The sequence below is a fragment of the Polyodon spathula genome, chromosome 5, assembly GCF_017654505.1.
Source record: "Polyodon spathula isolate WHYD16114869_AA chromosome 5, ASM1765450v1, whole genome shotgun sequence".
Taxonomy (NCBI): Eukaryota; Metazoa; Chordata; class Actinopteri; order Acipenseriformes; family Polyodontidae; genus Polyodon; species Polyodon spathula.
In genome coordinates, this window is record NC_054538.1 from 8,911,678 (window position 1) to 9,055,856 (window position 144,179).

General features: G+C 37.6%; 3 protein-coding genes and 1 pseudogene across 9 annotated transcripts in view; 2 read left to right on the plus strand and 2 right to left on the minus strand.

Moving 5' to 3' along the window:
- LOC121315518 overlaps positions 1-2,159 on the minus strand; it is a 2,377-nt pseudogene extending 218 nt beyond the window's left edge.
- Positions 2,160-9,888: 7,729 nt separating this feature from the next.
- On the plus strand, positions 9,889-17,095 carry LOC121315519 (solute carrier family 66 member 3-like). Its single transcript, XM_041249671.1, has 7 exons — positions 9,889-10,128; positions 12,869-12,951; positions 13,642-13,711; positions 14,322-14,379; positions 14,683-14,803; positions 15,141-15,182; positions 16,071-17,095. Exons 1-7 carry the CDS (start codon positions 9,983-9,985, stop codon positions 16,160-16,162), a joined length of 612 nt encoding a protein of 203 aa, XP_041105605.1. The 5' UTR covers positions 9,889-9,982; the 3' UTR covers positions 16,163-17,095.
- Positions 17,096-20,363: 3,268 nt separating this feature from the next.
- Positions 20,364-78,839, minus strand: LOC121315517 (rho-associated protein kinase 2-like). Of its 5 annotated transcripts, none has more exons than XM_041249665.1 (34): positions 77,929-78,839; positions 56,678-56,759; positions 56,141-56,241; positions 54,917-55,054; positions 52,199-52,459; positions 50,492-50,636; positions 49,878-50,016; positions 44,707-44,798; positions 43,259-43,418; positions 41,959-42,022; positions 41,571-41,582; positions 41,359-41,447; positions 41,088-41,136; positions 40,279-40,414; positions 40,101-40,192; positions 39,425-39,671; positions 37,229-37,335; positions 36,738-36,897; positions 36,191-36,351; positions 35,351-35,535; positions 34,536-34,605; positions 33,792-33,895; positions 33,469-33,655; positions 33,065-33,158; positions 32,736-32,830; positions 31,860-32,054; positions 31,249-31,417; positions 30,755-30,943; positions 27,984-28,143; positions 27,778-27,856; positions 26,318-26,585; positions 25,710-25,923; positions 24,676-24,765; positions 20,364-21,755 (listed from the first exon to the last, which is right to left on the minus strand). In XM_041249665.1, the coding sequence occupies exons 1-33, from the start codon at positions 78,025-78,027 to the stop codon at positions 24,690-24,692; spliced, it is 4,419 nt and encodes a 1,472-aa protein (XP_041105599.1). In that variant the 5' UTR covers positions 78,028-78,839; the 3' UTR covers positions 20,364-21,755; positions 24,676-24,689. The 5 variants fall into 5 exon arrangements, with proteins under 5 accessions (XP_041105599.1, XP_041105601.1, XP_041105604.1 ...); XM_041249667.1 differs by lacking the exon at positions 24,676-24,765 and adding an exon at positions 25,152-25,214 and having other exon boundaries at positions 77,929-78,838; XM_041249670.1 differs by lacking the exon at positions 24,676-24,765 and having other exon boundaries at positions 77,929-78,837.
- Positions 78,840-96,510: 17,671 nt separating this feature from the next.
- Positions 96,511-144,179, plus strand: part of greb1 (growth regulating estrogen receptor binding 1) — a 50,978-nt gene continuing 3,309 nt past the window's right edge. The window contains exons 1-31 of one of the 3 annotated variants that reach the window (XM_041249672.1): positions 96,511-96,626; positions 117,398-117,554; positions 118,306-118,416; positions 119,528-119,704; positions 122,174-122,356; positions 123,041-123,187; positions 123,560-123,712; positions 124,646-124,765; positions 127,791-127,928; positions 128,108-128,293; positions 128,556-128,906; positions 129,436-129,564; positions 129,835-129,945; positions 130,184-130,381; positions 130,656-130,836; positions 131,102-131,285; positions 131,500-131,636; positions 134,619-134,958; positions 135,307-135,422; positions 135,799-136,004; positions 136,506-136,595; positions 137,090-137,622; positions 137,923-138,025; positions 138,204-138,359; positions 138,493-138,629; positions 140,580-140,741; positions 141,557-141,761; positions 141,975-142,149; positions 143,054-143,272; positions 143,564-143,699; positions 144,001-144,179. The exon at positions 144,001-144,179 is cut by the window's right edge and continues 22 nt beyond it. In XM_041249672.1, the coding sequence (XP_041105606.1) occupies positions 96,567-96,626; positions 117,398-117,554; positions 118,306-118,416; positions 119,528-119,704; positions 122,174-122,356; positions 123,041-123,187; positions 123,560-123,712; positions 124,646-124,765; positions 127,791-127,928; positions 128,108-128,293; positions 128,556-128,906; positions 129,436-129,564; positions 129,835-129,945; positions 130,184-130,381; positions 130,656-130,836; positions 131,102-131,285; positions 131,500-131,636; positions 134,619-134,958; positions 135,307-135,422; positions 135,799-136,004; positions 136,506-136,595; positions 137,090-137,622; positions 137,923-138,025; positions 138,204-138,359; positions 138,493-138,629; positions 140,580-140,741; positions 141,557-141,761; positions 141,975-142,149; positions 143,054-143,272; positions 143,564-143,699; positions 144,001-144,179 (5,480 nt within the window). In that variant the 5' untranslated portion in view covers positions 96,511-96,566. Of the gene's footprint in view, positions 96,627-115,099; positions 115,422-117,397; positions 117,555-118,305; positions 118,417-119,527; positions 119,705-122,173; positions 122,357-123,040; positions 123,188-123,559; positions 123,713-124,645; positions 124,766-127,790; positions 127,929-128,107; positions 128,294-128,555; positions 128,907-129,435; positions 129,565-129,834; positions 129,946-130,183; positions 130,382-130,655; positions 130,837-131,101; positions 131,286-131,499; positions 131,637-134,618; positions 134,959-135,306; positions 135,423-135,798; positions 136,005-136,505; positions 136,596-137,089; positions 137,623-137,922; positions 138,026-138,203; positions 138,360-138,492; positions 138,630-140,579; positions 140,742-141,556; positions 141,762-141,974; positions 142,150-143,053; positions 143,273-143,563; positions 143,700-144,000 lie in introns of those variants that run through there. The other 2 variants (XM_041249673.1, XM_041249674.1) reach the window with 2 other exon arrangements.

Genomic DNA, 144,179 nt, shown 5'->3' on the forward strand with positions numbered 1-144,179 from the left:
TTCAATTCTGTAAAGTGCAAGTTATACTGACATTAGAAAAAATCCATTGTGAAAAAAACAACACAACAAAAAAACAATTGAGGGAATTCTAATCTCCCTGCTGACCCTGATATCTTGTATTAGTAAACACTCAAAAATAAAACAGGAACACAGACATGGTTCAATTCAACTTAATTTATATGATACACAATGCAAAAATATCTACTGTATATGTTTATGTAAAACAAGTAAGGTTGTTTTTTAGGTTAGTAGATTATTTTATAGCACGGGTGAATTGTCACAAATTGAAAAGCAGGTGCTTAGATTCTGAATACAGCAAGCTGAATAAAGTATTCCATAAAGGAAATGAAACAAACAGTACAATTGCACACAAGTCAGCATACTCTTTTTGCCATAACTTTTATCCCAGGTATCGATCAGTTAGTGCAGATTGAAACCAATGTTGGCATAACATATATACAGTAGGACTGGTTCAGTTTAAGAAAGGACAGAATTTGATGAAAGAAGGACATTTAGTTACTAAATTAAAGACTGATTTCCATGCTGGACTGTGAAGTCAAACCTCAGCAGGGCCCCGCTACCTCCTTCTCTGTTAGGGATGCGCTCATTCTCCCTTTGAGACCCTCAGGTGTGGCACACTGGATATCCTTCAGGATGAAGACCTTTTCTTTGTTGCTGTTCAGCCACTGCCACAGGTAGAGGATCTTGCAGTTGCACTCCCAGGGGTTGCTGGTGAGGTCCAGGACTTGAATGGAGAGTCCCCCGAGTGCTTTTAGCTTGTCAAACACCCCCAGGGGGATTGTGATCAGACCATTGGTACTGAGATCCGAGACTTTCAAGTGCTGCAGCTTCAGGAAGAGACCGTACGCCTGCTTCTTCAACAGGTTCTCCTGGAGGAAGAGGTGGGTGAGATTGGTTGGTCAGAGGTCTAAGGAACCAGGGCGCTCAGCTTATTGTCAGATAAGTGCAGTCTCTCCAGCTCTGGTAGGTCATTCAAAGCACCTTCTGGAAGCTTTTCCAATTTGTTGTTGCTGAGGTCAAGTGACTTCAGATGGGGTAAGTGCTGGAAAGGGACGGAGCTCAACCTGTTGTCTGACAGGTCCAGCTAGGTTAAGTTGCTCAGGCACTGGAACCAGGAGGGGTTGACGGCCATGAGTTGGTTGCCTTTGAGGACCAGGTTCTGCAGCAGTGAGACACAGAAGACTTCGGAAGGCAGGTCCTGCAGGAAGTTGCCAGTGAGGGTCAACCGTGTGGAGCTGAGGGAGTTCTTTGAGAAAGCCTGAGGGCAGAGCTCTGATCTTGTTTCCACACATGTGGAGTGCTTTGAGGGTGGGCACCCTCTTCACATCCTCTAGGGAGATGGTGCTCAAGTTAGTGAACTCAATAGAGAGCGAGAGTGTTACTGGGGAGGTATATCTTCCAGGAATCCATTGCACCTGCATTCAACATGGTAGCAATTAAAACAGAAGTGTGCTTTCATGTCTTAAGGCAAAGCAGAAATCATAACACAAAAACAAACATAATGTAGTACAAAAACAATACATTTAAATAATGGTCCCGTGACATGCTTCTTTATTGCTGAACAGACATATTCCGACAAAGACTGCTTGAGGCTGAGTTTAACCAGAGGGGTTAGAAAAAAACATATTAAACACGTCAATATAAAAATTAGGCAAACAGTAGCTGTGTAACTCGACTTACATGGTCTACATTAATTTTTCTCTTACCTTTTGTGTCTCCCTCTTTCTCCAACTAGACCCATGGGCAGATATAGAAGACATTCTCTCTCCCCTATAAATGATTGCTCAGGCAGTGTTTCCTGTTATCCTCCCCTGCTATTTCAGCACTACTAGGAAATCAAACAGGTCAGCCTTACTTTCCATAACCCACCCTGTCTGTTTGGTTTCAAAGTAAACAAATTAGAATGTTCTAAAATAAGGGCCAAAAAGTTCTATTTGTACACTCTGTATTGCAAACACAGGGTGAGCACAGGGAGCATAAAAATGAAACCTTCCCCTTACCGTTCTTATATAAAATCAGCATCTAATAATGTTGACGAAAACATTTCTAACCCTAAAATTAATTTGCCATATGTTCAACTCAAACAAACTGAAAGAAACATGAAACACCCATTTTCTCTTTCAAGTAGGCAAGATTGTTCTCTCCAAGTGCAGTCCTCTAGTTATAGCTATTATATAAGTGCATTGGTCTTTTCTTTTTTTAGGTATGTAACAGGGAGAGAGAGATCTGTGCTGACTCTGCTGCCGTGTTCACAGGCTGCAAGAAGAGGGCGGCAGTCGCCCAACAACCGCCTGTGAGTCATGGCAGTGACACGGGGAGGTGGGAAAGTGGGTGTGTGGACTTTCCCCCTCTCTGAATGGCTGAGAGGCGCGTCTTGGGAGATTGTTAACCCTATAAATTAACGCTCTGTTGTTTCCTCAGCTCTGCCCACTTAGACGCGTCGAGAGTGCGGAAGCTCTGATCCAGGACCGGGAATCAGGTGAAACAAATAGAGTTTCACGGCGAGACAGCGAGAACGGGGAACCCTTGGGCAGACCCCGGCATATTGTAAAAGAGCAGGCTAGTTAGCCTACAGAGTAGGACGGTGGTCCGGGTCGTGCGGGTAGCGGCAACCGGGATAACGCTGCCGAGTGCGGCACCTTTTACTTGTAGTTTTATTACTGTTTTATTTTCCATTGTTCTTTTCGCCTTCTGTTTTCATTATTATTTCTTTGAGCACCTGTGAGTGCACTTGCTGTTCGCGTACCAGCTGTGGTATTTCCGTGGTGCTGTCTATCATCGTTGATAGGCAGCCCACGGTCAACAGTGCCCTCTGCGGGAAAAAGCAAGAACTGTTCGCAAATAAAACTGGGCACCTGGGTGGTGTTTTCAATTCTGTCTCCTAGTCAGTGAATTACCCACACCCCTTCCACAAGGTCCTTGATTTAAATTTTAAAAAGTACTGCTGGGACAAATATCCGAACAATTTTTTTTTTTTTTTTTTTGCATGTAACAGAAGGCAAAAAAAATGTCTGTCAGTAAGAAATAATTTTATCGTACACAAAAAGATGATGACAGCATAATGATATTGATTGATATATATTATCTGATATTGTATGTAGCTGAGGTTCTGTGTAGTGCCAGTAGAGGGCACTGCAATAAAGTAAATATATATAGTAAATCTTACATGGTGCCAGAAAGGGATCGAGAATCCACATAAAAAATTGAAGGGTTAAAGCCACCGAAGCCGATGAAGATGGAAAGGAATATCTCGGACAACTGGAAAATATGGAAACAAAAGTTTGAATTGTATATGACGGCATCAGGAACGGAGCCGAAAACATAAAAGGTACAGAGAAGCTCTGGAAATGTATAATACCTTTGAAATTTTGGAAGACGAAAATAGACAAGAGTTAATTGTACTGATTAAGAAATTCAAAGAGCTTTATGCAAAAAAAATGTAACATTTGAAAGGCACTCATTTAATACCTGTGTGCAAGTGCTTGGGGAAACCAATGATCAGTTTGTTACCGACCACAAGACAAATGCGAAGTAATGCGAATATGGGATGCTAGACGCCAGTCTAATAAAAGATCGAATTGTACTGGGCATTATGGATGACCAGATCCGAGGCTGCTTTGAGAAAAAAATTAGACAGCCAGAAAGCTATACTGTTGCTGTGCAGTTGAAGCAAGCAAAGCACTATTAGGACAGATGGCTTCTGCACCCACAGAGAAGGCGGTAAACGAGAGTGCATGGGGGCGAGATCGAGCGAGTCTAAAATAAAGCATAGTACAAAGACGTGATAAAGGATTGCAAATACTGCGGAAGGGAGCATGGAAGAGGAAAATGCCCATCCTATGGTGAAAGATGTAAAAAGTGTGACAAATGTAACCACTTTGCGAATAAAATGCATGTCAAAGGTGAGAGCAGAAAAGACAACTGTTATGAAGGAAAAAGAAAAATACAGGGCAAGAAATGTGCAGACTGGAAAAATAATCAGACTCAGATACAGAGTTCATTGTAAACAGTGAGAACACAGGAGGGTGAAGACTAAAAGAACAATCAGACTCAGATACAGAGTTAATTGTACAAAGTGAGCACACAGGAGGGTGAAGACTGGAAAGTTGACCTAATAAGGAATCGTACTGTCAGATTTAAGCTGGATACGGGAGCACAGTGCAGTGCAAAAATCTGAACACGGCAATTTAGAGAGAAAATTATCCAATGAGAACAATTGAAGAAGTTATAGCAAGAATGCCGAAAGCCACAGTATTCAGCACCCTTGATGCCCAGTGTGGTTACTGGCAAATACAATTGGATGAAGAAAGCTCAAAACTGTGCACTTTTAATAGCCCCTTTGGAAGATATCACTACAAAAGGAAGCCATTTGGCATTAATTCAGCACCACAGATGTTCCAGAGAATAATGACTCAAATGTTGGAGGACCTAGAAGGCATGGAAGTAATTATGGACGACATACTAGCCTGGGTAGAGAATAAAGATCAGCATGACCAAAGACTTGAGTTGCAACGACTGATGACTGAAACACCGGTGTTGAAATATTATAAACTGAGTGTTGATGCTTCCAGCAAGGGTGTAGGGGCAGTGTTATTTCAAGAAGCCCACCCTATAGCACAGGGGTCAGAAAGTGGCAGCCCATCTGAGGTTTGGTGGTGGCCCCTCGGAGTTTCTTTATCAATGTATTACATTTTTAAAAAACAATAATTTGATCCGCCACCTTGGCACTTGCGCAGCCAGCTTCTGCCTTGTTGTTGCCGGAGACATTTTCTCATCCGCATGCAGTCTGTCAGTGGTTGTTAGGCAACAGTTCCAAGGCAGCCAATGACACGTGGAAGTACGTAATCAATGCTTATGCAGTAAATGTATGCGAAGTGCTGAGCCAGTTGAACGACAGAGTTGAAGTTGGCCAAATTAAATAAATTGTTTGTTTTAATTAAGAGAAATGTTGTTTTTTCCCTCGTTGGGAGCAAAATGTTCAATTTAATAAACACATGTAATGTTAAATGGGAATAGCTTTTGGTGCGAATCCACGTACCTTCAAAATACTATTTGACCAATTTTTTTTTTTTTTCTTTGAGAAACACAGAAGTAACAGGCAGCTAGTAAATGTAAATGAAACCCATTTAAATAGTTATTTATCTTTGCTGTTGCACAGATAAGCACTGTTTGAATTCTGCATGGATTTACATTGTGAATTATGTGTGGTTTATGACTGTTATCCCAGTGGCTTGAAGCTGCCCCGGGTGAAAGCATGGGCACTGTCCAGCCGGTCCTGCAGGAGCTGGACGTACTCTAGCGATTGAGTAAAGTCCAATCTTGTCGTGGCAGGTCAAAGCCGGGTGGGCGGTCTGTTGGGTCAGCAATGAGGAATTGGTGAACCTTTGGTGAATGGAGGATAAAGTCATGCAATGGTAGTGCTGGGTTATCCTGGATCTTGCTGATGATTTTGACCACTGCTTCCTTGCGCCGAATGTGTGGAGGTGTGATGTTGCTCAGCACCGGTAACCACTGGACCGGAGTTGAGCAAACAGTGCCGGAGATGGTCCGCATTGCAGAGTTCAGCTGAGTGTCAATTTTCTTTGCATGCGAACTGCGACACCAGACTGGGGCACAGTACTCAGCTGTTGAGTAGCAGAGAGCAAGGGCTGTGGACCGGAGGACTGGTGTTCGTGCTCCCCATGATATGCCAGCCAACATACTCAGCAAGTTGTTTCGTGCGCGGACTTTCGCGGCTGTCTTTATCGGGTGGTTGTGGAATGTCAGTGAACGATTCAGTATAACACCGAGGTAAATTGGGCTGTGATCGCACTTAAGCCGTTTACCATCTAGGACTACATTCAGTTCCTGTGAAGCACTTGCATTGTGCAGATGAAAAACTGCTGAGAGTTTTTGTGATGCTTGGTTGGAGTCGCCACTTTTTATAGTAGTCGGATAAGATTGCCATATTGATGTTGAGATGCTCTTCAAGTTCTTCGAAAACTTGGGCTTGAGTGGCACAGCAGATGTCGTCCGCATACATGAACTTGCTGGATCTTGTACGAGGAAGGTCTGAGACATACACACTGAAGAGAGTGGGTGCGAGAACAGATCCTTGTGGGAGACCGTTCTGCTGAATCTGCCACCTGCTCACTTCTTCACCCATGTGTACTCGTATCCTCCGTTCTCGCAGCAGGAACTCCACGTCATCTGGAACCCAAGCTGGCAAGGATTTTGCCAACTTTAACAAACGGCCTGTGCGCCAGACAGTGTCGTACGCTGCAGTTAAATCACAACAGCTATTGTAGTGAGGCATGGTCAGTACAGAGCAGAAACCGGCAACCACAGAGATAGCGGCGGTAGTGCTTGATGGTTTTCACCACTGCCAGTAGCTCCCTCCAGGTCACGCGTTGGTTGCGCTCTGCACAGCTGAGGGTCCGACTGAAATAAGCCACAGCTCTCTCTAACCCCCCCCCCCCCCCCCCCCCCCCCCCCCCCCCCCCCCCCCCGTGGCACCATTGGGACAGCACTGCACTGATCCCTACGTTGCTGGCATCTGTATCTAGGAAGAAGGGGGCAGCCGGGGATGAGTGAGTACCGGGGCTAGTGTCAGGGCCTCGCCTAGCTTTGAGAAGACATTCTTGTGCTCCGCTGTCCACTCAAAGGGAACACCCCACTCCAGCAACTGATGCAGGGGACTAGAGATTGGAACACCCCACTCCAGCAACTGATGCAGGGGACTAGAGATTGTTGCAAATCCCTTTACAAATTGCCGGTAATAGGAGGCCAGTCCCAAGAAACTGTGCAGCTGCTTCCCGAGGAGGGGGCTGGCCATCGCTGCACAGAAGCTATTTTCTCTGGGTCGGTAGTGGTCCCCTGATCGCGAAACCTGTGTTTGGCAGCATAGCAGGTGGCACTTTCCTGGGAGCAGTCTCAACACAAAAGGGGAAGGCGGCGAGGTGATGCATACACACACAGATCCCCCCCTCTACGTTTAATTACCCCTTCATGCCAGTTACAAGTTACTCATGATCCTATGCACTATGCAACTAATTTGCATAGTGCCCCTGTGCGCATCACAATAGTAAAATCTGTTTCATTTACAGGGTTTTGATGTGAAACATCTTAGTGGGCTTTTAAATTGGCCAAGTCTTTACTTTCTCATTAAAAGCAGAATGAAGAACGCTAAAATGAGGGTGCACCATTTTAATAAGTCAGTAGCAGCAGCAGAGGTAAAAGTAAGCCGTTACGGCGTACGGGCAAAACATTACGTGAAGGTACTTTTATATTTTGACTTCTCAAAATTAGTGTTTAGGCTACATCATTTTTTCTTTGTATTTTAAGTCTTTTCCCACCTCCCGGCTTCTTCTTGGTTGTTTGGTTATGCTTAAGCAAAAGAACTCGAAGTCACTTCACATGAACTATGATAACAGTCACATGAACGGAGCAGTCCTGATATTTGTGGGGGTGCGAAGGGGGGGGGGGGTACTAATAATCTGCTTCTCCACCGGCAGATTAGTGGCACGACATACCCATGGATATCAGGACTGCTCAGTCCCTGACCACCTTCCAGCACCTCCTCAAGACACACCTGTTCAGACAGCATCTGTAAACCTCAAAACTCTCGGCTATACTGGACTATATGGCACCTAGTTGTACCAGTACTTGCATCAGTACCTGCTCCATTCCTTGCCGCATTCTACTACTGATCTTAATTATAACTTACTTTACTCTTATAGGTGTAGCGGGGGCTTAGGTCTGTTCAAACTATTTAATAAACAATTTATGGTAGCCATCTACCTCACTGAAGGCATCACCTTCACATTAGGTTAAAAAGGTTGGGTTCTTTTATTTGGCACTGGAATGAGTTTAGGCAAGAGAAACAACAATGCAAGTTTAACAAATTATTAGTTTTTCAAGGGGAGAATATAAATAACACACCATATAAGTTTCAAGGGGAGAATGCAAATAACATACAATAAAAGTTTAAAATGGGGTCTTTCTTTAATTTCTTTGTAGGCCCTGAAGCACCCGACAAATCAAGCTAGCAATTATAAGAGTAAACTAGCCACTGCCCAATCCCATTTACTATAGCAGGCGAATCAATTGCACTATGCTTTTAGCCTACAAGAGATTACCCAAATTTATGGCCAATTTTGAATACAGATTTTGAGCTGCAGTACCTTAACCACCCACTACAGGCAGGGATGCTACAGATCACTTAAATTACCTGGTCAGTAATAGTTCAATAAAATGGATATCCCCCAGTCCCCCACTAAAACACATTTAAGGTTACAATTCAGAACTAAAAAAAGATACAATAGTTCAAACAAAAGTTGGCCAAGGAAGATAATTAAAAAAAAAAAAAAAAAAAAGGCTGCTAACTGCGTGTTTAGTTAGACCTGTCTGCACACTGTTATCAAAGTCCAGTTTAATCTTTTTCCTCTTTCGCCGCATTACCGTTGGTTGGGCTGTTAGTCTTTCAACTGCAGTTGATTCAAGTGAGATCAGCAAGACCCAGCACACTCAGAGAAGCTGTCAGTATGCAAGGCCACTGGGTCAAAAATGCATTGCATAGTACACGTTTCAAATATTCGCTACACGTACTCATTTGGACCAATCACAGCACACAAATGACAACCTGTACAAATTTAAATGTGTACGTGTTCTAAACAAAAAAAACAAAAACAAACAAACAAACAAAAAAAAAGCACAAGCTACGTATTTCCTACGCTGGTGTCTAGTCATTTTACACTAGTGGCTTGCCATGACAACGTATTCGCTTGGAATCGCTTCATATGCACAACATAATCGGCACAGTAGTCGATAACCTTTGGTCTATCATTTACACAAGAAGACATCCATTTAAAATAAGGAATATTGCAAATATGGCGGCGAGAGATTTTCTACTGCCATGCAAGCATATATTTGCTGAGTGCAGCCTCTCATTGAGGTTTGGCGTTTGTTATTTTACGTGGCGTGGTCCTGGCCCGGAAAGGGACCTTGTTTATTATCAAGTATATATACACCTGTTAATAATTGTTATCTCTGAGTCTCCTGCTTTACAGTCAAAAATAGCAAGGGTCATCAGAATCTGTATTATTATTATTATTATTATTATTATTATTATTATTATTATTATTATTATTATCAGCGCCGGGGGTGTTTCTTTACAATATTTGCCAGAAGCCCCGCCGACTATTGTGACCAAGCGTTTATTATGTATTATCACTAACATGTTCAAATACTTACGATGCAACCATGGAGAAGCCACTAACATACAACCTTATTGCAGTAACATAACTAAATCGCAACATTCCAGCAACACCGTTAAAAAGTTGTGTTAGTGTGTACTAAGTAACAGTTTTATTTTCTAACACAATGCCACAGTATTGTACACCCCCAAATTATAAAGCAAAATAAACAAGGCTCTTCATTAATTTTTAACTGGGGATATTTTAATATTTTTCGGCAGTATTTACATTACTACCGCTTATTCACTCTTTACAGGTGTGAAAAAAAAAACTCGAAATGAAGTTAATACCACACAAACTGGGCTGTCAAATGCTCACATGACCGTCTTTCTGGAAAAAAAAAAATACAATTTGACTTTAAATTAATCATCTTTATCCCAACAAAGCACCTTAAACTTGCGCTGTTCGCTACAGCCACTGATAGTGTGTTACCTAGCAACAATGTTCGTCTCCTGCCGTACAACGCACCAAGTGACAATATCCAGAACAACCCCTGCCGCCCCGTGCCTTATTGCTTAAGCATACCACACAAAAAAATGTATTTGCAAATAGTGTAGATGCTATTTGCTATAATGGGGAACAACAGCAGAGGCGATGTGATGTCACAATATACGCTCCAAACTGGGCGGGTTTTGGGCGGTTTTTCTCAGGAAGAAGTCTGGTTTTGTGAAAGTAGTTGGCAGCTGGTTCCAGTACTAAACGCTTAGGCTGACAATAAAGACGTTACGATGAGTGCAGATCTAGTGTTACATTTTGCTAATTTTAGCACCTTATGTGTGTGCTTGGTGCTCAAATTCCCACAGATGTTTGTTCTCATTTCAGCTAAATCATCCAGAGGCGTTAGCTTGAAAAGTTTACTGCTAGAATTGACGGGGTAAGACATGTGATTTTTCTACTGATTATATTACAGCACGCACAGTGGTATCCCCAAGCAATGGCTAGCGAAGGTAAGGTTTCCGTAATACTTAATTAATTAATTAAGATACTATCTAAATATGTATAGTTCTTGTTTGTATTGTCTTGCAACAATGGGTATAAAACACGAACTTACGGGGAACTGCTTTATTATCCCAGAACTGTTTTGGTCACTACTAGCTACAGTACAGTAAGCTTGCTCCTGTTTTAATTAAGGTGTTACTCGTATGTGATGTCTCTCTACTTTGTGGTGTGTAGTTTTGCATCGATTTCTTACGCCTGTAAAGTGGATTTTAGTCCAGAAAAATCCTGCACGTTAAATGCTTTATTTTGAAGATCTATGAACCAATTTAACATCTAAAACGAATACTGAAATATGACCAGTTACAGAATTTTAGGTAATCTGAAGATGAATACGTTATTTGCAAATGTATTTAACAGCCTTGCTCATGTTGAATCTACAGTAGTACAGTGATGTCACATTCCAGACATAGTTTGTTGAACAAATGCACAAATAATTTAGCAATCCACATGCACGGTACTGTGCATTAAGATAACGTGTTAACACCTATAATTAAGGTGACCAGATTTGTAAGTCCTTAAACTGGGACAGTGTAGAATATTGTGAATAACTTCCAAGTTTCAAGCTACAGGGAAGCTCTAGGGTTTTTACTTTCACTTTGGCAGTGTGTGATCTAATATCATATTGAAAGTGAATGCAGAGACTCGTGATCATATTCAAGAGTGGAATCTTTTACTTTCAAAAATTGTGAATACATTTTTGTGAATAAATGATCTTATTGTCTTTGTAATTTAATTTCTACACAATAAGTATAGTTATTACATTATACAGTAGCAATTCAATAAAATAAAATTCCAAGATTTTATTTTTTTTTGCTGATTACTGCTGAACTCTAGTCCCTTTTCTGCCTAAGAAACTGCATCTTCTCTTTGATTTCCACTTTCCATCTCACTCTGTCTCCGTCATACTATCCTTCAGTGTCCAATCTGCAAACCAGGCGCTGTATGAAAACATTACACCCCTCTCTCTCTCATTATATATAAACTATTACTATTATAGATGATGAAATGTGTTAAATTGACTGTATGAAGCCCACTAAGGAAGCGGTGTGGTCCAGTGGTTAAAGAAACAGGCTCTCTCTCTCTCTCTCTCTATATATATATATATATATATAGAATGTGATTGCAGCTTTTATTCAAGTAGATTGTAGGAGTCAGACATTGCACATATGTCGTTCTTCTCACAGGTACTCCCTGTAAATGTTGCTGTCAATAGTGGAGCGTTGATGAATTGTATAGATTCAGGTTGAGAACCACAATCCTAAAAGATGTTTCCAGTCCACTTTTATTGTTGTGCCAAGATGATGATGTTGTTATTATTATTATTAAGTTTTGTCCTTCACTTGGATACATCAAGTGAATCTATAAGCAATCAATGTAAATGCTGTATGGCTGGTGAATGTGTTTCTTACAATAATGCAGCACCACAGAAGACTGATTTATTATTTCCAGTTTTTTTCTTTAAATGAAGCAGGCACAGAGAAACTGTCACTGCAAGTACACAACACAGATAGCAGGCTGGTGTCTGCAGTGAGAAACTATTAGCACATCACTCACACTGGCTGGAATGTATGAAGCGTCCTAGTGCCAATTAAAAAAATCTCTTACGCAAGATCCCCCACAATTCATAGCAGAAAATAACAAACCACGATACATTTGTATAGTATGTTACACATACAACTGCCACAGCCAGACCATTTAATAACAGTATACACAATACAAAAGCAGCAATTTTAATGTACATTTAAAGTTACATTTAAATCCACTTCTTAGTGGGTTTTAATGTAAGTTTAAAATTGCTGCTTTTGTATTATGTGTATACTGTTATTTAAATATGGTCTGAATAAGAAAGCCATTTTACTAATTTTTTTTTTTAGTCTTGAAAACTATAACGCTCTCAGCTTCAGTATTTGAACAAGCATCAAATCATTTTTCATTGCTTTTATTCTAGGTTTTCAAGTGCTGCCAGGCTAAAGCTTATACTGTAGTTTAAAAAAAAAAAAAAAACACATTCTGAAATAACATTTGTTCACAATTTTGGTGTTACAAACAATACAGTAATGAACCTAGAATTAGTCTCCAGAGCATGTAAATGTACAATAAGAGGATACATGATAATGGAAGTAGGTAACAAAGCATCACTATCATAGCTTTTAAAAATCTAACCATTTGTAACTGCATGTGTGATTTAACCTTTATAATTCACTGAACAACATTTAATCCAGCAAGATGCGTTTTTCTTCATTAAAAACCTAAAGTGAACTGTACAATGTCAACTAAAGTTCTGTCAGCATGCAAACTGTAGTTTGAATAATGGACCAGGGTTTGTATTATGAATTTTCTATTAACATGATGAGGCTATATATATGAAAGTTACAGAATGAACATTTCTTCAATGATACACATTTTTTGAAATATTGAAGTTGAATGAGGTCACGTTTGACATCAGTGTTCTAGAATCTAGAATTACTTTCATTTTCTTTTTTAAACATATTTGCCAATGCAAACCCTGGTGTCCCGTATCAACAGCTGTGCTTTTTTATTCGTCTTTTACAATGCACTGTATAAACAAAACAAATCTTTGCAATTCATTGTTACTGTATTTGTTTTTGTTGTAGGTACATTGTGGTTCTCTCATACCAAAGTTACTATGAATACCCATTGTCAACGTACTTGGAGTATCCCATGCTTATTGCTCAAGGTAACTTCTCATCTCTATAACATATCTGTACAATGGAAGATTAGAAATTCAAACTGAAATACATAATGAACCATCACTCCCAAATGCTGGTAAAATGTCTTTCTAGACTATTTTAATTGATATAAGAGGTAACTGCACTGGGGAATGGTTCTCAGTGTTGTTTGTGAAAACACGGACGATGTTGTACACCTCTTTGTACACAACAACAGCGTCAGCACACTTCACACTTTGCTGAAAAAGCTTTTGGGCTGACCCAAACATAATTCATTCCGTCAACAGAAATACGTTTTCATGATTATCCGGTTCTGTTGCTCTGTTTGTTTAACGTCACATTTTAAAATACACATTGCATCCTGTTGCATTCTCAAAAGGGAAGTAACTTCAAACTACCCAAAGTAGCTTGATATTGGCTCTTACTTTTAGCCATTGTTACATACATACATGATCAGCTTTTGAACAAAAAAAACAAAACAAAAACACATTTGAGTAATTGCTATTAGAACCAATAAGAAAAATTGGAAACATCATTCAAAGGGTGAATGAATGTAATAAAATATATGAAAATGTAATCTAAAGCTACTCCCTGTAGTAATGTCCTGCAATCTGCAGTTATAGGCCACTATTGCTCAATTGAACACTATTCAGTATGACACTGCATTATGTTGGGGATAAGATTTGTTTGTTTTTCAGATGCGATTCTTCTGTTGCTGGTGTTCTACTACAATGGAAATCTGAACCACTGTCTACTCCCTGCAATTCTGTATCCTTTTGGAAGGCAGTAGTGCTGAACTTGACCACTGAAACACAGGCTACATTCAGTCTCAAATCTTTAATATTATAGTTTTTCAAGTGAAAATGGTGGTTACCAACTTGCTGACTACTGTGTCAGGACAAGCCCAATCAAAATGGGCAAGAATCCAAACGGCCCATGTTTGCATTAGCAGTGGTGGAGGGCAGATGATCATCTGATTTTTTTTACACTTCTATGAACTGGGTCATTTATTTAAACCAGACTTTTTATACTTTAATACATTCAATTCAGATCAAGGTTATAAAGCACAAACAATCAAAAAAAAAAAAAAAAAAAACTGGTCCCATTTCACATTCTAGTGTGAGAACAAATGTTCCTTTTTACAGTAGTCAGAATAGTTACAGTAGAGTTTGCTGTTCATATTTGTAATTACAGTGTTAAACGCCTCCAAGGCATTTGCTAATTAAAGAAAATAATACTATTTAAGGTTTACCTTTTTAACGTATAGAGAAATATACTGGTTCCATATTATGTAGTATGTATTATAATAGATTTTATTCGGACAATACTATAGTCAAATCTTAATCATTTTATTTTACCTTAATCCCAAAATGTCAAGATTTATTGCTGGATGGCGTCTTGTAACTTTTCAGAAGTGGATTATTGATTTGGCCATGGTAAGGGTGCTTATATTTTTTCATCATTAGAATCCAGTATATACCAACAATAAAACAAATATTAAAAGTGACCCTGGCATTTTTTATTTGTATTACCTTTTTAAAATACAGTAGGAAAAACACTGTACATAAACAGAAAAAAGGATATCTTCAATAGGCCATTATTTTTTAAAATGGGCCATTGCTGAAACTGACAGCTACTCCCTGTATTGATAAGATTAAGTCAGTGTAATTCAGCATAATGCAACATGCTCTGTTTAATAATGGCAGTTATTTCAGACAATTGCATGCTTTGTTTTCTAGAGCCTGTGCACCTTCCTCAGTGCTGCTAGTAAATTTGCACAGCTACAGTGTTTGTGGGAAACCAGAGATGCTGGGCAAGTAAGTGCCCTGACATGGGGCATGGCCATATACAGCAGTTTAGGTAAGTCAGAGCCTGTGCTCTTATTAATAACTGCTATATGCATATAGTACATTAGCTTTTTTATGATTATTATGTAGTGTTATCTTCCAAAATCCTGTAAGAAATTAAATGAAGTCCTATCCTGGTTAACAAACTCACTAAATCTAAAAATTAAAAATCATTATACAAGTTAGCCCATATTGTATCATATATATATATATATATATATATACACACACACACACACACACACACACACACACGATGGGCTAACTTGTATACTGCCAGCCTAAAGGTAAAACAAAATGATCACATACTGTAAATACCTTGCAACACATCTTTATTTGTATTTCTGCAGCAAGGATTGTTACTGCATTAATGACAACAGGGGACTTTCAAGGTAAGTAAACAAAGATTAAACTTGTTCTATGTTCCTTAAGAAGGTTTACATCCAAAGCATTTATCAACGTTGGTACTGAGGAAGTTGTTGTTGAGTTAAAATTTGATGTTATAAATTTCTCCACCTGGTTCTTATAATGGGTCCATTGTTTAGTCCCCCGATAGTTATTTTTAGATCTCATAGTTTAATTCAATGTTGACAACACTATGTAACACAATGTTTGTTCCTGGGTAGTAGGTGTTATTTCCTAATTGCTTATGTCTCAAAAGTATAGAAAATGGCCATTATTCCCCACAAACTTTGCTTTTGTGACCAGGACAGTGATATTTCAAAATATCACTATTTCCAATGGGAAAACGGGCAAATGCGTGTCTTTTCGTTCGCATAAAGTCAGAAAAAAACAACACATGAATCCAAATTAACATGTATTTATACTAAAGTAATACAAAGATGACTACAAAAGATTTAGAAGTGAGTAGTTTTTCGAGATTTACGATTATACAGTATTTACAGTTTTTCTGACTATGTGAACGAAAAGACACACATCTGCCCGTTTTCCCATTGGAAATAGTGATATTTTGAAATATCACTGTCCTGGTCACAAAAGCAAAGTTTGTGGGGAATAATGGCCATTGTCTATACTTTTGAGGCATAAGCAATTAAGAAATAACACTTACTACCCAGGAACAAAAAAAAAAAAATGTTGTTACACAGTGCAATCAAATGAACTGCCTATTTGGTTTGCCAATTTTTTGATTAGCTAATTCAAGGTCACCTGACCTCATAACTCTGTTAGCTCGACCTGTTATATAATACAAAGTTAGCCTATTCGATTCTCAAAATATACCAGTTAGCTGTAACATTTTGTTTTCTTTGACTTTGTTTCAGTCCTTGCAAGGTTCCTTATTATGCTACTTCTCAATGCCTGGGTTATGGCCACCATAGTGTACTACAGGAGAGTAGGAAAGAAGCAGGAGTAATTCCAGCCTTGTACACTGTCATTCATCATGGACCAAGACGGCATTAATAACCATTTATTCTATACCAAATATTACTTGAAATGGCTTTCCCTAAATATTATTTCAGAAGCAAAGGCATTGTACATGTGCATTGTCTATGTTGTTATTTCTTGTAACAATATTCTCAGCGTTGACTTGCATAATTTTTATTGCAAATCAGGCCTGGAATAATGCCTGTAACAAATAATTGGATACCAGACATATAATCAAGTTAATTGATTACTATTTTTTTATTACATAAAAACAATTTGAAATAATGCACTTTTTGTAATTTATATGCACAAGTATTTAAATGTATAGCAATGGGCTTTTGATTATAGCAGTGCTTAAAACATATTTAGATGAGTTTTTATATGTTCATATTTTCTTACAGCTTAAAACACTTAACTAGCTAAGCAAAACTGCAGTTTTTCTGTCTCTGAAAAAACTAGTTATCTGCAGCTTCTCGTATCTTGGCGTCTGGGCAGACAGCCAGTTAGCAGGTGTCTAACCAAGATGCGTGGAGGAGGGGAAAATTAGTACACTGTGTGAAAACATATCACCGCAAACAACAAACCAGTTTGAAACATTTTGTAACAGCAATAAAAATTGGGTATTAGGTTAGTAAAGGAAATGGGGGTGGAAATGCTAATATATTCATAGTATTTAATGTAATGTTTTTGTTTGAATTGTCAGTCAATTCTTTGATTTGAGTATTTATATATATAGTTAAAACTGTATATATAGTATTACTTCAATTTGGCGCCGCCCTCATATTAAAGACGCTCTCGTATTGACGCTGCAGTTATACATCAGCTTAATAATAGAGACTGCCCTCAAATAAACGCTGCTATCAATAAAGAAACATCAATGTATTTTTTTTCTCCCCCTGCTAAAAAAAAACAAAAAAAAAACACAGTAAACAAATAAACGTGCAACACTGATTATGGACATGTAACGCCCCCGAAGAGATGGGAGCCTCAATCTAGCATGTAAATTACAAACTAATGTACACACACACACACAGTAAGCACATTTTATTTTATGGTAGTATAGTTCTGAAAGAAAAAGCAAGATAAACTACGTACAGATCAGCATTCCTTCTGAAGTTCTTATAGGTGGTTTTGTTTTTAGTTCAATTATAATTCCAGTACTCAATCCTGTATAAATAAAAACAATGTGCTTACTATCTATGATAAGATTTCATTTCAGATTCTCTTTCAAAAAAATTACAAACAAGTCACAGTGAGAAAAAAAATAACAGAGTAGGATATATTGTGGATTTTACATAAATCAAACTGATATTCTGAGGTAATTTTTTGGGCACAAAAACGTCTACGTCACTCTCGGATTCGCTGGTACAGTACTCCCTTGACCTTCCAACTCCCACCTAACAGGCTCTCTGTAACTGACACCGATAAATGTACTGCAGTCAAAGTAGGTTAGACACACGCTGCTACAGACAGGTAGGCAACTATATTACAGAAAATAAGCAACCGCGATACTTCTAAAATCTCATAAATCATGTAATAAAATAATGCAGTGTTTGAAAATCGTAGTATTATTAATAAAGGCCGCCCTGTCATGCACAGCAATCATTTTGATCAATTTAAAATAAACGCTGTGGCGCCAAATTGAATACAGTGTGTGTGTGTGTATGTATGTGTGTATATATGCGCGTGTGTGTACGTACTTATGCTTAACTCTGTTATTATTTGTAATATATTGAAAAGCTTGAACCTACTTTTTAATACAGTTGAACTAATTTGGTCTCACTGACACACCAATACTGCTGCTGGTTTGTTGTTTGAATGCATATTAATAACGTTTGTTAACATACTTTTACAGCAAAAAAACACATCTATCCGTAGGGCAAATTACCCAGCTAATTTCATCAAGGGTGAAAATGATCTCAGAATAGTGCACAAGCCATATAGAATGATTGATTACTGTGCCAGTAATTTACAAACCACTAACCAAGATCATGCAGCAGTCTCTTGACACAGGGCTGGTACCGACAGACTGGAAAATTGCAAACGTAATACCGATCCACAAAAAGGGAAACAAAACTGAACCAGGTAACTACAGACCAGTAAGCCTGACTTCTATTATATGCAAACTTATGGAAAGTATAAGATCCAAAATGGAAAATTACCTATATGGTAACAGGGTCCTGGGAGACAGTCAACATGCTTTTAGGAAAGGGAGATCGTGTCTAACTAACTTGCTTGATTTTTTTGAGGATGCAACGTCGATAATGGATAATTGCAAAGCATATGACATGGTTTATTTAGATTTCCAGAAAGCATTTGACAAAGTCCCGCACAAAAGATTAATTCTCAAACTGAACGGAGTTGGGATTCAAGGAAACACATGTACATGGATTAGGGAGTGGTTAACATGTAGAAAACAGAAAGTACTGATTAGAGGAAAAACCTCAGAATGGAGTGTGGTAACCAGTGGTGTACCACAGGGATCAGTATTAGGTCCTCTGCTATTCCTAATCTACATTAATGATTTAGATTCTGGTATAGTAAGCAAACTTGTTAAATTTGCAGACGACACAAAAGTAGGAGGAGTGGCAAACACTGTTGTAGCAGCAAAGGTCATTCAAAATGATCTAGACAAGATTCAGAACTGGGTAGACACATGGCAAATGCCATTTAATAGAGAAAAGTGTAAGGTACTGCACGCAGGAAATAAAAATGTGCATTATAAATATCATATGGGAGATACTGAAATTGAAGAAGGAATCTATGAAAAAGACCTAGGAGTTTTTGTTGACTCAGAAATGTCTTCATCTAGACAATGTGGGGAAGCTATAAAAAAGGCTAACAAGATGCTCAGATACATTGTGAAAAGTGTTGAATTTAAATCAAGGGAAGTAATGTTAAAACTGTACCATGCACTAGTAAGACCTCATCTTGAATATTGTGTGCAGTTCTGGTCACCTCGCTATAAAAAAGATATTGCTGCTCTAGAAAGAGTGCAAAGAACAGCGACCAGAATTATCCCGGCTTAAAAGGCATGTCATATGCAGACAGGCTAAAACAATTGAATCTGCTCAGTCTTGAACAAAGACGACTACGTGGCGACCTAATTCAAGCATTCAAAATTCTAAAAGGTATTGACAGTGTCGACCCAAGGGACTTTTTCAGCCTGAAAAAAGAAACAAGGACCAGGGGTCACAAATGGAGATTAGACAAAGGGGCATTCAGAACAGAAAATAGGAGGCAGTTTTTTACACAGAGAATTGTGAGGGTCTGGAATCAACTCCCCAGTAATGTTGTTGAAGCTGACACCCTGGGATCCTTCAAGAAGCTGCTTGATGAGATTCTGGGATCAATAAGCTACTAACAACCAAACGAGCAAGATGGGCCTGATGGCCTCCTCTCGTTTGTAAACTTTCTTATGTTCTTATCCTGCACCCACGATAAGTACCCAAGCAGAAATAGTTCTTGGAGCTTACAGTACCACAGTGTACAACAAAGCCAAGGCTGAAGTGAAAGCTGAACAGCAGACTGTGAAACAAGTGTGAACTTATAATGACTCCGGACATTATTCACACGTGTTCAGAAATAAACATGTTTAATATAAAATGAAAATAAAATATTATTTATATATAATTATATATATATATATATATATATATATATATATATATATATATATATATATATATATATATATATATATATATATATATATATATATTATGGCTAATTTGTGGTTTTTGAAATATGCAAAATGCATACAAATTTGATTAATAACTGTTCAGTTCTCATTTTGGTAGCAATAAAATCAAGATCATTCAGCATTGAATTCCAATATGTATTGCAATACATAATGTAATATTGTCTTCAGGATATCTGTTTATCATCCTATAATGTGGGCAAGTGGTTCTAATAACATAACATTAATTAGCTCAATAAAAATCTCAGATCTCATGCAAAAAGGTTGCCACTGCCATTTATTTGAAATATCCATTTCCACTGAAACCCTTAGAAAAAAATAATGACCCCTCTTTGCAACTAGCAATACCCCCAGTGAAGGAATAGAACACAACAAAATAAATAAAACACAAAATAGAAGACTACATAATTTTATTGTCAAAGATGTTTTACATTTTATTTTAGCATACGGTAGCTGTATAAAACATGCATTTTCAATGTAGCATTTTAAATATAAAGTGGACAGGCCAATATAAATTATACTTTTTTTTTTGGAAGATGGCGTGTCTAATAATATTTATATAAATATGAGGGCCAATTTTAAGGATTCTCTTCCCAGCTATGATAATTCTCACAACACATTACCAGAAGCCCTGCAGCTATCACTGTGTGTTAAGAGAACTCTTTACAGAATCTTTAAAATACATCTACAGTATGTTTTAGTTAAATATTTGAGTTTGTGAATTGTATATATGTGCTGTAAGATTTTAGTAAAAGTCACAGGCTCTTTTTTTTTTTTTTTAAGGACTAATAAAACATCTAGAATACACAAACCAAAGACAAATACAAAATGTCAGCACTTGGTGAGGGAGATATGAAAACAATACACAACAGAGATTAACACTCTTTTAGGTAATAAGGTAACTCCTTTATATTAAAATTTAGATATGAAATGTACATTTTCCTTCTTACATTGCTCAAATTAGAATTGTAATGCTTTTTGTTCTGGTATACATTCAAAAAGATAGGAATACACCAATGTAATAGTTATGCCTACAAATAGTGCACTAACTTAGTTTAACATCAATTATCTAACAGTAAGTAAACATCACTTTCTAGGAATGGGCAAACACAATTATAAATTAAGGCAACTGAACCAGTTGTTTCCAAGTACTTTCTAATAAAAGTAACATTCTGAAACTATCACTATCAAAACTGATCAACATTCACATGCAGCATGATATGCATATAATCTTGTAAGCATATAACCCAATAACCACTAAGGCTTTATACAAGTGCATAGCTGCAAATGTGAAGAAAAACAAATAAATAACATTTTTGTTCTATGAAAATTATAATAGCTTGGGTGCCAATCCAAATTATTACTGATAGTTTAGGTTTTTTTTACAGCTGTTGGCATGCACTGTGTATGATATTTCAAAACTCCATTCCATTTTATATCCAGCAAATGTCCTCCGAAATGTCTTTGTAGTGTTCAGTCTTTGCAGCCCCAAACAAGGCAAACTTCCAAGACATTCTGTTGGAGGTGATGCAGTAGTTACGCAAGCAGGATATAATGCAAAAAGTTTACATACTTATACTGTGTTGAACCACCTGCTTGCGATTCAGCAAGTAGTGCCGTTTGTTTTGCAGAAGAAGTGTGCACGTAAGACAGACCCAGTAACCCGGTTAGTTTCCCCAAGAACCCTATCTATTACCCTCAGGATTAGTATTTTACATTTTAGCAGTGCTGTAAACCATGGTGATACATAGATAAGTCTTTCTAAAAAATATGTAGCATTTTGTGCATTTTTGGTATGCCATATATGTTTTTCAGTCTCTTTTGTGTTAGGAAGAAACCCATCACCTTGAAGAGTGACTGCATCCCAATAAAAGGCAGTTAGCTGGAAAGACAAAAGAAAAGATGGCGGATTGTATTTAATAAGAAACAAAACATGGAAAACACTTCTGTGCAAGCCCTTTTTTTCTTTATTGTAATACCAGTCCTAGCTACATTCAAATATGCATTCTTGCTCCAACACAATACCTAAATCATTGTCTTAAATTCTTTTAAAATGTTGCATACCCTCTCACTCCAACATTTTGTAGAGTCAACAGACCCAAAATGTAGACACGATCACTTACAAACATTACTTTAAAAAAATAACTTGATTAAATAAGTTATTTTGTATTAAAATAGGATATCAAATGAAAGATCCCCGAATCCTGTACGTACATACTACAAAACACAAACTCTGCAAGACTCTTACCAGGGAGGCAGGCGAGCATGCAGCACAATGGCTGAAGGCTACAAACATTTTACATAATTGTAAAATATCAATAAGATTTTGTGCAGATACTTATGGTATATAAATCCCTTCAAGTAACTTCACTAAAACAAAGTAATTCGGCATAACCTTGCATTTATAGTTGTTTTTTCTTCTTCTATTCTCTAGGATTGAATCTATACAATAGCATTTCCTAAGGAGAACCTGCTACACTTGTAAACATCATCTAAAACACATACAAGCATTTATATTCATACACAATCCTGCAAATAATCAAATTGTTAAACACACCAGGTTCAGTTTGTACTTTATATTTAGTTAAGGGCTGAAGTACATGCTCAAGAAAAAATAAACAAATCCAGGCGCAGAAAAAAAAAAGTGGTCATGCTGCCATAAGCACAAAACTCTTGAAGCTTTTCAGTGAAACTACATCCCGAATAGGTCCAGTGTTGCATCGTCCATTGCACACTTTCACATTTAAAATAGAAAATATTATAATTATGATAATATTTCTATAATACAGTTTGCTGATAGGACAGAATAAACAAAACAAAAAAAAACTTTGTTCAGATTTAAATTTTGGGAGCGTTTCCGATGCTTGATTCTTCCCTTTTAATCTGTGGAGGGGTCAGGCCAGGGAGGGCTGTTGCAAGCACAAAAAAGAAGACATGAAATCAATGTCTGATGCACAGTGTGACAATTTGAGCCTTGACCTTCTTGGAAATGACATGAGGAAGTTTCATGTGCAAAGGACCATGGTAAGTTTCCAGTGAGATTTGTCAACTCCATGTAAAAAGCACACACACAAATCTCTAAAGAAACTTACTATGCAAACTATGATAAACCAAAATGCAAACTCGAGTATACATTACATTAGTGCTGGGACAAATACCCAAACTAATATTTTTTGACATGTACTCAGATACAAAAATCAATCGTATTCGCTATAAAATGACAAGAAAATGATGCAAGATTAAAATATAAAAAGAAACACAGGATCAACACCACAGCTCTTGATCTTTCTATTTAAGTTTTAGACAGCAAAAAGTAAACAAACCAGATTATGCATGCACACACATAGCAATCTATGGAAAACCATCTGGGTCAAAAAAAGGCAAGCACGTCATTCTGAAATGCCTCGCTTAAAACAGTGTCCAACTTGCTGGAAGTGATTTTTATATATATTTTTTGTTGTGACTTATGTGGAACATAATAAACGAGAACCAAAACGGTGAGTTTTTTCCCCTTGTCATTTTACAACGCCATTTCCACATTTGTTTTATTTGAAGTATTTAAAGTTAAATTTCAGTTTTCTTGTTCAGCTACAAAAAGGCACAAATAAACCTCATGTTATTACTTTATGAAAACGTGTCTATGGCCACCATTCTTACTGTGAAGAAACGGCAATGGCAAGGAATGAACAAAAATGTAAAAAATAAATGAAATGCAGTTTCTGCATTAATCCTGTACTACCTACTGTAATCTTAAATTTAGGGTAAACCTGTACCAGTAGTGGTAATTGGTATATGCAAAACCAGCTGTTACACTGTTTTATGTTGTCAATGAAAACTAACATGTAACAATGATTTTCCTTGATATTTGTCCTACTGAATCTCAACACTAAACTCAGGTATTACTTGTATACTAGGTATATATATATATATATATATATATATATATATATATATATATATATATATATGCTTACTAAAGGTGTGTGTGCATTAGTTTGTATTACATGGTGGATTAAGGCTGCAGTCTCTTCGGGGGCGTCACATGAACACAGCCAGAGTTGTGCGTTTCTTTATTTATTTTTTGAACAGGGGTAGAAAAAAAAATCCCTCTACGTTTCTTTATTGAGAGCAGCAGTTACTCGAGAGCAGTGTCTATTAAAAAGCTGATATCTGAGTGAAGCAGGACCACAGGTCTTGAAAACACATCTCTCAATAAATTATTTGCAAATGTTTATCACAAACCCGATTCTAAGAACTTAAATCATTACTAGTATTTTTTTTTAATACGTTAACCTGGGTGTCATTCTCCTCCAATGACAAGGTGGCAGTATTTCAATGACAGTTTAATGGTATTGTGGTAAACAGGTAAACCTGGATTCCTGCAGTCCATTGAAAACACGTCAGTGTTATTTTTAAGTACCATTTTGATGGCTGGATTTTTATTTTTTTCCCTCCCTGGGACCTAAACCGAAAATACACAAACTGTTAAATCAACATGTGGCAGGTCTCTCTGAAATGGGAAAACGAGAGAATGGCAAAACACAGCATGAAAGCTTTTTCAGGTAAGGTAAAACTGTTTAGAACTGAAAAAGAATGCATGTACAACACAAGGAAGGTTAAACTATGATACTGGCTCTTTCAATTATGGTAGTATTTAAATTAAATCTATTCAGGATAGTTATTGCTTGGAGAAAATAGAAAGCATTTCAACGTGTCAACTTCTATTGTTCAGAAAAGAAAGCATGCATCATCTCAAATCACTGCAACTACTACAATCAACACACTAAAGGCACCAATGTTACCCTTTCTTATTTCTTCAGAAATCAAAAACATCGTCATCATCAACATCATCAAATGACCAATCCCAGTCTTTAAAGGCCAAATCAAGCAATCTGTAAAGGGAATTTTGATCTGAGACTGATACAGATTCTTCTTAAAACCCACATTTGTATTAATGAACCATGTAATTGCTGCAATGTGCTGTTACATCTGTCTCTAATGAAAAAAAAAAAATCCTGTCAGACTGCACTACACTGTAATACTACTGCTGTCTCTTGGGCAATAACGGCTATACGACAAGTACATTTACACATGCAGCAATGCAATACAATATATATATATATATATATATATATATATATATATATATATATATATATATATATATTAAATTGTCTGAGGGCTGTGTAGGGAAATGTGGCGTACAGAGCAAATAGACCATGGTTGTTAGTAATGATTACATGCCATGACAATGCAAATAGAGCTCCCTATTACTTACTGTCTATATGGGAACAAACATACATAAGTTCAATGAAGGATGATTCGAAGCATGGGGCCAGAGCTACAAAATTAGCAATAAAAATTACATGTGGGAATATTGTTAGTTTATCAGAAAAACATTCAGACCTGGTGTTTCTTTAACAGAGTTGAATGATATGTGCCCTTGAAGAATATGAAATCCTTATAATAACAGAGTCTTTTAACAATCTGGGCCTGATCTACTTTATTCTAAAAAGAAAAGACTGTTCTAGGTCTAGTTATAAATAATTTACATACATGTAGAAGCCCTTAATTTAACATGTTGCCAAGATTCCTAATAAAGGGAATTCCAAACTAGGTATAACAGTGAAAGGGTTAATGAACAGCCAGTGTTCGAGATACATTCATGCTTATTATATTGTGTGTGGCACAACATGTTTTATTGTTATCTAAAAATAACTGTAACAATAATTAACCAAAAATACATCAGGATATGGTTTCATATTTCTGTCGGTTTCTTTCATGTTGTGTGTAACCTCCAATACAGTTTAGAGCAGCAATGACATTTCTTTGTTACCTTTGTTTGTTTGGTGGAAGCTGCCGGCTCGGTCGGCGGATGGATTGGTTGGGTTGTACCTTCATGGAAGCTCTAGGAGAAGATCTGGCGAAAGAATCCGGCGCAGGGGGCTTCTTTGGAATCTTTTTTACCAGCCGACTTACCCACTTCTGCTGCTCTTCTTGTGAATTGGCAAGCAACAGCAGATTTTTTGCTGTTGAAATGTCGTAGTTCACTAAAATAAAAGGAAATATAACACAAGATGCAATGAGAAAACACACATGCTTACGTATAGAAAATGGGACTGGAAACTGGTTAAAAGGTACAGTGAATTACTTGTGTTTCTTGATGCCAGTAATTGTTTACCAACAGTCACAAGCTACACCTTGAAAACCAGTTATTAAAAAAATAAATATTATAATCTTGTGGATCCAGACTTTTTTTTTTCTTGTTTATTTAACTTGTGATAGGTAGGTAGATTATGTTATTTATCCAAGACTAGATCCACTTGACTGTCCCCCTTCTCTCTCTTTATAAAAGGAGATGAACACCAAACAAATCTACCATTGAGGAAGCTGTAACAGAGATCAAACACCTGGCAGCTAAATGGTTAATTACGATGTACTTACCCCTGCAAGGAGCAATAACCTCTTCTTTTTTGTCCATATGATCCTTGTGACATTTGATGTGACAACGACGGCACTCCAAGGCAGGTGGGGGTTTAAACATGTTCCACAAAGGTTTTGTGCAAGCCTCACAGTTGGTGGGGAAGTGATACAGTGTTGGAATAAACTCGTGTCCTTTATGACAAATGTAGCTCGACTTCTCTCCAATAGGAAGTGGTTCTACAGGGAACTCCTGTTCTTTTTTGCTCTCTCCCTCATTAGCATACAGGATCTAAAATAGAAAATAACTTATTTATTTAATACCATTCATGTACACTAGCAGTTTTACATATCATTGCATGTGAACTACAGTACACAGGCCATAGTACAGTTTCTATTGTCATATCCAATAAAAGTGCAGAATAATAAATCAAGTTAAAAAAAAAAAAAAAAAAAAAAAACGCCCATAAAAATAATCACTTGTGATACCTAATACAGTTCTACCCTGTTATAACTTGATTGTCAGGGGTCCATAGTTGGAGAATGCGTTATTTGTGCTTCGCCTGATAAGGAATATTGACATTTTTGTTCCCGAAATGATTTACAATGGCCAAATTAATATTGTCCACGGTTTATTGGGACGATTATTCCTGGACCGTCAGCCTGGGCCACACCGAAAACAACAGTTTTGCACATTCAAAAAGCAGCTCGTCTGACTCAGCGGTCAGCTCTGTCCGTGTTTACGTGAGCTTTCATGTCCCCGCCTACCCGCACAATCAATCAGTCAATCCAGGCTGAGGCAAGCTTACCGCTTCCCTGCTTACACACACGCATGCGCATGCACACACGGTCCGTAGACCAGTCGTGTAACAGTATAAATCCCAGGTTGTTAGTGTGCAATAGAAACTGCTATTCCACCAGTTTACACCACTCTTATTTAAACTGTATATTTTTTATAATAAATGTTAAACTGTAAATAACACAGAATCCAAGTACGTTTATACACACTTGTATTGTTTCGTATTTCCTTTGTAACATTAACGAACAGTTTGTTTTTCTTTTAGAAAAAAAATACAGTGCAAGCATGGGAGCTTTCTAAGTACTATATGTCCCTGTTTCAACTTAAATGGGTTTAAATATGGTAATGTAAAACAATAAAACCCAACGTTTTGAGAGTCAAATTGCATTATGGGGGAAATAGGAGCCACGACCTTATCGCGTTATAACCAATTCCGCACTAGAATGGGTCGCGTTATAATGGGGTAACACTGTAAATTTCTTACATTCAACAAAAAATAAAGAATAAATAGGGATGGCATAAAGTCATCTCTGGTACATCTACACATGCTGTGGCTTATCTAGGCGATGTAAAGTGCTGCATTTTGGTATTGCCACAAAATAAGCCACGAGGCTAACAACCAGGCAAACAAGCCCCACAGTGGGTCTTTGCAGCTAGGAACTCAAGTAAACAGCTCAAGTAATACCTGGAAAATTCTTGGGATCTCTTTGGCATCTGCTCTGTATACATCCGTCTGCGTTACTGGTCGGACGTGGAACAGCTTGCTGAAAAAAGAATCAAGATCAAATAAAATGCACTTGCTTATCTGTTTTTTGGGTAAATGTTAACACAACACACATATGCCTATACATGTGCACTTTAAATTCAGCATAATGAAGTTTGAACACTTACGTGATATCTAAAACCATGTAAGGATTGGATAGTTCTTTGTCTTGCTCGCTGTTGTAGAACAGAATCTTCTTGCTACTCACGACCACATACTTTTTTTCCCATGCAAACTTCTTAGTATTGTTCCTAAGTGGTAACGAGAGCCACCCTTCCAATCTTGATTCTATATTAAAAGAAAAATAAATACATGTACCATTTATATTGCTAGCATACAAACACCACACTGTAAATACTAAATGATCAGCATCATTAAAATATAGGCCAACATGACCTGCATCCATCACATGTACAGCTCTGGAAAAAATTAAGAGACCACTGCAAAATTATCAGTTTCTCTGGTCTTACTATTTATAGGTATGTGTTTGGGTAAAATGAACATTTTTGTTTTATTCTATAAACTACTGACAACATTTCTCCCAAATTCCAAATAAAAATATTGTCATTAGAGCATTTATTTGCAGAAAATGACAACTGGTCAAAATAACAAAAAAGATGCAGTGTTGTCAGACCTCAAATAATGCAAAGAAAATAAGTTCAGATTCATTTTTAAACATAATACTAATATTTTAACTTAGGAAGAGTTCAGAAATCAATATTTGGTGGAATAACCCTGATTTTCAAGCACAGCTTTCATGCGTCTTGGCATGCTCTCCACCAGTCTTTCACATTGATGTTGGGTGACTTTATGCCACTCCTGGCGCAAAAATTAAAGCAGCTCGGCTTTGTTTGATGGCTTGTGACCATCCATCTTCCTCTTGATCACATTCCAGAGGTTTTTAATGGGGTTCAGGTCTGGAGATTGGGCTGGCCATGACAGGGTCTTGATCTGGTGGTCCTCCATCCACACCTTGATTGACCTGGCTGTGTGGCATGGAGCATTGTCCTGCTGGAAAAACCAATTCTCAGAGTTGGGGAACACTGTCAGAGCAGAAGGAAGCAAGTTTTCTTCCAGGACAACCTTGTACTTGGCTTGATTCATGCCAAAGATGCCTGATTCCAGCCTTGCTGAAGCACCCCCAGATCATCACCGATCCTCCACCACATTTCACAGTGGGTGCGAGACACTGGCTTGTAGGCCTCTCCAGGTCTCCGTCTAACCATTAGACGACCAGGTGTTGGGCAAAGCTGAAAATTGGACTCATCTGGGGGTGCTTCAGCAAGGCTGGAATCGGGCTGATTTGTCTTTGTGTAGGACGCATGAATCAAGCCAAGTACAAGGTTGTCCTGGAAGAAAACTTGTTTCCTTCTGCTCTGACAATGTTCCCCAACTCTGAGGATTGGTTTTTCCAGCAGGACAATGCTCCATGCCACACAGCCATTTCAATCAAGGTGTGGATGGAGGACCACCAGATCAAGACCCTGTCATGGCCAGCCCAATCTTCAGACCTGAACCCCATTGAAAACCTCTGGAATGTGATCAAGAGGAAGATGGATGGTCACAAGCCATCAAACAAAGCTGAGCTGCTTGAATTTTTGCACCAGGAGTGGCATAGTCACTTAACATTAATGTGAAAGACTGGTGGAGAGCATGCCAAGACGCATGAAAGCTGTGATTGAAAATCAGGGTTATTCCACCAAATATTGATTTCTGAATTTTTTTTTCTGAAATTTTTATTTGGAATTTGGGAGAAATGTTGTCAGTAGTTTATAGAATAAAACAAATGTTCATTTTATCCAAACACTGACCTATAAATAGTAAAACGAGAGAAACTGATATTTTTGCAGTGGTCTCAATTTTTTCCAAAGCTGTATATTTAAAAAAAAAAAAAAAAAAAAAAAAAAAAAGCAGATGCTGACACTGCTTAATAACTGCTAAAGAATATGCTAGCAATTGCCCTCCTGATTTATATAAAGCTGACATATTTATGTTGCCACCTCTTTGGTATGGGATTATGGCTGTTTATTGGCTGTGAATGAACCACCATCTAGCTCTGCTTTACTTAACTGACACAAATGGAGGTCACCAGCATATCAATGATTTGATTCATTTAAGTGCAGTCAAAAAACTTGGACACACACCAAGCAGTCATGGTAATGCAGCACAAATCAGACATAGAAAAATGCACTCCATTGAAAGCAAAACTGGTCTGACTGTGTATAGCGTCGCTGCGGGAACTCGGGAGCAACAGGGTTCTCTTTGTTCCATATGAAAACATGATATCTTAACCAGGAAAACTGAAGCATAGAACAATGTTTGCCAACAGTTGTGAAAAGATCATTCCTGCTTTGTAAATGGATTTCATAAACATATCCAGATGTTCCTAAAATATATTTATCCTTTCGTTAAAAAAAGTACTTACACTATAAAAAACATACACTAAAATATCAAACTAGTGAATCTTAATGCCTTTTTTCTGCACTAAATTCTAAATATCTCCAAGTTTAACGTTATCCAATAGAATAATTGTATAGGTGAGAGGCTGAGATAAGCTTGGCTATATCCTTGTGTGTGTACCACAAATAAATTGGTAACTATGCCTTTATGTGTTAAGCAATACAAGGTTAGCCAACAGCTGATGTGCAAAATAATTCAAAAAATGGCACAAACTTGGCAAAATACTGTCATTTTGGGGAAAATGCAAGTGAAAAGATGCAGCTCAGAAAAAGGCCACATGCAAAAACAGTATTAAACTGTAGATCCCATTCTGCATTTCTTTTGTTAAATCACATTAAACCAGACAGACACACATTGAGTAGAAGAATCAGCATGTCAGTGAAAGCAGTGAAGTCCAGTAAGGAAGCAATGTGCTGTGCAGGCAGTGCATCCAGGTCACCTGTGTTCTCAAGTTCTGATGGTGCATGAGGGGAAAATTCAGATTGTGGTTCAGGCTCTTCCTCTAAGTCAGAATCAGAATCAAAATGCACACAGGATCGAGAAGGCTTAGTGTCAATGCCGACAGAGGTAGATGAGCGCTGGTAGGTGAAAGACATGGCCTCCGAAGTGTGGGAATGAGTGATACGAACTAAAATCCAGTGCAGAGAAAACACCAACAGAAAAGAAAAGGAAAAGTAATGTACAGAAGCAACTGAGAATTTTTATCAACACATTAAAGCAAAAGCAGAAGGAAAAATACATGTAAAAAGTGACAGGGCTGTGGTTTTGTGTACAAAGTGGTGTAATATATTGGACGTTAAATGTGTTTTCTATAATGAAAACGAGGATATTATTGAAAAACACACCTACTCTACATTACCATGTTGGCGTATAGAACATGCTACCGTTTACAATAAACAAACACATTAATAAACAAATCCACAGATTTAGTACCAGGGTATGCATCATCTGTGTCAAAATCTGGTCCACTGCCAATACTTGTTGTGTCCAAACTTTGAATATTTAGAGAGGCCAGATGACAGCGGAGCTGCTCAATATCGCTGTCTTTGCTGTCCAGTGCCATCTGCAGCTCAATTCGCACCTGGCTTTCATCAGTTATGAGCTATAAAAACAAAATATACAAATTTAATATTAAGAAAATACAATTACTATTATGTAAAATTAAATAACTAAGCATTGTTTAAAATGACCTCTAAGCAATTTTCCATTGTTAGTAAAAATGCCTATAGCTATATAATGTACTTATGTGATGGTGCTTTGCTTCGAAAACATGGAACCATGTCTACATGCTTCTTCTATATATAAACACACACACTGCACAGCCCCAATTTTAACCCTTACACCAACATGATTAGTGCGCTTCAATAATGTTGTTCATTATAAAGAACAGAACATATAAAAGCCACCCTCCTCACCATACAAAATGTTAAGGGTGGTAGATTAAGTTAATATGAAAATATTTCAATCTATTCTCTTCTAGTATGTGTCCATCAAGGTTTAGCTAGTAAAAACTTGAGACAACTCATTATTTAAAATATCCTTACCGCTTGCATCTCATTGATCTCTTTCTGGTACTTGATCAGCATGCTGTTTAGTTTCTCCTTCTCAGACCGGAGCTCCAGCTGCAGCTTCCTGTTCTCCTTCTCTTTCCTGCGCACGTCAGTGTCGTTCCCTCGTTTGCTGCCTGCTCCTACCCGCACTTCCTTGCGGTTCATGATCTCCGCCAGTTTGTTGACAGCCTGCCGACACACACCCAGCATTTACACAATTGGATTTGACAGCAACACACCCGCGATCTTTGTTACTGAAACACTAACTAAACATTAATAAAGACATCAAGTAAAACATTACCACCATTCTTTTTTATTTTTTAGATAATAGCAATATTACATTAAGGAGAAGTACAGCTCTTAATCTTAACCACATACTTATATAGGATAGCGTGAAAACAGACAAGAAAATCACTAAGTACTACTACCCCCCAATATAAATACTGTAAAATAAAATAAATACCACATTTGCGGTGCTACTATTTAAAGCTCCTACATGTCACCACTCACCGATGAAAAGTTAAATGGACAACACTGTTCTCAGTATGAAAACTAAATGTAACCGTGAAGGACATGCCTGCACTGAGAATTTCAATTTAAATCTTAACTTTAAGTAGTTCATCAATAGCAACTTCGTTAATATGGCTTTTATAAGAAAGAAAGAGAATGTTACACATTTTAAAAAGGGGTCATTAATAAGGTTATGGCAAAATGCTTTGATTAAAAGTGTCCTGCATGCCAACATACAATAAAACTATATGGTCTTGCTTTGCATTGCATAATCAAACGATAAATAAAATGCAACAGGTAGTTGCTCAATGGTTAGACTAACTACTGCAATGACACAACAATGCAAACTGGCACTCTTACCTGTGTCTTCAGTGTTCTTTCACACTGCAATTGTTTCTCAAACTGCAACTTGGTCATTGCCATGGCTTTTTCTTCTTCTTCCACCTTCTGCAGTTCTGTTTCAAGCAGTACATGTAATACGTGTATTCAGGTAAAGAAACACAACAAAAAAAACAAAAACAAAAACAAACATTCACAGCTACCGAAGTAGAGCTTGCAGACTCTAGAAGTGCCTTATTGATTTAAAGCAGATAGAAAAACAAAAGTACAGTGCGATTAGAAAGTAAGTTTACCATGTGGGATATGGTGCATTGATGTGGTAAACGTACTTTCTAATGTATGTTACTTACTTTCCTGAGTTTCTTTTAATTTGTTGTTCAACTCTTCCTTCTCATTTGCTAGATTTGCCACATCGCTGGTTAATGTTCTATTTGCTTCCTCAAGCTAAAAAAAATACAAGGTTTATTAAAACTCAGAAATAATTAAATATTTTTGGGGACTAATAGTTTCTAACTATCGGAGGACTTGCAGGTATGTATGTATGTATGTATGTATGTATGTATGTATGTATTCTTATTTGTGTGTTGCCTTGTCGCACTTCGGTTAGCTTATGATTGATTGAATGTGACAGGTACCACAGAAATAAGCACTTTTAATGTTTCAATTATATGTGTAATTACTTTGTACTAGTCAATCGCACAAACACAAAATACAATCTTAATAGTTTAAGGCACATTAACTGGGTCCAACTGACCGATCCTATTGTAGAGTCCTTTTCCGTGAGCTCCTGTCTATGCCTGGCCATCATCTCTTTGATCTCCAGTTCTTTCATGATCTTCTCTTTCTCCAGGTCAGAGTACTGCTCCTCTGCAATGGAGCGAGCCAGCTGCTCAGAGTCTGCCTTGGTCAGAGTGATCTCCAGCTGTGCTGCCAGGGAATCTCTGCAAAAGCACACACAAGATAGTGGGAAGGTTATTTCCTAAATTCAAGTTCTTACATTAAAATTAAACTTTCTTTCCGACCCGATATGAACAAAGTATTAAAATGAATTGCAACACATGATCACAATAATGGCACCTCTCATCTTGCAGCTCCTGGAGCTTCTGCTGCATTTCTTTGCACAGCTTGTTCTTTTCTTCACATTCTTCTTTCAGTTCTCGAACCTGGGTCTTATACAGGGTCTGCAATTATATTAAGAGTTACTGTACCCAGTCCAACTACACTTACAAATAGGTATATCTGGCACAGCAGTTTACAAAAACTAAAACATGCACAAATATACCCTGCTCCAAACAATGAGGTGTAGTCATAGATTAAATGTGAAATACTTCTGTATTTATGCCAATGAAAAACAGATAAAGTGAGGTGTCAAGTGAGAATATTCAAATAACCTCCATACCAGTCCTGTTACCACCCATACTTCAAAATGGGGGGTCATCACCATGGACACCAATACAGGTCTGGCATTTATTGAAATAATGGCATATAAATAAACACTAATTGTTTGTCGAAGTGTACACTGATAGTAGGTGTATACTGGTAGTTAGCATACATTAGTATATTTGTTAGTTTAGCTTAGTGCTTAAGGCAGTGCCATCGAAATGGAATTGTTACACCCCCACGTAAATGAGAAGTTGCTGCTCAACACTTGATTATTTTTTAAAAATATATTTATGTATACAGTATTTACAAAAAATATACCATCTATCTGCATTTAAAACCATCAGGTCAAAAAGCAGGACTTTAAAATAGTTCCATATTGCTTCCTAACATGCATAGCCACATTAAAGCTTGTTTTACATAAAACTATTTAAATTATACCGAGAAGTACTGCTCAGCTTCCAGCTGATCCTGAAGTTCTTTCATCTGCCCGTCTGCGTCCTGGCGCTCCCTTAAAACAAAGCCAGACATCCCTCAGGAAAAATAAATGAGCAGCAGCACTCATTACAAATAAACCACACACACCCGCACACACACTTATTGTAAAACATTACAATTAAACTTTAAACAAACTCATTTAAGGAGACAACATTTTCAGTAGGACGATGAGGGCACAAGTTTACCGTAGAATCTACTGATATTTTTCTATAAAAAAAAAAAACCAAATGATTTAATGGTAGACTATGTACTGTAGAACAACTAAAAGACATTTGGTAAAACCTTTTAACAAATGTTTCACTACACGTCTTTATCAATGTCACTGAAGAAACTCTGACTTTGAGTTGAAACTTTGTCAAATAATTACCAAGCTTATTTTTCTATATAAAATAAACAAAACTAGTAAAATAAATTCAGATGTTATGTGGTGGTATTTCAGAACAAAAAAAATCTATCAGCACTTTATCATGAGTGAAAATTAGATAGCCGTAAACCTTACTATGGGTTACAAAGGCCCTTCATATTTTCACCAATGAAGACTGCAAATATTACTTGATGAAAATGTAATGTAAATAAACAGTACAGTAACAACAATTACTATTGACCTCTTCACAGTTAGAATTGAATTAATGTAAAACTAAGAAACTATTGTTTCTGCTCTGTCAATGACTAAAACATATATATTTTTTTCGTGATAATGTAACATATGCAAAGCCATCTAAATCCCACTGCACTTGGGAGCCAGTTCATTTTCTTACTTGCGCAGCTCACAGTTCTGTTTCTCCAGGGTCGATTTGATCTCCAGCAGGTGATTGATCTCCTGCTTCAGCTGCTTCTCTGACATTTTCAGCGAGTTCACTTGCTGGCTCTGCATCTTCAGGTCGTTCTGCGTCAGACTGCGCTTCTGTGTCTCTTGCTCTATTTTCAACGTTAGATTCTTCACCTGAAAGAACGCATTTCTGATCAGGACACAGACAGCCTTAATGTGCCAAAGGAAACACAGCTTTTTTCTATGTGTTTTTTATTAGGCTGATACTTTAATCATTTTAACTGCCTTTTCCAAATAATTAAAACCAGCATCTCAAAGAATCTCACGTGTTTCCCTCATGGCAGAACAGGACATGCCATAATTAGTAACAATCTCAAAATGCACGAGACTGAGGCAGCATTCAACAATGCAGCAAACCAACATTACACTGCTGATTTACTTGACTGCAGTGTTTACTACTGACCTATGCAGATCCATGTAAGTAATATAGTAATAAATTGTATTTTAACCTGTTATGCTAGGTAATATGACTATAAACATCAGATTTATTAGTGACACAATGTGTGGATCACATTTATGACAGTAACCCCCACTGACCAGAGGTTCAAAAATATGATCATGTCACAGATTTATCAAGGGTAGTGATACAAAACATCTTAAAACACATCTTAGGAACACTTTGGAGTCCATAAACTGACCTGGTTTACTTGTTGCTTCTTTTGCAACAGGTTTATTTTCTTTCACAAAAAAATTCTGCACAATAATTTGGGAACCACACTACCAGGCTGAAAGTAAAATATAGACTAGTTATTATGGATTCAGGGCATACCTCTTCTGTTAGTTTTTCCTTCTGCCTAGATAACTCTTCTAACTTCTGATATGACTGTTTGAGATCACAGTCTAGCATAGAGCACTGCTTCTCAACCTCCAGCAACAAGTTTTCCACCTTCATTTTTGATGTTCTTTCTTCCTGAAGCTTCTTTTCCATCTCTGTGGGGAAAACAAACTTTTTAGTGGAATACTATCATAAACAACATCCCACCAGATGATCTGGCTGCAATTTTTATATTACAGTCCCTGGTTACCACAGATGAAACCACAGCAATACATTTGAGGCTAATATATAAAAAATAGAAATGATGCCTGGAGAAATCACGATGTGCCTCCAGTGTAAACTTTATCTACTCAAATCCCCAAGAATCAAATACTACTACTGTTTATCTCTTCGTCAGAGCCCCTCAATGAAAAGCCTTATGTACAACTGATTATCCATTTTCATCATCTGCAAAAAGGTCTTAAAAAAACTGAAATTGTATATCACCTTTTCTGAGAAGGCAATGTTAACAGCTCTTGTTCTAAGCCCCCAATTCACCTACCTTTTGTGGCCTCTGACTTTGCTCCCTCAATGGATTCATAGATCTTGTTTTTGTCTGCTAGCCGTGCTTTCGTAGCTTTATGCTCGGCTTCCTCCTGCTCCAGGCTCTGCTGCAGCACTTTCAATTTATAAGTCATGTCTATTTCAATGTTATTCTTTTCCTGCATGGGGAACAAGTATTTATAACAGGTCAGAAGAGAGAATGATTGTATACATACGATTCAGACTCGACAATTTAAACAAGTAAACCGGTTCCATCAGAACTGATTTAGAGTGATACACAATCAGTAATCTACACTAACCTCCAACCTGCATAAAGTAGAGTACAACAGTAAAAGTATAATGCTTCCATTTGTTTGCCAGAATGGAAGGTTTAAACACTTACAAACCAATTTATAATTGTATTGCACCATATACCTTCTACTTCTGAGAAATGAGACAAAAAGCTTAGTGCCTTGCTTACATTTTTGTAAGATCTCTAACATAACTCACTTTTTGAATGTCTGTCAGCTTCTCATGAAGTTGCCTTTTGTCCATTTCAGCTTTGGATACTGAACTTTTTGCATTTCTGAGCTCCACCTCCAGACCAGAGATTCGTCCTAAAAAATATTAGAAAGTGGTCATGCCGCTCTCTCACATTCATTCATTTTTGATCAGTTTTTTAATCAGTTAATTAATGGGCATTAGTCGATTAAAAATCGATACATTAATCTGTGCACATTTTTAATAAACGTAACTATCTTATAGGACCTGTCCTGCATAGTAAAACAAACAAAACAAAAAATGCAAAATAATAATAATAATAAAAAAGCCTAATGGTAATTTGGTCTTTTTAAAAGCATTTATTATTATTTCAGTAAATGTAACAGATTTTCACAGAACGTCAATCCATGAAAAAGTTTAAAAGCAAACTATAATGCACAAGAACTGAACGGATTTTCTTGTGTCTTTCATGCAAACTTAAGTAACACTTTTGCGTAAAAGTGTACTGGTAAATTAAAGCCTATATATAATTTATTTATATTTAAGCGTTCTCCGAAATACTGAAAAAATTCTTCCTTTTAAAATCCTGTTACAGTGCTCCCCCTTTATAAATGCTGTATTCCGGAGCCATAGTTAAGAGACCGTGCTATTTGTGTTTCGCCTTACAACTACTAATGACTACTAGCATTAGTATAATGGCATTATGGGGCAAATGTGAGCCATGACCGTACCTCCTTATAACTACCGAAGGAAGGTTTGAACTTTCGATGGTACTAATTTGCATAATTGACGGGTGACGTAATCACAGCTACTTGTTTATATTTGATTGGAAATCCTATTTTACAAGTAGTTCATTTAAATAGAATACATTTCACATCTAGTTTAAAAATACGTTCTACAGAACAGTAATCATGTTTTTACAGTTTAGATAAAAGCACATGTTTATTTACACGTAATTGATGCTGCTTGCGATATATACAGAAAGCTTGCATTGCAGCATCACCAACTGCAGCAGACTTTATTTAACAGGCACTGTTCCAAGCAGGTTATCAGTCAAAAATCTCATTTTACTGCTACTAAAAATATTATTAATAATAATAATAATAATAATAATAATAATAACAACAACAACAACAACAACAACAACAACAACAACATGAACTATATATATATATATATATGAATAACTAGATTATACCTCCATGATACGAGTCGCTTAAACAGTTTGCAATCAACTTTTTTTTTTGGTCACCTGGGCATTTAACAAAAAAAAAATCCTAAAACAGCAGAGGGGTTTCGAGAAATTTCTTGCAATACAGCTTACGCTATACAACGCTTTGCTGTTGAGATGGCGAATGAAGAAATTAAAGGTTTGCCTCTGGATAACACGAGCTGGAGGGAGAGGGGCAGACGGTGCTCAGTTTTCTAAATTAAAATGATTAGTGTTAGCGTATATTTTGTATGTTTCAAATCTTTTCTACCATAGCACTTCTTACACGGTCTTGTATACTAGGTATTTGGTACATATTTTACTGAAGCACTACAACCGCTACAGGTACCACCCCAGAGCTTTGGCATACTAATACCCTGCTCCATACACGGCAGTGGCGCTGTATAGAGTTGCTATGTATAACATTTTGGTAATGGACTAATACAATAATTGTTTACGTAATATGCATTACACAGATCAAAAGATTGAATTTTGCATGTGAGTGACATTTAAATGTGGGATTTATAGTATTCACATATTGTCAAACAGTTTCTCTTAAACAGAATAAATAAATAAATAAATAAAAATACAGTGCATGAATGCATCTGACGAACCTTCAAAGGTTTAAAAAATCTTCGAATTCCTGGCTAGCGAACAAACCTTCAAGCACAGCCCTAATAACGGGTCAGACAATTTATACCGAAAACTAAGATGCGAGTTTTCCCTTCAGTACGTAATCCTGTATCCATAAACATATCAGGTTATGTCAGGTTTGTATAAACAAGGGGTGTAATCCCTTTAGAATTGAACGAACAGCAGAATGAGGTGGAAAACTGTCTGAAATTTAGTATGATATTTGTGTCTTTTACACTGGTTTTCAAGCAGTGCTGAAACAAACTACAACTGTGTAGTAACAGTATTAAGAAAATGCAGATTTAAAAAAACAATGCTATAAAAACAAACCTTGACCAAACTAAGGCAGGAGCTTCAAATACCTTGCAAATCATTTATGATCTCAGAGCCTTGACTTCGATCCCGTTTTTCTGACTCCAAAGCTGACTGCAGACTGATGAAGTCCTTTTCGAGTTTGAGTTTGGCGTTTTCCAACATGCAGCATTTGTCCTGCACTTCCCGATTGTTTGACTCCAGCTGTTGTAACTGTTTTGTCATCTCTGTCTGGCTCTTCCTCAGCCTGGCTGCTGTATCAGACTCTGCACGCAACAATGAATTTGATTCATCCAGCTAAAAATCAGCCACAGGTAAAATAAAACGATTAGCAACATGAACAGTGACCTACATGGGCTTTAGTTGTGCTGGCAACATGCTTAAAACTACCAACTATTTAAAGAAAAAACTAAAAAGCTCAAGTTAAATGCAAAAATACTACCATGTGCACCTTCATCCAAAATTCATTCTGAATGGTCAATCACAAAGAGAAAGATGTGGTCACTAACTGATGTTTGGTTGCTATACCCGTCCTTTCTTTTTTACATGCAGTAAAACGAGACAGAGAAGGCAGTCTAGGGTAGATTGAAATGCATGATATTAAATAAATTGCAACTTGGGTTAGACACATGCAAACCAATATACTTTTTACACATATCAGTATTAAATTCCCCACTTTACATCAGTCTATGGCACTGCATTGAAAGAGACACTGATCACACACACCTGTCTTTGCAACTGTATATTCATATCATTCGATATTTGAGAATTCTGATTCCGCCTCTTCAAATCGTCTAGTTGATCCTTTAGGCTGTTAACTGTAAAAGTATGTTATGCGTGATTTATTTATTTTTATAAATAAATATAAAAATCAATAACTTGCAACAAATGACAATCCACATACCATCATTTTCAAGACAGCGTTTTTTGTCTGCCTCGTTTTCAGCCTTCCTTTGATACTCTATATTCTTGTGCTGCAGCAACGCTTTTTCCCTTTCCAACTGCCTTAGATTTGATTCAAGGTTTTTTCTGGAGTTAATCTAGAATGTTAACACACACATTAATTTACTATTGACAAGAAAATCAGACCAAATCAGATTTATTCTTCCATTTCTTACTGTACAAGACTAAAGTGAGTTTCCAGCCCAGGTTACAGCAAATGAATGACAAATAAAGCCTTAAAAAGAAACTTAACAGGGAACTTAGTTTTTCAGATTCTTCATAGCCTCTACATTAACCACAATCAAATCGCTGCCTTGTAGTTATGTTTACTAAGATAGCCACTCAAGGAATGACCATAGAAATCTGATTGCAAAACGTGTTTTGGAAACTCTCCAACGTCCCTTGGGGCTGGTCATACTTGGAGGGTGTGTGTATGTGTGGACTAGAGAGAGAAGTTATTAACCTATTAATGTGATCATTTTGCAAAAGGACTTGATAATATTAAATCTTCTCGTGGTTATTGTCACAACATCTAGGACCCATTTAAACCTGAAATTTAAACCACACATTGCAACTACTTTATAGATTTACAAATGACTTACAAACATTTTTCAAAAATTAAACTAACGCTTATCTTTTAAGCTTAAAATGTGTTTCAAAAAGATAAAACAGTTCAAGTTACACAAAAAACTAAAACCCACATACTGTATTCACATGCAATCTATAGTATCCATTTTGTTATTGGTTTTGATGGAACACAAAAATGATCACCTCTTCATCCAGCTCTTTAGATGTTTTTTCAAGACGGTTACTGATAGCTCTAGAAAAGGAATAAAGAGGAAAATGAATACATCAACTACATTTCTGAGCAGCTGTCAATTTATTACAATTGAATGATTTGGACGAGACCATTAGACAACTGAGCGGCGGCCCAAATAAGCATGTCCGGTTCCTAGTAACTGATTGATCTTAGGTCACATCTGACTGGATCAGTATACATGCAATTTCAATAGAAATCAAACTGGGGGGGTTCACATATTACCTGTATTTTTGCTCCAGTTCATCTTTGGCTTGCATTTCATTGTTGAGCTTCTCTTCTATCTGATGCAGCTTCTTCTGCAGCTGTGCAGACTGTCAACACAGTGAATGAGGTATAAATCTTAATTTTGTGAGAATGAATGTACATAAAACACAGTATGTTGACAAGTAATGGATTTAAGAAAAGAAAAAACACACAGTATAGAGGTCACTTACCACGATACTGTCCTATAAATGAAAATAAGAAAAAAAAAAATTATCACAGTGCTTAAATCATATGAAATAAGATTAGTTACTTTGACTAAAAACAGTTTACTTCTACATTGTAGCCTTATGAAGAAATGCACTTTCAAAATGTGACTACAAAAGTCTTCTCACACTTAAGTTTCAGTTAAAGCACTGCATTTAACAAAATAACCATGGCTACCAAAAGCAGGAATGACAGCTAGCCTGTATATGAAAAAGTACAAAATCTACTACAACCAAATAGTTCATTTCTAAAACAAACATAAGAAAGTTTGACCCATTTTACTCTATGAATTTGCATAGAACCCAAATAATCATGCAGATATCACAAATATTTAAATAATCTGTAGACACCTACCTCCCCTTTATCTGAAGTCAAACGCTCATTTTCTACAGAGGAAGGCTTTAAATCACTTAGCAACCTGCAAAAAGAAACGGCTCTTATTTAAAATCTGAATAACTGTGCCGGATGCCAATCTGTTCACTTTTTCAGTGCTCTCAGATCTAAACTCTAACTTTATAGACAGAAAAGCTATTTTTTTCAGCCTGGTTTTCATTCACTTATAAATTACACCTTGGCTGATAGACACGTTCATACTTTTTTTTTCTGAATCTTGCTAATTCTTTACTTAAAAAGAAAAAAAAGAACTTAAGTCTGCTACTTTGCAAAAGGAAAATAAAATACCACACAAAACACATAATGTTTTATTTACCCCAGTCAAAAATGACACTGCTATTAATTTTATTCTTGAATATTTATGCATGTTTATTCCCCCAGGTGCAGTTCAGCAGCGCTTGCTTACACATCTATATCCCACATGGCTGCAATTCACAAACCTTTTGCAATTGATGCTGCATACCTGGATGATTCAAAATGTGTTAAGCAAGTAATAGATGTAGATCCCTTCTGCATAACTATTCCATGCGGAAATATAATGCATGAAATATTTAGTTCTGAAAGTTGGCAAATTGATCAGGGGTTAATTATGGGTTCTCTTTCTTAATTACAGAAAATTACAGGGTTACTGCCTGTTGTTAAAGTACACAAAATCAGTCTGGGATATCATTTGCTCCCCAGTTATTAACCAAATGCTTTAGCAGGCTGCTGTACTGGAATTGTCCTCTTTCATCTTTAAAATATCTGCCCATTTCCCACAGTTTCCAATAGTCTTACTAAAGATGCTGGGAAAGCAGTCAAACTCATAGATCTAGAGGGTGCCTTTTAAGAATAATTTATTGCTATGCTTGCTTGAAATATCCAGGTATTTTTCAGAGGGTACTCAATTCCAGATTTATTTATTTATTTATTTATTTATTTTTTTAAGTGCCGACAACATTATTATTGTTTACTGAAGTTTTAGTTCAGCATCTTAGTGGGCTACAGACAGCTTTGTAGATTACTGGAAACATTCAGAAACCTTTATTTTATTTATTTATTTTTAAATAAAAAAGGCCACACACAAACAATGCATAATTCTACTATCAAAATGCATATATATACGTTTGAGTACACTGCGTACAAACAAACAGCGCCCAGGCAGCCTTCCTCATTTGTTTTCTTTTCAATCCACCATGTACAACTGTTTCTGTTTCACATGCAAAACAACCAAAAATGAAAATTAACGAGGCACGGGTGCCAGTTCTAGAAATTAACTTACTGATTATCCCTGAAGTAGGTAAATCCTACAAAAGGCAGTTGGTTTCCAACGAAGGCTTTGGGGACAGGGAAAGTTTCAACATCTCCCTTGTCATCTTCAATTTCATCAAAGTTACTCGTGTCTATGTCACTACTTAATTCTGCCACTACAGGGGCTGCAGCTGTGGACACAGAAAAGTTTTTAGCAAAATTTTTATTTATTTTTTTCTACAATAAGTTGGGACTTTGTAAAAAAAAAAAAAAAAAAAAAAAAAAAAGAAAATGCATGTATGAAATTAATATTCTGTACTTTACCAGATACATTAGTAAAAACAAAAGTTTGGATAGTTGCATATTGCCACCATACTCTAATTAGCAGCACACTAGAGAACACTTTGAAATGTGTCCCTATAGTATGCTGGTCTTCACTGTATTAACCAAGTGACGCTGGTGTTACTGATATTTCTGAAAGGTCAGCCTAGGGCAATACTGAAACAAACAGTGCAACTGACTGAGCTCAGCTGCAGTATGTCAATCCCATTAAAATCTGAGCTGGATTTAAACAGCTTATTATTTGCCAGATAGTTCCAGCTCTTGTGGTGTCAGGAAAGTGCTATTTACCTTGGAAGCTCCACACATGCATATTGCCATTTTAACTTGAGCAATTAAAGGCACCCACATTTCCCCAGATTTCTATGGAGGCTGTGTTTCATAAGCAACAACTCTTTCTGGGTTCTAAACTTGTTTATGTCATGGACGTTTTATGCACAACACATGTTAAATTCAAAATGTACTTAACATGTATTCATGGTGGTTTTATGAGCAAAAGAAGCAGTTCTCTTATTTGTAAGAATAAAGCTGCTAAACAACCCCTTAAGTTCTAACAATCAGTGATAAAATAAAGCTGTAATATGTATAACAATGATATAAATTTATTTTATTTCAAAAAAAAAAATCTGAATATAAGAAATGTACAACGGTTCAAGTCCAAAATCAAATTCTTACATCACATATACAGCTTAAAAAGTAAAAAATAACAACAAATAAATAAATAAACAAATAAACCAAACCCCAACCTTCAGCATGGGCTCGGTAAAACTTTCAAGCTGGTGAGAACCCAGATTACAATTACCCAGCAATGTTTTTCTCAACAACCCTGTCATTATAGATCAAATACAAAATGTTACCATTAAAGTGAAACTGCATGTCCCACACTGTGCACATCAACTTATTTTTCAACAGGGCTTTGAGGGTATACTGCATTACTGCGTGGGTCTTTAAAATGTACGCCAGTTATCCCACTCAATGGAGACAAATATATATTTTGAAGACATTTAAAAGACTAAACAGTAGCAAACAAAACACGTCTAAAAACAACCCATATTAAAAGAGCAATCTTATCATTTTCTGTCCATCATACATAGAATATTTAAAAAATCATTAAAATACTAAAGTAATGCAATGACTTACTCTCACGTATGGTGTCAAACGTCCACTGATCATTCTTGAAGAAAGGGTGACATTTTATCTCTTCCACTCCATTCCTCCCAAGCCGCACATCCCTGTACATAGCAATTAGTCCAGTTTAGGGTACACATCTACAAAACATTCTGCCATAATGAAAATCTGATACAGAAAATGTTTTCCTCTGGTTAGACAGCAAGAAGATTGTTTTTAAATGTCTCGTTTTGTTATTTATTTATTTATATGTAGTTTTTATGAAATAAAAAAATAAACTCAAGTTTGGAAACTAAATAAAAAGCTGATTGTGAAGAACAGCACTGACAAAGTGCTACAGCATCTCAAAGGACTGCCTGCTCTGAAGAACCCCCCGCCCAGTGTTTTTCAAAGTAACACAGGCTTTTCAGCAAGTAGCAAAATGGACGGGGCCTGCCACGTGTGGTGCAAACCATATTTCAATTGAAATTCAGACAGGGAGGGAGCACTTGCATGTGAGCCAAGGAATCAGCTGCAAATGTTTAAAAAAAAAAAAAAAAAAAACTTAAGTGTGTGTGTGTGTGTGGGGGGGGGGGGGGGGCAAATGTAGCAGAAATAATTAACACTCAGTAGATTTGCTCAATTCTATATTTTTAAAAAGTGCTGTTATCCAAGATGTCATGTTACAACAAAAAATAAAAGCAATCACATAATGAACTACTTCACTAAAACCATGACATTTTTTTAAAATCAAGATGTCACAAATCCCACATCTAATAAATAAATAAAATAAATAAAAGCAAACAAGATATATTGATATATCTACCGAGCATAATTATCTACGGAGTATAATTACACGAGCTGTGTTTTTTTTTTTTTTTTTTTTAAATACACTAACATTAACAGTAACACATTATAGATCTGGGTGGGTCACTACTATAAATAAAAACAAAGTAGCTTATTCCTTCCTGTCACATTAAGTGCCTGAATAGCTAACTTGTACATGTAAAAAGAGCATCTGTTTTAAATGAACCCCTACAGCACTAAAGTTCATGTAAACAGGAAGACCTCCACACGTGGGAGAAGTACTCCTGCTGCATGTTAACTGAGCCTTGCTCTTCCCAAATAGGCCTATCTCTGCCCTGTCGCCAATCTCCACTTGGGCTCCAGGGTTCTTGCAGTGTACTACAGGGAGCGCTTTCATGAATGGCAATTCCTTAGGAATATGCAGTTCATCGTGAGCAGCCCTATATCAAAAGCTGAAATGCCATGTTGAACTCTATATTCCAGTAGCTAGACCATTAAGTTATAAATTGTGCAAATTGATTCAGGTTTATTAGAATTCCTCACATGTTCACAGTCCTGTCTCCTTTCAAAGGCTTCAAGGAAACATGGTCACTGTGGCTAGTATTCTCAATATTATCACTACTGTATATTTTCCTTGCTAGTGAATGGAATGCTGTATAAACAAAATGCCATATACCCTTGCCAAGGCAACAATAAGCATGTCAGCGACATCCCCTGTAAATTCAGAAAAGTGAAAAAGTAGATCACCATAACTAACATCCAGTTTGACATACAAAAAAACTGACATAAGCAGTAACATAACCCCAGGTTCTGTTACTCTCAACAACGTGTGCTAAAATCCAGACCAAGTTTCATCACAAATGAATAAGCCCTTTATAGATATGTACAACTCTGTGTTACAATACATAGAGAAAGTGTTTTATAGGTCCCCGCTTAGAATGACTGATCTACGGTCCAGCAACAGGATTGGAATACCCTTTGAAATGCCCTTAGAACGACCCTGGAACAAGCAATGACAAGAAGGATGCCTACACATCATTTTTGACAAATGTAGCACAGTTCCAGGCCATTGATGCTGTTCCAGTTAAGCTTTGCTTTTGAAGTGGTGAAAGTGCAGACAATCTTGCCACCCATCATGCCTCCTGGCACAAATCATGCCATTTAAAATTAAACAATTCTAAACTCCTGAATGCAAAGAGAGGGAGCAGCACAGATCAGTCTGAAGACAGAAGGGTCAGTAAACACCAGGCCTCAAACATTCAAAAGTGCATCTTCTGTGAACAAGGAAATGGGTGATGGGTAATCTCCATGAGTTCTCTACATTTAATGCTGACAAATGTGCGAGCTATGGCCACAGAACTAAAGGACACTCAGCGTTTAGCTAGAATTGCTGGAGGAGATCTAATTGCAATAGAGGCAAAATTTAATTTTAAATGTTTGGTAAAACCAAGAACTATGAAGAACAGATGAAAAAATTAATGAGTCTAGAGCATTTGTAGAGCTCACCAGCTACACTGAAAAATCTGTGGATTCTAGAACGCTCCTGTTCAAGCTATCTGACCTTTACTCTGTATGTGAATCGCCTACAAGACTTGGGCTTCAAGAAACTTGTCAATAAGACCAGACTGGCAAGTCAACTGCTGGAATGCTTTTTTCAGTGCAAAATGTTTACGTTACTCCATCCATTCACAGAATGTCAACAGTAGATGTTTTACATTGTACTGCAGTTCACAGAGTTCAAAAACGACTTCCTTGCCGTTTTCTCATTAGTCATTGCATTGTTCTGCTTAGCATTTAGTACGTCTTTAGATTCATCATAAAGCTAAATTAGCTTTATAAATTTCAATTTTTACTAAACTTAGGCTCCCTTTTAAGCACTTGCTATATCCATTTGTTTACAAATGTAAAGTTAGCCGGTGCCGTGCTCCCGGAAGATGTTTCACAACTGCCTAGCAACAGCGGCCGTGTGCAGTCATTACAGAGGAACTTAAAAACAGGGGTCTGTTAAAATTAGCTGAAAACAAGGCAACAAAGTTAAACAGAATACTTTTACTGTAGAATTTTGCTTTTCCTTACGTCTAATATGCCAATCTCATTCACATGAACGCACAGGGTTTAACACCCTCACTATAACGAACCTGTGGGGTCCAAGCGTTTTTTGTTTCTTCGAGGGGTTCATTATAGTGAAAGGACAATCAAAATGAACAACAAGCTGTTGGAGTAAGTCAATGAGATGAGATTGTGAAAAAAAAAAATAGAATTACATGTACCTGCAATATTCTGTCTTTGCTTTATCCTATTGGTTAAAGAATTAAAATGCAGTACAAAAAGCAAAAATCCTAAATTGAAGCTGAACTTTTTTCAAAATCAATCTGACATGAATCATTTCAAACTGCAGCAAATCTTAAACCAACATGGAAGAATCCCAAACAGACTTTATTCCAAATCAACCTGACAGTCTAACATGAAAAGTTCATCAGATCCTCAATTTTTTTTTTGTTGTTTTTTCTTAATTTTGCTTTGATGCATGGTTGCTGAACAAGCCAAAAAAAATGCTTTTTGATAACCTATGCCTGTGTTACTGCTTTTTTAAAACAATTAATATAGTATCCAGCTTTGTTGCAACATAAAATGATTTTCGTTTCGGAGGCGTAGTTACACAGTGCGTATTTATTAAGACAAAAGAGTTGACTTCACTGCGGAGGTGGCATCCCGTGCGTGCGTACAGACTGGGATGTTGACAGCGTAAGTTTAAATTAACTTTTAATTTTTTTATTTTTTTATTTGGGGTCCAAGGGCAGGTTCGTTACAGCCAAAGGGCATTACAGACCGGATGTACTGTATGCAAATATGAATATTCACCCCCTTGCAAAGTTTTCACATTTTGTTAGCACCACTTTAATTTTAGACTTTACAAGTAGAATCTACACAAACTACTCCACATTGATAAAGTTAAAAAATCCATGTAGAATATAAATAAGTAAGATTCACAGAGAACAACAGACTAATCTCAGTTGCATAAGTATTCAACCCCTTTGCTACTGCAGCCCTAAAAATCAGCACAAATGATTTGTTTGAAAGGTCACAAAATTAGTGAAATGGTTTCAGCCTGTGTGTACTCAAAGTGGTTAAACGTAGATAATTTCCCTCAGGTATATAAAGACTTTCAAGCCGCAACTCACATAGTGATCCAACAAAGCAACTATGAAGACCAAGAAGCTTTCAAAACAAGGTCAGGGATAAAGTGGTAGGGATGCACAGAGCAGGAAAAGGGTACAAGAAAATGTCAAAAGGCACCGATTATCCCTCTCAGCACAGTGAAGTCCATCATTAAGTGGAGGATATATCATATCACTAAGACACTACCCAGATCAGGTCACCCTCCCAAACTGAGCAGCCGGGCTAGCAGGAAACTGGTTCAGGATGTCACTGAAGCCAACAATGACCTTTAGAGATCTGCAAAGTTCTGTGTCTGAGATGGGAGTCAGTGCTCACACATTAGAAATAAGCCGGTCCCTACACAAAGCTGGTCTGTATGGACGGGTGGCAAGAAAGATCCCATTACTCAAAGCCTCATCTTAAAAGCACGTATGGAGTTTGCGAAAAAGCACGTAGATGATACTGCAGACTGTCAAGCATGGTGGTGGCAGCATCATGTTATTGGGAAGCTTCTCTTTAGCAGGGACTGGGAAGCTTGTCAGGATAGACGGGAGAATGGATGGTGCAAAGTACAGGCAAATCCTTGAGGAAAACCTGTTGGAGTCAGCCAAGACTCTGAAACTGGAAAAGAAATTCACATTTCAGAAGGACAATGACCCAAAGACAAAGACAAAGCCACACTGAAGTGGCTGAACAAGAAGAGAATTAATGTTCTTGAGTGGCCCAGTCAAAGTCCTGACTTGAATCCAATTGAAAATTTATGGCGAGACTTGAAGATTGCAGTCCATCGACGATCCCCAACAAACGTATCACAACTGGAGCAATTTTCCAGTGAAGAATGGGCAAAAATGTTACCATCCTACTGTGCAAAGCTAGTAGAGACCTATCCAAAAAGACTATGCAGTAACTGCTGCAAATGGTGCTTCTACCAAGTACTGACTGTACTATACCATCTCAAAAAGCTGCGCAACTGTCCATGATATTCTTTGAGCGCTAGATGCAGAAGCAGCTGCCTCCTTTGTTATGTCCGTAACAATATGTCCCCCCCCCCCCCCCCCGGTTTCACTCGGCTCCTATAGGTCTCCCTCGGCTTTATCACCCATTGCAGAGCAGCTTGACTTGAACTATTTTAGATTTTCACAGATTGCACACACAGGCATATTCGAGAGACACTAAACACTTTGATGAGTAAACTATAAGACCCCTACAGTGATCATTAAATGTTACGAAACACTTACCTATCTGTTAAGAAGGCACATATGAGGCTTTTGGCATGTTTAGAGATTTCAACATCATCTGGAAAGTTCAGGGAGTTCTTGTGATCCATAATTTTACTGTATGTTCCCACCAAAGAATCAGCATAAAAAGGAGTGTCGCCTAGGAAATAAATAAAGACATGAGTACTGTAGGCTATATGTAGGGATTGAACTTCTCAGTTAATATTTTGGAATGCCCAAAACCCAATTCTCCAATAATTAGAGGGATCAAGTCTAACTTGCTTAGAGAATCAGAAAGACCCATACAGATACAGTCATATAAAAAATATTTGTGGATTTGCTCTTAAACACGAGTCCCCCCATAGCTGGTTATTTTGGAGAACTGTGCCAACAAGCGACGATGTAAAACATGTCATCCAAATTGTTCACCTCAGCAGACTCAGTCAGGCTATTTCAATGCAGCTGATCAAAAATTAAATACAAGTTAAAAGTTATAAAATTAAGCAGCAGATGTCCCACATTCTCATAGTGTAATCTCAATAGTTATTTTAAATAGTTTATGAAATATTCCCTCTCAACAAGGAAAAAAAAAAAAAAATTAACCGCTACGGCAAGCCCAATTTCCTTCTACTTACCAACCAGCATTTCAAAAATAAAGACCCCTACGGACCACCAGTCACACTCCCGGCCATAGTAACCATCCCCTCCTTGGGATTTCAGCACCTCAGGAGATATGTAATCAGGGGTCCCCACTGCAGTGTCGCACCTTACCATCCCTGTCTGCACAACAAATAAAATAGGCAGTCTTAAAGCAGGAATATCAATGCTATGATTGTCAGCTGTGCAAAACATGCAAATAGGTTTATCTGAAGATTGTACAGTGACAATGCTTTATCACTAAGGTAATTCAGTCTCATGATGCAATCATTTGTTTTCAACTAAAAGGAACTGTTCGGTAGAAATTTAAAATATAACAAACATAGCTTACTATTTCCAGTTAAATGGAAATGAAGGTAGTGTAAAGTAGTTCCCACAAGGTGGTGCTATAACACAAACGCTATACTTTAACATTAGCAAAAATCTAGGACAGCACACAGGTGCTAAAATTCAGCTTAATATTATCCAAGACAGCGCAGCCAAAATATTCTGTTTCATAGAAAAAATGGGACTGAGGCACCTCGCTATAAAAAAGATATTGCTGCTCTAGAAAGAGTGCAAAGAAGAGCGACCAGAATTATTCCGGGCTTAAAAGGCATGTCATATGCAGACAGGCTAAAAGAATTGAATCTGTTCAGTCTTGAACAAAGAAGACTACGTGGCGACCTAATTCAAGCATTCAAAATTCTAAAAGGTATTGACAGTGTCGACCCAAGGGACTTTTTCAGCCTGAAAAAAGAAACAAGGACCAGGGGTCACAAATGGAGTTTAGAAAAAGGGGCATTCAGAACAGAAAATAGGAGACACTTTTTTACACAGAGAATTGTGAGGGTCTGGAATCAACTCCCCAGTAATGTTGTTGAAGCTGACACCCTGGGATCCTTCAAGAAGCTGCTTGATGAGATTTTGGGATCAATAAGCTACTAACAACCAAACGAGCAAGATGGGCCGAATGGCCTCCTCTCGTTTGTAAACTTTCTTATGTTCTTATGTTCTAAGTATAAATGGTCTGGGTGGGGGAGGGTTATTTTGCAGTACGTTAAAATTTAAAACATTTAGTCTGATCTAAACATAATAAACTGGGTTTCCCTTTAACATTTTCTCTAACTAAATGTATTACAGTAAAACAAATCAAGCATGTTTACCATATTTTAGATATAAAATTAATCTCAAGCTAGCATTATATTAGAAAAGACCTCAATAAAATATTGAACAATCATAATAGATTTAAAACTGTTAAGCCAAAACATTCAGTATTTACATGGGTAAAGAAATTTAAAAAAGGAAAAAAATAAAACGCATGCCAAAGCTTAATTTGTATTATTTAGTTTTGTTCAAATGAACAATATATCATGTCTTTAATTTGTAAATATTTAATTAAAACAAACAAAAAGACACTAATAAAATGTTGGAACTCATCAGCAGGTCAGGTCCTTAATTTTCAAGAGCACAGGCCAGAGAGAGGCATGGCAGTGTTTAAAATAACACGAAATGTCAAGAATTCTCAAAAGTGATTTGACAAAAGTGATGTTACAAAACAAAAATAGTTACTATGCAGTGAATGACTGGAATCCTCTCTACACCAATATTAAAAAACTTCCAAGGTTATCCTTTTGCATGCTGATTTAAAATGTGTTACCCTAAAGGCTACAGGGTTTCTGAAACCATATAAAAATCATACTTACTTCATCCATCTTCATACATGTGCCAAAATCTGCCAACTTTAAGTGTCCATATTTGTCTAGCAGCATGTTGTCAGGCTTTACATCTCTGTGTATAAAGCCCATGGAGTGAATAGCATCAAGGGCCAACACCACTTCAGCGGTATAGAATTTGGCCCATTTTTCAGGCACATCATAGGTGCTTGTGAGATTCACCAGGTCGCCCCCAGGCATGTACTCCATTAACATGTAGAGATACCGGTCATCTTGAAAGGCACAACACAGCTGGTAAGATATGAAAAAACAATTTTGCCAAGTAGTAAAAATATTTTTTAAACAAACTTTTAAATGCAAACCCGTGAGTAAACGTATTAAATTCATTATGTTCAAATTAAGTACACAACCGGTCAAAAGTTTTAGAACGCCTCCATTTTTCCAGTTTTTATTGAAATTCACGCAGTTTAACGTCTCAATGTACGCTGAAATTAAAGCATAGAACAAATAAACAATTGGAGATAAAAAAGAAATCATGGAATCGTTATGTTTAACAAAATTTAATCTAAATTTTGGACTCAAAGTAGCCACCTTTTGCAGATATAACAGCCGAACACACTTGTGGCATTCTTTCTACAATGGAAATCAAATATTGCTCAGAATGTTCTTCCCAACACAGTTGCAGAAGTTCCCACAAATGTGTTGCACTTGTAGGTTGCTTTGCTTTCACCCTTCTGTCCAGTTCATCCCAAACCAGCTTGATGGGATTTAAGTCTGGAGACTGTGCTGGCCATTCCATGATTTGAAGCCTACCGTCTTGTTCTTTTCCTCTAAGGTAGTTCTGACATAGCCTGGAGGTATGTTTTGGGTCATTATCCTGCTGTAGGATGAACCCCTGACCAACTACGCGTATACCAGAGGGTACTGCATGGTGCTGCAAAATGCTGTAGTAGCTGTTTTGGTTCAGGGTGCCACTCTGTGCAAGTCGCCGACTCTGGATCCAGCAAAAGAGCCCCAGACCATCACGCTTACTCCTCCATGTTTGACAGTTGGTGTCACACACCGAGGAACCATCCTTTCAGCCTACCCGACGGCATACAAAAACCCTACGTGATGAACCAAAGATTTCAAATTTTGATTCATTGGTCCATAAGACCTTCAGTAGTCCTCTGGCGGTGCTTCATGGGCCAGGCAAGCCTCTTTTTCTATTTTGCCATCTTAGCAATGGCTTTCTTACTGAAACTCGACCTGTCAAACCTGCAGCTCGAAGTCTTCTCTTTGAAACTGAGACTTGCTTACTTCGACCAGTGTTAAGCTGTGCTTGAAGCTGTTGTCCTGTGAGCAAGCTCTTGACTCTCAGAAACTTGTCTTCTGATTCTGTTGTGACTTTGGGTCTGCCAGACCTCTTCCTGTTAGTTTCCTCCAGTTTCCAAGTGCCTTTTGATGGTGTAGGAAACTGTACTCACTGAAACTTTGGCTTTCTTTGCAATTTCTCTAAAGAGCTACACTTTTAAGGGTTATAATGGTCTGTCTGTCTTCCTTTGTTAATTGTCTTTTTCTCGCCATTATGATAGCAATATACTACTTCCTGCAGTACAATACTGTCCAAATAATGCTTAAGAGGGTGTAGTAACAGTCTGTTCCAACACTGATTTTATACAGACAGAGGGTTTGTAAGTAATCAACAACAGTTGGGACACTTGTAGGAATTGTTAGCATCAACTTTCAAGGCGTAATTTACTTCCATTGCTGCAGAACAGATATAAGTTGTTAACCCATTACTTGTTCCCTGAAAAAGTCCTTTTTGTATAACTCTGAAATGTACATTATTTTTCAGTTTTTGGTAGCCTAAACTTTTTTTTTTTTAACCTCTGGCAGTTTACCGCTTACCTTTGTACCATTTCAGGTTATTCACTGGACTTGAACTGCTTAAATTTCAATAAAAACTGGAAAAATGGGGGTGTTCTAAAACTTTTGACTGGTAGTGTATATTCATATAGCCTATTCAAGTATATAGTATATATCCCAATTACGCACCATGTGATGCATTTGATGTCGCTTTATTTTGAATTCACATTATTCCTAATTTAGTCTTTGTTTGTGTCTAATTAGCTGGGATACACTTTTCGTTCAATGTTACTATTTGTTGTTCTGAGTATTATTTACTGTGATTAAAACTTTTGATTTAGTAGTTCTACTTTATTTTTGTAAACATTTTGTGATTAAAACAAGGCTGGTTTTGAAAATGCATTTGTTTCTCTGGTCCCACAACCTCACACTATAATACTTGAGCTAACATAATACTGCATATGTTAAATGGTATAGTTTGTTTCATTAATGCTGCAATACATTATGTAAGCAGAATCATTACTATACAGTATTGTAAATGTAGATCCACGGTAAAACATAACACTCCTTTGTTTAGGAGAAAAAAGTTTCAACAAATGTCTTCAATGTGCAACTTATTTTTTTCACACCTGATGAAGTTGTAATACCAGTAGTTACTAAATGGGGGGGAAGGGGGGGGGACGACGACAGTATAACATTGAATTGCTCAGTATTGTGTTCTGAAGCACAATTATTGATTGTTGAAACTGTGCAAAGGAGTACGGCTCTTTTGTAAAGTAAAGTAGTCATGACTTTTGCTTGCACAGAGTTTCAGTTCAATGTTCAGACTAATAGCTTTACTACATGGACACTAAACTAATCAAGGGTTTTTCTACTGTATCAAGGATTTAACATTCTTACCTGTACAACCCAAGGACTGTTGGCAAAAGCCATTATATCTCTCTCTTCCCAGAAAAAAGCTGAATCAGACCTCTTGAGCATTTCAAATTTACTAAGGAGCTTCATCGCATAAACCTTTTGAGTTGCTTTATGCCGCACCTAAGATAAAAAGCATGGACTATTAAAAATAAGATAATAATTAACATGAACACATGAAATAAAAGTTCTACAGACCTGTGAAATGACAATATTATTGATGTAACTACAATTATTTACTTGAATAATTTCAATCCCCTGTAAAACAATTAAGTAATGATTTTGAAAAATATTCTCCTGTTATGACTTAAACAGTTTAAAACATTAATAGTAAGAGGGACCCTTTGGCAAAGGCATGATGCGGAGAGTAGACATTCCTTTGTTTCAAACTGCAGTTGAAATCACTGTAATAATAAATTCAAAAACAGAGAAAATGCAAGGGTCTGCACGGACTACTAGAGGGCCTCGATGTTTTTGTGATGTAAATCATTAAACAGAATCTAGGAGGCTACAGGCAGTGCCGACAACATCAGTAAGCCACACGGGTCTATTTTACTGATTTAACCAGCAGCAGTATGAATTCACCTTAGTCATCAAGAAACAGCATAACATTTGACTTGGGTTCTGCAAAACCATGTTATGTTTGTTTATCAAGCAGTTTTGAAAGACACATAAAAGTAGATATCTTTTTTTTGGGGGGGGGGGGGGGGGGGGTAGTGACAACACAGGACATATTACCTAGCGAAGGGTTATTTAGCACCACTGCTACTTCATTTTTATAAACTACATTTTAAATGCTTACCGTGATATGTGATGGTCCGGATGGACTACTGTGTTTGATGTGCAGTGAGATAAATTGATCATTAATGATATACTGTACACTTTCTAGAGTGAAAAGGTCAAACTTTATTGATAGATTGTTGAATAAACCTAACTATTTCATCATTCAAAAACCACTGGGAGAACAAGCAGCAGCTACATTAATGCTTTTTTGCACTGTATCATGGTGGATATGGACACAATTTCACCTCTACTGTAAACTAGCATATTTTGTGAAAAACAGGATTTACACAAATACTTCTCTTGACTGTGCACAGTAATACAAACAAAAGGTATAACTCTACCTGGAGACCAGTTTAGTTAATCCAGAATATATATAGCAACAAAACAAAAAACAAAACCTTGCCATTAGTGTTTAACATTTCTTACCAGCTGGACCTCTCCAAAAGCCCCTCTTCCGATCACTTTTACCACATCATAGTCCTCCACTTTCATTTGAAGCTCCCGGATCTTTCCCATGAATTTTTCATCTAGGAAAAAAAAAAAAGGTTTTATACAGATCACACATACTGTACAGCAATATACAGTATGCTGTTGTCAATGACAAGAAAATCCCACCCAAACACTATGAATTATGCCAAGGTCTACAGTGACTACCATGGTAAAAATTAAAAGTTTATTTTGAGGAACTAGACAATCAATGGCCTTATCTTACGGTACCATTATACACACCTGGAATACAAATATAGTACTTTCTACTTTTGTGAAACGAACTGTACTGTAGAAGTGCAGTAGGCATAAATACATACATTACTACAGTACTTTTCAGATCCTCATGCTTTGTTACAGTGCTTCCTACAGTAATGAGTCCAGTTAAAGTGTTTCAGGCATTAATAACAGGAACTGTTTAATACACCAACAAATATCAATATGAACAAAGTAAATAAAAAATAAAAAAGCACTTACATCTCATTATAAATGTTTCTATGTTTTTGTTTTTCCTAAGTGCAGGGAAGTCCAAATCTAAAACTAAGGCATTCATGCAATCCTGGAGAAGAAAAAAAAAGACAAAAATAAACATGTTAGGCTAAATAGCAGAAGCAGACTGATTACAGGAAAACATGTAATAACAGGCCAACAGAGTTCACAGTAACTTTATGCATGGTCTTTATTGTTCTGTACTAAATGTTTTACTGTGACCATGAGATGTCTTCTAGGAAATATATTAGGAACATATTAAAGAATTTCAGTTGGCTAAAAAAACTGGTAAGATTACTGCCGTTTTAAAATTGAAGATGGTGCCAGTGTAATCCCAAGACAAAAATGGTCTGCATTACAAATTCCCTAAACTGTATAATCAAGTTTAATTTCCTGACTTTTCCCAGAAAGTAAATACACTGACCACAATTTACAACTACTGCACATGTGTATTTGCAGTACTGACTGCTTAATATGGGCACAGATCATCTTGTGGAAGGGTTCACAACTATCTTACTGCTCCTCACGAAGAGCTTTTAAATAGTTTAGGACTTATTTTTCACTCAGCAAATCAGCCTATATCATCGAGTGGAATTCAGGGAACTTTAATAATACCGTATCTCAGGTCAAGCAACCAAACTTTCAACCACAAAAATACAGAACATCCTTACAGTTGTTCAAATGTTAATATCTTCATGTCTATAAAATCAAGATTAATCAAGAGCATGTTCTTTAGAGAAAAGGAAAAATTAGGAGCAAAGATTTGTACTGAAGAAAGGTTACCCTTGACAAAAAAAAAAAATAATTGCAAAAAGATCATTCTTTTTAAATATATAAAGTTTATTACAATTATTATTATTATTATTATTATTTTTTTTAAATCACATGAAAGTGTCAAATGTAACTAACCAATGAGTCCAAACCAAACTGGTGTCTTAACACCAGCATATTTTATCCCTTTCATTCATCAACCCTGGAATAGAAAGGACCTCAATAAATCAGTGTCGCACTCTACTTCTGTAATTTTAATTTGGGAAAATTTTTTATGCAAGATAGCCTGGTTTCCTTTTTCACAAAGTGATCCATTCTGAAAGTAGAATGTCAGGAATCTAACCAGTCTACTTACATAAAAATACTTTAAAGTTACATTATGAAAAGCTAAAATTCTCATTGTACGGGGACATCTATCAGGTTTTAGTGTATGCATGGACAAATACTAGTCACAAAATTGAGAGAAAACTATTTCCCAGGGCCACTGTGCTCCAAACACAGGAAACCCCACCTCTCAGCTCTTTCAGCACCTTTCTGTTCCATTAAACTCTGACACAAAGTATAGTAGGTCTGCATTCCTGCACCTATCTTGCTAAATAGGTGGCAGATGAATAGTTTGAAAACTTCAGTGTCAAAGTCATAGTTCAGTAATCCAGGAAATGACACATCTTGTCTAGGGGATTGCAGATAATTCATTTCAGCCAGGAAATGTGTTGTACAGATTTCACCGTACACTTCCTCTCTCTATTACGGCCAGTGTTCTAACGCCCACCATTGGGTCCAAAATAGCATCTTTAAAACAAACAGCCATTTTTGGCAACAGTGAAACTGACCTAATTGGGAATTTGTTCTGCACTTTCTGGGGTTGTTTGTTTGACACTACTTTACAGGTTTAAAAAAAATAGGCCAAAAAACCACCCCCCAAAAAAACCTGTAATCTGTAAAATGCCTTAAGCACATTTTGAAAAAGGGCAAAAATCTGTAATTGAACACACCATTTGCTGGAAGGTAATGCAATAATGCCGCGATGACAGTAGTTTCTTGCTTCCAAATTTTTTTTATTAATTACAGTATTCCCAAGGTACATTAAGCAACAGGAAATAGTCTGTTTCTGAGCAATCATTCCAAGGATATTTGAGTACAGAAATACAGATAGTAAAAAATCTCGCAGGAATCTGTTTTTGTAGTGTTTATTAACCCTTTTAATGATTGAGCTCTCAGTGGTTAACATGCCAGTGTTACTCTCCATGACATACCTCTTAATAGTTCTTATGCAACTCTCATTTAAGAGGGGATAATCTGTGCAACAAATATTAAAAGGTTAGAACCAAGATCCTACTTCCTATCCTACTTACACAAATTACACCTGCAAGTGCACAAAGGGTTACACTTATGGGCAAAATGGTCCAAAATTCCTAATTTCAGGTAACTTAATAAAACATTGAAAACCAAAACATTTAAAAATCTCTTACTGATGTCTTTAACCAACTCATAGAGATGAATAGAAGCTACTTTCATAAGGTACTGCAGAATAAGTTGTCTCTCTGTACAAGTGGATGAGGAACAGCTGTTGAAACCAAATCAGTTTGTGGTTTTAAGCATGTTGCTTCACCTTCAGCTCACTCATGTACAAAATACCCCAGGAAGGAATAAGATGATGGCTATTCCACTGCTGCCCAGTTTCAATTGGTTTGTGGCCTGTGAGGACATCAGAGGCTGCCAGAAAGTTGTTTGGCCTGAATATTTTGGAAACTTTCTTTGACAAAGAATGCAGACATAAAACTTCTTGGGACGTTATTCCTTGTCAAACTTGTAAACATGCATCTGTAATTAAGCAAACCAAAGATGTCTGATTCACAGGTTCTTAGGTTTTACTGTAAGTCAAAAGAGAAGTATGAAGAAATGCTTATATCTAACTGAATTTGGACAAAAAATAACTTTTACACTTGTATCACTGTTAAACACACTTATTACCAAATGCAACTATTTAAGCCCCTACAATTGAGTATTATAACATTATTTAATTTTTTTTTTTTTTTTTTTTTTTTTTATTACATACTGAATTGTATTTGAAGCACATCCCTTTCCTTCTCCCATGATCAACAATTTTACATTTTAAGCAACATAATTTTATTTCGCACAGCATTGTTTTCTGTGGCTTGTGTTTTATTATACTCCACTTTGGAACTTGCTTCCAAATTGAATCCAGGGTGCTGAATATGTCAGCATTTTTAAATCTAAACTTAAAACCTGCTATATATATTTAATTGGTATGGTGGTATAACTAAATTATTTATAAGTAATTCTGAGAAGTCAGCTTTCCAACATTTTGGGAATAAAAACTTCCCAAGCAATTGTGCTTGAAAACAAAATGTGGTTTTCTGCCAAGGCAATTACTTTGGTTTCAGAATATTATGCTGTGTGGTTATTAATAGTAACTAGAATATTACTGTATTTGGAAGTCAGCTGATGAACATGATTTGAAAAAAATGCAAGACAAATAACTAGATACACATAGATTAAAAAAACAAGTAACAGGATTACAAATCTGGTGCGAAGGCCATGATCTGCAGCACTAGAGTATAGACTAACTGATACTGGCTAGACAGAAGAGGAGGATTTCCTATGGGTGGGGTCGATGGAATGCTTGACCTAAAAATGCACTTCAGTCTACTCAGTGTTCCTACAACTATGACTTGACTATGAAATGTTTAGTGTATGTGTTGCATTTAAATACATGGACTACAATACCATTATTGCTTTCTTCTGTACTGCAAAGCAATCCTAGCAGTCATATAGCTACAGCAGCAAAATAATAAAAAGGGAAAGCAGTTGAACATTAAATTGACAACATAAAGTACTATGATGGTCATGCAGTATTTGCCCAATTAAATTGTTTGCAAATATGAAAATACACCATTTTACAAAATAACTGTGTTCTTAAATAAAAGAACATATGACTAACATATTCTTAACATTGGTCACAAGTGAGCCAATTCCAGCAAGATATGTTACACAATTTTATTTTTCTTTTGGTGAACAAAATTATAACATAATAAAAAAAAAAGTATTCTTACAGTAGGTCACACAACCTAAATATGGCAGCCATATTAGGTCACAGATCAGTATCATGGTCACTACAGTAACTACAGAAGCAGGCATTCAAATGCAGTCTCTATCTCAAAATGGTCTTTTTTTTGTACTGTACGGGAAACAGAGATGTTACTTAAGTGGGTCGTCAATTAATAATACGGAATCAGACCCAGAGCAGCAGGTGTTGACACACCGCAAAGGTAAGCAGATTTAATAAACACATGCCCGGGTGACATGGTACCAACAATGGTAATCCTAGTGGCGGATTTAATAAAGAAAAGACAAGGTGAGCTCTAGCCACACTAAGAGGGATCATTAAGTGGCCGGTTTAAAAAAAAATAAAGATAAAAAGAATGCACATTTATACTGCTATACTGCACACAAAGAAATAATACATCAATTTTAAATGTGCACAGATTAGTTTACAGGCTGCAAAAAAAAAAAAAAAAAAAAAAAAAAAAAAAACACACTATAGCCTGCTTGCTATTTTCTAAAATACTGCACACTTGTTTTCTGTTGGTATAACCTCAGTGTAGCTTATTTTGCACATAGGGTGCCTCCATTTTCTCCAAGAATACCCAAACACATACTTAACTTGTAGTGTTTCTTTATTGTTAAGCTGTTTTGAAAGAGTGCTCACTGCTGCTTTCACTTGCCGCCTTTTCGCAACGAAATCTCGCCAAAGCCTCACAAGCACTGGGTCACCATTAGGGCAGTAGTAGCGGCTGCTCTAATACACTGCAAGACATACTAATTCAATATTACTAGAACAGATGGAATACTTGGAATTACTTGTGGAATAATTAAATAAATAGCATGAACACTTCAGCAACAATTTCTGTTCAATACAATATAACTAAGTTATCGTAAATAGTTCCAAACCTACTCTACGCATCTTCACACATGTTATTATCCAACAAAGGTCATCAATTGCTCAAGACAGTGTATGACTGATAGTTATTCAGCTGACTTCAATAAAGATTAACAAAGAATGGACCATGAGCCAAATTAGATGGTATGTTGTCGCCCAGCTGAAAAAAACCTGATCTGCCTGTCTTGCAGATGCTACTGTGCCTTTAATAATAAGGACTAATTGCGCTGCTAGCAGACGAGATTGCTTGCGCGTTGCTGGGTGAAAAAAAAAAAAAATCTTGGAACCACATGACAGCTGTGTTACACCTTGACACAACATTTAACCAGTCCGAGAGTTGAAGGGTGGGTTTTGTGTGTTAAGCACTTTGAGAGGCTAAAACGTCAAAATGACTGCTAAAAAAAGAACAAATTTGCAAAGCAAAAATAGTGACAATTAATGCAGGGCTTATAAGCTGGCGATTGGCACAATCTACCGCCTAATACTACAATTGCGCCAGCTACTTTAGTAAAAATATTAAGATTTGCAGGTATTATCATTAAGTCCATTTTTATGTTGTATTATTGTACTGTAAGGTGATATATAGTACATAATAGTTATACATACCCCCCCCCCCCCCCCCAAAAAAAAGTGTATTTGTTTTGTTGTGATAACGTAAAAATATGTACCCAGGTGCTTGTGAGAGATATTGGGGGGTCATGTATAAAGGCTGTATGGGATATCTGCTGAACACATGTTAGCTGATATACAAATGTTTAAGTGCAGAGGTGCAGGATTATTACACTCCGGTTTCATGCAACAGTTATGATGGTGACCAAACTGTTGTGTAAAAAAAAAAAAGAAAAGGTTAAAATGAACAGTTGCATTAAAAAAATGTAGAACAGCAAAAAACAAAAATAGACAAGCATTAACAAAATGCCCTGAAAAGTTAACAAAGGAAACAATTTAAATGAAGCAATAAGCTCAATAATTACACAAAAAAGTAAGTGAAAAGGTTACCTTTTAGGAGAACTTCAATAAACATACTTTATCTTTCCCCAGTCAGATCATAGAGTGCCTAGAAGCATGGTAATTTACTATAATAAAGAACCAGTTATACAAAATGTAGAACATAAAAAAGAGCAACCAGATACAGTCAACGAAAGACAACACATTATTCAAATTCTTTTGTCTTATTATACTGTATATTTAAGGCAAGTTTATTTTTCCTTTAAAAGTGCTCCCAGCCATAATGTTCTGCTGCCCAGCTGTACAGAATTCCTGGGGAGAACCCTGTAAACATAACCATGTGCACAGCACACTATTTTCCCTAAAACAGCAAAGCCCCTTTCACACTGGCATGCTCTACCCAGGTCTGCACTGCACACACTGATCTTGTCATTTTTCCTTCAAGCCTGCTGCAATCATGGACACAGCAACCTTGAAGGTTAACGTTACCTGTCAAGTACGAAATGTAACCATTACCTAATGTGTATAAATACCAAATCCGCCACAAGGCAATATTGGAGAATGACTGGAACGCTACAAGGCTAAGCCAAAGGTTACCTTGCACATTACCATTAGGAACCCTAGTAACAAGTATCTAGGGTAAAAGATTGATGGAGAAACTTGCCTAAATGTCTATTTGTAATGGTTGACCTAGAAGAGACCCTTAATACTCTAGTTCCAAAGCAAAGGTTTTGTGGATCCACGACCCAAGTCTTTAGAGCCTAGTAAAGGTATGGGGAGTAGCCCAAGCCACTGCATTGCAAATGCCATTGACAGATGCACCCTGGAATAAAGTTGCCATGGCCCTGAAGGAATAGACAGTGACCTTTCTGTAGGTAGCAAGTTGGCCACCTCATAGGCAGTCTTGCATGTGTCTGCTACCCAGAACAGCCTCTGCCTAGACAGGGCTTGACCATGGGACTTTGGCCCAGAGCAGACAATACATCGCCCGGACTGCCTCCAACTTTCTGTCCTGACAACATAGTATGCCAGGGCCTGCACTGGGCACAGTGTATGGAGCTGCAGCTCCCTCTCAGACTGGAAGGAGGTGGAAGGAAGCCTCCAATTCCACATACTGGTTGACATGGAATGCAGAGACAGTGTTTGCCAAAAGGCTTGACCGGTACAGAGCATAACCCTTGTCCTGGCCTCTATAAAAATTAAACAGGTTCTCACTAAGGAGAAACCCTGCATCTCGCTCACCTGTTTTGCAAAGGTAATAGCAAGCAAACAGTCGCTTGAGTAACAGCATTTCAGCTCAGCTGAATGCATGGGCTCAAATGGAGGCTTCAAGAGTGCACTGAGCACCATATTATTCCTCGCTGGAGGTTAAATGTCCTAAAGGCTGAATGGATCAGTAAGCTAGAAGGTCCCCTGTGCCGGACTGAGCTGCATCAAGGTTTAGACCAGTCTCCTGGGCAACTAAGAGGCTACTAGGAGCACCTTAGCCAGGTGCCTGATTTTTTACACACAAACACACACACACACAGAGGGAGCAAGGCAAGCGGTGGGAAGACATATAACAGTTGCCTTGGACACTGGTGTGCCAAGGCATTTATTGCCAGCGTGTTCCCATCTCCTGTTATGGAGAGCCAGAGTCTGGGTTGATTCCTGGGAGGCACGAGATTTATCTCTGCTCTCCCAAACCTCCCCAATGAGGCTACCACCTCGGGGTTCACCTCCACTCCGAGGCCCTTGGACCCTGTCGGCCTGCCTTCTGGCGACACTGCCCAATGCTCAGCCGGGGCGCAGATGGGCAGGCTGTTTGCACCAAGAGAGTCCCTTTAGACAGTGATGAACACCGTCAATTGGCGGTCACGGTTCAATACGGCTGAAAATGCCCTGCCAGGAGACCCAAAGATAGGGTCCGACAAGCTGCTGCCCTCATGCTCCGTAGTTCTGGAACGTCATTACCACGAGAGCTCTGTTGCGCTGAATAGTTCTAAACAGGTGGCTATTCTCTACTCTCTGCCATCCGAAGCAGCCTCCTGCTGCCAATCTGCACTCATAGCCCACTGGGACCCCAAGGGGACAGGCGGTGCCGAACGTTCATGCAGCATGCAAGGACAGTTCCTCAGTAAATCTGCAGGTCAAGTCCCAAACCAAGTCCTCTGGTAGTGGACCAGGGATGGTGGAAACGAGGTCGTTGACTTTGCACAGAGTCAGAATAGTATGTAACCAGGATGGTATTGGTCGGTGCGGTACCCTCGGTAAGGTAACTGTTCGCTGTTCAGTACGTTTACTGGGTCAGGAACGGGGTTACTGTACAACTAATACAACATAAAAAAATGATCGCATTTAATAGTATTAAATTACACAAAAGCAAGTAATATTCAAATAGAAGTAACGTGTTACTTATCTGTCTATGGCTCTTCCGTCAGGTGAAAAGAAAAATGATGACGGGATGTGTGTGCGCAGTCTCTATATGCCCTCCGGTACGAGCATGACTGCATCACAGGCTCCGACAGGCAGCTTTGATAGATTGTTCAGGTTCTGGGTCTTTAGGTGATAAATACCCATTTGGTAATGATTACATTTCAACTTGATAGGGAACCAGCTTGCTGCAGATGCTTCAATCCAAGAATAAATTGTAACAGTTTCAAAACTCTCATATACATGTAAAGGTTGCAAAAAAGCCCTGAACGGACAAACAAAGTAAAGTTTTCATTTTCAGAACTGGTCATCCTCCACAGAAAGTGTATTTGTGCAGCAGTGTAATGCATGTCAGTTTGAGATTGCCCACTGATGTGGTTACTGTGCCATGCTGACCTTGAATATTTTTGTTCTAGGGTCCCTGATCGGGTTATTTTTAACCTGATAATAAATGTTTGTGGAGAGACCCTTCTAAAGGGGAAGGAAGGAAGGAAAAGAAAAGAAAAAAAAAGCCATGACACAGACAGGCCTACTGTACAGGCAACTTAATTACAAAATTGCAGTTAAATCACCCACATATTTTGGCTGTTTTTGGACATTCAACTTTGTAGTACAAATTGCGTGTGTGTGTGTGTATGTGTGTGTGTGTGTATATATATATATATATATATATATATATATATATATATATATATATATATTTTAAATCCCACACCAAATAGTACAACAACCATGCTGCTTTACTTTACTTGCTTTAAGTTGAATCATTTACTCCCCTATCCCACCTACCAATCAACCAAATATAAACATACTGTAGCTTGTGCAAGTCCTAGACATTCAACCTTTATCAACCTTCCCCTATGAAATCACTTCCCTATTATCATTCAAAACACAATTATCCAGGACACTTGATACCCACAAAGACTGCCAAGAAGTTCAACCAAAAACATTTGAGTCAGTGTCTAGTTAAACCACTACAAGCACAAACAGAAGTAAAATAAAAGCATTTCCCCATAGAGACTATGTCCCATACATCCACATAACTGATACTCAATTAAGTAATAAATTAGAGGCTATATATTTTAATATAGTTTAATGAAACAGTGAGTAGCATTCCGGCAACATATAGTAGCAGGTGTGGACACTTCATTAGGGGGATTAAAACAGTACTGTAACAAATAGATAAGGTAACAAAATAGACAAAGAAAGAGCAATGTCAGTAGACAAAAAGAAAGCACCCCTAGGGGCATTACCTAAGGGAAATGTAATTTCAGATACACTGGTTTGTACAGATAAAATACGGTTAAGACAATGTGGCAGCCTTCTACTGGACATCACATGCAATGGTGCGCGAGAGAATCATAGAATACAGCAGTGTAACTGTAAAGAACCAGGTCATTCAACGGGTGTAAATCGTAGCACTAAATTCTGCCACTGAGAGAATACAAACTTGTGTATCATGGTTATGAAAATCAAAAGGACTATCCTTAAATATGAAATCATTCTGAAAACAGTATTTTTATGGATGTAAAGACACCACACTGTCTGTATCAATAATATTACCAGACGTTAAAAGAATGTGCACCAAAACATTCAGTGGAAGGCACCTGGAAAGCTACCAGCTACAGCAGAAGGATAATACAGTATGTCAAAGTGTGTTCTGTGATTATGATACGGTTTATAAAGCACTGTAGATGAAAGTACAGTAGACAGGTACTTCAGTGTTGTCACTGCTCTAATGCTTATTAAAATATATTATTGTTCTACTTTATAAAAAATAAAATGTGTAAGGATCATTTGTGTGCCTCAAAAGAACAAGGAAACAATAAGCTATGGTAACAGTAGAAACATTTTTCAAATGAAGACTAAAACAGGTATGACATGTTGCCAAGTACTAGTGGTTCTCTTTCAGACTTTCCACTACACTTTACTTGTTCCCTTGAATAAATAAATATACCTTCTAAATAAAAACGATGATTCTCTGCCCAAAACCTACTGTAGCACCAGCCTAGCAAAAAGGCATATGGTGCACAGTAAATGTTGCTGGATTTCTTTAGCTACTGTTAACAATTAGCAAGGTAACAAGGAGCAGTAAGACTATGGCTGTGTTCGGAGGTTTGTTCGGTAGCCAGGAATTTAAAGGTGATTTTAAATGGAGCAGGGTATAGTATCAAAAGCACTGGGGGTGGGGTGGGGGGGGGGGGGGTGGGACAGAGGTTGTAATGCTTCAGTAAAATATGTCCTGAATACCCAGTACACAAGTACTTTTTTTAAATGACATTATTCATTTCAAATCCAGTAAGTAAAATACAAACTTGTTTTCTGATATTAACAGGGTTGCCTGTGTGTATTTGTACGTGTTTACTTTTTTTGTATTAACAGTATTTCGTGCATTTGAGTCTTGCAATGAATATTTGTATTTTGCTCCTTTTCCAATGTTCTAATTTATCAATGTACACATTATAAAAACAAATTAGTCACTTTTGCTTTGATTTTGTGATAAAACTGGTACTTGTATTGATTATATTGTTAACCTTTTAACAGTTTGAAGCATTTTTTAGTGTGTTGTGGGCCAACAGAACTTATTTTTTGTATTACAGTAACACAGTATTTCACATGGTTGTTTTGAAATGAAGATTCATTGCTGGTTAATTGTTCATCGACTGTCCATGCTTACCAATGTACACGTTTTGAGGGTGAAGAATAAATAAATGTGTGTTAATAAAGCATGACACTCATTGCTTTTATTAATTTTAAAACAATGTTTGTTTCCTTATTGTGCTGCAAGCCTACCTTAATGCACCCTTATGTTCTGATTTACAGGGCTTTCTAGTGGATTTTACTGTTTTTATTATTACAGTACAAAAACTGTTATTACCCACTGACACAACCTTTAATGACGTGCCGCAATTCTGTAATTTACTTATGTCGTTTCTATAAGGTTGTGTGAGGGCAGATTTTTCATGCTTGCATCAAGTATTTGCAGATGTTAGTGATCTTACATAATAAAACTCTGAGTCTCAAATAGGCGTCAGGACTACTGGCAAATATTGCAAATTTATTTAAAGTTTTACAGTAAATAAACCTTTATTTTTATTTTTTATTCAAATTATATAAAAAAAGTATTCCACAGCACTTATTTCTAAACTACATGTGAACGTTTTATTCCATGTATATGGATTACCTGTAAAATAGCATTTTCAATCAAATATAAACAAGCAGCTATAGTGGCTTCCAGTAAATTATGCAAATGAGTACCACCGAAGGTTCCAACCTTCCTTCGGTAATGTGTTCCGAACCTTCAAAAGGTCAAAATGTACCCTTTGTTTCATCCTGAAATAAAGCCCCATTCAGGGTTTCCAAACTTGTTTTTACAATGGCTCCATCCTATAAATGTGATTTGTCCCATTAGTGATTTGTGGTATTACATTAACTACAAGTAACCCAGTAATGCAGTCTCAAACCCAGAACAGATTTAATATAGAGCAATGAGCTTTGTAAAAGTCTTCTGCAATATAAATACTGTACAAATTCAACTACGCTACAGTGGTCTGAGACAATACTTGACAATGCAATTTATCTTTCTTGAACGTTAAATCCAAGTTGTAAACAATTGTTTCTGTCTGGGCTGTATAGGTTCCCACTTCCCAACTCAATATTACATGCTGAAGTCAACTTAAGGGCATTTAAAAGACAAGCCCTTGCAGAGTGCATTAACTGGAATGTTTTAATACATTAAAAAAAAAAAAATAACTCAATTACTCTCATATTACAGAAGTTGCATCACTATTGATACAGCCAAAATGTCACCTACTGAAATAAACAAGTCAGTGGTCTTGTTGATGGTACAATATTTAGAAATTGAAAGACACTGATTTTTTGGGTGCCAAAGTGATCTTTACTTCCCTAAGATATGAAGTCCAATCGTTTTGACCAAAAAAAAACCAAAAAAAAACACACGACATTCTGTGCTCATTTTAAAGCTCTTTCCTCACACTTTCAAATGATATGCCACTTTGAATAGTGTAAATCAACTCCACCCCAGCTGATGTTACCCTCTTGCTTCTGTGCACTCACTCAGGAAGGTGCACATCTGGTCCAGAACTGAAAGTATATTTAACTTCTAATTGCAAATTAAGAAATAGCAATGTCCATCAGGACCCAAAGGTGATGTAGATTTTAGGGTATTCTGAATATAACTGAACCAATCTCTAAACTGATTGATTATGGCTTGAAAGATGCAATGGTACTGACGTTTAACAGGTAAATGACATACAGTTTGACCAAATACATGCTGGGTTTAGCAATACAGTTTTGAACATTAACGTTCTGGGCTTGAATTTCAGCGCAGGAATCGCGCATTTTCCAAGTTGCTCCCGCATAACTGCAACTCAGTGCGAGAAAATCCTGTAGAGATATTTGAAGACACCAAGCTACTGTATTTTCCACCCAATTTAGAATGCCCGAAATGCTAAAACAATCCAAGGAGTGGGTGTCAATGAAGAAAGCACTATGAGCACATTTTGAGTAGTTTTGGTTAAAAAATAAATAGAAGTAGTGCTGGACATTTTAAGCTTAGCTCATCTATGATTACAATATATATAGCAGTGACATATTCTCATCTCTACCACATATAGTATGTCTGATCCTGTTGCAACTTTCACAATGAAAGGACATTTTGTGGCCTTTCATTTGATATGTTACATGCATGCAATCCAAACTATCCAGTAGTTAAACATACATAAATTAAAAAAGTGAAAAACAGGCAGAGATAGGGCTGTCTAAAGAGTTTAAAAAAATGAAATGGAGCGCTGGTTTAAAAGAAAGGCACGTCAGGCAATGGCAAAAGCAATGGAGAGTGCTCTGTCTCACAGGGATGAACAGCTGATAGGTCTCCTGAAAGCAGCTTATTTTAAAGCAACACCAGTGTGAATGATGACGCAGTAAAAAAATAATATAATTTTATATGCAAAAGTGCCTTTTTTTGCCATTCCCCCTTAATTTTGGAATCCCTCCCCCACTGGCTGCAGCATAGGGGGAAAAGCACACAAAAATTTAATTTAAGCCCTGACGTTTATATAATTTATGTAAAAAAGAATTCAAAACATGCCAGTCAAAAATGCTCCAAAAAATTATCTGTCCGCAAATGAGGAGAATGGCACTTAATGGGTTAAGGGTCCCTAGCAGTCATTTAACTAGTTTCCAGTTAGTCAGTTCTTCATTCTAGAAATGTATGTGAGGCTATGACACTTCAACTCTACAGAACAGATACAGCAAGTACTGACTTTCTGAAACATGACATTTTGCAATGAAGGGATCAATGACAGTGAACAGTTAACATTCCATAGAGGCAGTGAAATTCTTGAAAGTTAGACAAACAGGAAACAATATCTCAGTAATTGAAGCAGTAGAATTTGTTTTTATTTATTTACTTTTAGAACAACTTGTCAACATACCAGGACTAATGACAGTATATGCTCAATTCTAGTTAGGTACTGCATCAGAGTTCGTAATAAATAATTTAAAAAGACCAAAAGTCATTTGTGAAACGTTCATTTCACTTTTGGCTAAAATGATCAAGCCTTATAACCCTGAACCCTAACTCGAGACTCTTAAAAACTGCACGCTGTCATGCAACATTTCAAACTGAATGGTCCAACTCAGGATTCTGACATTAGGAGATGAAATGTAGTTAGTGCATGCCTGTTACTACAGAAAAAAACTGTTGATTTCTGGCCACACCTGCCTCTACATAGAATAGTCAATGCTGAATTATCTACTTTATCCAAGATTCACAAGGTAACCACAGGTTTTTATAGTACAGTCAAAGAGCATCCTCTCTTGATAAACCTCTATTACACTTCAAGTGTTTGCAATCCTCTTCACTAATTGCCTACCATCCAGTCTCTTCAATAAGCAGAGAGAGACAGAGGATGACCTCACCCAGTGTTCACGCTCACTGAGATAGACAGGGATTGAATTTGTGATGCTGAACAGATGATCATCAGCACAACAGCCTTAAGGCTAGTTTACCTAAAACAAACAATTTTTTTATTTTTTCTTTTAAGATCATTAGTCATTCATTGTCTGAAAACATGCATAGAGTGAAAAGTTACTGTACTAGGCTACAATAAGGGACATCACTCAGTAGAATCCTGCCTGGTGTACAGTCCAAAATCAAGACATCAAAAAAGAAGACATGAATACATCATGTATTTTAAAATACTTGGTGTTAAATCTTTTTACATGATAGAAAATAATTTAAAAATGGGTATAAAAATAACGAGTAGACCACGATCAGTACTTCTGGATCTAACTACTAGTTGTTGAGGGTATTAGGGTACTTTTACTTAAATTACCACTACTCTACAGTAATTTACCTTATCCAACATCTGACACTCAATTTTCACAAAATAATTAAAATACCAATCTTGTCACAACAGATAATCCTTTAGAATGTTACGTGCTCACCAACAACTATAATAACCCAAGTTGTTGTAATGGCGAGATACAGTGTGCAAGTTGCTCAAATAGCTTACTGTAAAGTCTTGGTCACACACATGTTTGTTGACGCAACAAGGCGGCAACAGCTGTCTCCCATGTGTTGCCTTGAGTGACTGGCACGGTCCACACAAAGTCAACAAGAGGACAGCGTTCTGGCAACCGGTTGACCAGAATAGGTTGTATTTTTCTGGCAACACGAAAGCAACAAAATGTATTCCAGCCAATCCTAGTCGCATGTTCAATGCACGTTGGAACACATGATCTAAAAAAGAAAAAAGGTTGACAGACTTTTCATAAAAATCACTTTTTATGGCAAACAAAAAGACAGCAATTATTTTAAACGGGAACTAAAGGAAGCTACTCTTCAAAAGCTATCCGCCGAACTTGGGGAGCGTTTCTCTGGTAAGAATCGCATTTTAAATTTAAAATGTGAGTTTTCTGATTTTTAATCATAGACTGAATTTATAATATTAGTTGCATGTATTTTTATGCATTTATCATAAGATCACGTTTTACTTTTATTACCCTGCTCTAGTTTCAATAGTATGGGGTACGATTAATCGTTGTTAAACATACATTACTGCACTGGTCGCAAAAGGTTGTGTAGACAGCTTAAGACATTTGTTTATTCTGTTTAAGTTTTGACAAAGATTCCTATTTCAGGACTTCAAATTATGACTACCCATTTTCATCCACATTTTGTTTTATTTTAATTGTGAATGATTTTTTTCAATTTTTTTAATCTGAGAACTACCTTTGAAAACTAGTAACGTTCTCTTTCATTACATTTTTAAAGTAGCCTAGATTGCCATGCCTCATTACCTCGAGGGTGAACCCAGCACTCAGTACTAGAAGCACAGCTGTAGCAGCCTTCCTTCGCGATGGCATTTTTATTCACGTAAGAAGGTTTATGATTGGTTTGCTAAAATCACCCAAACATTGACTGTAGGTTTGTTGACCGTGTGACCACTGCACGATTCAGGGCAACAACTGTCATCTCTTCTTGCCGTCAACAAAAGTTGCTTGTGTGACCATGCTTTAAGACTACCAAAACAAGGAGTAATAGTTTTATGCATACTTTCAAAAGGAGGGGCAGTGCAAAACATAACGATATTGAATTCTAAAAACGCTTCAATCCAGATGGGACTCTCTCAGGAATTAATTTAGTGGTGCAGTAGTTGGTCTATAGGAAGACAGAGTGTAGTTAACATTAAATGCTCAAACAGTCATCTTATTAATAGTTTTGGTTCATCTGTTGTACTGCATCACTACACTGTAAAATGTAATGTTCACTCCAGGCCTTGACATTGTATGTGTGATTAACAGACTTATGACCACAATGACGTCTTTTAAGCATGTTAGCACGTGTACTGTGTATTGAGTAACAAAAAAAAAAAAAAAAAAAAGAGTAACCAGGAAGGCAGGTGTGCCAGTAACATAGCTCCCCGCCACCTGATGTAACGACATTACAAAATTATAGCTACAGTAAGATATCAGTGAAATCATGAAAAAGCTCAATCCACATGATAACCTACACAGTACACCCACCGAATGCACAAGTCAAGCTGCAACATTACAGCACTACATAACAGTACACCCCCCAGGTTGTGATGCTCTCTAACAAGTGGATAAGCGATTCTCTATGTACAGTATACATGCAAGCGTGACAAAAGAACACAAATGACCACTATACTGTTTACAGTACCCCAGGACTCTCTTTAGATAAAAAGTCAAAATGTGTGTCTCTTACTTAACAATCAAGGTTTCAACAACCTTTTCCTATGAAAGCTACGCCCTAGAATGGTACGTATGCCCCAGAATGGTATGTAAATCCTAGAAACACAAAGACTGATGCAACAGCTGGCACAGGAGCCTGAGCTTCCTGCAGCTACTCATTCAACCCACCCTGCTACTCTACATCTCAGCATCTCTTGCCATTTCAATCTTCAGAAAATTTTCTTCACAAAAAGTTAAGGACAAGTGCCCCTCTTTTTTCAATATTAAGTCTTAAATAATATCCAGTTGCCTGCCCGCTTTCAACCACCAACTGATACTGAATCCACATATTGTCTGCATGCAATTTAAAAGTTTTTTTTTTTTACCTATTAACATTAAGATTTAAAAAAATAAAATAAGAATAATCCCTCAGATGAAGTAGTTGATTAAAGCAATCAACATACATATTTATGCATCAAGAAGACAATGATGTAACAAAATCATATAAAAAATATATTGATTGTTGATTAGTACAGGTCTTTAAAAGATAGTGAGATTCTAATTTCCTGTCACTTGTCATTTACAGAAATGAAGATGTTGTTCAAACAAATAGCTCAGAACTGTGGTCTACATCTCTGAATTCTAAAACAATATCTACTCATTCATAAAAATGGCTTTGCTTTTTTTATTTGGGTTTGTATTTCACTACAAGAAATGTACAGTACCAGCATGATCTGCAAAATTAAAAGGTTGTTCACTAATCTAACGTGAAGTCTAAGGTGAGCTGAAAACCAAGGCCTTTTAGCACTTAAAGATGCCCTTTACTGTATGTTGCAAAATGTGCACAAGTCAGCTGCAGACCACTAAACGAATAAAAAGATGATCACTTACAGTTGATGTTAAGTGCTAATATGAGAAGCTTTTGAGAATACTGAAAAAGATAAGATGTACATGAACTCCCCAAATAGCTATAATCATGGCCTGACTGTGCCCTGTAGTGTACTAATTGATTCTGCAATTCATTAAATACAAAGCTACTGTACTAAATCTAAAAAGAAAATGTAGAATCCATTATATGCCTGCTAAGTAAATGTTGTTAAATTGCCAGTAGTCAGCAATTTCTCCCTTTTGCCAATAGTATTTTACAGAAAAGATTGCCATTTAGATTCACAGTGCTGACTCCAGCCCATTTAGAATAAAAGGTAGAGAAAAAACAACATGGCTCACACAGGACTGAACTCTTTAGCAAATCTCCCGATTTAAGTATTTTTTGAATCTGCAAAAAATGCAGTGTTGTTTTTTCTTCTTGTTCAAAGAAGCAAAACAAGCCATCACACTTGCTGAGATTGATGTGAAATATGGAATGCAATTAGTCTAAACTGTACCACTTGTGCCTGTACAGTACATTGCCTACCAGACTAGAAGGACAGCAGTGCATGTCATAAGGATGCAGACATAAGCGTCTCATTTAGCTGAACCTACCGAGTATTATAAAGTAACTTGTTAGTTATTTTTACAACTTACAAAATTGTTGCAAAGTTTGTACTGCACCTAGTTCTGATTTCCAAAACTACCTCTGTTTAGTTATATTAATGAAATGACCAGGTACCAGGAATGTAAGAAATCAGGCAGATGCTAAATCATCTCCTAATAGAGACTGCACTCAACACAGCTCAAGTAAGCTTCACCTGAGTCTGTAGGTTCACTTAAGGAGGATTTCATTCAGCAATAGCAGATGAACAGTTTAGGAGTCTGACTGATCTAACTCCTGGCTCCTGATTATTTAAGCAATATATTTCATAGAGGGCAGTCCTGAAAAACAGGACTGGGTAAAAGCCTACTGTAGAGCGCAGGATTAGAAACTTGCAACAGTACTTTGAAAAATAAAGAATGTAACATAACTACATTATTAAATAAAAAAAATCATGAATAACCTATGACATGATTTGTAGGCACTGCATTGAAAGTTCATTTATAAAGCACATATTTAAGAGGACTGAAACACTTATCTACACTTTACCCTTAGAACAGGCCCATTCCTTTTTAACAAATCGACTAGAAAAACAAATTTATTTTAAAAGGAAACACTTTTTTTTTTTTTTTTTTTAATAGGGTGTATGCCTCCAATCTGCATCTCGTACTGCCGCCATACCACACCATAGCAGCCATTTTTATTTTGTATTATTACAGTATTAAGCAGACAACAGGTACAAAACTATAAAGATCAATTGAAAAGCTGTTTAACAATAACTGGATTTTGTATGATATTGAAACTTGTAAAGTATTTAATTTCACAAGTTTCTCTATAACTCATCTAATCTGGACAAGGGAGTTTGGTGGGTGATGTATAACCACACAACCACATGAATTACCACGAGGTACGGTATGCATACGTTCTCAAATTACTATGGCTGGCATATGCCCAAAGATTTAATTGAAATTTAGTGGAGAAAGGAACAAATGAGAGAGATGCAGGAGAGAAAACACAGAGCACTTAGCATTCCTATGTCTTGCACAATCTGCTGTGTTTTGTCTCGCTGAAATTGAAACGTTTTCTTCGATTCACCTTCATTTTCCAACTTAAATATAACAAAAATAGGACAGTATGAAGAGTTCAGGGAGCTGACACACTCTTACGTGTAGAACAACAATGTGGCAATCGACTCAAAACCATATTTAGTCCTTTCTCTTGTGTTAAACACTCTTTGGTTGAATGTGATGTGACAGAGGAATTTTAATATAGCATATGCTGGCTGCCAAAAACGGTCCAACTCAAGCACTGCAGTTGGGGGGTCTAGAATGCAACTGTTGTGGAAGAAGAGCAAGAAGCCACAAAGCACCCTGTTAATACAATTGTGTTAACAGAGCAAGAGCCATAAAAACAGTTGGTCTAACATACATTATACATCATTAATAGATCTACGGTATGAGCATATTCATTTGAGAACACACATTGGTGATATTTACTGTACTGTGTTAGGCAAACCCCCTTCTAGTCCAGTCTAACTGGGCTCATCTTGTACATGAGGAACAACTCAAGAGCATTTTTTTAAGGAAACATTGGGGAACAAACTTAGATGTAGGCCTGCTTATTTTACAGAGTTAAGACAGTGCAGGCAGTGCTATTTTTCCTATATGATACAGTAGAAGTCTGTCTTTTGTTGGACCTGATAAAATACAAAACTGGGTAAACTACATAAATGTATAATAAAACTGATTTTAAAGCAGATTTCTAAACTAGGTCAGCATCGATTACACTTCTTCCAAAAGGAAAAAAACCTTCTCCTGTTGGCAGGACAGTATTCACAAACCTGGATCAATGGGCTTTCAATATATTGAAACTTCAAATCAATCATACAGTACAATGAAGCCCTTTTTACTCAATAGAAAACAAAGTATGACAATGTTAAGTTTAAATCAGTCTAATAGCTACCTTTATTACAAAAGGCTGTCTCCAAAATATTGTTATGGAGGCTTAGCTTAATGTCCTCTGGACACTGGAGAACAGATATTTTTCCACAAGGTACAGTATTACACCATTAAGACCAGTAGTTCTTACTCGTTATTCCTCCAGTTTGCTTGCCATGTCATAGGCATAGACATACTGACAGTATTTTGGTACCAGTAAATAGTGTCACTAAAACTTCAGATCTGGTCTCAAATGTTATGATGTTCATGTACATTGAATAATTTTGAATTAACTGTTACAAGACGAATGAAAATATTCAATTCATGTGGATTTACGCGTACATTTAAAGATGAACATAATAAAACAAGAAAATACATTGTTAAAATGGTTGATTCTTATTAACTTGTTCTGCTACCGTAAGTGACGAACTTAACATTATATTGACATACGTTTACCAGTGTTTACCCACTTTAGCTAATACAACATGCTTTAATAGGTCGTACTTAAAAAGTCACCCTCTTAAACTGTGTTGCAATTTGAATATCAGACACAGAAAATGCCCTGGGGAAACTAACTTTCAACAAACACAACTCCTCTGGCTCAGTTTGATTTCCTATAGTAAGCCACTGAACAAACTTAGCCAACGACTTGTTCTGCTATTAAAAGGTCATATTTTTCAATCGGTGATAGGTACACCATTCAGAGACAAAGTTCATAGTACACTGAAATACTTCAGGGCTTGGGTGCAGTACTTTTATTAATATAAAGAACTTGTTAACTACAGTCTGCTTTTGAATTAATTTGGGGGGCTACTCGTAACTTATTGGTTATATTTTCTTTAATTTAGCTACCGTAATATATTTATTTGACCACATTTTGTATATGTGCAAAACATTTTTTAACACAAAGGAATTTGGGAAATAATACTTGTAGTAAATATTTACTTGGTTACGTTTTACCGGAACAAAAGCAATCGCGTTCAGTAATCTGACATTGTTCCAATTGTGCAATTTTATACGTGACTTACGGCGTATTGTACAAATATTTTGACGTGTATATGGCATACATACAAAATACCACTAAATGACATCGATGTCAGGCCTCTATCTTTAATATGTTAACACAAGTAAAAAAGATAGAAACAACTGTATTTGACACATAATATTGTAAGTTCGTCGGTATGTTGCAGCATAACATACGCACTCACGTCAATACAAAATTGTTTTTTTTTTTTTTTTTGTTGTTGTTGTTTTTTTAAAGTCAGATGAATGGGGGAATTAAACATTTAAGCAGGAAAAAAAAAAAAAAAAAAAAAAAAAAAAAAAAACAGCATTCCTGTTTGTACATTTCTAAATGAGGTGTGTCATTCCTATTTTTATTGCAAGACAGAATTGAAAAATGTAAAACTCGCTCAATTCAGTTTATGTTGTAACGCTTAGCTGTAGCGCCGAGCTAAAAGAAAATGAAAAGAAAACATTAACTGTTTAAATATTAATCATATTACTGAAAACTTACCAGTAAACTTTCAAAATTGATTGGAGACCTGGGATCCTTGATCATGGCTTCCAGTTGTCTCTGCCGGGTTTCTACACATTTCTCCGCCGAGGCCGACATTTTAACACTTTTAACAAGTCTGTCCTTTTCCAGAAATAGTGTAACCCTTTCCTTGATCAAATTCCTGAGGAATGTCTCTGTTAAACTATCTCTTTGTTATCAGTCAGTGCCCCTGGGCCTAAAAAACGAGGCTCTGAGAGGCCGCCGTGAGAAACTGACTGTCTCTGGTCAGGGTGGGGGGAGAAAAAAAAAACTTGACAAAAATTAAACACTGCCCAAAACGACACGGAGTCTACGGGAAAGCCCTAACATTTTCAAAAAAGCAGTGTTTCACCGGCGTAAAGGGTTTTAATAAGCTCCAACCAACAGGGCGTTTTCTTTGCTCTCCCAATTTTGGCGGACTGGACTGCCTCTCCCGTCAATTTCAAATGTATTATTTTCAATAATAGGCATGAGAATAAAAAATAAAAAAAATTGTTTCTTTTTCACCAAATGCAACGTAAACTCAAACATACTCCTGTTGGGAAACGAGAGAAGCAGCCGTTTTAATTCAGACAGATCTCTTCTGATACTGACGGGTGTGCCTCCGTAGGAAAAGTCGTCTTTTTTTTCCTCTCAGCTTTTCAGTGTAATTTGTTTCTACATTATGTCAGTTGGTTTAAGTGCTACCTCCTCTTGTCCTCCATACTTTTCTCCAACTCTCACTCTTCTGACATCAACACACAGACACAACCTCCTTTACCCACAACCCTCCTCTTTCCATGAATCCAACAGCCTCCTCTGCTAAACCGAAGGTATTCTGCTCACGAAGAATAGCGTTGGCCTTACTCATTCACTAAATTTTTCTGAGAGAATGAGCTATCGATGATGCTGCAGGCTGGAATATATTTACTACCAGTTCAGTACATGCTCACACTTTTTGATTCTTCAGTCACTAGTTATATTTATCTTGTGCTTCCCAAACGGATCTGCCTGCACAGCGTGTGACGTGAAGTTCTGTTTTAAAATTAGGAAGGACCGTAAGACAACTCTTTTGCCCCGAACTACATTCGTCAGTAAAACTCGTCTGTTCTATTAGGCTAGATGAGTCAGATATTGTGTCTTGCATTTTATTATCTAGCGATAACCTGCGGTTTCCTGTCTGCTTTTGGGTTTCATTGATGACATGTATTATTATTATATGGAGATGTCTGTACATCCCTCCGGTCCATCTGTACTGTATTTTCACATTTACATTTTTGCATATATCTGTTGAACCTGTTACCTAATTGTAACGGAACTTGGTAATAAAATGATTTTGCTTTTAAAGCAATGATATATCCTGTCAATTATGTTGAAGTAAAATAAGTGCAGGCAGAAGTGATCAATCTCAAACATCTATAGAGGATTTGGGAGTCTATCAATTGTATTTATTTATTTATTGTGTGTATTTATCAGGGACACATACAATTATAACATAAGTGTCACATCCATGACATAAGATGCATTGCATTTTCAATTTAGCCAGTAGGCTAATTTCTATTGGCAGACATTGATGACAAATGTAATAAATCTCCATATTACTTCTACTCTAAACTATTGAATATTTGATTAAAAATACATACAACATTAAAGTTATAAAGTACCTATTAAAATACATAACAGTAAACAGCTTACGTGATCAAGCTATAGTACAATTAATATAATATAATTATCCAATATACACAATTCAAATTCAACTATATCCCGAATAAACTAATAAGTGCATAATTGTTTATGTTTCAACCGAACCTTAAGTTTATTACAAAATATTTTAAAGACCTTAATTTCAGAAGGAAGTGAGTTCCAGAATAAAGTACCTCTTACAGAGAGAGATGTTTTTGGCTAATGCTGTTCTATGCCTTTCCACTCTAAAATTCCCACACACAGCTTCCCGTGTGAGGCTATTAGTAGCTTTTTCATAAATTCCTTTAAGGGTGGAGTACATAATCCACGAAAAATTTTAACTATCATTTTCTCATATGAAAAGTTGACATAATTATCAAAACTCAGCAACTGGTACTCAGTCAAAATGTGAGAGTGAGGGTATCTCGCAGGTTTTTTATCTAAGATTTTTAGAGCTTGCTTATAAAGAGAATGTATTGGTTTAATTACTGATTCACTTGCTTGAGATCAGGAGGTAATACAATATGATAAATGTGTGAAGATCATAGTGTGTATGAATAGTTTAGCAGCTTTGGTGGTTTAATGACCTCTAATATGTCTAAAATATGCTAAGTTCATTTTAACTGTCCTCCTAACCCTTTTAATGTGCCTATCAAATTTCAAATGTCAATGAATAATAATTCTTAAAAAGTTAACTTTGGAGACTACCTCAATAACTTCACGATCAATTTAGACATCAAAATTACTAGTCCTTAATTGCCTTATGGAGAAACACATACTAACTGTTTTTTTTTTTTTTAATTTAGAGTCAAACATAAAAAATTAAGCCAGTTGGATATATTCTTCATATGCTGTCAATGTAGAAGCTGCCTCAGTGCATACAGCACTACATCTGCAAAACTGCACCTGGGCACACCTCAGAGAGGTCCTTAATATACAGACCCAAAAATAAAGGTCCCATCACTGACCCCGTGGGATTGCACTAACACATTTTAACATTAACTATTTAACATTGTTAATTAAAACACACTCAGTCCTGTCCTTTAAATAGGATTAAACGCATTTCAATGCCAGTTGTGATAAACTGAATCTCTGTCATTTAGAGAGATGAACACAATGGTTAACTATGTCAAATGTCTTCTTTAGTCTAAAAACACAGCCCCAATCAGACCTCTTTATCCAAATTCGTTTCTATCTTCTCTAAGAAAAAGCAATTTGTGGATTCGGTAGAGTACTTTTGGTCTAAATCCAAACTATAACGACTGAAAAAAATTTGCAGACCCCAAATGATATATCAGCTGACCATATACTTCTAATAAGCACTTAATTGGTCCAATTAAATCATTTAGGGTACAGTTGGAACAAAAACCAAAGGGGACACTGGCCCTCCACGACCAGAATTGCTCACCACTGCTTTAAATAATGTTGAAAGAATACTGATCAGTCTATAATTCAGAGTTGCCAGATTTATATATTGGAATGATTACAGCAGGTTTCCAATCTTCAGGAAACATACCTTTTAAAACAGAGAGATTAATCAAGTAAGTCAAAGGTCTAGCCAGTACATCCCTATACTTCTGTACAAAGACAGCATTGAGACCGTACAAGTTTCTAAACCTTGATCGATGTAAAGACTCAAGATTTTTATCACCTCAACCTCAGATACCTTTCTAGAACAAATACAGGCTTCCCCTCAGTAATTAGTTCAACATTTTGTGTTTTAACTACTTCAGAATTCAAGGTCAACTCCTCACTGAATAATGAAAAAATCATCAAAAGTTTCAGCCAGTCACTATTTTATTTGCACTTTTTGTTGATATCCCACATGTACATGTTGTCCTTTTACTTTAGTTAGACAATCTAAATGTCTCCATATCATTTTACTGTTTCCTCTAGCTTCATTTATTATATTAATAAAATATTCTGCCTTTGCGTTATGTATTTCCCTGACTACTTTATTTCTTAATCCTTTAAAAATCCTAAAATAATTACCTTTCAGTTTTTAATGAAGATTTTAATGCTTTCCTCAAACAGGTATAGCATTGGATCGAATTCTATGAATACTTACAGAAGAGAGATCTCTAGCTCTCTCTCTATACACTATAGATATAGATATATATATATAGTGTATATATATATATATATATTGTGATATATATATATACTATATATATATATAGATATATATCTCTTATCTCGTAGTATATATTATATATATCTATATTATATAGAATATATATATATATATATAATATTATATATTCTAATTATAATATATTAAACGAAGGAGCATTTTCAAAACAACTTAACAAGGGGAATCCATCCAATTAGTGATTGCATATACTTTAAGCAAGAAAGTTAATTATGACTCAAATATTTAAATGTACCCAGTGAAGCTGCATTTCAAATGTCAAATGGTAACTGATTCCAGAATCCAGGAGTTCCCCACATAAAAGCTTTTATCTTATCTTTGTTCTCGTGAAAGCAATTCAGTTTACAGCAGTGGCCAAAAGTTGTATATCACCCTGTAGAAGTAAGCTTCATAAAGCCAAAGAAAATCTGTTGAATAATGTTACATTAACATATTTAATTACACACCACTTTGAAGTTTTCCATACTTCACGAAAAACTGGCAAATTACTTCACGAAAAACTGGCAAATTGAAATATTTTGCATTTTGAAATCTAACATGAAATACTGTACTACTTTTTGTAGACTTCTTGTGACATAATTTTCTAGTTTCTTTCATTACACTGTGTTAAATAAAATATGGCAGAGCAAAGCTCTTATAGAAATTGGCAGGGATGGGGTCCCCTACCTGCCTGGGTTCATTGTGTTCAGGTGGCTGGGGTTGATTAGATATATATATAATATATATGACATAAAATAGGACCGGCTATATATATTTCCTCATTTTAAAAATTCTGCAGTAATTGGGGTTATAAACTCCCGGGTCATAAATAGATACAACAATGAAGGAGTATCCAGTTGTGATCCCTTTCTATTTAGGGATTCTAGTAATTACCCTTATAGAACTAATCCGACTCTCTTACTGCGTGAGTACACAGATAATGGCTTCCAACTTCCACAAGGCCTTCAGATATATCGCCATAGCTTAATGGGCCTATTATAATATTATATGATTATTATATAGATATATATATATATATTAAAAGAGAGCCTTATATTCTGTACTTCACCTTTCTTCCTCTAGAGGGGTCAATCTGACTACAGGGCTCAGAAAGAGAACTCCACTGCGAGGAGGCCTTCAGTTTCGCCACCAGCTTAATGGACCTAATAATTGCTGAATAATTGATTTGACAGGTGTCTACAATAGAGGTAATTGTGATGGTGAACCCATCTAAGATGGGGTACAGAATGAGAGTACATGTGGCGAGAGTGAAGAAAAAAAAAAAAAAAAGAATCAGAAAGCAGTTACCTGTAATCTGGGGAACTGTTTATGTTCTGGGTGAACCTTAATGATTTGATGTTTTGTTTCAATTGTTTGTAACATTCTAGGTGATGCAAAACATTTGGCCAGAGCTGTACATTCAGTGGTCCTTAAAATATAATGCTCATTAACTTCACTTGCTAGCATGGATTGGAAGTATATTGGACCGTCAGCATGTCTGCATTTGTAAAGCAGAGAAACAAAATGAGACTGTCTTCTAAATGGTAACAGACCCATGTTAGTATACATCAGACGGTGACGAGCTGAACCTCCATGGCCTCAAGGCAAACCTGCATTGTTTGTTCAACACAGTGTCCAAGCGACTTAGAGACAGGTTTTTCCAAACATCCAAACAACATCTCTGTACTCAATAACAGGCAACAGTACTTCTAGAATGAGAGTATTCTTTATTTGTGCTCCGAAGCAATGACGAGTTCCATACAGCAAACCTAGTTTGATATGTACATTTTTTAATTTTTTTTTTATTTTTTTTTTATAGTTTTACAGATATGTTCATGGAAATTAAGATTGCCATAAGTCAAGGCATTCAAAGGACTTCACTCTTGGTAAACTATAAATGCCATTATAACTACTTAGCACTAAATAGACTTCCTCATTCCATTCAAACCATGTGACCATGTAGCATTTTAACCACGTAGGCCAACCTACAGTACAGATGTAGAAGGTGAGAAGGTGGTACTGGCAGCCAAGCTGAAAGGCCATATTCTCACATTTAAATATTCCAGAGAATTTAAATATTCCAGAGAAGCCCAGACAGGTAAAATAAGGTATAGAGAAAAATTACAATAACTCAATATTTGAGCAAAATAACCCAGAGCTACTCAACACAATTGCAAATGTCCCACAAAGGCAAGAGAATTGTGGAAAAAAAGAAATAAAATGACATTGACACTACTTACTTGTCTACATCCATATTGATTAAAACTCCAGGTCAGAAATGCATTGTGCTGCCTGACCTGAGTGCATGGGAATAAAAAAGGCATTTTATGTATTTTTTGTATTATTATTACTTGTTGCTAACCAACCATTCTTTCCAGTTCACATAGAAAATAGTGCTGCCTTCTGTTTTACCAAAGCAACAAGCTAGGGTCTACAGTGGAAAAACAAACTGTGATATCTATAGCATTTGACCTCAATGGCTTGCGCCTGCTTTGCAAGTCATGAGCTACAGCAGCTGTTGTTTTGTGCAGTGGTTACATAGTGTTAACACAAAACGTCAGGTTAGGTTACCAAACGTAAGTGCAGGCATAGGAGCAGTGAAGGGGTAAACTGCACCTTGTTTGGTTTCCATCACAAAAGCCCATGAGCCCCTAGTATATCTGATGGACCTTATATATTCAAATACAATATAATACAGATTTTAGCATCTCAACAGGATTTTTTTTTTCATCGCAATATTCATAGTAGACTACAATAGGATTATCATTTCTGTGACCCAAACATACCTTGTGGTGTGTCTTTTACTCCAGGTTCATTTGCCCATTTTGTGTTCTGAAACCAATATACTGCATATTTTATATACAGTTTATTGCATATATACAACCCTTCAATAAATCTTGGGACAACACCCTCTGACAATTAGCCCTATGTAATATTTACCCAAAGATTGTTGATTGGCAATATATAAGCCTTGAAAGGCTTAATGCTCTTAATAATATCTGATTAACAAGTTTTTTCAACAATATTTAATTTGTTTGTATTTATTTAACTAGGAAAGTCCTGTTGACATTAAAATCTATTTTTCAAGGGGGACCTTGAAAAGTACAAACAAGTTAATCAAATTACAATGAACAATTTAGGGGCACCGGCCAAAACAAAAACATATCGCAGCTACATGGAGGTGAATTTACTTTGCTATTTACTCTCCCTTTGTTATGCAGTCAAGGATTGACTATTTTCTTAGTTTAATAGTCTCTAGGCTTAAATGCACCATACTAGCTAACTCCACATTGTTCCCACACATTTGTAATAAAATGTTGTCTTGTCCTGTGTGTTGTGGGATGAATATGAATTATCATAGGATTTCTGTATATCTATATTGTGTACTGTAATTCTAAATATATTGTAATACAGACTTACGTTCTGTAATACTTTAGTATATATTAGCACAATGCAGTAGACTGTTGATAATGTGAACCACGCTAGTCTGAATTCACCTACCATGTTATCATAATGAAATGCATGCTGAAAGCTGGTGTAGAAAACAAACCGTAATATCATAATTCAATCCATGGGTTATTACTGATTCATGATTCAAACTAACTATCCAAAACAAAGATTAGATACAGCATTTTTAACATGGTACACAATATTATCAGTACTCCAAACAAATCACTAATCTGAACAGGATCTCCCTTATGAAATTCTCCCATTAGCATAGCAAAGTGTAATAAACCATAGTAAAAGCATGGCAACACACAGAAAAGCATTATAAAGCCCAGGGAGGTATGGTAAAGCATAGTTAAAAACATTACAAACGATGGGAAAAGTGCAAAATTATGATAGTTATAAGGACAGGTCCCATCTGGGATTAGGCAGATTCTACTTTATTATTCTACTTTATTATTATTATTATTATTATTATTATTATTATTATTATTATTATTATTATTATTATTATTATTATTATGCTGCAGTTGTTGTAACAAAACAATTTAGATAGTATGATGTGGTAAGGAGCTATCACCAGCAACAGAAAAATAAAGACTGGTTATTTGTGATGTATTTTTCCTGTGAGACATGTAATGTCTACTAGTGGCTAGTACTGAGTTCAAGATGGGGCTTCTGGTTTAATGGTTGTGGGAAAAGAATTGGCTACAGCTGGATAATGAACTGCAAAAAGCTTGTAAAACACATGTAAGTGCTTGTTCTTTTTATTTTTGTAAAATATTCCCCTTTTTGTTTTGTTGTGGTAAAGGGAATAGCTCTCCTCATTAGTTAGGACAATGCTCTGTTTGGGTAGAGCCTAATACAGCAAGGGTTTTTGTTTGTTTATATTGCATGAAGAAACCACATTCTGTTATTTTGGAGCAGCATACCAGAATGTGCTAAAAATAAACGTATGTAAAACCGTTTTACTCTAAAGCAGGGGTCTCCGGTCCTGGAGGGCCGGTCCCTCCTGGTTTTTGTTCCCTCTGTACCCTAAATTAATTAATTGGTCCAATTAAGCTTCAATTAAGTAATTTAGGGTACACTTGGAACAAATACCAGGAGGGACACCGACCCTCCAAGACCAGGATGGGAGACCCCTGCTCTATATTGTGTCGTCTGTCTGCTTCCACCTACACACAGTCCCTACTTTCCAGCCACTAAGGGCACCCTTTCATAGATACAACTTCATATTATAGAACATTGGTTCCCCAACCCTAGTCCCGGGGACCCCCTTTGTTTGCTGGTTTTCATTACAACTTAGCTCTTTATTTTTTAACTAGCCCCTTTATTGAACTTATAATTTGCTTAATTAAATCTTTTTGTTGCATTGTTTTCATTGTTTTATCATTTACATATTTATTAAATAATTACCCTGGCTGTCAGGGCACAGTTATAGATGTTATATATCTAGGTGGGCACGATTAGGTAAGCAGAACAATTCTGTAATATAATTCTAATAACTTACAAAGTTGGTGTAAACACCCATTTTAATTCATTGTATGTTTCGTATAATGAGTGGCACCCGAAATATTAGAATTAAATGACACTGTGCTGTGGCATTAGACATTTGTTGTAATCCCATGTCATAATAAAAAAAGACAGTCAAGTGAATTGTTTGGTTGAAACAGACCTCTATTTTACTGTAAACATTGGGTATTATAATTGCTCTCTAAATCTTCCTTTTCCACACTTTAGACTTGCATTGAGCTTGTCTAGAGAATTCTAAATGATCGGACCTTCTTTTATTCCATTCAAACCATGTGACAATTTGACCTTTCAACCTTCTGGCCCCACCTACTGGCAGAGTTGAAATGTGCCGGCAGAGTGGACAGGTCACATGATTTGAATGGAACGCGGAAAGCTGTTCAGTCCCAATGCAAGTCAGATTTAGAAACAAATGACAAGAAATCAACAATGGAGCAACAGATCCCAGACCCACTCAGAAAGAAATATATCTCAGACCCACTGAAAAAGGAACGTAGCCCAGACCCACTCAGAAAGGCTGAACAGCATGATATATATAGTAAGGAAAGTAGAGAGAGTGTTGTTGAAAGCCAGAAGAATACATGTAGAGCCCTCTGCTGGTTAAAGGATACATGGCGTTTATCGTGTCCCATTATTGGTATTGCTCACGGAATATATTTACTTCCGTAGGTACAGTTGCCAGGATAAAGTCAGCCGTATCAGTATGATGCCTTGTGTATTGTTTTGAAACAGGACTGTCCCAGGAACATTTCGCTTCTGAGAAATCCATGAACTAGAGATCCAGTTGAGAGACATGACCCCATAATCAATAGTTACACAAAAGTCTTGAAGTCTGTTTATGTATTCATTTTACATGATCAGAAATCAGATTATTTTTACATTCACCCTGGGCTGTTATGTAGCTATTAGTCCGCAAGCTTTCCTCAGCTCTTAAAACCTTGCTTTCCACTGGAGCACTCAATGGGACAAATATACGCTTTCATCAGTAAGAGGTAATAAATAATGCAAGCTTTGTTGTAGCTATTTATTTATTTTGTTTTACTTATGATATGTTGCATACAGGAAATAGTTACAGAGCTGAATTTTTCAACTTATAAGGTAAGAGCCTTCCTAAAAAAGAAGAAAAAAAAAAAAAGTACCGTATATGGACACTCCAACGTCATATCTAGAAGTGTGGCTGGTACTGTCAAACACAGTGGAGGATCTGTCATAGTCTGGGGTAGTTTTTCAACCACTAAGATTGGAGATGTGACGAGTGTTTACAAGTACTTGAATTAAAGTGAGGTCGCCTGTAATTATCATACCCATTTAGGGATTAAGGTAAGCAACCATTTAAGAGTTTAAAATGTAGTTTAGAAAGGAATAATAATATCTTATCATTATCATTCCCTTTTATTTGCTAGTGCTGTGTGTGCTTTGATCATTATTTACCAGGCTTAAACAATATACTTTTCTTTCTTAAAATGTACTTTTCAATCAGTAGATCGTCCACTTTTCAATCACGAAAAAGTGGAAAAGTTTATCGGTGCCACATAGTAAAGATATTATATATATATATAAATAGATATCTATATAGATATATATTATATATATATATATATTTTGTGGCAATAAAACACCTCTTCTTTTTTGGTGTTAAAAGGGACCAAAAGCACAATGTACCCCTGTCTCGATATTTTGGTCGACCAGAGCTATCGCAGCCCCTTTGTTCTTATAGCGTCGGGATTGCAAAAAAAAATATTTGCTCCCCCTATATGCCATTTTTTATAAATTATGAGTTAGGACATACACATAATTATAAAAAAAATAAAACATTAAATGTGTAACAATGATTTTTTTTTTTTTTATTCATTAATAAATATGAATTGTTATATAAATATAAGATATATCAATATATATATATCTATATAATATAATATCTATAATATATATATAATATATATCGTATGTTAGTCGTGTGTGAGCTTATATAGGCTATAGACGCAACAATCAAAACGACGTCACTATAGAATCCGACGCTGGGATGCGTTTTACTGGCATTATATCTTAACCCTTTTCCCCTACGCAAATGACCGTAATTAGGCATGAGTATGAACTTTTGGAAGTTTGATAACCTTCAATCAGAAATTAAAACCCAATATATCAACAGATAGTAAGTAGATATCTTTCCGTAATATGTTTCATCTAGAAAGGTATTATACAAAACAAGATATATATAGATATATATATATATATATAGAATATAATTTATATATATAATATATATTTATATATATATATATATTTTAGAATACATTCGGTGCGGAGATTTTTTTAAGCCACGCCTCTATTATAAAAAATGTTAAAATGTATAATAATATATAATCTTCTTATTAAATTTATAAAATCTATATAGATGTAGAAGAATAATTAGAGTATATTGCTGTGCAATTTTACAAGGACTTTCAAATCTGAAATTAGAATTGAAATAGCTTGTTCAGTTGCAGAGCTACGTGTGATATTGTGATGCGTGTATTTTACAAAAAAAACAACAAACAAAAAAAGCAGAAATGGTGAGAGGTCTCTCTCTCTCTCTCTCTCTCTCTCTCTCTCTCTCTCTATCTCGATCTCTATTTAGGAGCTGACTGCAAGCAGCTCTGGGCTGTGTTGTGGTGTCCTGATGTTGAATGAATAAACATCTGAAAGAGACCTTGCTGCGGTCGTCTGGCTCTTGTTTGTTCTTCTGAAATGCTACAATATATAGACTACCCTTATTACTACTACGACTACTACTACTACTACTGCTGCCCAAACCGGACAATATTTGACAACATCTTCCTCCTACAGCAGGAGGACCGGTCAGTCGGTCGCCTTCCTGTCTCTGGATCAGGAGAAGGCGTTCGACCGGGTGGATCACGAGTATCTCTTCGGAACTTGGACCTGTTCCAGATGCTGTACACCTCTGCCGAGTGCCTGATCAAGGTCAACTGGTCTCTGACCAGGCCCCTCGCGTTCAGGAAGGGAGTGCGTCAAGGCTGCACTCTGTCAGGACAACTGTACGCGCTGTGCATCGAGCCCTTCCTCAGGTTGGCACTCTGCGCGCCGGACACGGGGGTGGTTCTGTCGGCTTACGCCGACGACGTGCTCCTGGTGGCCTCTGATCCGGTTGATCTGGAGAGGATGCGGAGCTGCCAGAGTGTATACTCTGTCGCGTCCTCTGCCAGGATCAACTCAAACAAATGCTCTAGGTTATTGGTAGGTCCCTGGAGGGTGGACTCCCTCCCAGCCGCGCTCCAGCAGTTCCAGTGGAGCGTAGACAGCTTCAAATATGTGGGAGTCCACCTGAGCCCCGTGGAGGCCTCAGTCGCAGCCAACTGGGTGGAGTTGGAGGACAGGGTTGCTGTCGGACTGAGGTCGTGGTCAGGTCTGCAGAAACTGCTTTCTTTCAGGTGACAGGGTTCTGGTTATCAACCAGCTGGTGGCGTTGATGCTCTGGCATCGGCTCACCGTCCTGAGCCCGCCCTCTGAGTTTGTCCAGAGTCCAGAGGAAGCTGACGGACCTCTTCTGGGCCGGAAAGCACTGGGTCTCTGTCGGGGTGCTGTTCCTCCCTTTGGCCGAGGGAGGGCAGGGGTTGGTGTACATCGAGTCAGGTGCACACTTTCCGCCAATAGACCCTGTAGAGATTTCTGTATGCAGACCCGGCCTGCAGACCTGGCCCTGCAGTGGTGTGTGCTGGCCTCTCTCCTCTTGTGCCAGCTGCACGACTTGGGCTACAATCGACAGTTTTTCTGGATCTATCTCCTGGGAATCCGTCTCCTTTCCTCTTTTACCAGGACCTGGTCAACACCCGGAGCATGTTTTCCACTGGCAAAGACGCCGTTCTGACCAAGGGGAAGAATTCCTTCTGGAGCCCCTGCTGCACAACCCCCATCTAGGTGTGCAGCGTTTGGAATCCCCCGCGATGCGGAAGCTGTTGATCTCGGCCTAAGTGACCAGAGTCTGGGATCTCCTGGATCTCCAATGCTCGGAGTGGCTGACTTCTGAGTCGCTGGTTGCCAGGATGGCTCTGGGGACCGTCAGAATGGTTTTTACAGCTATTTTTATCGTGAGAAAGCAATTGGCCCTGCCATTAAAGTAGCACTGACCAACATCACACAGTCATGACTGTCGAGTCGATTTTCAGGTGCATGTAAACCCAGCTAAAATAAAAAAAAAAAATGCTGTACATACTTTTGTGTGTTTGAGAATGGCTTTTCTGGACTGTGCTTGCAGGCAATCCTCCAGTGTGTCAGCGCAGAAAACCATGACGTACTTGCCAGTGAACTGCTGCTATTAATTGATCTTTCCTTGAATAGTGGGGTTGTTCATAGTAAGTCCTCCATCTCTCCAGACTTAAATAATATTTAGGACTGGAAACTACTCAGTTGTCCCTACACTGTATGGGAATATGGTTCAGGTCATTCGCAACATTTCATTACCTCAGCTGACGTTCCTACTTAGATCTTAATGGGCAGCAGGAGATATTTAAAACCAGAAGAGGGCGCCACACGACTCAGAACAGAACATTCTATGCACAGAGTGCACTTGTGGATCTGGACAGCATGTACTATCTGTCGTGTGAAACAAGACAAAATTAGCTAATTCCAAAAACAGGTGGAGAAGAAGGATATCAGTTGACCAATACTTATTATAAATCATGAAAACTGTATTTTCTTTTAATATTACTAGTGACTGTTAATATATTGGAACTCTACACTTAACATAAGATAATTCAAGAAAACATGTAAATACAAGCATTTAGTGAACATTAGCCACTAATTAATATGACAAAGATCAAAATGCACAATTGGTAGTTAAACAATATTTAGAAAGAAAAAAAGCGTTTAAGCAATTGCAATACTTCCACAAGCAGATGGTATCATTGTATTTTGTAGAAGGTTTTGATATATGGCTGCATTCATTCCCAAACTGCTGAAACACCCCCATATCATGATCTAACCACCTCCATGCTTAACTGCAGGTACACAGTTTTCTTCATTGAAGACTTTCCTCTTTGTCTCCAAACATACCATGCTCCATTTTGGGGGGAAAGTTGTATTTTAGACTCATCGGAGCAAAGAATTTTGTTGAAGAATTCTTCAGATTCCTGCTCTTATTTCTTGGCTTATTTAAGATGGTTTGTTTTATGAATTTTCTTTAAAAGTGTCTTCTTTGGCTGTCCACTTTTTTCAAGCATTTCAGTTGAATTTGTTCTGTGGTGTTTCTTGATTTTTGCTCTCTTTATGGATTTTGGTATTTCTTATTTATTTGATACTGTTTCCATTGTTGCATTTTGCTACAAGTGCATTTCTCAGATGTGAATCCAAGTTCTTTGTCTTGGCCATCATCTAGTATAATACCAAAATGTTCATCAGATCTTGGAAATAATTGCCTATTTCAGGTTATTGACTTTATAATGCAGTTTAGTTACTGTCTAATGGTTATCAATCAATTCATATATTTTGAAGTTAGTTCTATTGCATCCTTGCAGACTATTGATGTAAAGGTGCCAATACATTTGTCATGAACAAAAATTATTTATTAAACTACCGGGAATTGTGTATTTTGATCTTTGTCATATCAGTTAGTGGCTAATGTGCACTAAATGCTTGTATCTAACATATTTACTTGAATTAGTATACCAATACTATTGTCTGTGACTGTGTGTATATTGAGATATATCTGTACAATATACTGAAATGTTGGGCAGCTGGCTATTTGAGCTAATATATATATATATATATATATATATATATATATATATATATATATATATATATATATATATATATATATATAGACCACATAGTAAGTACGATAAATGAATATGAGCGATTATATGGATATCTCTAAGAGTAAAATGAAGTACAAGATACAGGAAAGACAGTTTGGGAACCCTCCCGGAGCTTGTTGACACGAGCCCGGAGACCCTGACTCAGTCTCGGAGTGGGGGGTGGGGGCTGGGTAAATACAGAGGTATGGCTCAACTTGCAACTTTTGTGAGCACCTTCGCTGCCTTTATGAAAAACGCTTTCCTGTTAAATGTACTGGAAGTCTGCATTTTTCTTTATTGGTTCACGTACCAGTTATGTGAACTCTTAATTATACGTCAGCAATTACTGAATACTGAATTTACACATTGTTAATTAATTGATAAGACTAATTAAACTATTTAAATATAGGCTATGTAATGGTTATTTAAATAGTCATCCTCTCCCTTTTAGTGTTGTAGCAGTGATGTGTAGGGTTCTCAGCAGCGGAGTAATGAAGACGCTGATAAAGATTTTTGGTCAATGGCAATGATAACTGCCATTTACTTAGGACGCTCTTTAGCAAATGGATCTAGCTCTGGTTAGGAACTCAGGAAACACACACACACACACAAACACACACACACACACACACTAACCAGCCCAACCAGCCCACACGCTTTTATCTAGACCTCACTCACTCCTGATTGGTCCACTCTACAATTCTCAGAGCGGGCTGCTGTTCAAAGAATATTGAGAGAGAGAGAGAGAGAGAGAGAGAGAGAGAGAGAGAGAGAGAGAGAGAGAGAGAGAGAGAGAGAGAGAGAGAGATCTCGGCCCGGGAAGAACTGACCTAGGTTCGGTATCACCGGGTGCAGTTGGTGCTGACGGTGCAGATGTATCCTGATAGTCATGGGGTGGCTGGAAGGGATTCTGAAGATGGCACTCAGGAGTGGGAGGAGAAGTGGAGAGTGATGGGGAGTGAAGAACAGAGCAGGGGAGGCTTGACTCACCGCTGTTGCAGCAGCATTGATAGGGAGCGAGGTGGTACAGTACCACTTGGTGGCCAGAGGCCGGCATCTGAACTAGGTATACAACCTCTCCTACTTTCTCCAGTATTAAGCATGGGCCGCTCCACGGGCTATCCAGCTTTGGACATCGCCCCATCCTCCCTCTTTGGCTCAAACACCCATACTCGCTCTCCTAGTTTGAAATGCCATCCTTTCTCCCTTTGGTCTGGTGGGTGCCTGACGAGCAGCTCCCTGGGTGTCTGGAGTTCCCTGCCCAGCATGACGAGAGCCGGGGTGCAGTTGGTCGACTTCTGCACCACGCTTCTGCAGGCTAGCAGGATGAGGGGCAGCTGGAGGTCCCAATCCTTCTGGTGCGTAATGAAGTAATCCATGGCCATCAGCACGTACCCATTGCCGGAATCGATGAGGGGAAGGGGGTCCAGGATATCAATGGCCACCCGTTCCATGGGAGCTCCAGTCTTGCGCTGTTGCAAGGGGACGCGGGACTGCGTCAAAGATATGTGAACTCTAAAATGTCCGTTCCTGGAAGCTCCATGGACCGCAGCAAGGATATTGGGCTCTAAGGTGCGGGGGGCCACCAGCAGCTATCCCTCTGTCTGGGTGACTGGCTGTGTAGCACAATGTCTCTGAGGGATAGTTCCTTCCATTGAGACCACAATGCCTTAGTAGCAAGGAAAGCATGCTGATATGTCTTCCCAGTGAGGCTGAGTGTCCTGCAGTAGCCAGAAAAACAAAAGCTGCAAGTCCAGGTCCTGTTCCTGTTGGGCTATCCATTCAGTGGTGGACATAGTGGAGATATCGCTACAAGCGGATAAGGGAATGAGGCACTCACAGCAGCTTCCTTCTTGTGGTTCTCTGTTCTGTCTTCAACCAGTAGCCGCAACCTTCTTGAGTGCAGGGGCAGTGAGACAGGGCATCTTCATTGGTGTGTTTACTGCCAGCACGGTGTTGAATCTCAAAATCAAACTCCTGTAGCTGTTCCAGCTAGCGAACAAGTTGTCTTTCAGGCTCCTTGAAGCTGACCAGCCATTGAAGGGAGGCGTGATCAGTTTGTGTGTAAAATGATGACCAGTGAGGCATGCCCTGATGAGGCATGCCCTAAACTGCTGCAAAGTGGCAACAACAGCCAGCAATTCCCTTCTGGTGATGCAATACCAGTGCTCGGCTTTGCTGAAGGTACAGCTATAAAAAGAAATGACACGCTCACTTCAGCTGGGAGAGAACAGTGCCTAGGCCTTGATCACTGGCATCAGTGCCCAATATGAAGGGGGCAGTCAGAGCAGGGGGAACCAGGATGGGTGCTTAGATCAGGGCCTCCTTCAGGGTGTTGAACACATCTTCACAAGCAGTAGACCACACATATGCTTGCTGTTTGTGAAGCAGCTGATGGAGCGGTGCAGTGACTGTGGCAAACTGGTGAACAAAGCGTCTGTAGTAGGATGCTAATCCTAAGAACCCTCGCAATTGTTTCACGTTGGCAGGGGTTGGCCAGCGTTGTGCACCCTCCACTTTGTAGAGGTCGGTCCTGATCCTATCTTTGCTCACACGATGGCCCAGGAAGGCAACCTCTCGCTGCATCAGGCGGCACTTGTCAGAATGGAGTTTGAGCCCGGCGGCTTGTAAGCGGAATAGCACAGCACACAGGTTAGTCAGGGCTTCGCTAAAGGTGGTGGTGTGGACCAGTAGGTCATCCAAATAGACAAGGCACTGCTGAGGGGGAATGCCAGTGAGAACCTGTTCCATCAGGCACTCAAATGTAGCGGGTGTATTAACAGAGCACAAAGGGGAGCACCTTGAACTGCCACAGTCCTCGTCCTGTGGAGAAGTCGTTCGTCCGGGGCAAGTTCTACCTGCCAATAGCCACCCCAGAGATCGAGGGAGCTGAACCAGGTGGATGCAGCAACAAGGTAAAGGGACCCGTCAACAAGTGGTAGGGAGTAGGAAACTTTCTTTGAGGCATCATTAAGGTGACTGATCGTCTTTTTTGGGGACCAAAACCACTGCTGAGGCCCAGGGGCTGTTGAATGGTTTAATGATGTCTGCATTTCTGTGAGTATTCGGTCGGCTGCTTCTTATCTGGCTCAGGGGAGGTGGTGTGGTTGTTGGCTATTTTTTTTTTTTATTTTGTTTGACGGTGCCATAAACTAAAAACAGTTGCTTGCGCTATTTTGACAAAAGGTAGAGTGTGTTGCTCTACAGGAAGTGGGTGAAAAACTGGACTTTTTACAGATTTTGCGAAAAATGTCAGGGGGGACTTTTGATGGAAAACTGGGACTGTCCCAGCTAAACCGGGACGTCTGGTCATCCTAGAACAGCTGCATTAAGAGTTTTGATACAGTAAACAGTTTACGCAATTGTCGTTACTTCCATATTACATTTATAAACTTTTATTAATATATTTATAAACACTTTTTTATTTCATGAGTATGCAGTATGATGTAAGAAGTGAATTTATTAAGCAGATTACCTGAATTAATGCTGTGTCTTCCTTAATTGGCTTAAATGTTTTTCTTTACACGTGGACAGTTGTCCACATGTCTGTCTTTTAGCATGTTTTACCAGGTTTTACTACACTTCACTATGCTTTTAGCATGATATGTCTGTACTGTGAGAAATTGTTGGAATGGAAGTACATCATAGAATCAGTCTGCTGAGTAAAAGATGAAAAAAGTGAAAACAGTTAATAATAATAATAATAATAATAATAATAATAATAATAATAATAATAATAATAATAATAATAATAATAATAATAATTTTAAAAACACACACACTGACAACAAAATGTAAATGTGTTATATTCATTCTGGAATGTTATGGCGAATATTTTCAACAAGTTACTGTGTATTCAACAGTCCCTACCTTCATGACAGTGGACTCTTCAGGTTTGATTAATGAGGGTGATACTATTTACAGCGCAGGGTGGGGGGAAGTGTCTGTGCCGACGAAAGTTGAAGACACTGCTTGTCTTACTTCTCAGTATAGCAGAGCGTAGAGATGACACGAACGTGGTGCATGTCAGATGCGTTTTAAATGATACATTATACATGCAGTACGAAACCAGTGGATATTTTCGTGCAACCACTATTTACTCAATTGATGCCGAGGTAAGACGCTGTTTTTAGACACCAGTTTGTTAAATTGATTAAATTCCAAAGTGCGGAATGAAGTGGTACAAAGTATCCCCCTGGGCTCATGTTTTATGCCAGAACGATATGCAGAGTTAGTGGAACTAAATCTAACGAGTACAAAACACCGTCGACCACAATCATGGTTGTGTAGTGTTTTCGTCTCTTTAACGTTGAAAAAAAAAAAACATGTCGACTTTTAATGCTAGATGCTGGAGCGCAATGCGGGTATTTTGCTATTCATAAAGTAATTTATTGGCACATAATTAAGAACAACGTGTGGTGCACCGTGTTATGTTCAGTGTGATACACATGTACTCAGTATCATTAACCAAGATAACCCACATTTTTATTTTTATTTTGTTCTGTTATGCTTACACTGACATCTTTAGTTATACAGCAGCCAAAAAAAAAAAAACAGCCCATTTTGTTAGGTTCAATGACTATTTACGATTCATTTTTTTATTATGCAATAGCTACTGTTGTTTAGTTTAAGTGTAGAATGCTTCATTCATTGTCAGTTTGTGGAGTGCTGCCCTACTTTTTTTTTTTTTTTTTTTTAGGGCCCCTGGAATGTTGCAATTGCTGGAGGAAGTGAAGCATAAACCTTCAATTGTTTCTAATAACAACCCATGTTACATTCAGAGCTTAAACAAGTAGTAGTGTTCAGGTAGAAAACATGAGTTTACAAAAGAATTATATATATATATATATATATATATATATATATATATATATATATATATATATATATATATATATATATATATATACAGTTGTAGTCAAAAGTTTACATACCCCAATGGAAATTTCTAAATTCTATAAATTTCTCAAAAACAAATAATTATAGGAAAAAAAAATTATAAAAAAATGTTTGCTTTTGTGGATGATGGAAAATTAAATTAATAGCTAGTAGAGGCACCTTTAGCAATATTAACCTTGTTTAAATGATTAGGATATTTGTCAATGAGTTTTTGGCATGACTTGGACTTTGACTAAACCGGAACCTTGATTTTATTCTTCTTTACCATTATGAAGTAAATTTTGATGTGTGCTTTGGATTGTTAATATGTTGGAACCAGTTGCACTGTAAACCAAGTTTTGTAGGGGAGGATTTCAAATGATTGGCCAATATATTCTTGTATGCTGTGGAATCCATTTTACCGTGTATTCGAAGTAAATAGAGTAAAAACGGCCGCATAGAAGGATATTACCACCTCAATGCTTGACAGTAGGTATGATGTTCTTTTCTTTGTACACCTCACCAGACTTTCTCCAAACAGAACGGCTGTCAGCATGACCAAATAGCTTGATTTTTGTTTCATCATTCCACAAAACCTTTGACCCTAACTCATATCCATCATTCAAATGCCATTTTGCAAACTTTAAGCGATTGTTCTTGTAGCGTTTTCCTAAGAGTGGCTTTTTCCTTGGCCTGCGACAATTGAGACCTTCACCATGAAATACTCGGACACTGGTTCCAATGGAAACCCCAGTGCCACTTGCAGCCAGTTCACTTTGATATATTTGGCGGTCAATATCAGATGTTATTAGCCTTCCACACAATTCTTCTGCATGTTCTTGATGATAGAACTTTCTTTCTTTCAGACCGAAGGAGCGTTGTGACAGTACCATGAGTCTTGCACTTCTTGATAATAGAAACAATAGTTGTAATTGGGATACACAAATGCTTGGAAATCTTCTTGTATCCTTCTCCAGCTTTATGACAATACATAATTTTCTGCCTAAGGTCTTCAGATACCTCTTTACTTTGTCACATATTGACAGCAATCATCCTATGCCTAACCCTTTTATACTCTCTAGGAATGTTCACTTACAATCCAGAATTTTCTAGAATTAGGTTTTGCATTATCATATTGATATTTCAAGCACCTCGTAGACAATATTGTCATAGCATCAAACGATATGAATACTTTTGAATTAGCATTTTTGGAGTTTTGCAAAAAAAAAAAAAAAAAAAAAAAAAAAAAAAAAAAAAGAGCTGCTGAATTAAAAATAAATAATTGTAGACATCTATTTCTTGTAACTTTGTTTCCTCATCCACAAAAGCAAAACTTTTGCTACAGAACAGTTTTCCTAACATTCTTTATTTGAGAAATGTGTAGAAATAATACATTTCCATTGGGGTACGTAAACGTTTGACTACAACTTAATATCGCATTAACAAAGCATTAACCACCATACTACATTTGCACACCTTTTGGTAAAGGGAAAAAACGTTTTGGTTGTTTTACTAAACTAAGAATAAGCATCAAGTAAGATACAAGTAGGAGCTATTATAGTAAACTCTTGAATTGTGTGTTTGAGATCAATGTTGTTTTCTTTTCAGGAAAAAAAAAAAAAAAAAAAACATGTAAACTTAGCACTTTGGCAAATGCTTTGTGACTATGGCCCAGTGCATAAACACTTTCACTTATTGTTGGTGTCAGTTAGTATGTCTGAAAAAGTGTCAATTGAAATGACATTTTTTCCACTGGTTGTAACAGTATCACAATTATTCCAGTCAACAGTCAGTGCATTCAGTAAAGTAACAAGTTAAACGTAATTGAGATCGTAAACATTTCGCATATGCAGACGTTTGTTGGACAACATGCATAAATATACTAAGTAAAGCTGGTGTATTTAATACAAACAATGGCAGAGAATAGTCAGACTGTCCTAAGCTTCACTGAAAGTGATTTCTTCACTAACTTCAACCATTGTCCTGTTAAATTGCATTTCATATGCAGTTGAAGTTGTATATAATTTTAGATCCAGGCTACTACCTCGATTAACTTCAGTATTCATTTTACTGTCTTCCCAGCTGTTGCTTAGTTAAACTTTTATCATCATTTTTAACACATCACAAAGTAGCCTCCTCCTACATTTTGGGTCACAGATCCTGCAAATGTTGTCTGTGCTGGACAAAGTGTTATTTACAATGTAAATATTAAACAGGATCATTCAGTGTCTGTCCACAGCATAAAGTATAAAAGAACTCTTAAGAGCTCTGAAGCAGCATGGGTAATAGGGCTGCTTTATTGTGCTGTAATTGAAGACTTTAGTTTTTATTACCTTTGTTTATACATTTGATAACTAGCTTCCTAACCAGAGTTAAGAATGTAAACCAGTGTTGTTTAGTTTGTTGTTAATGGTTAGTTAATATATAGAAGCCTGTTTATGAACTATTAAAAAGTGCTAAAATGATGTGATCGAATTGTAGGCTGTTTGGCTTAGTTAAGTGGAATATTTTTAAAAGCATAACTACAAAATTAAACTGAAGTAAATGTCAGGAATATGATGTAGGATGCTTGGATATTAAAATGCTTTTTATAAAGCTCATTTACGTGGTTACTAAATAATTAATGTGCATGTTAAAAATATACTGTATGCATTATGACATGCTTTAGGGGAGTTAGGCATAGATGAAAAGTGGTTCCTCACCTTTTTAATAATTAGCCAGACTTCACTTTGTTATTCCCTCTGGTAGGCAAAACAAAGATTTTATCAATCAAGCTTACATTTTTCAAGGACACTTATACTGCTGTCACATCCTTATTCAGCTGAGGGTAGACAAAATATCTGAGTTTAAAAGCTGAAATACTGTCATTTTAACTAGACTTATAGTGTGGGTAGACTCCTGACATAAAACATCAAACATTCACAAGTGTCCAGACAGACAGTGTGGATATCAAGTTACAATATAAACACAGTTGCTTATGTACTGAATAAACAATAAGGATGAGTCTGTGTACTTGAATACTCAAAATGACATTACTGGAGTAATACTTTTCTTAGCAGCATTTCTAAACAAACTTTTAGAAAGGATTGGCTTCCACCAGGAAACATTTAATGGGCACACATTTCTTTATTGCAGGGTTTGACTTACTTTCCCTCAGTAAGTAAGCACATCATTGGACTACCATTTGTAAGGCTTGAGTACTTGATTATTTTATTGGAAATTCCCATACCTAATTAACAACTGACGTAGGTGCTGAGATCAGGGATGCTACTGTATCTTTCAAGAATAATAAATCAGGACATTTTACTGCAAAACTGTATTGTCCTAGAATCAAATGGCAAATGCAGTAAAGATTCTGTACAATGCGTGTCAAATTGAAACGCTAATCAAATTTCAACACTATGCTCATATTATGAATTATTCTTTAGCAGTCGCTTTTATCCAGAGCAGCTTACAGAGACTAGGGGGTGAACTATGCTTTATCAGCTGCTGCTGCTGCAGAGTCACTTCCAATAGGACCTTGGCTTTACGTCTAATCCAATGACAACATTTGTGACGACATTTGCTTTCTGATTGGAATATGGCCAAAAGTTTTGCATCACCTAGAATTTTAGGATGGAGACTTAATTAAACCACACAAACAAACAAACAAACAAAAAACTATAATAACATGATTGATGTATTTTATTTAACATCATGTACTCAAATGAAGTACAAAATGTCACAATAGTCTGCTGGATACTGTAATAGTAGTACAGTATTTCTTGTTAGGTTTCGAAATGACACATTTTTCAATTTTAATCAGTTTTTTGTTAAGTGTATTCAAAATTACAAGGCAGTGTGTAATCAATATGTTAAAGGATACATAAAGACCTTTTTTTATTTTACTGTGTTACGTGTTCCCATGTTTTGCTACAACTGTTTACTTTAGGTGTGTGTATTGTTTAATTTTTTTTTTATTTTTTTTAACATTTTGACCACTTTTTAAAACTTTTATTTGCATTCCCTGCCTCAAGATGGCTTCCCATGTACCTGCATGAACCTCTCAGAACTACATCTCCCATGATGATGGGAAACCTCTCCAAAATCGTATTGAAATAATGGTATATTCCTATACCTTTGGCAACATTGTAGTACATAAATTGTTTAAAATGAAAAGTACTAAAACTGTTAGTTAGGAATATTCAATGCAGTGTACTATTTTTATGCTGAGCGAAAAGACTGGGACAGCCAGATTACATTTTTTTTTATTTTCCTGTAGTTCAGTGAACACAAGGAGTACAATGAGCACAGATTAGAAAGCAAGGCGTTTACATGAATGTGAGATGTAGATTTGTTTTTTAAATAATGCTGCCTAAAAAGAAAGAAGTCTGTAATTTTGACAAGACAAATGTGTCTTCATAATGTGTTTGTTATTTAGTTAGTATTTGTTTCACATTAGAAGCTGTTTCAGTTAATGGCGGGTTTGATAGCAATGCTTGGTATTGTATCAAAGGGAGCTGTAATATACGGTATATTCATTTATAAACACACCCGTAGTTATATACCACGTGGTTAAAGTTATTTGTTGTGTTGCTAGTAATATTAGTAGCACAATGTGTGATTGTGTAGAAATTATTTTTTGCAAAAGTTGCGTAACCAAATTTTGGGAGTTGTTTGCGGACCACCTGGAGTTTACTCATAGACCACAGGTTGGGAATTATTGCTGTAGGGTGATGCAAAACCTTTGGCCATAGCTGTAGAACTGATGTGGTCTTGTGAGTTGAGAAGTGGTCAGGCTAGGGATTGTGGACATTGCCTAGGGGTTCTTAAGATAAAACATTGTTTCTTCAAAATTTTTGAAATAATGTATTGCTATTTTTGTTGCTGTTATTACTATTATTATTACAAATTTGATATTCATCATTTGTGTAGAATAAACTATTTTTCAGTGCTGTGCGATGCATACACATTGTAAAAAATAAATGTTGGTTAGTTCATTACTATTATTCTTTAAAGCCAATTTTGATGAAGTAAATCCAGTTTGCAGATCATGAAACCTTTCCAACTGAGACTGATTTAAACCTTTAAAACAGTCGTTAAGCCTCAAATAGCTTTAAAGCAACACCTGCAGCTGCAAATAACACATGTTTTGTGTAACTCATTAAAAAAGTGATAACTAAGGGATTACCATATGTTCTATGTTTTAGAAAAACTGCTGCCAGGAAAAATAGGAGGAATTCTTGCTAAAGTATAAAAGTTTAGAAATGTACAGTAGACTCTTTCACATCCGATCCTGTAAGATACAACACACTCTAGTAACTGATGTACCTCTAGCGTGTGTCATTTACACATGCTGGTACCAGCTGAAGGATACAGATGGAATCTGATCAATGCGCATTTTATTAAGAGTCTAACATAGGGAACTGAGCTCTTAGCAGGACAGAATGGATAGTCACAGATAAGAGAGAGAAAAAACTTGTGGGAATTCAGTTTCACTTGTTACATGTTGGCACTTAAACACGGTGTCTGGTTTAACCATATTCAATACCTATAAAAAAGCAAGGAATCAATGTTTCTGTACTGTTAAATCTGAAACAAGATTTCTTTCACCAACCTCAAAAAGTAGGTTTGTGTTTGTGCTTTTTTTGTTGCTGCTTTTTTAAATGCCAATTCTGTCTTGGGTTAACATGCACAGGTTACTTTTGCATGAACGGAGAAAGCATCATAAGAACTGGTTTTGGAATGCTGCTTTGTAAATTGGTGAATACTGTATTACAGTGCTTCGTTTGGCAATTGTATTTACTTAAGCAACTACAATGTAGCGTTCTGACTGGAACTAATTAAATCGGATATGATGATGAACGACTCATGATTTTTCAATAAATATATCAAAGCAATTTGGTTCAAGTCTTAAACCATATCCCTATGATGCTAATCACACAGCATTAAGCAAGTAATGTGTTTCTTGTGTTCTTTATTATTTTCATATTTTCTGTGGCATAGAAAGTCTATGGCATACTGGTTGGAAGGTATAACTGCTGTGAACCAATTGCAGAGCAGTTAGCTGTTAGTTATTAAGCCCTAGTTTGAAAGAACCAAGCTGCATGTAAGACAAGCTGTAGCAACAGAACAGAAAATCCCCTCTCCAGGATCTGGGAGGTCTTGAAAAACAATAGTATGTGAACTCTTTCAGTGGTCTCTAATTGCAACAAGAGCTCTTTATAATCCTTATAAAATATCTGTTAAATAAACATTTTATTATAAATATTTACGCCTGTCTGAATCCTAAACTAGAAGCCATTTTCTAAAAGAATATGATTTTAAATCTGGCCTATTTATACAGTGCCTATAGAAAGTCTACTCCTGCTTGAAGTTTTTGTTCACATTTGTTTGTTTCAGTGCCTCAGAGTTTCATGCTTAAATGATGATTTTTTTTCCACTTATCTAAACACCATACTACACATTGTTAAGGGGAAAAAAAGTTTTATTGGGGGAAAAAAAAAATTATATATTAAAAATATAAAACTGAAAGATCATAATTGGATAAGTCTCCACACCTCTGAGTTAATACTTGGTGGAAGCACCTTTGGCAGCAATTACAGCAGTGAGTCTTTTGGGATAGCAAGCTACCAGTGAGTCTTTGGATAGGTCTCACCCACTTTCTCACATAGAGTTTGGCAATATTTTACCATTCTTCTTTACAAAACTGTTCAAGCTGTCAAGTTCCTTGGTGTTATGTTTGGCGCAAACCCAACACAGCACATCACCCAAAGAACGCCATCCCTAATGTGAAGCATCATTTTTTTTGTAGAATTAATTAATTAAAAATAAAAACTGAAATAGCTTGGTTGGATAAGTGTCCACCCCCCTTGTAATAGCAATCCTAAATTTGCTCAGGTGTAATCAATCGCCTTCAAAATCACACAGCAAGTTAAGTGGCCTCCATCTGTGTTGAATTGTAGTGATTCACATGATTTCAGGATAAATTCAGCAGCTCCTGTAGGTTCCCTCTGCTGGGTAGTGCATTTTAAAGCAAAGACTCAACCATGAGCACCAAGGCGCTTTCAAAAAAACTCTGGGACAAAGTTGTTGAAAGGCAAAGGTCAGGGGATGGGTATAAAAAAAATATCAAAGACCTTGAATATCCCTTGGAGCATGGTCAAGACAATTATTAAGAAGTAGAAGGTGTATGGCACCACCACGACCCTGCCTAGATCAGGACATCCCTCCACACTGGATGATTGAGCAAGAAGGAGTCTGATCAGAGAGGCTACCAAGAGGCCAATGGCAACTTTGCAAGAGCTATTGGCTTTTATGGCCAAGACTGACCAAAGTGTGCATGTGACAACAATATCCCAAGCACTCCACAAATCAGGCCTGTATGGTAGGGTGCCAAGAAGGAAGCCATTACTCAAAAAAGCCCACCTTGAATCCTGTTTGAAGTATGCAAAAACACTCAGGAGATTCTGTAGCCATGTAGCAAAAAGTTTTGTGGTCTGACGAAACTAAAATGCAACTTTGTGACCTAAATGCCAAGCGTTATTTTTGGCGCAAACCCAACACAGCACATCACCCAAAGAACACCATCCCCCCTGTGAAGCATGGTGGTGACAGCATCATGCTATGGGGATGTTTGTCATTGGCAGGGAATGGGGCACTTGTCAGGATAGAAAGGAAAATGAATGGAGCAAAGTACAGAGGAGTCCTTGAGGAAAACCTGCTGCCCTCTGCAAGAAAGCTGAAACTGGGACAGAAGTTTACCTTTCAGCATGACAATGACCCAAAGCACACAGCCAAAACTACACTGGAGTGGCTAAGGAACAAAAAAGTAAATGTCTTTGAGTGGCCCAGTCAGAGCCCCGACCTAAATCCAATAGAAAATTTGTGGCATGACTTGAACATTGCTGTCAATCAGTGCTCCCCAAGGACCCTGACAGAACTTGAACAGTTTTGTCAAGAAGAATGGTCAAATATTGCCAAATCTAGTTATGCAAAGTTGGTAGAGACCTATCCGAACAGATTCACAGCTGTAATTGCTGCCAAAGGTGCGTCCACCAAGTAACAGCATCAAGTATTAATTCAGGGGGGTGGAGACTTATCTAATTATGGTCTTTCAGTTTTGTATTTTTAATATATCATTTTTTCCACACCTTAACAGTGTGGAGTATGGTGGTAGGAAAAAAAACCTTTCATTTAAATGCATGAAACTCTGAGGCACTGACACAACAAAATGTGAAAAAAGTTCAAGGGGGTGTAGACTTTCTATAGGCACTGTATATATATGGATAAACAGCAACACTATCCTTGAAAGAAAACAAGCCACAGGGTCTTTGTAGGTCAGGGCTACATGTGGATGCACTTCTGAGTTGCTGAAGAATGTGCCAACAATTGCTGCCATTTTAAAAACCCATCTTAAAAAAAAAAAAAAATAGTTGAGCTTTACAGAAACCATATTCGTTATCAGCAGGAAACACACATGGTTAGTTTTGACCAACTTTAGTCCTAGTTTCTCCATTCATTCCAAAATGTACTTTTATTACAGTACAAACAGTAAACAACAAAATGACCAGTGATGTGTAACGATCTATTGCTTATATTTTCACTAGATGAGGTATTTTGCTAAGAAGGATTACAAAAATACAATTTGATAAGATTTATATGTGTTTATTTTTGTGTTTTAAGTCCTGGAAAGAAATAGTAGAAAGGCAAAAAAAAAAATAAAAAAAAAAATCTTCAACATCTGAAGAGAGACAGGGTGCAATTTATTGTAATTGTGCAGACTATACCTCGGGCCACACTAAGCCCAGCTGGTACATTAGCAAACAAAGCTATTCTAAAAAAAATAAAAATCCCAGGCGCATTGGCTAAACGTTGAAAAGAATTTCCAATGTGACTGTGATCTTTGTGTCAGAGTGCAGAGGTCAGAATCCAGGGGCCTGAGGATGTCAAAAGGTGGTGAGAAGAATGGCTGGGCTCATTGGCAGACTGAGAGCTCTTTTGTTTCCATTGAGTTGTAGGCGAGGGGCTATGCCTGTGGACATCAAAGCAACGTCCAAACGCTGTTATCTAGCCTTGTCCTTTGGCCTCCTGCTATGTAATAGCCTTCCTTGCAGAGAAAAAAGCACTGGGAAAGCATGATTCAGAGTTTGCTGCACAGGGTTATTAACCCAAAAAGCCCAGCAGATGAATAACATTTGTTTTTTCAACAGTTTGCCTACTCTTTATTATCTCTTCTGCTTTCCCCAGGGCTCCAACTCCTTTGTGTCCCAAAGGGAGGCTGTGGTGGTGGTGGTGCAGTAGGTGAAAATAACATTGACATGCATTATCAAGCTTTCAGAAACTGTATTTATGCATAGTCCTGTATAAAACAGACACTATTTATGTTTTAAAACTTGAGTAGCTAACCCCTGTTGTAGTCATAAATGAAAGTGATTATATTGTACTGTGCACCCTAGTTTTACATTTTAAGATAGAAAGCACACAATAATTAATAAATTAGGGGGTTGATTTAAGTCTACAACTCTTTAACCTTAGGGGCAGTCACAGTGTGAGGTTTTCCTTCATATAGTCAAAAACAGTGTTTCATCTCAAAAACTGTTCTGGTTTGAATATTTGAAATGAAACAAGTAATTAAAACTGTACATTAAGAATGTATATATTTATTTTAAAATAACGTTGCATTAATAGTGAAATAAATAAGTAATCCTTTGTGGTATGCAAATTGGACTGTCTGACTACCACAACTATACTTTTATGGATGTAAACTTATTCTTTTACTTTTATCACAAAAAAGCACCAACATTTATTGCCCTACTTTCCCCAAAGCTAGTTTATTTTGAATAAAAAAAACAAAAAAACAAACCACATTTTAATTCAATCCATGTACTTGTATATACCACCAGTATTGACTCAGCGATATGCACACAGGTAGCATCTCAGTAATTTAAAGGTTACATCATAAACACAGAACAATAGACTAGAGAACCTGAACAAAGAAAATGAAAGGATGAAAGTCCTCAACACCTGCTTGTCGTGCTGCTTTTACTACAGCTTTGTGCTGGGCAGATGAACAGTTGTTATTTATTGCTGAGAATGTAGGGTGCACTGGAATCTTTTCAGTTGATATTGTGGTGAACCCCCGTTCCTGTCTGCGTTAACCGAGATCGCTACATTGGTGTGAGAAGTGGCATGCAGGTACCCCGGCACACACTCTTCGGACTGCAGCCTGGTGAGCAAGTCCGGGGCAGACTTGAGGCTGGCAGGGGAGAGTGTAGTGTGAACGGGGGAAGACAGCAGCAGATCTGGTAGGGGACGTAATCACACACAAAGATATAAGCCCGATATATGCTTCTTGCAAAGGAGGCAGCTCTTTTGTACAGAGGTATCGACGCTATGCTTTAGTGCGAGAGGTCCCGGGTTCGCGCCTGCTCTCTGTCTGTGTGTGGATTGCCTTGCTTTGTGTGATGTGGCTGCCAGCGTTAACTGAGGTCATTACAATATTAACAGCAGTTAATCTTAATACCCTTGTGTACCATGGAAAAATCAGCATTCTGAAATTAGGACAAGGGCAGAGAGATAAGAAAAATATGAATTATAGGCCAGCCAAAAGGCTGAGATCCCAATCTTAGCTAAACAGGTACTATTAATTTTTATTTAAGGAAAAAGCAGAGCTGCGTTTAGGAATTATTTTTGAATTTTGTTTGTAAAAATGAAAAACAGGATCCTAGTAATGTCAGACTGCATTAACCTACAAATGTTAAATGTATACAAATAACAGTTCTATCTGATTATACTGAAATTCAATCCAAAAGGTCTACCTACAGTGTAATAAAAAAAATAAGAGCTTGGATGGACAGACAGACAATGGCAATCATTAAAATGTTGGCTAGTTCACTCGGCACATCAGTCTTGCTGAAATTCTGTCATAGTTTTGCAACAACACAGCCTGAGGATCATATTTTTCCATTACTGGCTAATATTAGATTATAGTTTTTTTTTTTTTTAATATGTGTGTGTGTGTGTGTGTGTGTGTGTGTGTTACATTTCACTAGTGTAATTGTGCTTCTCAGATTACAGAAATGTGATACATGTATAATAGAATAGTTATAGGATACACAGGCTGTTTATCTTTATGATGGTGTACATTAAAACAGTATCACAGTTACAGGGAATAGGAGTGTTGCCTTGACTTCATCACTTCTGCGTAGAGCCTGACTGGTATTGCTGCAAGTTGCTCAGTAATACTCAGTAACAAAATCAGACATTGTTTTTTTTAATCTATCTTTATTATTATTATTATTTTAAATTTGCACAACACTGGTTAATATTAAGAAAAACATAGTTCTTCTTGCTTCTTATTAATGTGAGCAACCTTATAACTGGTGCCTTTTATGTAGAACCTTTGTGTATTTCAAGGGGCTGGAGCTGGGGCTCCTCCCTTGTGTCATCCCGCTAAAATACATGTCAGTCACCCTATTTAAACTGTAGCCAGCTGTCTAATTCTCGTCTTGCTTTTCAGTTTGCAGTTACCATGCAGACTGGCAGACCCAATCTTAAAACAAAAAACTCTGCTTTCAATCTGTTTAAAATGACTCTGATGAAGATTTTTTCTCTCCTTCTCACTGTCTTCCTTCAACAAATAATTCACCGAAAAAACTCAAAGAAATCCGCTCATCCTGCTTCTCCTCTATCTGACAATACTGGTGAAGATTTCCATCAAGCCTCCACCAATCCTGTTGCTTCAAACTCCGCTCATCCAACTGTGCTCGGTCCCGCTGTCTCTGCACCCCAAGCTCAAGAAGATCCCATTCCTCCTCACCGCTCTAAGTGTATTAAACCTCAGGATGATTCTCCAGTGCAACCTTTTTTTTTAACAAGGATTGGCCCATCGACAAACTCATGAAAGCTTTTTTTCACAAAATTGAAGCAGGGAATGATTGGGCTGCTTTGTTTGTTTCATACTGCAATTCCATATCAGCCGAGCCTGTTTTTCCAATCTTCCAATCTTCACTCTAGTGACCACCTCTAGTTCAGGAACCTCCTCAGTTTCAGTATTTCATCGCCACTGTCTCTCTCCTCAACTGAGATGCAATATTATTTAAGGTTAAGACATTAATTTGGTTTCTATTCTTATTGAAACCTCATACTTTCTGGATCACAGGGTAGTTGACTGTGGATATATGTTTGTTACTCTAAGATCTCGGGATCCTTGGCTGTGTAAAAAACTCACTTTTAAAAAATGTGTGCTTGCAGTTTCTGTTTTTTGCGATGTCCTTTGTAAAGTTTATGGTCACCGACAACAAGAACTGGACTCATATTTATTTAACATTCTTGGTCAGATATGGCAGTACCATTTTTTTTTTTATCTTGAATAGATTCTTCGATGTTCTCCGTGCTAACGCTTGCAGAGTTTGTGCTTCCACCACCCATTCTACCTCACTGTGTCCAAATGAAGCCTCCTCTTCAGTCTGTTCATCAGGCTCAAATTATTCTTCCCCTACTGTTGACAACACTCCTTTTTTAGTAATCGTGTCTCTGCAGTTTCTCCTATTCATTCTTTAGCTCTGTCTGCTTTTTCAAGAAGCAAAGATCCTCATGGAAGACCCTTCAGATATTCCAGTGGCAGGCAGCTGTACAATAATTTAAATTCCTCATTCTTCATTTCCAAAGGATGCTGTTTTTTTACATATGTGCAGTTTCTGTGGTGATGCTCATTCATGTTTCATCTGCCCTCTTTCATCTAAATGAAATTCATCATTACTAATCGCCTCTACCCCCATCAACATCCTGGGTCTATCAGATGCTCTTCAATATCACCCTGGTCGATTTTTGTAAATTATCTAATTTCTGGCCTTACTAATGGTTTCTCTACTATCCCTTCTTCCTCCACTGCTTGTAAAAACCTCCAATCTGCTATAAAGGAACCAGAAGTCATCGATTCTCTCATCAATTATGAGATCTCAGATGGATTCATGGAGAGCACTCCCTTCCCTAAATTTTGCATTAGTCCTATTGGAGTAGCCACAAGGAATCTGTCAGGCAAGTGCCTCATCGTTGACCTCTCTGCCCGTTGCGGCTCTTCTATCAGCAGTATTAACTCTCTAATTCCCTCCGATCAGTTTTCTCTTCATTACATCAATGCTATCCATTCCATGAAAATATCTGGACAGGGTTCCTGGTTAGCTAAAGCAGACATTTCCGATGCCTTCAAAGTCATGCTTATACTCCCTTCTCTCTCTCATCTTTTTGGTATCTGATGGAAGGGGCAATTTTACTTTTCAACTAAACTAACTTTTGGATGCCGCAGCAGCTCTAAGATTTTTGATTCCCTCTCCAAAGCCCTCTGCTGGATTCTGCTCAATATTAATCAAATACCCTTTCTGCTGCCTGACTGGACAACTTTCTCCTTATATCGCCTCCATCAGCACCTCCAGCTGAAGCTTAGAACTCAGTCTCTCTTTTCAGCAGTTGGTGTCCCCCTCTCAGAGGAGAAAACCATCAGTCCAGTTCGCTCTCTTGAGTTCCTAGGAAAAACTTTGGACATTATCCAATTTGAAGCCCGACTGCCTCTCGATAAACTGGAACTCATTCGCTCTCTCATTCAATCAATTGAGATCAACTCCATTCCACTTCTAAATTGAACATTCATTCACTCCTGGGACATTTAAAATTTTCCAATTCGCATCATTCCTCAAGGTAGAAATGTATTCCTCGTCTTCTTGCTCTCTCTACAACAGCTAAAAATCTCAACTCTCACATTAATATTACAGCTGAAGCCCGGAAAGACATTGGGATGTGGTCCTCTCTCCTACAGCACTAGAACGATGTTTCTCTGTTTCTGCCCCCACGACCTGTCACTTCATACAGGTGCTTCTCCTATCGGTTTTGGTGGAATTTTTCTTAATCAATGGTTCTCAGATGCCTGGCCTCCAGAGCTTAAATCCACAGCCTTACTTGAGGTATTCGCTACTGTCGTTGCAGCCTATCTTTGGGGCCCATTTTGGTAGAAAAAAATCTATCTTAATGTTTTGTGATAAAATGAGTAGTTAGATTAGTTAAAAAGAAATTGTAATTAATCATAAACTAACATTTCTAACTAACAATTTTCTGTCTTCTTTGCATTGGTGGCACAGTTGCGGGGAGCCGGGGTCCTCTTTTGGGGGCACGTAAAGCTAACTTCCCAACCTTAGAGGCTGACAATGTCTTCTCATCTTTTGAGAGGAAAGTTCCCGCTGGAAAGGACCCCCAGCCAAAAACTTTTCTAACTACATATCGTTTTCCATTCTCCTCCTTAAATCTATTCATTTGCACCCGTGCCAGTCTCCCCCATTGGAGAGCAAAGCTTGCTTCCTACTTTCGCACTAGTCATTGACTCAGCTTATCGAAGGTGGCTCTTACAGCTGGGGGGGGGGGTGGTAATGACCTCTGGCCCTCTTTATGTGTTTATTTCTTATTCTCTTTTCCAGCACTTTTGTTCTCGCTGCATAGATTGCGAGGTTCTCCGTGTGGCTTTGGAGCGTCAGCCGAGTCTGACCTCTATCAATTAATTTCAGTAAACCAGGGAGACCTTAGTTCATCCTCTATCCTTCCTTAGTTTCCCCCTGGGGGAAGTTCCTCCCTTTCCGGCTTTGAAGCTCGATCGGTTCGGCCTCATCTCAGCGAGGGCGGTTCTCAGAGTAGTCAAGGGGAAACCCCTATTCTGTTGGATGCCACAAGCACTTAGTCTTTATTCTAGTAGCCCCTTCATGCAGGCCTGGCTCCTGCCTCGTGAATATTGGATATTTGCATGTTTTCTACAGATTCAAATGATATACTGTTGCTTCCTTTACTACCTCCTGATTTAGGTCACATGGGGTCAGACTATAGAAATAAAACCTGTGAGTGTTACATGAACTGAGTTTACTTTTCTTTCTGCAGGTGAAAGAGGGATTTTGTTCAAAACTTCCTGAAATAAATTGTTTTTAAATCATTTAAACCTTTTGTGCACATCCAAAAAACACCTTTTCATTTTTTTATTTTAAATGTTTGCTCCTCCAGCATGTCCTCCAATTCCCTACACTAGTGATTCATGCTATTACTACAGTAAATGCAGTACCAGTGTTGTTCAAACTGTAAACAACTTCTCAGTCTAACATCCTTTTCTGTCTCTCCCTTTTGATAAAGTATCTGAACTGAAAAAAAGCTGCGCTGGCACTTCATAACAAAGACATCTTATTCAGCATTAGTTTTATAACTACATAAACATTAGGCCTATTACGTGGTTATCTTTCCTAATTTATTTACCTTTTTGCTGCAAGAAGAGCTGCAGCTTTTTCCGGGAGACGTAACGCTTCAGCCCAGCTCCGGCAGCCAAGCCTGGGCCAAGATCATTCCTCTTCCCCTCTCCCGACCAGCTCTCCTTCTCGCACTTTGTTTGCTTGTCAGTTGCTTCAAACTGAACTCCCAACTGCGGTTAAGCCAAGCTATTCATAGTTTAAAAAACTCTAATTAAAATGATCCACGAATGGGTATTGTTGCCTTTTTTTGTAAAAAATGTACCGTTGATTACATGGTGCTTTATGCATGGTTAATTCACAGAAAGTTACATTTTTGCTTCACTATATGTGCATTATAGAGAGAAAGTTATTTTATTTTGTATATTACTTAGATGCGTGTTGTTATGTGTCCCGCGGCGCCCTCACTCCCTCCCGTTTATAACGCCCTTCGTTATAATGTGTGTGTCCCCCCCGAGACACGCGCTATAGTGAGGGAGCACTGTATATATATCTTTTCAGAGTCTCCCACATGCCTTTTTGCAAATTCCAAGCAGGATTTTACATGGCCTTTTTTCAGAAATGGCTTCCTTCTTGCCACTGTTCCATACAGGCCAGATTTGTGGAGTACCTCAGCTGTTGTTGACACAGCTATTGTTGTAGGTCTTTCAGAGTTGTCATTGGCCTCTTGGTGGCTTCTCTGCCCTTCTTACCCGGCTGCTCAGTTTGGGAGGATGGCCTGATCTAAGCAGATTCTGGTTGGTGCTCTATATCTTCCAACTTCTTAATGATCATCTTGACTGTGCTCCAAGGGATATTCAGTGCCTTTAAAATCTTTTTATACTCCTCCACTGATCTGTGCCTTTCCACAACTTTATCCCACCACAGTTGTTTTGAAAGCTCCTTGGTCTTCATGGTAGTATCTTTGCTTTGAATGCACTACCCAACTACGAGACCTTACAAAGACAGATGTATTTAATCTGAAATCATGTGATCCACTGTTATTGCATACAGATGGACTCCATTTAACTTATTGTGTGAATTCTGAAGGCAGTTGGTTACACCTGAGCTTATTTAGCAGTGTCATAGCAAAGGGGGTGAATACTTATCTAACGAAGACTTTTCGGCTTTTATTTTTAATTGATTTTTTGTTTGCTATCTCTTTAAAGTGTGTTGAAATATATTTTGGAAATAGTAACAGAGTGAATTCGAAAGAGGAACAATTTAATAAAAAAAACAAAAAAAACATTATTTTAAAAAGAAGGATTTGTCTCACTGTGATATATTCTGAGTTCTAATGTCAGAATCGGTGCAGTATTGCTGTCAGTAGTCCCAGGTGAGAGAACACTAAAAAAAAAAAAAAAAAAAAAAAAAAAAAAAAAAAAAAAAAAGTAGTGAACAAGTAGTGTTTATTGTGAAGAATATAAATGAATCTGAAAAAGGTTGTGATTTGTTGTTACCAGGAAACGGGAAACACTTAGGTTGTTACTCATTTGTTCCATGGTAGTTGGTAATCCATTGCCTGTGATTTATAAAAACAATTTTTTTTTTGTTTTTGGAAAACCAGTGCTGGCTTACTTGCTCAAATACTGTCCCTTTTACTCATTGTCAAGACCTTGAAACCCTAAATGTGTGTGTATTCCTGCTGAATTTCTGGGGCTTTTATCGCTTAGCAAAGAATAACTTGGCAGCATCATAAAAAAAAAAAAAAAAAAAAAAAAAAAAAAAATGCAATTATCCAATGCAACCTAAATTCAGATCTGTAATTATACATAGGCCCCAAAAATATTTAAAAATCAATACAAACTTTGTCGCTAAGCAAGAAAATATAATGCTTTAATCTCAGTAACAATGGAACATAAGACATAATTTGAGAACACAATGAACAGTAATTGTCTCTCCCTTTGGCCTTAATTGCAGTGTTTTCAGATCAAATTTAGAATCTTATGACTTGGTGTGAGGAGAGTGTTCATTATCCATAGGAAAGTGTTCTTTGGAATCCTGAGTCAAACAGCAACATAAGCGATCCATTAAAAATGATAACCTAAAACCCATTTAAAAGGTATTTTATAATAGTGTTAATATCCTACACAAAGGTTATTAACTACCAGATTATTGACCTGGTGACTGTCAATGTGGTCAGTTATTTACTGTAGCCATTGTCCACTTTTCATGGGAATGAAACTAATAAGCACTAGCATTGTAGAAAGTTAGTATCAGTAGCATTGCCAAAGAATTCATGACTATTTCTATGTAATACTATTTACATATAGTTAATTCATCTCCAGAAATATCAAATTACAAATTTCAGGGTGATATCTGAATTTATTTTGAAGCCAACTGTATATTTAAATGAGTCGTTCAGGTATGATTACATTTTTTAATACAGGGTCATTCTGTGACATTTGCACATTTGTAACAGAGCTGCTGTGATTGCATGATGCTATGTGTTAGCAGTTTCTGCAAAGTGCCTCAGAGAGAACAGTCTGACCTAGCATTGCATGTGCTTGGACATGTCAGGCACTTCTTGTTGTATTGAATAAACAATTACAAAGAGGCACACTGTGTGTAATTCAAATAAACAACGCTTCTAGAACAGATTGTTAGGTTCTCCATTAGACATCCAGTAACTGTATAGAGATATGAGCAGTATAAAGAAAGAGGGTGAGAGAATGATTTACTTGCGCCTGCAGTGCTTTGAAATTGTTTGCAAATACTCTTCAGCAATGCCTGTCTCTTTGAAATTGCATCAAGGAAGGCATAAAGGTACATGCTACAGGGCTGTAAGTATTTGATAAGGTATGTACTTTCTTATCTGTTTCTTTATATATAGCTAGTTATACTGATGTTGAAAATGTATACATTTAGAAAAGTTTAGTGTTTTGAAGAGTACTGTGTTTTTTTTTTTACTTAGTTACAAGTTATTAAGGAAAGATGATATATGTATTTTTACTTTCATACATTAAAGAGAAACTCCTCTAAACATCTGTGGTTGACCAGGGTAAAAGTGCAATTTACATTCAAGGTTTCATGCTTGACAGATGGGATGTGTTACTGTGTCTGCAAGAATATTGGGTTTTAGATGCTTGCATGAGGTGTTGAAAATAGGGGTTTGTAGCTGATTTTTCTGACAGACCAGGCAGATTGCAATGGCTTATGGCTGCACATGGTTCAGGACAATCTCCGTAGCCTGTCTGTGTTCTTTTATTCACATGGTTCACATAACCTTTTACAAAGGTGCCGGATTACTTTATATAATTCATTTTTTGGCTAGTTGATTAATTAAGCAAACTTCCTTGTTGCTGAAGGCTCTGCCATCTGGTAGTGAACAAACTAACATGGAAATTCGAAACCATACCGTGTGTAAATACAAGAGATATGCTATTCCATGTGCCAGTCAATCTGTGTTTAAGCTGGCAAAATCTTTGAACCACCTTGCTTTGGTATGCACATCTTCTATAGTCCCAGATAAGCGTTATGTTGAGTGAACTTTTGTCACTGGCTTATTTAGTGGTGGGGTGTGTTTGGAGTAATGAAAGTTAATCTGTCTAGACTGATGCTTGAAAGTTTTCAATGGCAACTTGAGCTTTAAATTGTAACATGCATTGTTTGGGAATAATTAAATGCTACTTGCAAGAGGAAATAGCTTCTAGTTTAAAGTACCTGTAAACAAAAACTCATCAACTAAATTGGTTTGAAGACAACCGTACTCGTCTATACTGTATTGTGTGTGTGTGGGTGTGTGTGTATGTGTGTGTGTGTGGGTGTGTGTGTGTGTGTGTGTGTGTGTGTGTGTGTGTGTGTGTGTGTGTGTGTGTGTGTGTGTGAGTGTGAGTGTGAGTGTGAGTGTGAGTGTGTGTGTGTGTAAATCAAAAGAACGTGCTGCAAAGCTTTTTGTTTAATGAATATCCCTGGTATAGAAGGTTTTGTTGCATGTAAAACAAAGACATTCACCAGACACTACAGCTGGCTGGCTTTTGCTGATTTTTTTCTTGCATTCAGAACATTACTGAACTTGTTAATAGAAATTGTAAAATTGGGAGGTTTCAAAACAGGTGTCATGGACAACCAGTGAAGTCAAATATTGCTACTGTTGCTACTGTAGACCTGCCACAGTGCTGCCTGTTATAAGTAATTTAAAACAATTGTCTGCCACACCGGCTGTAAATACAAAATTAGAACAAGCAGAAAATGGCCCTGTTTTTATATTCAAATATACACATTTGTTCAGGGAATAAGGGAAGTAACATCTTGTTTTGTGGGCTCTCCTTAGTGTTGATTGTTTCCAGAAAAACAACAACAAAAACAAGTTGTCAATTAAACAGAGCGATTCTTAGAGCAGAATGCTGTCCTGAGCTCCTCAACTCATTTGTGATTGAATAGACGTTCAGCTTGGCTCACACGAAAGGGAAAGCAGACTGAGTTTCAGACAGTTTACGACTGTTTCAAATGGATGCTCTGTGCGTGGCACGGCAAATTAATTCCAACTTTGTGAGAGATTGCTGATGGCATCCATAAAAAGGTGTCAAATCCTGCCATCTCTCTGTTAAGTGCTGTTACTTCCTGTCATTTACTAGCAGGGTGCTGCGCTTGCTTAGTGTTGATCTCCTTTCCCTCTCTCTCCACCCCTCCTCTGTAAGACTGAGCCCAAAGAGAGAGAGATTCTTTTTTTGTTTCAGTTTGGTCTTGGCTCTTTCATACTCATCTTTGCAGGGATATGTTAAACATGCTTTGTTACAAAAATCCTGAATGTGGTTCATTCTTCTTTTGAAAAGATGGGAAATTCATATGCTGGGCAGCTGAAGACAACACGTTTTGAAGAAGTCTTACACAATTCCATTGAGGCTTCCCTTCGCTCCAATAACATAGTGCCCAGACCTGTCTTCTCTCAGCTTTATCTGGAAGCTGAACAGCAGATCACATCACTAGAAGGTAAGAGTTGCTTTATTGTCTGTTTGTAGCTGTCTTATCTTCTCCATCTACTTGGACAAAACCAATTTCACACACTTGCCCATGCTTTTACCATAATGTAACATGGTATCATGCTTTACTCCATGCTTAGCTACAATTTATGTATTTATTTATGATGGTATAGCACAGTAAAAGCAATATAAAGTAACCTATCATTATTTACACACTCTTTAAAAGCATAACATAGTTTTAACCCTGTAATATCCATGCCCATATATGCTACAATATTTTGCCATCTTCTGAAGAATATTGTGCACTCCAGCCTCAAAAGACAAGTTTTTCCAGTTCCAAGCTATGAAATCACAGAAATATTTTACTTGAACTGCATGTACTGTACCTGGCTCCAGATGTGATCTCCACTGGGACATTGCTTAAACAATATGCCAGGTGACATGTGAACTAAATCCTAGGCAATTAGTTAGAGTACATTTTGCAATGCTTTATAAACAGTCCCATTTACATTAATTAATATTTTTAGAAAACTCAAACTGCGTTTAACTTTCTTTGCAACAATTGATCCAATAACTGTTTTTTGACATGATTTCTGAAAGCTGTGATTATAGCAGTACATAGAATGTGGCGTATCATATGATACTATAGTGTTACTGGAAGGTACTGTAGTATTTGTTTTATATGGGCAGAGTGGTCATATTAGAAAGGTTATTCAGGTGGTCTTTAATACAGGTTGACTGTTTTTGTCTGGCTGTTGTAGCAGGCAGACTAGAAAACAAAGACGATGATGAAGATGACGGATCAGAGTCTAGCAGCCCTCCAATTCCATACCAGATGAAACCTCCCCCAGAAGGAGCCTGTACCAATGATGGTAGGTAACATTTATATCTTGGTGCTGTGCATGTGTTTCACTAGAGCTCTAAGATTGTATGTGTTGCTTTATTATTATTATTATTATTATTATTATTACATTAACAGGTTAGCACCAACACTGGACTACTTTACGGAGGTGAGCACCACTGTGCCACCCTATGCAATCTGTCTGGTCAAATAGAGAAAGACTGGCATTCATGCTTAGAGTCTACTAACTGCAAATGTGTAATGTAAATAAATGAAACGACTCTTGAAAGCTTTTATCTGTGAGTATTAATTCAGAGGCCTGTAATTTTGTGTAAGCTGCAAGCATACAACATACATACTGTAAATGGTTTGATTTTGCAGAATCCTATGTTTTGGTTTTAAAGACGTGGCATTCATCTCGTTCTTGTTCGGTGGGCTGTGACTGTGTTCATAATTTGTTTCAATACTTGCATTCAGAAGCAATACAGTACTTGGTTATCTCTACTTTCATTGACCTGTCCTTGACCTACACAGAGTAATTTTGAACCACTTCAGAAAAGTAACACTAATATTAAGAGAATGTTTTCTGTGATTGGTATGCTGGTTGCTATAGATACTGTGTGGAATTGCTGCTGCATTTGTTTTTTAAAAGGTTATATAAAATGTCAGATCTTGTGGATCATGCATCTTAAATGCGTCACAAATAAAAGCACCACGCTCCAGGTAGAATTTACTGAAGCACACATCACGTGACCTTCCTCTTGTTTTTCATTTGTATCACAACTGAAAAAAAGCAAGTCACAGGTGCTTAAATGCAGTGGTAGTCCTGACAGTAAAATATTGTAATGTCATTTTAATTCAAAGGCCATTGCACATAACAATAAAATAAAAACACCAAAAGTCATATGTATCCCCAGAAAAGCAATAGTTGCATAAAACATAAATACAAAAACAACATTCTTCCTCTAACTCAAATTGGAAAGTGGTATTCTTAAGAACGCACTAGTACACGATAGTTATGGTACTATTTTTTTTTATTAAAGGCGATGTTATATGTAAAAACAATAAAATAATATGTTTGTGTCAAAGATAACTGTACAGATGTAGCATCTTTGTAAAATGTTTCTTGTTTTCTCCATAAGGATTCTGTCAGTCAGGGAGGGACCTCCGCCTGGCTTTTATATCAAATGAGCAAATGGAGGTCCCTCTAGGATTTCTATTGGTTGGAGTGAAATCCCCCAACCTGCCTGATCACCTCCTGGTGTCTGTGGTGGACCGCAGGTTTCTACCAGATGACAATGGACGCAATGCTTTGTTAGGTGAGCTGGCCTGGTCCTTGCTTCCTCGCAGGCTGTATACAAAGACAGATTCAAATATACCATCGCAGGCTGTGTACAAAGACAGATTCAAATATACCATTGCAGGCTGTATACAAAGACAGATTCAAATATACCATTGCAGGCTGTATACAAAGACATATTCAAATATACCACATGACCTGCACATACTCAGAATGCACTGCCTCATTGCTGGATCAGTGGAGGCTTAATAGAAAAACCTGAACCAAGACAAAGCTTATAGGTTGCTATTTATTCCAATGATTCTCAGTATATCTTCTCTATAGCGCATCACATTTACATAAGAACATAAGAACATAAGAAAGTTTACAAACGAGAGGAGGCCATTCGGCCCATCTTGCTCGTTTGGTTGTTAGTAGCTTATTGATCCCAAAATCTCATCAAGCAGCTTCTTGAAGGATCCCAGGGTGTCAGCTTCCACAACATTACTGGGGAGTTGATTCCAGACCCTCACAATTCTCTGTGTAAAAAAGTGTCTCCTATTTTCTGTGGTTACCTAGTTAACCACCCCACTTGTAGAGTGTAGTTTTGTACAGGGCAGTTTAGGAACAGAAGATTCTACATTTAATTTATTTATAAAAATACATATTTTTAGTTGTTATACACCTTATTTGCTTCAGCCTGTGCTGATGCTATTGATTCCATATGGCTGTTTGTATGTATTTATTAACAGTAACAATAATTTCTGCTAGATAGCTGTTTGTGGTTTGTTTTTTTAGCGTCACTATTGGCATGCTTAAGTGTAAAACAAAAATACATTTTTTTTTTTTTTTCTGTTGAATCCATTTCTAAATTTTTAAAGGAATTTGCCTCCCTGAGTATCATGGAGTTTCAGATACATTATTTAAAATGTATGTTTTTTTGTTTATAACTCTATATGAGATATTAATCATCCCAGTAGTCAAGCATGTGTAATCCAGGCAGCTGCTTATTGGAAAACAAGATTTCTTGAGAACAAAGCAGCCTGGTGTTGAATAATGAAATGGCAGGGGCAGCTCAAAGTTCTGTGTCAGGCTGACCTGACATGAGTCAGTGTGACACATCTACAACACTAGTGTGTGTTTCAAAGTGGTTTTAATTGAGTTCAGTTTTTATAGCCTATTTATATGACAGAGTGCTCTCATGGTGTCTATGGAAACCCACCATCCAGTCCACAGGGAGCAATCTCAAAGAGAATGCGCTGTGCAAGAATATTGGTCGAGAGATGGATTAGTGTATTTGAACACAATACTGCAATATTGTGTGTGCATCCTTGCAGTGTTTGTGCTGTTGCAACTAACACTTCTAAACACTTGACCACATACTTTGGAATGGCTTATTGTTATTCTGATTTATTTTATTAATGTATCTCTATACCCCCCAAAATCGATCTTGTTTCTTCTAAATGGAAATTAAGAAAAACAGAAGCTTCCTTCCACTATAAGCTTGCACAGCCTCTTAAAAATTTCAATATTTTTGTAGTGGCTATCCAATGGCTGTTTGCTATTTTCAATGACTAGCTGCAATTACTCAAGTGTTACACAGATATAGCTCTAAGCTGCTTAAAAAACAAAATGCCTGACAGATCAGTTATAACTTTGTATTTATCAGCGTTTCAAAAATGAATGATTTAAATTACTAAGAAAAGGGTAAACTTTTCAAAAAGAGACAATAAGTCTCCAAAAATCATCCCCACAAAGTAAATAATAAGAAAGTATGACGGCATAAATATGTCAAAATAGTTCTACTGTATTGTTGTGCTGTTTTCATTTAAATCATATTCATTGTTCTTTGATTAAACAAACCAGGGCTCCAGACAAACGTTTTGCCTTAGGCGCCAGTGGCATTTGTGTTTGATCAGATTGTTTGTCATTCTCGCTCTTCAGTTTAATACATGTGATATGCCGGTTGTAAATAGGGTTAATTTACAGACTCACACCTCAGCGCATTCATAAATATTGACATGTGTTTCTAAGGAGAGAGGCAGCATTTTTTGTGTTACAGGCACCAATGGCTTCTTACCCCCAAAAAATCGTTGCCGACCATTCGTAACCATTTTAGTCACAGGCTGAAGCGCTGCAAACTATATTTTAAAATAATGTCAAAGGATGAAAGGCTGATAGTTGATGCTCTCTGAAACATGCATCTTTAACCAATAATGCAATAATTTACTCATATTCTACAAGGAACAGTCACAGTGGACTCCGGGAGACATTCTGGAGAACAGACTTCACTGCATATTTCTATTCCAACCTTCCTTGGAGTTAGAGGCAGTAATCATAGAAAAATGGTCTCACATCCTTTGATACGTATGTAAACACCCTTTAGACTTGAGTGTGGTATGCTATAGATTCTCCCCTGCAGTCAGCATCGATGAAGGCAGCTGCACCTACAGGCGGTTTTGGAGCTTGTCAGCGTGCCTCTGAACAGTTCCTGTCCTCCGTCCTGCAGGGTTTTCAGGGAACTGCGTTGGATGTGGAGAGAAGGGGTTTCGCTATTTCACAGAATTCTCCAATCACATCAACCTTAAACTAACAACCCAGCCAAAGAAACAGAAACACTTAAGGTGTTACCTCATCAGGAACGCAGAAGGGACTCTTACACAAGGACCCCTCATCTGCTGGAAAGGCACAGGTAACACATGACTCCGCGCTACGTTCTTTAAGAGTGTTCCAGTGCCAGTAGCTGAGCTTCTCATGAAGGTGGCCCTACTGAGAAATTACACCGACACATACCGTTGTTGGGAGGGAAAGGGGATCAGTAGGGAACTGGTTTCATTATTTTTTAATGAAAGGTTGTAAAACAACAGCTGTTATGTAAGATGCCCTTTTTTAAGACCATGATGTTTTATGAATGGGATTATTTCTCTCGTTTGAGAGGTGTACTGCAAACACTTCATATCCATCAAATTTAGATTCAAGTCATTTTGCTTCATATTACCATTTTTTGGGGGGGAAAATATATTAATTTGGTAATAGAGATCAAAGATAGGAAAGTGTGGGTTTATCAAGTTTTTTTCCAGGACCCCTCATTTGCTAAATCTCCCCAAAAGAACAGTAGACCGCAGAAATATAATTTTAGGATTTAAAGCGTTGCCTTTTTTTTTGGTAAACTACTGTCTTTCCTAGCTGTACATTTAGTTTACCATCAAAATCTGACCCCAATATGATCAAAAAGCCTCTTTGTTCAAGTACAGTGTTCAGTTTTTTTTTTTTTTTTTTTTTTTTTAATCCTTGGAGTTCAACTACTGTATAAATCGAATGCATTGTCCAGTAAATAGTCCTCTGTGAAGCACCGTTTTTTTTTTTTTTTTTAAAGAAAGCAGAGGAAGGCAGACTAGCTCCAGCCCAAACACAAGCCTTCCTCCCCTGTGTCCACAAGGCCCAGGACAACTGGCAGCCATTGACTCAGCAGAACCTGTTTTATCAGGAAGTCAGACTGCTATAACTACTTCTCAGCCTACAGGTATGAAAGCCGTGCTATAACAAGATTGGCTGCAGTTTGGACTGGTTAAAAAAAAAATCACTAAATCGTGCACTACTGTAGAATTTCAAATTTTACCATCTCTCTTTTTTTTTTTTTTTTTTTTTTATGGAAAGTCTATATTCTGTTTCCAAAACAGCAAAATGGTTCCTTTAATATATTAATCTGTACAATACAGGGTGTCATTTCTTACAGTTAGTAAATTTTGTACTAAAAATACACCAAAAGAAACGAATATAAAATAAAATAAAAAGTGATTCCAGGACACTTGCTATGTCGTTTGTACATGAGCAGTGTTAAATGTGAGGGGATGTTAAGTGTTTGTTCAGTGAAGCGTTCTCTTTGTAACCACAGGTATACTTGCTGACCAGGCACTGCCCCCGCTGGTGTCAGGGGCTCCCACTGCACATTACAATGGCAAAGATTGTCACAGACCCCAGCTCTCATCAAGCAGTAGCAGCAGCAGCAGCCAGCCAGCCAAGAATGTCAACAGACCGTCAGTGATAGGTGGGTCTGTCTCTCCTGTGATTACTGGATTTGATGGTTAACAGCTTTCGGAAGAGGCTGTTTTCTTACATTTTATTGCAGTTTCTTTTATATGACAGTGGAGGATGTACTAAAAAGTCCACTTTGCTTTTGCTTCTGTCCTTGTACTACCAATAAAAGCCAGCTCCGGGATTTTATGGGAACTAACTTTTTCCTTCCTGAGGTTCGTGGGTCTTTTTGTCTCTTTTTATAAAAATGTCAGCTTTATAACCCCTGACCTTCAAGCGCTTCTTCAAGTGTAGTTCATGCTTATTGATGACTGGTTTTGCACTACACTTCGACTGGTGTGGCGCTTCACATACAACAGATTTAAACCTGTAAGGCTCAAGTTTTTTTTTTTTTTTTTTGTATATGGAGAGAAGCAGTTTTATTGCTGGAACAAAACACCAAAGACAAAGTTCAGCAACACATTATGCATTGCAAGGTTGACTTTTGAGGCTGGATTGTAAATGCAGTATTCTATAGAATACGCTACAAAATGGGCACAGTAACAACCACCTCCTGCTTGTGATTAATTATTTCTGATTAAAGGCTATTTAGAATACAGAAGTATGAATAGATGTTTGTTTATATTTTATTAGTTTATATATTTTAAAGTCATGCATTAGTTTATGCTATAACATAGCTGAATTACTGTCTATTTACAAATTACTAGTTAGATTATTATTTCATTTTTATGTGAAGTTGTTCAGTGAAGGAGACTGCATTAGTGTAGAGCTAAATACCTTTCTATGCATTTACCAGCGTTTTAATGCTTTATGAACATGCATTACAATGAGCTGCAGGTTAGAAATTATTGTCCGTAGCTTGGCAGTGTATTTCTATTAACATATTTATAAAGTAACGTGCGAATACCCTGAAATGCACCTAAGTAAGACTTTTGATATTCCTTAGGCACCTTAGCTAATTCGGGTCCTCCTAAAAAGCGGCACAAAGGCTGGTCTCCAGAGTCTCCTTCAGCTACTGATACTGCAAAGAACAACCCCGTGCCAGTCAGCAATGGAAGTAAGGCTGGTAAGTTACTAAACACTTATTAAAGTTAAGAAATGCAACATTAAAAAGAGTGTTGTAAGATTTATTGCTTTATAGTACCTTTTCTGAACTGTTAGATGTAAAGCAGGGGTTTTCGACCGGGGGTGCACGTACCTAAGGGTCATAGGGGGGTATGCACAATGAAGTAAGAGAAAATAATGATCTTGAATTTACCGGTATTATATATTCTCTAAACCATGATGTATACTTATTTATGTTTAGTAAATAATCTATCACGTCCAAATCTATCACGTGACATTTTCCATTTGTATGCATGCGCGATTTCAAGTGCATGGATTTCCACTCAGGCGTGTGGCGATTGTGCCTGGAGAGTGCTCTGTGCTGCTCATGGTCTTTGCTGTTTTCAACTTGTTGTATCAGTGATGCACAGTGTTTCTGCGTTATTTAGAAGTATAAATGCTCTGGTAAACATAAATAGTCATCACAATACTCATTCATACTCATACTCATACTCATTATTAGCAGCAATAGCGGCTGGTTGAATATTTTTGCACAAAAACGAAGGAAAACACAAAAGTCAGAAAGTGCAAAGCGACACAAAGTTATACAGAGTCAGTTTGGATCATTTTTAGTTAGTGTAGGCACAATTTCCTGGAATTAATAACTAGTTTTGATACAAGTACATATCAGAACTAATCTTTTGGATTCATTCTCGAACACACAGTATGCAGTGCAGCATGTAAACTATTGACTGGAACAACTTCCGAGCACCCAAAACAAAGGAGGGGGTAGAGAGCCTTGGACTAGTGGACTTTAACTGAACCCGACACAAAGGGTCTCTACGGGATCATAAATAGTTCTTAGCATCCAAGTAGACTTTATGGAGGAAACGAAAGCTGGAGACGGCCAAAGGAAGTCATAAATAGATAATGTATTCATCCCATGCAGGGTGAGGCAACCCATTGTCCAACACAATGGAAGACAGTTGTAGGGGTAATGTACAGGTCTTTCTGTGAAAGTCCTATAAGAACAGGCAACTTGTAGCAAGAACTTTGAATTGGTTTCCGATTTGGTTCCCAAATTGGTTTCTGAGTCTAACATGGCTCCATAAAAGAAGATAGCATTAAGCTTTATGCCTCTTGACTGCAAGAAGATTCTGTACCCTGCAATAAATGAACGTCAAAGAAAGCTCCGTGTTCAGGACTGATAGGAAAGAGACGTCTGCAAGTCAGTTTATCACACGTCGAAAAGAAGCATCCCCGGCTCTGATAAACGCTTCTGTTTCCAGTCGTAACCACAGTATAACGAAACTTTGTCTGCCTTTGAGGCGAAGCATTCAAGGAAAGAAGAAAACACACAAGCTGAGTGTGAACCCCCACACTTGGGTTTTGAAGATAAAGGAGCCCAACTTGGGTTTGAAGATTTGTGGAAAAGCAGCGAAAATTTAACTACAACAGAAGATTTATTCTGCAGACTTTGGGGGTCTTCTTCAAGGAACCAATGAGTGTAACTTCATTACCTTTCCCTTGTGGAACTAGAGTAATTCGTTGTAATTACCACACATAGAAATTGATAAAATCGTTATCTTAAATTGAACTTTTAACGTGCATATGAAAAAGAGTTTGAACCTTGTTAAAAGGTTAAGTTGCTTAACTCATATTGTCATATGAAGTGCTTATTTGAAAGTATACTTGTGTAATTGTTCTTAAACAATTGTAGTCCAGCCTTAGCTGCGATATGTTATTAGAAGAATTGTAATTGAACAAAGTTTTGTTTTGCATTTAAATGATAAATGCTTGGGTTTAACTAGTTATATTGCCTGAGAGCGGTAGACACAGGGCCGGTCTGTGCAGTTGAGCTGAGGGAACTGTCAGCAGAGTGATGTCATCACCTGCTAGCAGATCTGCGCAGGCTGTACTGAGATTGAGACAGAGGAGTGACTGTACTGTGTTAGAATGAAATGCTGAACCTATACTGAATGTAAGGAAAGCAACAGGATTCCACTTGTACTGTAGTTTCGATACATTATTGAGAAACGACGGACATAGAAGCATATACATTCAAAGGAATAAGTATTTACTGGTGCTGCATTGATGTGTATGTGAACTGTTACCTCATGATGATTTTCTAAGTTGTTCCTTTCTCTACCATTAATAGCATTATCTAATAAACTGTTGTGATATCTTAATCTACCTTGTTGTGGTTGAGGGTGTTTTGTGTGTTCATTGTAATTCCTCAATCTTATACATGTCATTAAATAAAATGATTATGATGAGGTCTTAATTAACGTGAGTGAATATTCAGATTATTTAACAGATAACTAATGTCTTTATTTAGTCTGTGATCTAATATGGTAATGGTCATATAGTATTCATTCAGGTTGATTAGTGCATATTTTAATTTAAACTATTGTAATTATTCAAATTAAATTAATTGTATAAATTGATTATTAAACTAATGTAATTAGCCCCACATTTGTAATTAATTATAATTTTATCTTGTGGTTATTGTTTTTGATTCTGTAAACATTTTAAAATGCACACAATTATGCTGATGTGGGAAGTAAACAGTAACGTGATAAACACAGTGCAGACTGTTTTGTATTATTTATAATGACTCTTCCCAATAGAAAGCGAAAGATTCCTAAATACTACCTTTTAATTTTTTGCATCCAAGTTTTAAGAATGAAGCCTACTGTTTGGTTTTCTGTCTCAGCAATTTGTCAGTCCCAGACTGTTGTGTAAAATTATATATTAAATAAATGGGAGAAAAAAAGGAATGTGTTAATCGGATTATTCTGCCTTTTGTTGCAACTGTGGTACCATTCAGTTAGCGAAAATTGTAGTGGGTACTTTAGCTGAAACCTCCTGACAGAAGGGGTATAGTTACACATTTATACTTTGAAAAACAATGTAAGGTAACATTTCCGTTTTAAAACAGACGACATATGTTTTGTTTATATGCTGCGTAGCTTTGGTATTATACCCACATTGATTCCTTTTAACTTAGCCATATGACTTACACATGCTTGTTTTTGTTTCTGTAGACAGTGGGAGTTTGGCATGCTTATCTCAGCCCTCTCCTGCAGGCCCACTTCTTTCTCCTTTAGCGACCTCTGAGGAACCTGTGGCTGTGCCTGACAACCTGCTGAAAATATGCAGGACTCGGCCGGTGATTTTTAAAGGTAATGAGTTTAAATCCCCACAAGTATAAACCCCAATGTATTGTTATGTTTTAATGTAAACTACTAGCTAATTATAAATATCCCCACAGGTCTATCCTGGTCAGTCAAATGTAACCAGAAAATAGGCTTACTGCTGATAAGTGGCATGGCACTTCAAAGGGCATATTTTTCTCCCACAGGTCATGGCAGCTTGCCCTATCTCTGTGGAAATGTAAATGATGTGATAATCAGCCCGCTGTTGCACTCCTGCTACCAGAATTCCCAGGCTCTGCCCAGAGTTTATGAGCAATATGGGGCTTCCCCCATTCAGCCTCTTTCTGTGGAGATGATGATATTACTCACAGTCTACTACCTGGTTCAGCTTGGTAAGTGCTATATAAGTGATACAGACTCAAAACCTTGGTGGTTACAGAACAGTTTTTCATCATTACTTTAAAATGTCTTTTTTTAAAATTAGTATTATTATTATTCAGAATGTTATGCAGGTTTTTAGTTTTAAATAATTTGACCAGTGAAGTTAAAAAAAAAAAAAAAAAAAAAATGTGTATTTTAACACAATATAGACAACACATATTAGCTTTTAGCTGTTTAAAATTGTGTGGATTTACTTTTTTTTTTGGTGTCTAGCACCAGACCAGGTTCCCCTGATTGAAGACTTGGAGCAGGTTTTCATGCGCTCCTGGCGGGAATCTCACTTGACTGAAATCAGGCAGTATCAGCAGACAGCTCCCCAGGTGCCTCCCCAGGCCCCGAGCCAGATCCAACCTGTCACCCCAGCCCAGCTTCCCTGGCTGGCCAGGCTAGCCGCCAGCTCCAGCAACAACAGCGTTCAGATTATTGAGTCCACCAACACCCTGGCTGAAGGGCTATCGGAAACTTTCAAGGGCCTGGTTCAAGGCAAACTGGTACAAACCAACTTTGTAGTGATCTTATGCACTTCAGCATCTCGGGGCACTGAGTCATGTGTTGTGGTGACAGGTGAGCACAGATTGGTATTTGTTTGCACCTGTTACATGTTGTTTAAATTATTCACTCCGATCTCATTAAATGATGTGCATTTTGATGTGCAAAATATATATATATTATATATATATATATATATATATATATATATATATATATATAATATATATATATATATATATATATATATATATATATATAGATAGTTGCAACGTAAAATTCCTGTGACATGATTTTAAGTTACATGGTTTGAAATGAACATTTCTTTAGTGCTAAGAAAATGCGGGTAAGACAGAACGATGCCACCTAGTGGGGTAATGTTGTAAAACCAGTTACAGTCAAATCAAGTTTTCTACTGACCCCTTTTCCCCGATCAGATTATACATCTGTGTAGTTTAAACATGTATTTCTTAATAGAGGTCTTTTGTAATCGTTTTGGTACTGCATGTTGTGTGTGATATTTACACTCATTTTTGGTATCGTGCATATATGGAAATGCAACAATAGTAATATAAAAAAAAATACAAAACCCTTCATTTTTCAGGAAAACACCAGGCCCGGGCGCTCGAGGAGAGCATGTCCACTCCAATCGAATCTCTCAAGGAGATTAACTATGAGCTGGCCACTGGGAAAGCAGAAGCACTAAGAGCTTTCTTTAGTAGTATCTGTCCAGGTAAGAATGCATTTTATGTATAGATTTGACATTTGATTGTGATAAGGCAGTCCAGGATTAGTGCTAAATAGGATCTGTGAAACCAGATTCAGATGTGGTTAATAGCAGCATACAACTGTCTGTACACACCCTGTTTATCACATGTAACTGCAAAGGGTTTCTCTGAAGCTTCAAAATGAAAACTGTTTAATTTATGGAGCCTATTACCTTATATAACATCATATTTAAGCACTTAAAAAATGATAATGTGTGCTTATGTTGCCTTACCAGATGTGGATACTTTACTGGAAAAGTTTTATCGGGAGAAAAGTGGCCATGTTTGTTTGTCAAGCAATCCTGTATTGTCAGAGGAAACTGCAAAACAAGAATGGCAATGTTCTGGTAAGCATGGCAGCACTAAACATATTTTGAGTGTTTATAATGTTAGTCATGTTTTATGTAAGAAGCTAGTTTTGGCTTTAAGTAGTATTTCTGAAGTAGTACATCCAACAGTGGCTCATCGTATGTCTGTTTTGATCAGTCTGAAGACACTAACCCTGAATTAGATATCAGCTGCTTCAACTACAAGAAGAGATCTTTTCTATCATTTCCATTAACCCTTAGTATTTGTGTCTTGCAGAGTTCATAGCTGAATGGCATCAAATGCGTCCAATCCAATTGGCTGTGGCTCGGAAACTACTTTCCCATGTCTGTGCCATTGCTGACTCCAGCACACAAAACCTAGACCTTGGCTCCTTTGAAAAAGTGGAATTCCTGATTTCTGTTCCTCCTTCAGAGGTCACCTTTCAACAAATTGTGCTACATCTCTGGAGCTCAGGTAAACAGATATCACCCTTTGCTGTTGTGATTCTATGTCACCCTACCGACACTGTAAACTATATGTGACTCAAAGAATTGTTACTACTGTGTGGTAGTGTTTACAGAAGTACTGTATACTCATGGTAAAATCATAAGGTGTACTATAAAGCAATGGAAAAAAGCAGTATAGTTAACCAAGTTAAGGCATGGAAAAAGCATAATACAGTATAAGAATGTGGAAGACAGACGATCTTGGTTTTAAAATGCTAATATAAAATGTTTTGGTATGGTAGGAATTTTGCTGGAGTTAGGACTGGAAAAGTTCTGCATGTCTAAGAAAGGAGCAGAGCAGTATGTGGTGAAGCTTGACTCGGAGGCCCAGGGAAAGATTGACGCGTTCATTCAAAAATCCAGAGTGAACCCCTACACACTCTTTATACTGGTTCATGATCATGCCCATTGGGATCTAAGCAGGTACTCCTTTTACTTCTTTAAAAAAAAAAAAAATTGTTTACTGTTTATGGTGATTGTTATGCACTTCATAGATATTTGGGATACATGCATAATGTAATGGGTCAAACAACTAGTAACAAAATCATCACTGACTAACACAGATTCTTAATTACCTCCTCCCAGCTCCCCCTTGTATTGAACCCTTCTTCAAACAGGCTTACATTACATTTCACAGGTGAGCTTTAAGAAGGGATAGTCATTCTCTCTTATCTTTCTTCACGCGCAGTGGAGCTAGCGGTCCAAGCAATTCCCCTGCAGGCCTGGTAGACAGACTGCTGAACTGCAGAGAAATCCAGGAAGCCCCAAACATTCTGACGCTTCATGTCACGTCCTTCCCCTTCGCACTGCAGACGCAGTACACACGCGTCAGCCCCTACAATGAGATCCACTGGCCTTCTACCTGCAACAATGTAAGTACTCGCAACTTTATAGGGGAACTTTTTTTAAACAACAAATGCTAAGCTGAGAATACCAACCTTTACGTTTCAGGCCTAACATGCACACCGTGTTTGGAGAAGTTAAAACACACGAATATACTAACTTTTGTGGACTTAGAGCATTGCCAGGTCCATTTTTTATTTCTGTATTTTTTCTGAAGTAATATTTATTTTTGTATCCTGCCAGGATGTTGACTTGTACCATGAGAACACAAAATACTTTGGCCTCTCGGAGTTGATTGAGTCAACACGCTCAGGACACAGCCTTCCTGTACTGAGATATGACAGCTCATTCCAGGCAATGGTGATGGCTCTTGGAGAAAGGTAAAGGTTGAAGAATCTCAGGCTGTTCTGATAATAATCAGAATATGTGTTCTGTATTTATCTGGTGATATTCCCAATGTAGGCATTGAGTGCTGTACAGTACAATCTGGTGTAGAATCTTAAGAGGTCTTTCAAGATGCTCTAAACTCAAGTGGCATGTACCACTTTGTATTTTGGAAACTACAGTTTTTTTCTCCATCTCCTAAAGTGTCTTAAGTTGTTTTCTGCATGAATTTAATTAATAAAACTCATGTAAGTGAGGCCTAACACTTAAGTGCTGTTTTCTGAATATGGTCATAACTCTATAGATACTCTGGAATTAGAACATTGATTACACCACAGTCCTATACAAACAAAACACTTAAAATAACAATCACTGTGTTTAAAAAATTGTTTCTTTTAGTTGTTCTGTGTCAAGGAGACAACCCTAGCAACCTTAATGTGCAATATTTTACCAGGAAACGCTGCAAAATAGATTTGTCCAAATGGGAAAAGGTGATAAAATAATGAACACAATAAATATGTGATTCATGTGTAAATGTTTGAGGAATATAATACATAGGGATAGCGCTATTTTTTAAATTTTATTTGCTGCACTGCTTCAGATATGTTATAAATCCCAACCCTTAATAAACACAATAAATAATAATCCATCCACTCAAACTAAAATATTTTCAAAACTAAAGAAACTTATCTAGCAATAATCGTTTAACATTAGTCGTCTTCAGTGTTTTGGAATATTTTTTTTCCTAGGAACACCAATGCTGCTAAAATAACTAGTCCAGTTATATGCAGTAATACATTGTTTTGCATTATTTGTAGCTTTAACAGTGTTTTTACATTACATTAAGAAAGTTTAAACTTGCAGCACACGGCAAAAGTTTAGCGCTTCCAATTTTATTCTGTGCCATGTGATCCAGCAATTGGTCTGATCCAGCAATTGGTCTGATCCAGCAGTTCGTCTGATCCAGCAGTTCGTCTGATCCAGCAATTCGTCTGATCCAGCAGTTCAACTGATCCAGCAATTCATGTGATCCAGCAATTCATGTGATCCACCAGTTTGTCTGATCCAGCAATTCATTTGATCCAGCAATTCATATGATCCAGCAATTGATCTAATCCCGCAATTCAGCTCTAGATAAGTCAGTATTGTGATGTCCTTCCCATGTCATACAAGCTGTGCTTAATAATTAAAATGGATTTTTTGGGGGTTTGTATCATTTGATTTACACAACATTCCTACCACTTTGAAGATGCAAAATATTTTTTATTGTGAAACAAACAAGAAATAAGACAAAAAAACAGAAAACTTGAGCGTGCATAAGTATTCATCCCCCCAAAGTAAATACTTTGTAGAGCCACGTTTTGCAGCAATTACAGCTGCAAGTCTCTTGGGGTATGTATCTATAAGCTTGGCACATCTAGCCACTGGGATTTTTGCCCATTCTTCAAGGCAAAACTGCTCCAGCTCCTTCAAGTTGGATGGGTTCCGCTGGTGTACAGCAATCTTTAAGTCATACCACAGATTCTCAATTGGATTGAGGTCTGGGCTTTGACTAGGCCATTCCAAGACATTTAAATGTTTCCCCTTAAACCACTCGAGTGTTGCTTTAGCAATATGCTTAGGGTCATTGTCCTGCTGGAAGGTGAACCTCCGTCCCAGTCTCAAATCTCTCGAAGACTGAAACACGTCTCCCTCAAGAATTTCCCTGTATTTAGTGCCATCCATAATTCCTTCAATTCTGACCAGTTTCCCAGTCCCTGCCGATGAAAAACATTCCCACAGCATGATGCTGCCACCACCATGCTTCACTGTGGGGATGGTGTTCTCGGGGTGATGAGAGGTGTTGGGTTTGCGCCAGACATAGCATTTTCCTTGATGGCCAAAAAGCTCAATTTTAGTCTCATCTGACCAGAGTACCTTCTTCCATATGTTTGGGGAGTCTCCCACATGCCTTTTGGCGAACACCAAACGTGTTTGCTTATTTTTTTCTTTAAGCAATGGCTTTTTTCTGGCCACTCTTCCGTAAAGCCCAGCTCTGTGGAGTGTACGGCTTAAAGTGGTCCTATGGACAGATACTCCAATCTCTGCTGTGGAGCTTTGCATCTCCTTCAGGGTTATCTTTGGTCTCTTTGTTGCCTCTCTGATTAATGCCCTCCTTGCCTGGTCCGTGAGTTTTGGTGGACGGCCCTCTCTTGCCAGGTTTATTGTGGTGCCATATTCTTTCCATTTTTTAATAATGGCTTTAATGGTGCTCCGTGGGATGTTCAAAGTTTTGGGTATTTTTTTAATAACCCAACCCTGATCTGTACTTCTCCACAACTTTGTCCCTGACCTGTTTGGAGAGCTCCTTGGTCTTCATGATGCCGCTTGCTTGGTGGTGCCCCTTGCTAAGTGGTGTTGCAGACTCTGGGCCCTTTCAGAACAGGTGTATATATACTGAGATCATGTGACACTTAGATTGCACAAAGTTGGACTTTATTTAACTAATTATGTGACTTCTGAAGGTAATTGGTTGCACCAGATCTTATTTAGAGGCTTAATAGCAAAGGGGGTGAATACATATGCACGCACCACTTTTCCATTATTTATTTTTTAGAATTTTTTTAAACAAGTTATTTTTTTCATTTCACTTCACCAATTTGGACTATTTTGTGTATGTCCATTACATGAAATCCAAATAAAAATCCATTTTAATTCCAGGTTGTAAGGCAACAATATAGGAAAAATGCCAAGGGGGGGTCAATACTTTCTCAAGCCACTGTAATTCATGTAATACCAAGAAATATATGATGGTTGTAAAACCATTACTATTCATAATAAAAACTATAAAATAAATCCAGTCAGTCGTTTACTGCTTCTAACAGCAACAGAGTTGTTCTCTCTAGTTTATTACATTCGTGTTGTTGGGTTGAGAATTTGAACTTGTTTCTAAACTGCTAAAATGACATTCTTAAACATTCTTTTTCAATGTGTTGTAGGTTTCCTAAGCTTCACAGCGCTGTGATAAGAACGTACGTCCTAATTCAGCACTATGCAGTGGCCATGATGGCAGTAGTGGGTCTCTCCCAGATGAAGAAATATACCTCGGTGGAAACGCTGGAGATTATCCAAAACCTCATCAACGCCCCAGAACAGTGTCCGAGTCGCCACGGCAGCATGGTGCTGCTGAGGATCCCCTCAGTCCAGCTGGCTGCTGTAGCTTATGAGCGCCTGTGCCAAGTCAGGGAAAAGCTTGGCTTACAACAGCAGTTCGAAATCATCTTGGGAAGTCCTAATACCGCACTCAGTGTTGGAAAGCACTTTTTGGAAATGCTGAAAGTAAATAACATTTTCATTTATCATCTTTTCTTGTTATTGTGAGTGCTATGGTTTACAACGCAAATCCTTGCTCTAACCAGGTCTTGTTTAATGGTGGTTAAATGACTTAATTAAGAACCAGGTTATAAGAAGGAAAGTGAGTGCCGCTGCTCCGTACACTGATGCCCCATAGCCGTCTACAATGTAGTACACATTTTCACAAATGAAATTGTCTTAACAAAAAATAACAAAAAATAATAATCGTTACCACGATTGTCCCCATTGAGAAAATGGCCTCCTTTACAGGCTGGGTTTATCACCTATGAATAAAAAGTGTCATTTTGTTCCTTCTTCTTTCGTCTCTGCTAGACGTGGCTGAAAATACAAGATGCTGACTGGGTTCCTCGTACATATTTGGAGTTGGAAGCCCTGCCATGTATACTGATATTCACTGGAATGGACCCACATGGAGAGTCATTACCAAGGTTTCTAAATGTATTTTCTTGCTGAAGAACAGTGCCCACACAATCCTTTTCATAATCCTTGAATCAATGTACACTCCAGTGTTCTTTATTGCTATAAATATATAGGGATGTGAACCACACCGATTTATTTTAAGTTTGGTATGAACCTAAGGATTTATAGATTTAGGGTAACAATTCTAATTGCTTCAGGTTAATGTCTTTTTTTTTGTAAAAGATCCATTCAAAATAGGCTCTTGTTCAGCTGTTGGTTCTGCTGGTAGTCTTACTCTATTTCTGGGATTTGAAGTTCAGGTTTCTGCACACCCCTAATATTTGGGTATAGGGAAAAAGTGCTAGATTTTTGTTTAATTGTAATTTGTTCTCGATTTGTACCCAGGTCTTTAAAGTACTGCGATCTTCGTTTAATAAATTCTACTTGCCTGATGAGGACAGCCCTGGAGCAGGAGCTGGGACTAACGGCATACCTGGTCAAGTCACAAGGGCCCAGTGAGAAGGTTCCAGCTAGTGACCTCACCGAAAGTGACATGGAGAAGCTGAGCAGCACAGACAACGAGGAGGAGGAGGAGGAGATAGCGATGGAAGGTGAGTGGACACGTCACCAGCTATCTCTTTCTGTGACTGAGGACACAATGGCTTTATTGATGGGTTTATGAGCCCATGTTGTATCAAGTGCATTGTAAACAATAGCAGGTGAATAGAGGGGGAGTTTGCATTGCTCCTGCATGCTTACTCTATCCCTGTAAAAGAATGAAGGTGGCAGGTTGATTCAGAGCTGGTTCACCAATCCAGGCTTACCCTATTACATTTTATGGTGTTACTTTTTTGGTGATGGTTCTGGGTTCTGTCTCTCCAATACTGAATTATCATTTTCCTCTAAAACAAAATGATTGCAATGCCGTAAATGAAAGGGAAATGTTAAAAAGTTTGATTGAAAACTACTCTACTGAAGCTACAGTGGGTATGCTGTATTCTGATTTAATTATGAACCTGGTCCTTTATTCTAGATGCTAGCTAACATCCTTTTTTTATTGAAGTACAATGGAACAGGCAGAATAAAACAACTGAGTCATCTTTTCTGTATAGCACCCAACTCTCAAAAGAGAAGCCCTGTTAAGAGACAGCGGTCTTATTCCCACGACTCTGCAGCCTCATCTAGATCTTTGAAAGTTTCAAGTAAGACTTCATTTTATCTTAAATGGCAAGAACAAATGGCATGTTTTATGTGCAGTGTGCTAGCTGTGAATGGGCATGTCCTAGAAAGCTGTTTTTCCCTCTTGGGAGAAAAAAAACCAACAACCATCACCGTCTTTGGTCCTTAAGGCATGGTCCTTAAAGAAGCAATTATTTCTCGCTACCGCAGAAACATATTATTCCTCTAGATATAATCATCTTATGGGTATATTATTTAGACCTACTATATCTAATATACTGCTTCACATGTTTTGCCATTTAAAAGGTGTCTTGATGCACCCATAACTTATAAGAAAAACTGAAGTTATAACATTTTTAGTAATGCATAAAGAAGTTTAGGTCAACAAACATTACGACAAATCTGTTTCATCTAGTGCTAGATAATTACAAAGTGAGCGTACTGCTGTGGAGCATGATTTATATATGTCTTTTAAGAAATGAGATCAGAAGGATTCACTTGTGTTTTTTACATTCAGCATTCTGCACTGAATCCACTCCTGCAGCTGGGTCATCTGGGAAACATCTTCAGTCTTCAGAGGTTTCTAACCTGGACAAGAGTGCGAAGGACCTGGACAAGAACCAGCTAGAAAGCATTTTAAAAGGAACAATCAATGAAAGCAGCATGTCCTGTGACCCGCAAACAAGGAACACCACAGGGAGTCTGTCCAAATCGAACACTGTGATGTCCCAGTCAGCTCCGAAGTGCCCCAGGGCAAAGAGTTTAAACCAGCCGCCCATTGTGCTCCTGCCCAAAGCTGTATATGATGTCATAACTTCGGTTGACAGCAGTGGCCTTCCTAAGTCTACGTCCTTCCTTCCCCATCATTTAGTGATGTGGGCAAGCTCCTTTCGACCTCTATTGAGCAAGATTATGACCTGCACTGAGCAGTCTCTGTATTACCGTCAATGGACCATACCCAAACACAATCATATGGACAGCAAAAATATGGCAGAAGGAAAAACAGACAACTTTCACCCCAGAAGACTGTTACTTAGTGGACCACCACAGGTGAAATTCGCTTAAATGTGTAGTTTAATGGCAATTGCTAATTTACATTTTACCACACAGCCACTTAATGTATAGTACTTCAAACTCCACTTACTGTATACATTATTCATTCTCTACTTTTTCAAAGCAGGTGTTTCAATGTAACCAACAAACAAATTGGGATATTTAGTTAACAAAAAGTCCTTTAAAACAGCAGCCATCTAACTAACAAAATACAGCCTTCAAATATGGAATATGTGACTGACTCTTCAAATATCTGGTATTTTAACCTAGATTATTTCAATTTGCTGTTTGTTTTAGGTAGGAAAAACCAGTGCCTATCTGCAGTTTCTGGGTATTTTGTCCCGGATGCTGATTCGACTCATGGAAGTAGATATTTACGATGAAGAAGAAATTAACTTAAGTGAGTAACAATGTATGTCCAATATAATGTGCCGTTTAGGTTACTCAGCATAATGCTGCATCACTATTTAATACACAGTGTGATCAGCACCATTACCAGTTTTATGTCTTGATTCGCCTGTATGGGAGGCAATCCAGGGTTCATTCTGATGTGAAGGTGATCTCTTTTTTGTTTTCAGATGTCATGGAAGATTCTGTTCAATATCACAAGCCTGGTGCTATGTGGCCTGATGTCGCTGTTTTCAATAGGTTGCCTTTTGACTACACTGTCCATGATCCCAAGTATGAAGATGCTAGTCCAGTTTACTCCAGAGAGCATACTTTCAGCAGTGAAGGTCAGTCATTCTTGTATTCAAGATGATATACAAGGTGTAGCAGACATCGAGTTGATCTCTTTAGACTGCCGTTCAGTCTTACAACTAGAGTGAGTTCAAAGCAGCTGATATCTGTTATGTAAATATTTTTCAGGAAGCTCAAGAAAACAGGAAGATGTCTACTTGAGGCGTCGCACAACAAGGATGAAGTTGTCCAAATACGCAGCTTATAACACATATCATCACTGTGAGCAGTGCCATCAGTACATGGGCCTCAGCCCTAGATATCAGGTACGCAGCCTATAACACATATCACCACTGTGAACAGTGCCATCAGTACATGGGCCTCAGCCCTAGATACCAGGTACGCAGCCTATAACACATATCACCACTGTGAACAGTGCCATCAGTACATGGGCCTCAGCCCTAGATACCGGGTACGCAGCCTATAACACATATCACCACTGTGAACAGTGCCATCAGTACATGGGCCTCAGCCCTAGATACCGGGTACGCAGCCTATAACACATATCACCACTGTGAACAGTGCCATCAGTACATGGGCCTCAGCCCTAGATACCAGGTACGCAGCCTATAACACATATCATCACTGTGAGCAGTGCCATCAGTACATGGGCCTCAGCCCTAGATACCAGGTATGCTTCTGCCATCCGAGGAAAAAACTGTGCTGCTTTAAAGTATGTACACTGAACAAAAATATTAACACAACATGAAACAATTTCAAAGATTTTACTGAGTTACAGTTCATATAAGTAAATCAGTCAATTGAAATAAATTCATTAGGCCATAATCTATGGATTTCACATGACTGGGAATACAGATATGTATCTGTTGGTCACAGATACCTTAAAAAAAAAAAAGGTAGGGACGTGGATCAGAAAACCAGTCAGTATCTGATGTGACCACCATTTGCCTCATGCAGCGCGACACCTCTCTGCATAGAGTTGATCAGGCTATTGATTGTGGCCTGTGGAATGTTGTCCCTCTCCTCTTCAATGACTGTGCAAAGTTGCTGGATATTGGCGGGAACTGGAACACGCTGTCGTACACGTTGATCCAGAGCATCCCAAACATGTTCAATGGGTGACATGTCTGGTGAGTATGCAGGCCATGGAAGAACTGGGACATTTTCAGCTTCCAGGAATTGTGTACAGATCCTTGCGACATGGGGCCGTGCATTATCATGCTGAAACATGAAGTAATGGCGGCGGATGAATGGCGCGACAATGGGCCTCAGGATCTCGTCACGGTATCTCTGTGCATTCAAATTGCCACTGATAAAATGCAATTGTGTTCGTTGTCTGTCGCTTATGCCAGCCCATACCATAACCCCACCGCCACCATGGGGCACTCTGATGCCGAACTGCAGTCAGGTCAAGACCCTGGTGAGGATGACGAGCATGCAGATGAGCTTCCCTGAGACGGTTTCTGACAGTTTGTGCAGAAATTCTTTGGTTGTACCAACCCACAGTTTCATCAGCTGTCCGAGTGGCTGGTTTAAGACGATCCACAGGTGAAGAAGCTGGATGTGGAGGTCCTGGGCTGGTGTGGTTACATGTGGTCTGCGGTTGTGAGGCTGGTTGGATGTACTGCCAAATTCTCTTAAACGACGTTGGAGGCGGCTTGTGGTAGAGAAATGAACATTCAATTCTTCCTGCAGTCAGCATGCCAATTGCACACTCCCTCAAAACTTGAGACATCTGTGGCATTGTGTTGTGTGACAAAACTGCACATTTTAGTGTGGCCTTTTTGTTGTCCCCAGCACAAGGTGCACCTGTGTAATGATCATGCTGTTTAATCAGCTTCTTGATATGCCACACCTGTCAGGTGGATGGATTATCTTGGCAAAGGAGAACAGGGATGTAAACAAATTTGTGCACAAAATTTGAGAGAAATAAGCTTTTTGTGCGTATGGAAAATTTCTTATTTCTTTTATTTCAACTCATGAAACATGGGACCAGCACTTTTGTTGTGTTTTATGTTTTTGTTCAGTGTAAATGGTGCCCAAGCAATGCAATATTGATTGCACATTGTAACTTATTAACATAATTAGGTCAGAACAAAGTTTCATGTAATAGAAGTTGGGAACTTTCTTCAAAAGTTGACATTTTCTGAATAGTTTGAATTTGATAACAACATAGGGAGTCGGAGCACAGGGAAACATTTTCCCATAATAATCCACATAGTATTTGATTGCAGTTTATTTTGAATGTCTTGCAGCTCAGCGAGTCCGCATTGCACGCCTTCTCCTTTTCCTACTCAATGCTAGGGGAGGAGATCCAGCTTTACTTCATCATCCCCAAATCCAAAGAGCATCACTTCTCCTTCAGCCAGCCTGGAGGGCAGCTAGAGAGCATGAAGCTTCCACTCACCTTCGACAAGGTACAGTACAGAGTAGGGATGCAGTGGCTATGGATTTCCCAAAACCAAACCAGATACAAACCGACATTTGCATAAACTACCAAACCGAACGATACCGACAAAAGATAAAACCGAACCAAATCCAATTTTCTTTGTGCAATGAAAACGCGTCGGCAGTCTCTCGCACACTTTGCTGCATGTAGACGGTTCATATTAACGTCTCTTTATAATTAATATAGTAACATAAAGCAAAATGACTTGTCTGATTGAGTCTGACTGAACTCAGTAGAGATAACCATGGTTTCATACCGAGTTTAGATGTATAGGGCTGTACAAATGCAGTTAGGTTTTTCAGTTTTAAACTTTTCATTTCAGTTTTATTGCAAACCGATTGGACATCAAAAACAGCTGAAAGAGTACAATGACTTAATCATTCAAGTCTTTTACGAACCCCTGACATGATATGATATTGTGGAAACGATTGTGTCATACTTGACATTTTTCCATACATATATGGATCGCTTATCCAATTGTGATGAAACTCGTTCTTAACATTAGTTAACATAAATTTCTGAGGGTATTACATTTGGGAGATATATGGAGGTGTCTCTATGTACAGTGCATCCATCCATCTGTATGTCAGAAATGTCCTTTAGAATGGAGCAGAAGACTCACAGAGTAATCTATTAGCAAGTTTTCACTGATGGTGCTTTGAAGTATGAACTAGAACATAAGAATCAAATGTAAGGATTTATATTTTGGTTCGACTTTAAATATGATTGTGGGATACTGCAGCTTTAAATATCTTTTTAAATAACAGTTTCGTTTTGTTTTAGAATCCGGATTGCATAAAGAGTCCAATCTTCACCCCAACAACTGGGCGACATGAGTACGGCCTTTTCAATCTGTACCATGCAATGGATGCTGTCAACCACTTGCATATTCTGGTCATTAAGGAATATGAGATGGCAGCCTACAAGAAATACTGGCCTAACCACATCCTGCTGGTCCTGCCTAGCATCTTCAATGGAGCTGGCATTGGTATGTCCTCCAAACCTAGTAAATATTATTGTGTAAAACATATTGGAATACCATTCCATTATAGTACTTCTAAAGGAATAAGGTTTCATGTGATAAAATACAAGCAATGCGTCTCTAAACGCCCAGTTAACTGAACACCCTAACACTGGTATGAGTCTTAATTAAAAAAAAAAATTAAAATGATGTCTAAACTTCACATTTAACTTTTTGCAGGGGCTGCTCATTTTATGATTAAAGAGCTGTCTTACCACAACTTAGAACTGGAGCGTAACAGGCAAGAAGAGCTGGGGATTAAACCGCAGGATATCTGGCCATTCATCATTATGGCAGATGATTCCTGTGTGATGTGGAACATGGTAGATGTTGTACCTGCTGGAGACAGTATGAGGTACATGTTGTTGTCTTTATTTATCTTAAAGTATCTACAGTGGTGTTGCTTAAAATGTCCAGTTTATTGGATTTTAGGTAATCAGCCCAACCGCACAAAACATGGTCCTTTCTGTATACCAATACAATATCGTATGAGGCTAGTATGTCAGGCGAAGAATATACGATAGAGGTAGCATTTCCACCGTATTCCACGACACCTACTAACCTGCTCTGAAGGGTCACAGTCATTTCCCTCATTGCACTTTGAGAAACATGACTGTTCTAGTTCATGCTGTGTATTTAAGACATGGGCAGAGACAATTACATCAACAGAGGGCATCGGCTCATAGAAATTGACATGGTTTCTGATCAAGAAATGGTAGCAAAGTACTGCTTGAAGAGAGAAGAGTGAGCACCAGGGTGGGAGGCCTCTGCCTGTTTTGTCACACTGATGTCTTCACGGTTGGTGTTAGTTTTGTGTCAAGCTGCTATAGTCTGTCCACTTTTTGTTAGCTTGCTCCCATGTAATGGCCCTCCCAAAGTGATTGAGATAGCAGGTGATAACTGGTCGAAAGACCTGTCTTATTTAAACTTAGTCTTTCAATATAGAAACAAGCCCCAGGAATCCATGTAGAATCAAATGGATTAATTTGATTGGTCATTTTGTAAATTGTAAGTGCATTCAATAAGCAGTCTTTCAAGCTAAAGTGCTTCCTTGACCTGCAATTTGAATGAAATACAGTGTAATAGTTGTGGTTTTCAGCTCAGTTTGAATGCAAAAATGAAAGCAATCATTATTGAACTTAAATAAATAGTTGTCTTTTATCTAGCTGCTAGTAGTCTGTGTTGGAAATTAATACTACAAAGTTGAAATCTATTATGCTAAATCATCAAGCACTAACCTCAATTATTGTACTTTGTAGTAAATCATCATTTCCAGAGAGGAATGTCTCTTTGAAACACATCCTGCAGCACATTGAGGCGACCCCTGCGGTCACACAGTACGGCCTGTGTGGGATGAGGAAGTGGTCCAGCAGGCGCAGCACTGGGCAGATCAGAGAGCCCTTCTCCCACTGTCACCTCCATGACTTTGTGCTGCTCAACGTGGACCTCACACAGACCGTTCAGTTCAACCAGAACAGGTGCATGCATGAAACAGATATGATTTGACATCCGTAGTGGATGACAATGACTAAGGTCGTATTTATCCAAAGGAACAAAAACAGTACCAAAGTTCAATTACATTACTCGGCTTAAAGGTTTTGTTTTAGTTCTCAACTTGAGAACCCATCAATGAGTCAGTTTTAGTAATCTTGGACATTTTTCCGCTCATTTTTACTCAGAGCTTCATCCAGTCCCAAGAATATTGCTTTTCTTCAGTTAAATTGTATAGCATTGAAGGGTAATGTTCTCTCTTATGTAATGTACCTCAGGTTTACCTGTGTTGATGTGGATTTCAACCTCCGTGCCCACAGCGCTGGCTTGCTCATCTGCAGGTTTAACTACTTCAGCGTTATGAAGAAACAAATCGCCATCGGAGGACACAGGGCATTTATCATCAAATCAAAGGTGAGTGTACAGGGCTACAGAGCTCCTGTGTGAAGCCAAGCACCATGTCAAAAACACAGTTGATACTGTAAAAAGAACACTGACCAACAGCTGTGTACTGCTTACCAAAATTAGAGTCTTTTTACTGGTAATCTGTTTCCATGTTGCAAGAGGAGTGAGAAATCTCCTTTTGAATCAATCCCTGTTCTAGCATTCTGGCAAATTTTAAATCTTAAGGTACTTATCAAAACTAATAGCATTTTTACCAAACAGTGAAAGGATTACATTGTTGATAAAGACAGCTGTTGTGTTTTAAAACCAGGTGTCTGACGTGCCAGCAAACATTCCGCCTTCTCAGTACACCTGCGCCCCTGACAGCAAACACACTTTCCTGGCGGCTCCTGCTCCACTGCTGCTTGAGAAGTACCTACAGCACACAAGCCACAGATTCTTTCCCATGTCTCTGAAAAACTACGCCCATCCAGTGCTTTCTGTGGACTG

Bases quoted from the DNA above. Each gene is read 5' to 3' on its own strand.
- LOC121315517 (XM_041249665.1), bottom strand. From the start codon at position 78,027: ATGTCGGCCTCGGCGGAGAAATGTGTAGAAACCCGGCAGAGACAACTG. The intron at 39,672-40,100 runs GTGTGTGTGATC...GCTGATTTTTAG, and splicing joins ATATACAGTTGCAAAGACAG to CTGGATGAATCAAATTCATT. The intron at 27,857-27,983 runs GTAAGTGTTCAA...TTCTTTTTTCAG, and splicing joins TACATGGTTTTAGATATCAC to CAAGCTGTTCCACGTCCGAC.
- LOC121315519 (XM_041249671.1), top strand. From the start codon at position 9,983: ATGAGTGCAGATCTAGTGTTACATTTTGCTAATTTTAGCACCTTATGT. The intron at 12,952-13,641 runs GTAACTTCTCAT...TTTGTTTTTCAG, and splicing joins TCCCATGCTTATTGCTCAAG to ATGCGATTCTTCTGTTGCTG. The intron at 14,804-15,140 runs GTAAGTCAGAGC...GTATTTCTGCAG, and splicing joins GGCCATATACAGCAGTTTAG to CAAGGATTGTTACTGCATTA.